Consider the following 143,562-nt stretch of genomic DNA (forward strand, 5'->3'; position numbering starts at 1 on the left):
AGGACACCTTTCTGGTTGGAAGGTCAGTAATACTGAGAGTCTGCAGGCATACTATAGTATAGGTAAGGACACATTACCTTTATAATTAAAACACAGGGGGAAGATGTACATGGAACAGCAGGCTTATGATGACTATACAGTCTCTCTCTGAGACAATGTTGCATGTATCCTAGCCTTTCATAAAATTTGTTACATAGCCAAGAATGACCTCCTATCTCTGATTCTCCAGTCTTCTGCCACACAAATGCTAGAAGAACAGGCATGTGCCACCATACCTAGAGTACTGGGTATTTGAGATCAAGACCCAAACTTCCTGCATGCTAGTTAAACACTTTACCAATTAAGCTGTGTCTCCAGGTGCCACGTGTTAAATGCTTTTCACACATATAACTTTTGTATCTATGTACTGAAAGCAAAAATTCCTAGATGTGGAATTGTGCATTCAAAAATGTTCACATGAAGTTAATCCCAGCAGCTGGGAGGCAGAGGTAGGCAGATCTCTGTGAATTCCAGGACAGCCAGTGCTGTTTAACCTGTCTCAAACAAAACAAAAAACATGGGGCTGGAGAGATGGTTCAGTGGTTAAGAGCACTGACTGCTCTTCTACAGGTCATGAGTTCAAATTCCAGCAACCACATGATGGCTCATAACCATCTGATGCCCTCTTCCGGTGCATCTGGAGACAGTTACAGTGTACTTAGATATATCTAACTAAAAAAACCATTAAAAAAATGTCCACATTGAGGGTCTGGGGAGATGGCTCAGTGCCTGCTCTCACAGAGGACTAGAGTTTGATTCCCGGCACCTACACCAGGCAGCTCACAGCTCGGGCCTCCAGCGGCATTTGCTTCACTTGTGTAAAACTACACACAGACTGCACAACACACATAATTAAAAATCAATCTTTAAATCTTTTTTTGTCACGTTTTGGCTGGGCATGGTGACTCACTTTCCTGCAATTTCAGCAAGAGCTGGAGGTGAAATCAGGAGTTCAAGGTCAGCCTGGCCTATAGGGGACCTGGTCTCAAAAAGAAAACACAATTTCCAAATTGTATTTCAGAAGAATTTGTCAAACTTGATCTCACATTCAGCATTTGACAATGTGTTCTCTCTCTTCGGTGTGCACACAGACTGGCTGATCAGTTCTTTGCTTTCTCAATTTATACCAATATTTGGAGGGGGTTGGGGGGCTTGGGTGAGAGTGGTTTTTTAAACAGGACCTCATGCCACCCATGCTGGCCTCAAACTGGTTATGGAGCTGAGGGTAATCTTGATCCTTCTCCTGACTCTACTCTAGTGCTGAGATTTTGTTAGTTTGCTTTTTCGAGACAGGGTTTCTCTGTGTAGCCCTGGCTGTCCTGGAACTCACTCTGTAGACCAAGCTGGCCTCGAACTCAAGAAATCCGCCTGCTTCTGCCTCACAAGTGCTGGGATTAAAGGTGTGGGCCACCACTGCCTGGCCTAGCTTTTAATTTATACCAATAATAAAACCATAAAAAAAACCCCCAACTCTCTAGAATCAGCTTGAAAAAAAAAGAGAAGATAGAAAAAGCAAGTGGTGGTTCTGCAAAGGGAGAAACTTTTCTAAACTGATTTTAACAGCAGGACATTTTTCATGTCCCACCATTAGCTGTCAGGAGCATGAAAACCTCTAACCTCCTAGATCAGCAAACCCAGGGCTGTAATTACATCACCTGCCACACACTGGCTGCCCACGCACTTCCTCCTTGGCAGGGTGTAGGGAATTGGAGAGGCTGCAGTCCGGGAGGGTCGGGGAAGCAAACAAAAGGCTGAGGTTCCATCTTAAACTGCCTGGGGCTGCTCAGCGGGAGGGTGTTGGCCCTCAAGGCCTGGCTTCTTCTTCCATGTCTGGGCGGCCTACTTCTACCTTTTAGGGGCCACTGTCACCATCTGGGAGCCCAGAAAAACATTTTCCTTTTTGCCTCTCTCTGTAGGATCCTGGCCTTCCTTAAGAGCGTTGGATGATAAATGAATCTGGAGGGCATCTTTTTGGGCATGAGTTCCCAGAAGCATGAGGTTTCAGATGGAAGGAGATACTGAAGTATGGGGACGAATCGTTTGTTTTGATTGAACTAAAATAATTACCCTGCCTGACTTGGTGTCCTGGCCCTCATCTCTCCAGAGAGGGAAAAAAACAACAACAACAAAAAAAAAAAAAAAAAAAAAAAACCACTAAGGAAACTTCACCCGCACGGCAACAAAAACACACCGGAAAGCTATCGAGTTGGGAAACTTTTTTTAGAACAACTTCCCAAGTGCCTGTTTCGTACGTTTTTGGCTTAAAGGATTGGGACCCGGGAGGTCCCGATTCAGCTGAAAATAAAACATGCGAGATAAGGCATTGTTAGTAGAGAAATCTCTTCGCGCAGACATCAAGTTAGGTGCACGAGCCCTGAATCCCAGGTCATTGTTTTTCCCAGTTGGAAGGCACTGGATGACTTTTTAATGCCCATCCCGCACCCGTTCTCCCAATCTCAACGATCTGTTTTTAGTGGTCAGAACAGCCTCCTGAAACTGCAACACAGACGAAGCTTCCCGGCCCAGCCCGGTTGCTTCAGGGGAACAGACAGCCTGGCACCATGCCCTGCCCAGGTGCGCTTGAAAGAGATAAGCTCTGCGCCTCCGGCGACGTCAGCGGCCATTCTTCTCTGCCTCGTGCACCTGCTGAGCTTCAAGCAGCCAGCCCAGAATCCCGGCCACCTCCCGGCCACCCAGCCCCTCGGGTCAGCCGGAGCGACCCCCTAGGCAGGCGCGGCGGGGTGCGCGGGCACAGAGCAGGCAATCACATGGAGGCCCGGGCCCGCCCCATTGGCTGCGACCCGGCCAGTCGCGGCGCTCGCAGGCTGCGGTTGGTCCCAGAGCTGCGGCGCCTGCACGGGCCCGGAGTCCATGTTACGCTTTGTCTAATTCCCCTCGTTACAGAGTCATGTGCTGCTGCTCCCGTCGCCGCCGCTGCCGCCGCCCGGGGTGCCCCGGCTCCTCCGCCGCGCTTAGAGGTGGCAGCCGCGGGCGGGGCCGCGGACTCAGGGTCCAGGGCGCCGCGCGCCTCCGGGGCGCGTCCCGGTGCAGCCGCCGCCCGCCGCAGGTGATGCCGCCGCCTCCCGCCTCCGCTTAAGCTCCCGCACGCGCGGCCCAGGCTGCCCGCGAAGGTGGGTGCGTGTCAGTCCACCCTGGCCGGGAGGGCGCAGGTGGAGCGGCCCCGGGGCGCGCAGACGTCCGGCCTCTCTGCGCGCGGCGCCGCGGGGGAGCACGGGCTGCTCCCGGGGCTGCGATTGGGAACTCCGGAGGGCTTCGGGACCCCGGGGCGGGGAGTGCGACCAAGCCCCCCACCCCGCTCTGGGACATTGTTTCGCTTTGGGCCCTGCGCGGGCCGGGTGCCGGCTGCCGCGCTCCCGCCTCGGCCTCCGTGCGCGCGATCGCAGGGGCGGAGATTGCCTATCGCGGTGGCTCCAAGTCCTCCTGGAGGTGGGTGTCTGGTGTCTGGCCTGGTTGGCCCGGAGCCGGCAAGAGGAGCCCTTGAACTTCTGCAGAAACGCTTCCCCATCCGCCTCCGTCCCGCTCCGGGTGGGCCACTCGGGGTGCTCGCGGGTTGGGGCGGGGAAGGGAGGGGAGCCCTGCGCCCCGCCCTCCGCGCCCGGGGGGAGGGCACTGGGGCCGCAGGTGCACCCTGCGCGCCGCGGGCCATCTCCGGGTTGGGTACCGGTATAATCCGCTTCTAGCTTGTTTGGAAGCGTGGGCTCTTGGGAACGGGACTTCTGCTTGATTCTGGTTTAGGGGCTTGAAAAAGAGGAGAACTGGGGTGCCTTCCCAGAGGACTGTCGCCTCCAGTTACTGGAGGGTCGATGGGGGACTCTCTGTCTCTGTCCCCCTTTATGTGGGGTATCCCTAACAGATAAGGAAATGAGATTTTCTTTTGTTGTTGTTCTTTGATTTTTTTTTTTTTTTAAGCCATCCGCAGTGAAGGAGAACTGCTTCGGGTCGAGGGGAGGAGAGGTAGGTCCCCTCTGGAGAGGGTTGGGGTATAAGGTTTCGCGGTTCCCATGCAGCTGGGGTGTGTGTGGCAGAAAGTGGGGAGGTAGGATTGCTGGAAAGAAAAAGCAGGGTAAAGAAATGAGAGCAGAAGGAAGAAGGCGAAGAGATGAGACCAAATATTGGGCGTCCTCGCCGAACCGGAGCCCTGACTTGAGACTTTGGGGGCTCCTGTTTGGTTTCTTTCCTCCCACAATTTTCTTCTCTGTGACTTTGAAAGTTTTCTTTTAGTTTTTATTTTGTATTGGTCAAGACAGCTGTGAAGACGTGGGGTTTTTTTTTTTGTTTTTGTTATTTTTTTTTTTGAAAGAGATATAGACGTGAAGCACTGATATCCGGAAACTTTCCCTGGCCATTTAAATAATAAAATCCCACCCAGGCAGCGTTCACTGAGCACCTAATACACTCGCTCAGTGCTCGAGTGTGGAAAGAGTCCCGGCAGAGCGTGGAGTCTGGTCTCAGTAAGGCTGTTTACTTAATAAACACCGAGGAGAACATGATTCAGGCCCCCCTCCCCAAAGTTTCTGGGGCCTGGTAGAGGGTGAGGGTCATGAAGACCTGGGGTGGGGGGAAATCACTACTCTGTCTGTGAGGTCTTCAGATACCATCTGTTTTTTCCAGCTCGAGAACACAGCATATATATTATCAGCAAGGTCAGGGTCAGAGCTGTCCTGACACCAACTGAAGTTAAAAGCCAATGTCTGGACATGAAAAAGAATTGGAGATTAAAATGAGGTCGAGAACCTGAGAGTGTTGACTGCCACTAATTTAGGGAGCCCTCCGGAAATACACGTGGAAGTAATCCACAGAGCTGGACGGAATTCCACAGCGGTAGAGCGTTCCCACTCTGTCCACAGGAACATACTATCTTAGATTCCTCTAGTTTTTATTGAAGGTGTGTAAACTTTGTTGATTGAAACCTTATAGATTAAGAGGTCAGCATTGTGAGCTGTCCTCAGGTGACCTGGCGTCCCCTCCCCCACTTCCCACTGGGGGAGGGTGGAGTGTGTCTGATGCAACCAAGTATTGAGCCATGGCCACAGCCTTCTTTGCCTAAGCGTTGAAAACTCTTAGTCAACCTGTGGCCTTTCCCTCCTATCCCCACCCCAGTTAAGTTTTATATTTTATGGAGATTTAGGAACTTTTTTTTTTTACTTTTTAAAAACTTTTTCTTTATTTAATTTTAGAATTAATTTTAAAAATTAATTAAATTAATTTTAGAATTAAAATGTTTGGCTTGTCCAAATAGTTAAATTGTTTTGTGAGCACTCTTGTTTTAGAAATTGGACTTTCCTGATATTTGTGGGCAAGTTGTAGATAAATTGGCTCAGACCATAAGGAGGTTAAAGTTTGGACAGATCTTTGTGTGTATGGTCGTGTATGTTCTTTTGTTTCTGACATGGGGGAAGGTCTCACACTGTAGCCCAGGATGGCCCAGAGCTCTAGGCTGTCCTCTCTATACCTCCCCTTGTGCTGGGATTGCAGACATGACCCACCTTACATAGCCACATATCTTGTTAAAGTGGTCATTGGAAGGGATTTCTCTTACTGCTGGAGGTGGTGCGTCTGACCTGAGATAAACTAGATAGTAGTGGCAGTGAGCAGGGTCCAAGTAGATACTTTGTGATCTTAGGGGGCAGGGATCTCTGTACCACAAGGGCAGATAAACAGTAGTTCAGGAGTCCGATAGTTCCGGGTGAAAATGTGTGTCGGGACAGAGGTCGGGATCTGAGTAGCCTTTTGACAGTAGGTTAGGGGTGGAGTTGCCTCAAAGGAGGGAGTCAAGGGGCACACACACTTTAGTGGAGGCTTTAAGGAGTCAATAGGTTTGCCTAACTGGAAATAGGTTAGAAAATACTAACCTATTAACTAGTTAGAGGAAAGGTTAACTACAAAGAGTCACTAGTGTTGTTAATTGTTTGCCTTAACCCAAGGTTCTCCAAAGGACCATTCTGCCTCAGCTGGTAGTTGGCAATATGTGGAGAATGTGTGCTTACCATAGCCTGGGGGCAGGTGCCACTGGCTTCTGGTGGTTAGAAATGCCATTTTAACAGCCTTAGGGGCCCTGGAGATCGAGCAGCGTGGAAGAGTATTTAATCCCTGGAACCCACACACACAGTGGAATTTGAGACTGACTCTTGTTTCATAAATATCCTTCCCCCTGAGTAACTAATGTAAAACAGGAGACAGGCCTTCAACACATAGGACAGTGCTCCTAGCCCAAGGAATGAACTTGTCTACAGTGTCAGGAGTGCCAAACCCGGGGCTTGGGGAAAGTTAGTGGGTTAAGCTCTTGCAACACAGGCACGAGGAAGCAAGTTCAGATCTCTGGCACCTTGGGAAAAGCTGGGTGTGGCACGTGTTTATAGCCCCAGAGTTGGGGAAGGGGAGACAGGAGGATTCCCAGACTCACAGGCCAGCCAAACTGAGATGGTGAGTTCATGGCCTACAAGAGACCCTAATCTCAAAGTGGAGAGGGGTAGAGTACATGGCTTCTATACACATTCCTGTGGGCACACGCACGTGCACGCACAAGTAGTGCCAACGCTGACATTGCTTCCTGTTAGCAGTGAGCAGGAGTGTTGGGGTGGCCTTCTCAGAAGTGAAATCACATCTCTGAGTGCAGGGCAGTGGTTCGAGACTCATGAAGAATAACAACAAGAAGGCTGGAAGTCAGTCTAGGAGAGCATGTCTGCTTAGGCCTGAAATGACAAGGGTGTGGACAAATCCTGATCAGGAGACAGATCGTTTTGAGAGCAAGTAATTGATAAGCTTGTGGGCGGGGTAACGCTGAGGTAAGGGGAGCGAATGTCACCCGACTGCTGTTTTGGAGAGCCGTAGTCTGACTTCTTTGGCAAATTCTTACACTTGATAAGTAGCTGGTTTAAATATCCCAAGGAAAGGGGAGCTCCCATTTGAAGAGGATCTCCGTCTTTGGACTGTTCTGTTATTCTTGGATCTAAACATGGCTCCCTCCCATGGTTTCATAGGAGTTCCTGGACTTGTTCCAGTTCACAGAATGAGGTCTCCTTCTCCCTGATTAACTATCACAATGTAGTCTCCAGTTCTAGTCAGTCTTTCAGGGGATGCTAATCCTTCACATCTTGTCAGCCCAGCTCCTGAAGAGCCCGGAATTCAGTGTGGTGATGGGGATAGGTGAGGCCAACCGGGAACAGTCAGAGAGCCGCTCGGGAGACCTACTACACATAAACGGCTATCCTTGCTTAAACTCCCAACTGCTTTTCTGATAAGCAGCACCCACTGCAGACTGGGGTTGTAGGTGATCAGAGCTGCAGGGCTTCTGGATTCGTATGCGCGGAGCAGCATTTTTCTTCTCTTCTTGGGAAGTTGAGTTGTTAAACTTTCTGTTAACCTCATCAACCTTTGTGAATTTTGGTTCCATCTTGTATCCTGACAGAGAAAAAAATAGGCCTCGGTGGTAATCCTGAAACGCCAGGTGCCACTCATCTGGCTGTAGTGAGACCCACAGGTTTGGGGTGCTCCCAGTCTTTTGAGATTGGAGTGTGCTCGGGATGGAGGGAGCTGTCGAGGTTGGTTAACCCTTTGGTGTGGGGCGTATGGGAGTTTGTCCACATGGCTTTGGGCTTTCTCAGCATGTGCACCTGCATTGCCATTTTGCTGCTGTTGGACTGTCACGGGCCTCCAAGAGGCCGACTTCTTCCTCTGGGATTCTTGTCATTCTGTGCGGACATCTGGAGGAGAGCTGCTGCTGTTTTTCACAGATTGGAAGCTTGCCAGATTGGAGTTGCTGTGGAGCCTGTGAGGAGGTAGACGGTCTGAACTTGGTTCCCACTCAAGCTCTTTGCCCAGAGCACTGCAGGCAGCTTTTACATCATGGAGGAAGAGACCACTGGGGTTTGGAACCAAACCTCTGTCCCAGCCCTGAGCTTTCAGGGGCACGCGTGCTTTAAAGGAAAACAGGTCAGAGATCCTGGGAACTTAGTGCCAGGTCCTTCAAATATTTTGGATCTACCCAGCAATATTGATTGATTGATTGAGAAAGATTCGTGTATTCCAGACTGGTCTGTCTCAAGTCCCAATTCATTATGGAGCTCCAGGATGACCTTGAACTCCTGATCTGCTGGCTTCCATTTTCCTAGTAAATTACGGGCATGCAACGCCATGCTTGCTGTGTGCAGTGTTGAGGATTTAACTTTATGCATGCTAGACAGGCGCTCTCTACCAGCCGAACTATATCCCCAGCCCCTAAATTGTGTGGTAGTCATCCCATAGTATCGAGGGAGCAAGATTCCAAAGCTGATGGCCCATATATGCAGTTATGTTGTTAACGTGTGTTCATTGTTTTCTGTCCCTTGCTGTGATCACATCTGCCGAAATAATATAATTCGTTGTGTCTGGATTCTGTTGTGGTCCACGGGAGGGAAACCTGTGTGCACCTTCTGGGGATCAGGGATAATTCTAGAAGAAGGGGCATTTGGTAAACATACGGCATAAGATATGGAAACCCCTTTGATATTGTCCGACATTGCTGGGGCTGTAGCTCCGTGTGGCTCGATGCTTGTTTAGCATGTGAGAGACCCTCGCGTCAGTTCTCTGGACAGCCAGAAAAGGAAGGAGTCAAACCAGGATGGATCAACGTTTGAATGATGCGCACGAGACTGCCCAGCTGTGGGAAGGTGGTTTGATTAAGCTTGCGTGCATTCGTAGTTTTAGGTGTCAGAATCTTTCTTAAGAAGACAAAGGCTCAGAGGAAAGATTTCTCCTCTGCACCGAGGTGTGTAAACAGTTGAGGTCCCTGGGGTCTTATTTATATAATTGAACCAAAAGAAGGCGTGCACAGTGGGATTCCTCGCTTCACAGGTGACACGAAGCTCTTCTGGATTATGAAATCCCTAACCAAGAGGGATTTGCTCTGGGGAAACCACACAGGCTTGTGTTAGTCATCAGAAGGCTTTGTAGGGGAGCAACAGGGCTGCAAATAGATGGAGCTTTTAGGGAGCGCCATGGAACTACTGAGGGACAGTGTTTTGCTTGTTTGATTTTCGAGGGGGTGGGCATGAAGAAGCTGTGGAAAGAACTGCATAGCCCTGCCCTGCAGTTTCAGGCAAGGGGACAGAAATGCCGCTTTCAGAAAAGAGATTTGGGGAAAACATAACAGTCTTTCATACGCACACACATTTTTTAATATATATTTATTTTTATTTACATGAGTATACTATAGCTGTTTTCAGATACACACTACAAGAGTGCATCCAATCCCATTACAGATGGTTGTGAGCCACCATGTGGTTGCTGAGATTTGAACTCAGGACCTCTGGAAGAGCAGTCAGTGCTTTTTTTTTTTTTTTTTAAGATTTATTTATTATATGTAAGTACACTGTAGCTGTCTTCAGACACTCCAGAAGAAGGCGTCAGATCTTGTTACGGATGGTTGTGAGCCACCATGTGGTTGCTGGGATTTGAATTCCGGACCTTCAGAAGAGCAGTCAGTGCTCTTAACCTCTGAGTCATCTCTCCAGCCCTCACAACAGTTTTTTTTTTTTTTTTTAAATAATATTTTGAGACAGTTGCAAAGTACGAGTTGGCCTAAGATTCTGGTCATCCTCCTGCCTCCACTTTCCAAGTGGTAGAATTACTGGTGTGCACCACCAAGGCCAGCCTAAAACATGGTAGTTTGAATTTCATTCCCATGATGCTTTTCTTCTGCTTTCCTCGGGGTCGTGGTCTCTCTGCCCCCGGAAATACAAAGGTGTGTGATTCCCGGAAAGGCTCGGCATTCTTGTTGGAGCGGAAGCCCCATGGGGACAGGCTTCTGGCACAGCTGTTTTTCTGACAGAAATTTACAGCCTGGAATGACGCGCTTGAGGGGCGTTGTCAAAGCCCCGGTAACCACTGCTGTAAGGATTCAGGAAGGAGCCATCATATGATTCCAGTAAGTCTGTTGTCAGTGGAGTGGAGACAGTGCCATTGTTCTCTTGTGTCTTACTGAATTTTTTTTTTCCCATGCCACGCACTCAGAGCCTAAAAGAGTAGAGGGAGAGGGTTTACCTCCAAATCTGTAAGTAAGACGTGAGTGAATTCAGATCAAACGTTAGCAGCTGAGGTTTCAGTTCCCTTGAACCTGAAGCAGAGGGATCCTTTTAAATGTATACCAGGATCTGGAGAGATGGCTCAGCTAAAAAAGTGCTTACCATACACATGGGGACCTGAGTTAGATCCCTGAACCAGCTGTGGCAGTGCGTGCTTGTAACTTGCTTTCTGGGGAGGTATAGGTAGATTCCTGGCCTGCGGGCTTAACCTTGTTGGCATGCCCCAGGTCCCAGCACAAGCAAGACAACAAAACCAAGGTGGGGCTGGTGAGGTGGCTTAGTAGGTAAAGGAACATGATGTGCCTGCCTGGCGACCAACGTTGGTCCCAGAACATACACTGTAGAAACAGAAAACCAGCTCCACAAAGTTATTCTCTTAGTCCTACATCCATGTAACTCTCCCCCCATGCTTCATACAAACATGCACGCATGCACCCATGAATGCACGCACCAATAATAATGTCAAGTTTTGAAAAGGAAAGGTGCTTAAGGAATGACATGTATATTGACTTACACATGTGCACGGACGTATACATAGGACACAGATGTGCACATGTACTGGCTGGAAACACTCTATAGGGTGTGGCTGGTGAACTGTATCAGTTAAGAGGAACTTGGAGGTAGCATTAGATTCCTCGCACATGGAGGACCAGGACATCGTATAGCCCTAGTGTGGCTTTTGGCCCTGCTATGACATAGGAGCCCTGGACAGGATGGCGTCTGTGGTCCTTTCTTAAGCAGTTGTCTTTTTATGTCTAAGTGTATTCAGTTCCAAGAGGACTAGAAATATTTCTATTTCTCAGGTTGTTTTTCCTGCCCCTTTGGATTGGTAACTATTGTTTCTTTTGTGAAAGGATGATAAGGGGTTTGTTTCTTTTTTTTTTTTTTTTTTGGTTTTTTGAGACAGGGTTTCTCTGTGTAGCCCTGGCTATCCTGGAACTCACTCTGTAGACCAGGCTGGCCTCGAACTCAGAAATCCGCCTGCCTCTGCCTCCCGAGTGCTGGGATTAAAGGCGTGCGCCACCACACCCGGCAAGGGGTTTGTTTCTTGATGTTCCATAGCTGCCACCTCTTATCTATGTGTCTTGTCTGTCCATCCATCCATCTATCCAGCCACCCATCTTACTTTATTTTGAGTCTGGCCTATGCTGGTCCCCAAGTCAGTGAATAGCCAGGGGTGGCCTTGAACCCGTCATCTTCACATTCCTGTCTTCCAGTTGTTGGGAGTATAGCACTTTTAATTCAGTGCTGGATATCAAACTCAGGAAGCACCTGAGCAGCTGAGACTCGTCACTGCCTTGATTTCTTCTTTTGGCCAGGGTCTTACTGTGTACGTTAGTAATAGGCTGGCCTCAAATCCAAGATTCCCCTGACTCAGCCTGGCCACCAAACCCAAGCCTTGGTCAGATTTTAATCTGGCAGGACGGTCTTCTGAAATTTTACTGGCGTATGAAACCGAAGGTCTGAGAATAGGTTCCAAGATGTCTACAGCCTTCTCTGACAGCTGCCATTCTCACAAATGTGCTGACAGTTTCTGTTAAGTCTCAGGAAAGACTTCCCCTGAGTGTTTGTGGTAATAGCTGGTGCCTTAGTCACTGATCCTGTTGCTGTGAAGAGACACCATGACCAAGGCAATTCATGAAAGGAAGCATTTAACTGGGGGCTTAAGTCCTTTATTCTCATAGTGGGGAGCATGGGTGGTGTGCAGGCAGACATGGTGTTGGAGGAGTAGCTGAGAGCTACATACTGATCTGCAGGCAGAGGGGGGGTGAGGGGCGAGGAGAAGGAAGAGAAACTGGGCCTGCCGTGGTCTCCAACAAGGCTGCACCCACTCTCTGGTGACTAATCAAAGAGGGGCCATTCTCATACAGACCACCACAGTTTGGAATGGTGTCTGAGAAGTCTCCGTTCTGAATGTCCTCAGGCAAGAGAGCTCCTGTGAGTTCCTCTGGGTCAGGAGAAGAAAGGATGGCGTCACCCTTCTCTCCAGAGGTTGTTGGCTGCTGAAAACCTGTTCCTCTCAGTGTAGGGACAGCATAGAGTGATCAGGTGGAGAATACACAAGCTGTCAACAGTTGTGGGATGTTAGCTCAGTGGTGAAGCTTTTGAGCAGCATACTTGAGGCCTTCGGTTCAGTCCCAGTGACAACAAAGTACTTCAGTCAGCACTCTCCTCACTGACTCTCTACAGCAGCATTTTAAGAGTTGGTAGACAATTGAAGCTCTCGGGGAAACTGTCTTCACCATGTCTGCAGTGGGAATCTCCCGAACTCAGAACTCAGCTTGGAGCCAGTGACACGGCTCAGCAGGTAAAGGACCCGCTCTCAGTCCTGACTGGTCTACATGGTGGAAGGAGAGAGCTGACTCTACAGGTGTTCTCAGACCTCCATAGGTGCTGTAACACATATGTGCCCAATCAATGTATTAGAAATCAGTTTATCATCAGATGTTAGGTTTCTTTCCCACGTAGTAGATCAGGAAGTAATTGGACAACATATTGAATGCCTGAAGGTTTGTTTGTTGTGATGGGAACCGAACCCAGAGGTTCGTGTGTGCCAGGCAAGAACTCATCGACCAAGATATATTTCCAGTCCCCAGAGTTCTTAATAACAACTACCTTTTTTTTGGCCTTGATTAATTATCTAAATATGAACTCTGAAGAGTATATGTGCTCTTGTGTAACTCTTCCACCAATCTTCAGTTAGCATCAGGCTCACTCCCTCAGGACAGGTGTGGTGAGGACGGGGATGTTGTTTGGTTTTCACGGGTGGTTTTCATGCCACCCCCATGCTGGGGGCGGGGGCGGGGGGAGACAGGGATTGAAACCAGGCTCGCGTATTTCACAGCTGGTTCTCGTGTGCCCTGTAAGCTTCCTTCTCATTTCTCTCCTGTAATCACCTCATAAACACTGTGATATTTCTGTGAGAGGGAGTCTCTGAGCTAAGGGTGGAGTGGGTCGGGCTGTGTGTATACTTTCTGCTTTTCCTTTGACAGTATGGCACTGCTGGGTCATGTGTCACCCTTGTCATCCCAGGTCACTTTCACAGGGTGAGTATCCTACAATTCAGAGGGTAATTGTGTGTGTGCATGCATGTGTATGGTGTGTGTTTATGTGATCTGTGTATATATATATATATATATATATGTACATATATATACACATATATACACACATATATGTGTGTGTGTTTGTGCACCTGTGCATGCTTGTGTGTGATGTGTGTGCATATGTATGGTGTGTGTGCATGCTTGTGTATAGTGTGTGTGTCTGCATGTGTTTGTGCATGTGTGCGTGAGTGCTTGTGTATGTTGTGTGTGTTTGCATGTGCATGCGTATGTGTGGAGTGTATGTAGTGGTGTGTGTGGTTGTGTATGTATGTATGTGTGTGTATGCGTGTGCACGTGTGTTGTGTGTATGTGGTGTACTCGTGGAGTATGTAGAGGTCACTATTGCCTTCCTCACCTTATGCTTTGAGTTTATGGATTGGCTAGGCTGGCTGGCCCTGAACTCCAGGGATCAGCCTGTCTTGTGCGCCTCCCTCTCTGTGTGGGCGGAACAGATGGGCCCGGCCACACCTGGCTTTTATGTGAGCTGGGGATCCAGACTTGGCCCTCATGCTTGGTCAGCAAGCACTTCACCAGTGAGCCATCCATCTTAGCCCCCAGAGAGTAATGGGACATCTCAGTTGTCCTGGTATTTTCTTTAGCCCCCTTTCTCTTTATTCATGGTAGGGTGCCATACTGGTTCACACGGAGCATGCACCTCATAATTAGACCAAACCCCACAATAACCACGGTAAGAACCTTATTACAAAGCAGTGCAGCTGTTTGCCAATAGGGCACATCTTTGTTGAATAAATCCTACAACAGACAGGTGTATTAAAATGTGATTTACCAAAGGGAAAAAAAAAGAATAACTATATCCATTCATCTGTATCATACTTAGGGTCTGTTTCATTTATAGAGTGTATTCTTTTGTAGTTTGGGTGCCATTGTGTTGCGGCTGTACAGTTTTGTTTTATTTGTTACTGCGTGTGGACCTGTGTGCTTCGTGGAGCATGTAGGGGTGGGGGTAGTCAGAGAACACCTTATGGGACCACTTTCCTGTTTCCACTTTGATGTGGTTTCAGGAATCCCACTCAGGCCAGCAGGCTTGTGTGACAGGCCTTTTACCCACAGGCCTTTTACCCACGGACCGTTTCCTGCCTCCCAGATTTGTGGCGGTGTTTGTGTTCTTTTTCTTCCTTTATTTATTTTGAGGCTGGCCTTGAACCCTGATCCTCCCGTGTCTGTCTCTCGGTGGCCTCACTTGTAGGCTGGGGTCAGCACACCCAGGTTACTTTCACATTCATTGTGTTCGAGTGTGGTTTCAGTGGATTAAGTCTTTACAGCTCGATTTCCTACTTAAGCACTTGTAGTTTTCAGACTAACATTTAGCCTGTGATGAGGTGGGTGGCCATGTGTCTTACAGAACTATGTCCCCTTTTTACACACACACACAGACACACACAGATTTTTCTCAGTTCTTGTTTTGATTTGTTTTGTTTTTCGAGACAGGGTTTCTCTGTGTAGACCAGGCTGTCCTGCACTCATAGATCTGCCTGCCTCTGCCTCTGCCTCTGCCTCCTGAGTGTTGGGATTAAAGGCGTGCACCCGAGACAAGGCCCTGTTTGTTGTTATTTTTTAAATGCCCGCGCTCTCTCTCTCCCTCTCTCTCCTTCTCTCTCTCTCTTTCCCTCCTCCTCCTCTTCTTCCTCCTCCCACACCCCTCGCTCACACTCCCCACCCCCACCCCCCCAGCATCTGGAAGTCAGAGGACAGCATTATGGAGTCAGTTCCTGTCTTCACTGTGGGCTCCTGAGATCCAAGTCAGGTTGACCCAGGCTGACGCTGACCCACCAAGCCCCTATTCTTGCCCCTTTAGTTTAATTTCTTAATAAAACATTTTCCTTCTGCATAGTTCTAAATTATTTTCCTTATGATTTTTTTGTACCTGGTAGATTCTGTGCCAAGTGGGAGCCTCATAATTACTTTTTTTTCTTTTGTATTTTTTTGCATGAAAAAGAGAGACACTGGTCTGTGGGTGAGGTTGGAGCAAGAGGTGTTTCAGGCGGGCGAATACTAAGGATTCCCCCAAGGCAACATCTCCTGAGATGCTTTGTGGCAGTTAGAGCGTAATCTGGAGGGAGGGCTGAGCAGATGCGCGGAAGAGGCCTCTCTCTAAAGATGGTCTATTTACAGCTGTTTGCCCCGTCAGAATGTGGGCCAAATTTCTGATTTTCTTTTTTTTTTTAACTGGAAGCCAAAATCTGGATTCTTTTGTAAAATCTGATTTTAAAAGGGTAGCTAATTCAACATTTTAAATAAGAACTTCCTGCAGACTAAACAAAAATAGCATTGTGGACTGGAGAGAGCCTAGGCGTTTCAGCTCTTAGGAGTAGATAGCCTGCCCTTTGTGTCCAGATAAATCGGAAATGCAGGATTGGAGTGGGAGCACAGTGTACTTTTCTTTAGTTTCCTAAGGCAGGGTGTCATGTCGGCCTGGCTAGCCTGGACCGACCTCCCTGTGTAGATCAGGATAGCCTTAAAGTGGATCAGACCTCTTGCCCACAGAGGGCTGCGATTATACACTCTCCCGAGCACACATGGCTCACTTATAAAAATGTATTCAAAACTTGGTACTATTCTTCTGTTTCACCCTATACACACACACACACACACACGCATACACACACGCAAATGCACACACACATACACACTTGCATGCACGCACACACGCATACACAGTAGAACACGACTTGGAATGTGATGTTTTCTGTCTTTACATTTGGGTATTCGTTCTCTTGCTGGCCTTGAAGTGTAGCCGAGCCAGGGGAAAATCTAGTATGAACTAGAGGAAGAACAGTCTAGCCTGTCCTGCTCTGTGGGTGCTTCTGTGCAAGACACGTCCTCAGATCTGTATCGTCACTGGCTTGGAGCTCCTGTAGTCGACATTTTTATCTCTGCTCGGGGCATCCTTATTCAGTTGAATTATACCTAGGCACACATCCTCTGAAACAGAAGAAAGGGGAAGTGTTTCAGATCTCTGCTCTAGACAAGATCAGAATCCATTACAAGGATGTCCCAGGACACATTTTCGTCTTGTAAGTCTCAGTCACCGTCACACACACACACACACACACACACACACACAGTGGCTAGTGGACTCTCCTGGAACTTTACTTTTTTCCCTGGGAAGAGAACCTATTTGTTCATCTGCAGGTTGTATTTTTAAACCTTAGCAGTGATATCACAGCGTGAACGGAACCAATCCTTCCCGAGTAGAATAACTTTAAATGTCTATTCTTCTTGAGACAGTCTCGTGTAAGTCCATCTGGCCCCCAAATCATAATGTAGCTGAGGCTAATCTTGAGGGTTGTAAGAGGTTTTTAATTTTATGTGTATAAGTGTTTTGCTTGCATGCATGTCTGTATACCACACGCGTGCCTGGTGTCCTGAGGTCAGAAGAGGGCAAGAAGGCATTTGGGTCCCTTGGAACTGGAACAACAGGTGGTTGTGAGCTGCTAACTGGGTGCGAGGACTTGAACCTGGGTCCGCCAGAAGGACCATCTCTTCTGCCCTAACCTTGAACTTTGAAACTTGGGATCTTTCTGCCTTGCTTAGTTTCAGGTGTGTGCTGCTAACTCACCTTGTTTCCGTGGCTTGGGAGTATTGGGAGTCAGGGGGATGGCTCTAGCCAATCAAGCTTTAAATTTCCAATGTTTTAAGGGTTTTAGAATGGCTGCATTTAAAAGTTCCTCGGCAAATGCTTACAACAGTATGGATTTGGCGTGGATGTTTTTCCTTCTCTCATTATGGAACAGGTTTGTGGTATCTGAAGAGTAGGTACATTCCTCACACGCAGGAAGTGTCTTTGCACTGGTTTGGGACATTGTGAACTAAAAAGTTGTACAGAGACGTGTTCTTTGTTTTTTTGGGAAGGTTTCTCAGTAACAGCCTTGGCTGGCCTTGAACTCATGGAGATCTGCCTGGCTCTGCTTCCCAAGTAATGCTGGGATCAAAGGCATGCACCACTACTGCCTGGCTCTCCCTACCTCCTCAAGATGCCTTCATCAAGCTCCTTATAAAGTGACATTGTGTAAAGTGAAGAGAGAAGGCACCCCGGGCACCTAGTCTGGAAGCACCCGGAGGGAATGCGATTGCAGTTTGCCTGGTGCCCGCTGTGGCGGGGAATGCTTTATTACTGCCTTAGCTCATTTATTCTGCACAGCAGTCCTGTTTTGTAGTGGGGTAACCAAGGTCAGTCTTCCGTCAGCTGCTCCGCCCAGTCAACAAGGACAGCCGAGTAATTCAAGGTCACATAGTCTGGATTATAGTTAAGTGAAAGAGGGGTGATTTGAACCCAAGCAGGCTAGCTTCAGGATCCCGGCTAATGTAAAAGTAATGCTGCCACTACTGCCTGGCTCTCCCTACCCCCTCAAGATGCCTTCATCAAGCTCCTTATAAAGTGAAATTGTGTAAAGTGAAGAGAGAAGGCACCCCGGGCACCCAGTCTGGAAGCACCCATACTTTTACATTTGCTTTGTTTGTTTGCTTGTTTGTTTGTTTAATTTGGCCTTTTTTTTTTTTTTAAACAGATCTCACTCAGGCTCAGCCGCCCTTGAACCCACAGTGATTCTGCTGTGTCTGCCTCCCAAGTACTGGGATTGCAGGTGTGGGGATACTGTGCTTGGCCTGCAGATCTGTTCTAGAAATTTCCTTAACTTTCCATATCACTACAGTCTTGAGATCAACATCAGAGTTTCACTGGAAACAAAGAAAATCCTATGCCTCTGCTCATGTGCTTCCCTTAACCGGCACAAGCAAATGAAGCATAGAACAGAGAGCCCAACTCCAGCCTTCCTGGAGCCATGTTCCAGACAGTGGACTGACCAGTCTGAGGCTGTACTGAGAGCCTGTTGCTGTGACAACCCTCATCCCTGCCACCAAATTCTTTTCAGGAACACAAAACCTGCCTTGTTTTACCTGTCCTTCACAGGAGTGCGCTTGGTGAGCTTCCAAAGTATATTTTAAAATCGCCTCTTACAATCGATGTGAGCTGTGGGAAAGACCTGGGCTTTGGGGCTTAAAGAACGGGAGTTCTGAGCTCGCTGTGTCTTCTCCAGCCTGCACACCCTGTAACCTTGGCTTTCTCAAAACTTGCGGTTCCTCCCCTGTGCGAGGGGGAGGGGCCCATCTCTGCTGTAACTGGCTTGGCCAGGGTTAGGAGCTTCTACATGCAACAGTGTTTCATTAACAACAAAAGCCACATGTGTTGGATAATGAGCTGCCCATCACAACCTTGCCGAGCCTGGGAATTCGTTTTCCATAGTGAGTGGGGAGATAGGTAGATGGGTGGGTGGGTGGGTAAGGCTGTGCTGGTCTGAACTCTTTCTTTCAGTCCCTTCTTACCTGTGTTAGTGTGGAGACCAGAGTGTGGGCGTTGACTCCATTTCTGGCCACAACTCTTTTTTTTCTTGGTTTCTCTCTCCTCCTTCTTTGGGCTGGCTTCCAGTTTCCCCACAAAGTGCTATTTGTTTTAAGGGTGAAGCAGGCGGTTCTCTGGGCAGCAACACTGGCTGCAGGCAGTTACTGTAGATCATCGTAGAAAGCCAAGCTGGAGTGGGAGGGAGGCTGAGGGGCTTGTGCCTAAAACTTGGTACATTGATTTTTTTTTTTTTGAAGGAAAGCAATAGAAATATTATGAAATGTCCTTCACAGCAGAACAAAACTGAGTTAAGGAGAAAGGGTTTTCAGAAGTCCCTGTTTATGACTTTAAAGCCCTCTCCCTCCTCCTTTTCCTCCTTCCCTTCCTTTTTATTTCGAGAAAAGAGGACCCTTTTGAGTATCACTCTGTCTACCATGCACTTCAGCAGGAGAGGAAGTGCGTGGAGGTCCTATCATTGACCACAAGACAGTGATCACTGTAATAATGCATTTTGTCTAAACTCTCCAAGCTTTCCCCCCTCAGTCCTGAAGGTCATTGCCATCTCTGTCCCATATCAGAGATTGTAAAACTGAGGTTCGCACAAGGTAACATGTCGGCATTACCGTGCTGGGCTGTAACTCAGTGAAACGTTCGACTCAAGTCTGGCACTCAAGGTGTGCAATTCTGTGTTCACCCTGCTTCAAGGGAGCAGCCAGCATGGGAGTAGCAGCCAGCATGAGAGTAGCTGTGGAGGATTTGGCACGTGGCAGCCCGCAGTCTGTGCTGCGGACTTGTATGAGCTGCGCTTTGGGGGCAGTTTCTCTAAGGAGGAGACTAATTTTGACTGCAAAGTCTGGAGGTGACTTGAGCAGGAGCTGACCGGTAAAGGAGATGGTGACAGGTAGAGAGAGACCTGGTAAGAGAGGGAGGGACTTTGGGACAGCCTATAACTTTGGTTCTGTGGCAGACTGGGGGTCAGAGGAGGTGTGGGGCAGGTTTGGAGGGTCAACGCATTCTGCTGTGGAGTATGGGCTTTTGAACAAAAGGCATTCCATTCGAGGATGGAATCTTTTAGTTGTAAAAAATTAATTGTATTACTTATCAAAGATCATGGGTGCATGCATGGCACGTGCCAGCCACTGTCAGTGTGTTTGGGAAGCAGCCCTGTCTGTCCTTCTGCCGTGGTTCTTGGGGCTGAACACAGGTCCTCGGGTTGGCGTGGCAAGCATTTCCCCAGGTGGCTGAGTCACCTGACCAGCTGGCTTCATTTTCTGAGACAGAGTTTTATGTAGCTCAGACTGGCCTTGAAGGCCTTATTCTTCTGCTTCTGCCCCTCGTGTGCTGGGACTACAGGCCTGGACCATGCCCCCCTCCACTGTATGTTCTTGAGAAGGGAGAGAAAGCAGCCGTGTGTCTGCAGCATGGCCAGAGCAGCTGGGGGTGGGGTGGGGGGTGGGGGCGTTCCTTAGGACCTGGGAATTATTTAAGTGCACAGCTTCCACAAGCTCCCCTGCTGTCACTCCGAGGCTGCAGATCTGCCTGAGAAACTGTTTAAGGGGCCCGTGTGTGACTGTGCACTCTGGCGAGGGCTTTGGGACAGTTAGGAGAAGAATCTGGGTTGCAGCCAATGTGCAGTTTGTATGGGAGATTTTTAAACGCTGAGGAGAGACCAGTCATCCGACCCTGCGTGCATGCACTCCCTCGCACGCAATCATGAGTGTGAGTGTATGCACACCCGTCTGAGGCCAACTGTCTGCCGCTGTGCTATTTCTCTCCATTGATCTCCACCTATCTTTTGAGATAGATAGGGATTCTAAGTGGACTTGTTGCTCACAAATGCTCTGGTTGTGCAGGTGAATTCTGGGGAGCTAGCTGTCATGTCTGCTGCCTCCTGCTCCCCACCCCCGCCCGCAGATTACAGATGTGTGACTGTCTAGCTTGAGTGTGTGTGTGTTTATGCTGGGGAGCTGAAATGTAGCGCTCACACCTTGAACTACCTCCAGTCCCACAGTGTGTCTCTATTCCCTGTAAATAAGTGTAACTTCAGAGCATTGCCATTGGACATATGCTGTCTCTGCCATCTCTCCACTCGCAGCTAGAGGAGTGCTCAGTCTGCTCTGCATCTCCTACCATTGTGTAAAACTCTCCTCTTTCATATATTAGAAGGAAATGGAAGATGGGGGTTTACTGTTGGCTGCCTGTCTCCCTTGACTGTCACACTATAGTAATGCGCCTTCTGGAGACTTGCCTACATGACAGCCCTACTGTGCCACTAGCTGATAAAGGTCCACGGCGGAGTGACACGACTTCCTGTTAGAATGAAGATGTGAGTGTGTGCTTAGTGGTGAGGGTAATTTATGTAAAATGGATGCAGTAGTTCCTGGCTCAGAGTTAGTTGTTGCTATCGTTATTGTCGGAACTGCAGCCCAGAGGCAGTCCTTCCATACTTCTGTCCCTGGCGAGATCTGTCCCTTTGAAAATAGCTGCCCAGACCACAGAGTCCCGAGAGTGACTGACGTATCAGGAAGTTTCAGTTACGTAGGGTTCCTTCTTTTAAGGCTTTTTATTTTCTAGAAGCACGCCTTGCTTACACAAACAAGCTTGCTAGGATATATAGCTGGAGCCTGTATCCTATAGCTGAAGCCCCTATCCTGGGGTGGGGAGGCTTTCCCCGCCCCTCCTTATTTCTCAGTTCATTCTTTAGACTCTTTGGAGCTCTGAGATGGTCACTTGTACATTTCCTGTGATCCACTGAGTAAAGGCCTTTACAAACCCTCCTCCCTCCCTTCTTTTCTTTCCTTTTTTGCTTTCTGTTCTCTCTCTCTTTCTCTCTCTCTCTCTCTCTTTCTCTTTCTCTCTCTTTCTTTTTTGGTTTTTCAAGACAGGGTTTTTCTGTATAGCCCTGGCTGTCCTGGAACTCACTCTGTAGACCAGGCTGGCCTCGAACTCAGAAATCCGCCTGCCTCTGCCTCCCAAGTGCTGGGATTAAAGGTGTGCGCCACCACTGTCGGGCTGTTCTTTCTTTCTTGACAGGGTCTCCCTGTGTAGCCCTGACTGATCAGAATCTGGTTATGTAGCCCAGAATGGCCTCAGACCCACAGAGGTCTTACCTCATTCACCTAAGTGCTGGGACTAAAGGCATCTCTATGACTGGCCCACTCTTCTCTTTTAAACTTTGTAGCAGCTGCTGACTTTTGAGGCAAGGTTGTAGCTCAGTCTGGCCTTGAACCTCTTTTGTAGCCAAGGGTATTGTTGAACTTTTTATCGCCTTACCTCACCTCTAACTCCCCAGGTTTGGAGATTACAGATGAGGACCACCCAGCCCGGTTTTTTCTCTCTTGGGGACGAGTCCAGCAGCCTCATGCATGCTAGGCAATAGGACACCAACTGAGAAATGGTGCTAGCCATGACTTTTGAAGGATAATTATTTTTTTCTGAGAAGGTAAACAGTTCTGTCAAGGGAGAAGCTATTTTTCAGCATTAAAGACATTAGAAATGATAATTTATGCTTAAAATAACAAGGTTAGCCCAAATTTTAGTTTTCTTCTCCCTGTGTCTGCTGTTCTTCATCCCAGCACGTATCTGCAAACTTTTCTCACGACCTCCAGTCCCAGCCGTGTGTGTACTGAGCCAGAGTACAAACGGACCATCGGCTTTTCATTCAGGGGATGACATTTGTCATGGAACTTTACTGATTAGTGGAATATCAGGATGTATTTGATGGTGATCAGCCTCGGGTCCTAGAGTTTCAAGCATATTCCCACTGTCTTGCCGTCTTGGGGCTAGAGGCAGATACTGGGCATGGGCACCTACAGGACCTCCTTTGAGAATTAAAGGGAGCACAACACTGTAGCAGCTTGTTTGTCTACCATCTCTGTTACTTTGACTGAGCCCTGTGCTCATCCTCGTTTGCCCTTCCAGCACCTCCCAAATTAATGTTCTATGCAAATTTGATTATACCAATGTGAACAGGTTCTGTTACTTCTGAGTAGAGATTACATGGTGTTTCTTCTGGCTCTTTTCTTCCCCTTGTTAGTAAAGGTATCGGCTGTCTGCCTCTAGGCTGTTTTGGTTGCTCTGTGGTTCTTGGGGGCCACGGAAGCTGCAGTTGATCAGGGGTCCTGGCTTCTCAGGTCACTGTATCAACTGCTACTAAGATCTCAGCGCATGAAGTCTATCAGGTTAGTGAGCTCCCTGCAGTTGCGAGTTCAGCTGCCTCTGAGCCAGGCAGTTCTACAGTCTGGAAATCTATGGTGCTGTCAGGTGGAGGAAGCACTGGCTCTTCCTGGTTGGCCTTGCTGCAAATATCTGCGCTTTCTTGTAGTTGTTCCTTTATTCCGTAACTTTTATCAGACTCCAGGTTCCTGCTGTGCTGCTGCTGCTCTCTGTAGTGTGGTGACCAGTGGTTACACTGTTGCCATGGAAAGGAAGATCTGAGGATTTAGATGTACTCATAACCATGACATCAGACCACTCTACTGGGGAAGGCACACTCTCAGGTGTCCTGCTGGTAATTTGTTAAAATGTAGATACTGTGGCCAGGCCTTTATTCTAACACCCTAGAGACAGACCAGCAGAGGCAGGAGGATCTCTGAGTGTTGGATGAGTGAATAACAGCCTGGTCTCCATAGTGAGTTCCAGGCTACTGGAGTTACCCAGTGAGACAGGAAAATAGCTACTGGAGCCAGCCAGGGTGCTGGAAGAATGTACCGGCAAGGACTTGGGGCAAACTTAGATTTCTCTCTGTTTCCTGGCAATTTATCCATTTTGTAGGGACTGGTGGAGGCAGGAAATTACGTCATACATGTGTCATGATTGACATTTTCTTGAGCCAGAGTTAGTGTTTAAAACGTTTGACTATCAGGCGGGGCGAAGTGGCACGTCTTTAATCTCACCACTCCAGAGGCAGAGGCAGGCAGTTCTCTGTAAGTTCAAGGCCAGTTTGGTTTACAGAGAGAGTCCCAGGACAGCCAGGGTTATACTGTGTCTTGAAAAAGAAAATAATGAACAAATAAACCATTGATCATCAGCTTCAAAAGTTTATAATGTAATTTCTGGATGGGGGGCACTTTTTTTTTTAATCTCATGCCCTTTACATGGTTGTCCCATTGAAAGGAAATGGAATGAAAATCAGACTATTTATCTGTACCACACGTTTTTTATGACCTGTAGTTTTTGTTACATACAGTAGGTGATTAAGAGTGGGTGTTGCCAAGACTGTGTGTGCGCCTTATTCCCTGTTGATTTCTGCGTTTTCTTACTCCTACCTCTTACGTGTGTTTGGCTACATCAGGTACTTGTGTATGCACAAAGTCAGGCTTTTCCCCGCTGGGAATTGCTAAGTATCTGTTTCTGTAGCTGCCTCCAGTCCTAGGAACTGTGACCTTCCGGTCTCTGCCACTGAGCTGAGAGCATAGGGAAGCTCTGACTGCTTTATAAGAAAGTCATTTTAAGAGTATTATTGCCGGGCGTGGTGGTGTATGCCTTTGATCCCAGCACACGGGAGGCAGAGGCAGGTGGATTTCTGAGTTCGAGGCCAGCCTGGTCTATAAAGTGAGTTCCAGGACAGCCAGGGCTATACAGAGAAACCCTGTCTCGAAAAACCAAAAAAAAAAAAAAAAAAGAGTATTATTGCCTTAGTAATAATCATGGTATCTATTAGAATTGTTAGGACAAATTACTTTTAAGCTGCTTGGGTTTCAAATACATCACTTTAAAAGTAAGTGTACAGAGAGAATGAAAACAGTCCTTTAGAGAAGGAAGCCGAGATATCCAGCGTAGAAGGTGAATGGCTAAAGCATGCTTTCCAAAGAAAAATGCTTGTCCCGAGTGTTCAGCGGTCAGTAGGCAGCCAGTGTTCCCTGCGATTTCTTTGCTGGGAACATTTTTAACAGTCCTCACTTGTTTGAAGGTATTTGGATTTAGTCAAACTTTTGCGCCATCTCTTTTGTTGTTGTTGCTGGATTTCTTGTTTTGTTTTTGAAACAGGGTCTCATGCATCCCTTGCCGGCCTCAGACTCGATATGCAGTAGAGGATGAATTGTGAATTCCTGATCATCCTGTCTCTGTCTTCCAAGTACTAGGATTGAAGGACTGGGCCGCCATACCCTATCTAATTTTTTTTCCTCTTCTAGCCTCTCTGTGTATTACACTCAAAATCACAGATGTTGACCTACTATCTAAAGAATAAGAGAGGGTACACAGAATAGTCTGGTACAATTTTGTCCACCCCGTTTCAACCCAGCATGGGTCTTAGTGACTAGATAAAATTATGCTTAGATGCTGCTCATGAGCACAGTCAACCATATCTACTGCTGGTACTATGTTGTGGGTAGTTTTCTTTGCCCGGGAAGGAGTGTGCTCCTGTCTTCTCTTTCTACCCAGCCTTGGCTCCAGGAGGTTTCACTCCACCACCACCAGCCCACTCCACTCCCAAGACCCTTAAATCATTGGATAACACACACACACACACAGGCAATTCCTTTATAATTTGCCTTCTTGGTACAATTGTTGGGCACAGGTGTCTACTGCCTGGAAAAGTGTGCCCTTGCCAATTTATTATCTCTGTCTCTCCACCTACCCTAAACGTAGTAGCTAGTCCCACTTAGCCCCTACCAAACATCCTTGGCCACCCCACCCGCAGCTGAGGTTGCAGGCCCTAGCCCTCCCAAGGTCTTACATGATTGTTCTGTTCTTTTCATTCCAAGCATGGCAGAAAAAGTCCCTCTGCTCCCCTGCGTCTGCCTTTTCCTCCTGGGACCTGGAGGTCCTGCCCATATCTTCTGCTGAACAATACGCCCCCTGGTCTTTTTTACTGACAAATCAAGAACCAATTGGAGAACAGGATGTTAATATCAGAACCTCCCCTTAAACCACTATGAAAACTAAAATCAGTTGTCCTTTGTAAAGTAAATGATTGTGCCTTAGGGTTTACCAAAATTTGGGGAGACAGTGGGTAGTTGAGACACCATTACAAGTTAAGATGTATTTATGTGCACTTTGGTTTATGTTTGAGGTGAGGACTTGCCCTGCAGCCCAGGCTGGTGAAACCTCGAGCAGCCCTGCTGGCTTTGCCTCCCAAGTGCACCTCCAAGCCAACTGAGGGATTATGTGTTAAAAATGAGGGTTTTTTTCCCCCTGAGTAAAAGATACATACCCACAGACAAACTACCAAATCACCTCTATCCATTTAAAAGGAAAAATAGACCGCAGGTGAGTGTTCGCTCATTTACCTTCTGCCTTATAACACGGCTCAACACTGAGTGTGTGCGCACACACACATATGCAGGCAAATGCTCATACACATAACATAAAAGTAGGTTAAAACCCCACCTGTGCTGTCTTGCTTCTGCTGAGCTCGGTGGTTATACCTGCCCCTGCCCTGGCAGTTGGGAGAATTCTGTGGCATAGGTTGGCCCGTTGGGTGTATTATTAATTTTTTGATGTAAGGAGGTTCATGACTCTTGCGTTTGGAAGCTGAGAGTACCCAGCTCAGACTCTGACATTGTACTTCAGCTTTTGTGACCAGGGAAGCTGTGCTTTCCAGAGCAGCCTGGAGATTGGCCCAGATGGGATCCTATCCTGTCCTGCAGCCAGATCCTCTGAGAAGATGAACCGCCTGGAGCCCCGTGTTACGTTTTGCCTCGAGAAGGGACACTCATTCTGGCTCTGGGAAGATGGTAATAGCTCTCTGGGGGCCATGCCAGTTGAATCAGCCAGTTGGCTCTCGAACGGCTTCCTTGAAAGCCATAGGCCGAGTTTTCGAGGCTCAGTGCCAGGGGCCACCTTTCCAGGCTGTGTTGCTGCGCGTGTTCCCCTGGAAGGGAGGGCTGAGTCAGGAACATCTATCTGCTGCGAAGGCTGTGGGTGGAGGGCATCTCGTAGGGAACCAGACAGCTTGTCAGCTTTCTTTCTCATGCCTGCATCCATCTGCAGACAGACTGATACCCCCACGGAGAGACCTTGCGGTAAGCAGTTTCAACCTTCAAAGCTGTGCCTCCCTTAAGTGAAGAGCGAGCAGCCATGTTTTGAGAGAAGATAACTTAATTTGGAGCCTTTAAAATGGCTTTTGCACAGTGTACTAGGTTGTGATACTGAGGGAGAGGAGCTTTCAAACACAAACACACACACACACACTTTCTAAAATCAATGTCTTGAGACTAATGAAGGCCCCAAGCAGATCCCCCTTATCCTCCAAAGTGCAGGGATATTACAGGACTGTGCTACCCCAAGCTACTACACTTTTAGTTTCTGCCTTCTCTTCTTGCCTCACTATGATTTTGGGGTCCCCCTACTTTGGATAATAGTAACAGGAAACACAGTACTGTGATACACCCAAGGAGCTGAGGAGGAACGATGTGATATCAGGCCTGGTGCACGTGGAGGGGAATGCATCACGTTAGTGACAGTGTGGTATTCAGTGGAACTGTGTATCCTAGTGCATTGCTCAGGGCCAGGAAGAAATAAGCATGGCTTACTTACTGTTGACAGGGTCCCAGGTATCCTCCTGTCTATGTTCCACAGGGCTGGCATTACAGCCTCATATCACCATACCTGGCTCTTGACATGGGTACTGAGAACGCAGCTCAGTTGCTCAGACTTACGTGGTAATCACCGTACTGACCAAGATATCTTCTTTTTTTTTTTAAATATATTTTTTATTACGTATTTTCCTCAATTACATTTCCAATGCTATCCCAAAAGTCCCCCATACCCTCCCCTGACTCCCCTACCCACCCATTCCCACTTTTTGGCCCCCAAGATATCTTCTTAGCCTTTCTTTTTGTGTGTGTGGAACTTTTTAAAAAAGGATTTAAGTTTTTATTTCCTATGTGTGTATGTTTTGTCTGCATGCATCTTTTTTTTATGTATCATATTCATGCCCAGTGCCCAAGAAGGCCAGAAGAGGGCATTGGAGCCCCTGGAGTTTCAGACAGGTGTGAGCTGCCATGTGATTGCTGGGAGCTGAACCTGTGTCTATGCAAGAGCAGCCAGTGCTCTTGGCCACCGAGCTGTCTCTCTAGCCCCTCCTTGCCCTTTTCTAGGACTTATGCTTTTCCTTAAGAGTAAGGAACTCTTTCAATCCCAGCACTCAGAGACTGAGGCAGGCAGGCAGATCTGCAAGTTCTAGGCCAGCCTGGTTTACATAGTGTGTCCCAAGCCAGCTAGCCATACAGTGTTTCTAAAAGTTTCATTTTTCTTCAGAGATTATCCTTCTGGACTCTTGGGGTTCTAATGAGTAACTGGAACAAAGGGATAGCAAAGGTATTTTAAGAGTGGAATGATGTCCTTCGAAGCTGATGATTATTGGCAGGTTAAAAACTGCAGGAAGTTTTGAGCTGAGGCTTTCCTTCTGACTGGGGACTTTGTGAGACCTTTGGGAAGAAGCATTCCGTTTGTCAAAAGCATTGTTGGGTCCAGCCATGGGATACTGGTGGGCAGAGCAGGACCTAAATGGATTCAGAGCCCTTCAGGAGATTTGTAGATAATTTGCAGACTAAGGTGAGGGTCACTGATTTTTGAGGCCTCTCTGCCCTATCTCTGCCAGACTTGAATTCATTTATGTCATCTACATACAGCTCAGGTCTGTGCCGCTCTGTCTCATGAAGGGGAAGGGTGGGACCAGTGAGATGAGGATTGTGTTCTGTGCAGGTGTCTAGAATGTCCTTATTGCCAAGACTCCTGACTTTTAAAGATATCTTCCATTTCTTAGCCTGTCTGTCTGGAGGGTAGCAGCTACATGCTACGGACAGATGAATGTCAAGTAAGTGCTAACGAAGGAAATGGCCAGTGGGGAATGGCCAGTCATTTTCCTGAAAACTTCAGGCAGGCATTTGTGTTTTAGCAAGCAGCGTTTGCCTTCTTAAACCTGCCCTATTAGACAGAAAGCAATCCGTGGGACAGATATTAGCTCCTTAGGTTCTGCACTGGACAGACTTTGTCCCTTGGCATTTGAGTGAACATCAAAACCTGTTGAACTTTTGCTACTCAGTAACTCTGAAGAGGCTGACAAGGCAGTACAGTTCCTGGATGAGTGCACCCCATGCCCCCCATCTTGCCCCCTTAGTCATCAAGGTCCGTGCAAAATCAGTTGGGTGAAAAACCCAGCTCCCTCACAGTGGGAACCTGTAAATTACAGGACCATTCTGAGACAAGGGATGGATCCCAGATGGTCTCTGGCCTTGACTTCTCCCCTAGAACTCGCTATTGTCCTAGGAATTCAGAACATAGAGGAAATGACCCAGATTTTATACTTAGCAAAAACCTGGATTCAGCTCTCCAGTGGACCACTCTGTAGCTGAGACATCGGGCCAATTACTTAACTTCTTGACCCTGTTTCCTCATCTGGGAATATGGGAGCAAGGTTTTTATAGAGCTGTTGGGAAACCGCTAAGACCTAGCTGGTGCAAGGTCTTAACACCGAATAGGACCTCTGAATTTGCAGCAGTTTCTTCCTACTGTCAGAATTTAGCTTTTAAAAATATATATAGAATAATCATACTTTGTTGTTTCTGTTCTGTTTAGAAACAGGAGCAACTTAATTAGACCAACAGGTTGATGCCACAAGGAGTCATCTGTTGTGTGATAGTTCCAGGTACAGGGGCAGACAGGTTGCAAACTCTGGCCAACTCCTGGAGTTGGTGAGATCTTGCCTTTGGTAGATTTTGAGCCACCTGTTTACTTTTTTACAAATTAAAAAAAAGAATAGTTGTTTATTTACATGTTTGTGGGCACTTGTGTGCTGCTGCAGTCATGGAGCTCAGAGGATAGATTGTGGGAATTGGCTTTCCCATCTTCCACCTTGTAGGTCCTCTGCTTGGTGACAAGTGCCTTTACTGCTGAGTCATCTCCCGCTGCATGCCCCACCCCACCCCTCCTCGTGCGCCTTAGTTTAGTATTACTTTTAAGTCGGTGCCAGCCTGTAAAGGCACTTGTCATCAAGCCCGACCACTTAAGTTAGAACCACAGAACCCACGAGGTGGAAGGAGAGAACTGACTCCAGACAGTTATCCTCTGACCACCACACATACACCGCGTTCCGCTGCGCCGCCCACCTCCCCCGCCATAAATACATTGAAAAAAAAAAAAAGCAAAAAAGGAAAGTAAGTTGGACTTTGACCAAATTGAACGTCACCTCAGAACTTATAACTTTTCTGTGATTCATAATCATGTGGAAGAAAAGTTGAGGGTTTCGTTCTCGGGGAGGATTGGTATGTGGTAAATGGGCTGGTGATCCCCTTGATCTGAATGGAGAGACCCTAGGAGGAATCCAGTATTTGCAGGGTTCACCCCCACCCCCTTCCCCCATTTCGTGACAGCTGTATTGCGGTAGCTGTGCACACGCTTCGCTTTTGAGTCAGCTAGGCACAAGACAAGTAATTTCCCATCCTGAAGCTCCCTGCTGCGCGTGGATCTGCTGGGATGTGGCTGCTAACTTCCCAGATTTGCATACTCGCTGCCTCCTCTCCCTTGGCAAGGCTCCGGTCTTTATACCTTCCCGGAGGTGATTCTTCTCTTGGGAGGCGGAGGCAGGGTAGGGAGGTGAGGCAGGGGGAAGGCGAAGGCTGAGTGCCCGCTGCTCACCCCAGGGAGCCTGAGCGTGAAGTCTGCGCAGGGAGGTCCGTCCTGCAGCTGGGGCTGGACCTGCGGCCGGCAGGGGGAGGCCGGACCGGGGCAAGCGAGCCGGGTGGCCGCGGACCCCAGCGAGCAATCGCTGGCTGGATGGCTGCTTGTGCGAGTGCGAGACGCTGCCCCTCGCTCACTCGCTCCATCCGCGGCTGCTGGCTGTTCCGCGGCCCCTCTGCCAACACACTCTCTTGCTCTTTGAAACAGGAAGTGCACTGCTGACTGCAACGTGCTGCCGGCTCCCAGGATGGAGGAGTGAAGTCTCGCGTCGCAGCGGTTCCAGCCCCCGGAGCCTGCCCGCAGCCGAGTCCTCGAGAGCGCCCTGAGGGAGCAGGGTGGCCACCTGGTCCAGGTGCGCGGGCTGGGGCGGGAAGGAGGGGTCGTTGCTCGTGGGGACTCTCTTGATTGCCTGTGCCTGCCACCATGTCCTCTTCCAGGAGTCTCCGTCACTTTGTCGCCACCGCCCAGGTGTATGGGACAGGGCAGGAAGGTTCTGGCAGCGTGGTTTGGGGACCTCAGGGTATTCCCCTAGACTGGTGCTCTCCAGGCTGGGCTGCCCTGGGACTGTCTGGGCTGCCTCCTGGAGTCCCTAGCTGCCCTCACCACCCTTTCCAGCTGCTGCCCGGAGCAGCTGCTCTTTGTTCCTCACTCTTTGGCCTGAGGCTGTCTAAATACCGCTCTGGGAAGCTGGAGACTGTTGGGTGTTGCTGAAGTTGGTATGAGGGCGAAAGTGGATCGAGAAGGAGGAAGCTGGTGAGCTCTGGGCAAAGCTTACAAAAGGCTTGACAGGGAGGCTGGGAGGCAAGCTAAGGAGCTGGGTTGCTTGTAGAGCCAGGCTATCACAAACTGAGGGAATTGGTGGTGCAGACACACACTCGGAAAGGTAGGGATCATGAATGAGCGAGCAACAGCAGAGAGTTCTGAGGTGTTTAGTCTGGTGTCTGGCTGGTGAACACTGCTGTAGTTTCACTGTGTGGAAACATGGTGCTTTATAAATACGAGCCAGACATTTTAAATTTATTAAACTCCAGTTGTCACCAAACTAAAATAGAGATGACTTTCCTGAGACTCACCAGGTAGACATGATTTCTTAACCATGCCTTGCTTGGTTCCAGGTGCTAGTAGGAGGCGGATAGATGCTCCAGGACAGGTGGATTTACAGTGTAGACTTCACACCTTTATTTCAGAGGATGTTCCTCTACAGGCCTAGACTTCTTCTCCCTCAGTGGAGCAAGGCCTGGCTGTATTTATTCACGGGAGATGGCCATCTCGCTAGGGAACCACTTTGGCTGAGGAGACTCTGTTTGGGATGGTTGTTATGACAAGCTAAATGTCTGAGCCGCGGAGAAGCCAGGAGAAGCCAGCAGCAACGTCTTGCTTCTTTTGGAGGCTGAGGTGTGAGCAAGTGGCAGCGGGGAGAAGAGGGAGGCTCTGCCAGATGAGAGGCTTTTTCTGTGCATACTCCAGTCCTTCGTCTTGTTGGTTGTCATGCTTTCTCAGAGGCAAGCTGATTTCTGAATTTAAGTCCATGCCCCTCAGTGGCAACCATCCCTTTTGGGGTGGGACAGGGACTGGTGTCTTACCACGTAGCATGGACTAGCCTGGAGCTCAGATGTGCCTGCTTCGAGAATGCTGGGATCACAAGGCTGGCAACTCCACACCTAGTCTAACTGTATCCCTCTTATAGCTATATCCTAACTTCACAGTAACATGTATCTTGGCATAATCAATTTTGCTTTCAGAGAAAACTCTCAGATTGGTCAGTACGTCTGTGCCCCATGGTTTTAGTATCAGCAGTCTGCAGATGGTTTCAGTGATAGAACCTCCTTGTTTCGGGGATTCTTCTGAACATCCATTTATTAAATACCTCTGTCACATTTATTTATCCCGTGCGTGTGTGTGTGTGTGGGGGGGGGGGGGGGCTCACACACAGTGTAGTTGCAGGATTCAGTTCTCTTCTTCCACCATGTGGGTCCCCAGGGATCAACCTGGACCGTCAGGCTTGGCGCAGGTGTCTTACCTGCTCTGCCCTTCAGCCAGCCCCAGAGCATTGATCTCTTTAAATTAGAGATTTTGAGCACCTTGATAATTTCAGCAGTTAGCATAATATAGTAGCAGCAGCCAAGGCATTTTGTATGGACTGAGCAGTTAATTTCCTCCTTGCTAGATAGATAGGCCTTGACCTAGGTTTGAAGTTAACTGTATAGTATCTGTATTTATGCCCCTTCTTTTTCCAGATACTCCCCAAGAATAAAAACAAATCATCCAAGAAGCCCCCACCTCTTTCTCTCCTTTTCTTAGTTCTGCTATGGCATGAACTCAGGACACTGTGGCCAAGGTCCACCCAGTTACACTTGATCACACACACACACACCACCTCTGAAGGATCTATATAGCCATATTATTATTCATATTCCAGGAGTATGCATTGCCCTCAGGCTTAGTAAATTGCTTGAGGACTTTTTTTTTAACATTAATTTTTTTTTTTAATTTACTTATTCCTTAAGGATTTTGGTGTCTATCTGTCACTCTGCTTTAATATACAGTGGACTGGCTTCTCTGACCCTCTGTAGGAACAGGATATATTCCCACATCAGTGTGAACTTGAGAGGAATACAGCCTTGGGCATCTTTCTCTGTTTGTAGGACTACTTTCTGTATCTTACAAGCCAGTCGGTCCTGGCAGTAGTGAGGTGAAGCAGCCCATTTATGCAGAGAGTAAGGCTGATACGAAGGTTGTCAGCCTCTGTAAATGGAGATGCTGGGACTCAGACAAGGGTCTTGGATTTGTGGCTCTTGACTCTTTCATGGTAATTTGGGAACTTGCTGCCTCAGGACAAGAGAGCAGTGCTAAGTCAGGTAGGCCTTTGCTGGTCCGAAAAGGACCAGCACATGGGATCAGGTGTCCCCTTGGCCCCCAGTTTGGATTTCTCCTATTCCTCTGTCTTGACTAAGCTTCTTCCTTTGTCTGTCATGGGGTTTAATTGCATTTATATGAATATGATTTATGTTCTGCCAAAATTCTTACAGCATGTTGTAATCTGCGGCGTCCCATGTCAGGTGTCCGCAGGCACGTGCCCCACAAGCTTTCAGTATTAAAGAAAACCTACTCAGCAGGTCACAGTGGTACGTGTCTGTCATCCCAGCACTCAGGAGGCAGAGGCAGGCGGATCTCTATGAGTTCCAGGACAGCCAGGGCGGGTGCCTTGGAAGATAGGATAGATAGACAGACAGACAGAGACAGACAGACAGATGAAAGGACTCTCTGGTTTGTTTCTCAGGATGTAATCAGTTTATACCTGTGTTATATAGACAGATCTTTATGAGTTCCAGGACAGTCAGGGCAGTTGCACAGAGAAACCCTGTTTTGGAAAATAAATAAATAAATAAATATTAATTAGTTAATAAATAAAGACTGTGGTTTGTATCTCAGGATGTAATTAGTCCATACTTGGGGTATGCAGGCAGATCTCTGTGAGATCTAGGACAGCCAGGGCGGGTGCACAGAGAAACCCTGTCTCAGAAAAATCAATCAGTCAATCAATCAATGAATACAAAAGACTCTGGTTTGTGTCTGAGGATGTTATCAGTTCACACCTGGGGTGTGCACTTCTTCCGTGTATACCGTCTTGCATCCCCTACTCTCCTGAGTGCTGAGAAGTCCACATGTGGGAACACAAGGGTAAGCTCATCTGCCTTAACAGTAACACATGAAATATTTTTGTAACGGTCCCAAGATGGGAGCGAGGGTGTAGCTTAGTTGGTAGCGTGCTTACGTATCATGTTCGAAGTGGTAGGTTTGATTTAACTCTGTGTAGATTGTCTGTGCTCGTGCATGCCTAGAATTCCAGCCTTTGGGAGGGACAGACTGCCTGAGCTACACAGTGAGTTTGAAGCCAGCCTGGGATACACAAAATCCAGTTTCAAAAACAAAAGTTGTTACGTGGAAGTAAGCTTATTTTATTATCTTTGCATTACTTAAATTTGAGGTGTCCCAAGATATTAATTAAAATATGTAGAACATTTTCTTTAGAAAACGATACATAAACACTTGTCTTCTTTTTAGTTTTAGTGCTTTTAGTTGTCTAAGATCCCGACCATGTAATACTTTGTCAAAATGGTAGGGAGAAGATAGGAAGGACAAGAAGAAAAGGTGGGAAAGTTTTTGGTTTTGTTCTTTTCTAAGGGAGCGGTGAATTGATACATGCAGGTTTTCTTAAAGGCCACAGGCTGCCATTTCTGTCTGTACTGAGGACTTGCTCAAGCAGTGGGTTTGTCTCTTTCAGCAGAGAGGCTAAGACTGAAGGGTGAGCGGCTTTGATGTTAAATGCCAAGGAGAAGTTCGTGGTCAAGAGCGGGTTTGCAGTGGAGGTCAGCATAAGCTACGGGTTTCATTGTTTTTAAACCCTCTAACTTTTCTTCCTATGGATAAAGTAAAAATACTGTCTCTGTCAGACATTGTATTCCATTGGTTCTCAACTCTTAAAAAGTCAGGATGCTTTTATTTACTAATAGATTTCAGAGGTCTTGCCTTCTTTAGCGATGATTTTTGTCACCTGTGATAATTAAATTACATATTTTAAGTACATATGGAGTAATGGCTATAGGCTGTCTTGTCTGTCTTAGTACTTCTGAGTATGGGGCAGGGATTCAGGGGATTCTCCCAGGATCTTAATTCAGTTCAACACAAAGCTAGCCCACTCCAGACTGAATGAAGCATTCAACATCCACGCTATGTTGCCATCAGATTGTAAAGTCCTCAGTGGGACTTTTCTTCTTTGTTATACAGTAGATTGGAGATGTGTGACGTCCTGCCTTTGAATCTCATCTTGTTTCTAGGCTAATTGTTTTTCGTGGTCAGCTTGGAGATCTTGGAGTCACTCAGTCATAGGTAAAGGGATGTTTTCTTAAGACACTCCCATCCTGAGCCATGAGCTTCTGTTCCTCACATCTGCCAGGACTCAGGCACCAACTGCAGAACCACCACTGTCTAGCTGCAAGGCCTTCCTAGCCTGTCTTCATTACCCTCAGGACAAGAGCGCTCACCCTTAACCTTTACAGTGTGTGATAAGCTTGAGGAAAGGGGCCTATTAGTTATCTGTGGTCTGCAGTGCAGAAAACGTTGACATTCATATTGAATCGGCTTCTCTGACTGCCATTCCAATTGTTAGAACAGGTCTGTGTACTAGGGTTAATCCATGAAGCTCTTTATCAAGTTAAAAAGGCAAACATGTCTTAGGCCAGGCATAAGTGAGAGTTGGAGGCTAGCTTAGAGTACATACTGAGACCTTGGTGTGCATGGGCGAACGTGTGTGTGTGTGTGTGGGGGGGGTGTCTATGTGTGTGTCTGCATGTATATGTGTGATGTGTCTTTGTGTATGTGTGTATGTGTGTCTGTCTCTGTGTGGATGTCTCTGTGTGTGTCTGTATGTATATGTGTGGTGTGTCTCTGTGTATATGTCTGTGTGTATGTATATCTGTCTCTGTGTGTGATGTGTCTGTGTAGTGTGTGTTTCTGTATGTGTATGTGTGTGTGTGTGTGGTATGTCTCTGTGTGTGTCTCTGTGTCTGTGTCTCTGGTGTGTGTGTCTTATTTAGTATCTCATATACTCTCTAGACACTTGATGTATGTATGGTTCTCTTGTTACTATGCATTCTGGGTAATGACCCTTTTTATGAAAAGAAACTGAGGCAGGCATAGATTGTGACCTATATACACAAAGCCTAGCTTAGTCCAGATTTGTGCAGGCCTCATTCCTTAAACATTCCCCTCTCTCTCTTACCCCAACCTATTGAGAGCAATGATTATGGTCTGTTTAGTCTGACTTGCCATTTTCAGTGAAGTGTAAGTTTAAGCCTTGGGGATTATACTGATGTTAGGGATGGAGATGTGGGAGAATCAGCATTTTTGTAAATATTTTGAGTTTTCAAAGATGTATCTCCCTTTTCTCTAAGGAACCTGGGTGTATAGAGTTATTGGCTTCATTTTTCAAAAGACTTGTTATTATTTTTTATCTATGTTTATGTCTGGGTGAGTGTGTGAGATGCCCTGTGATTGATTGGTTGTACCCTGTGGGTGCTGCACTTAAATGCTGAGCCATCTCTCCAGCCCCATGAGTTTTTTAAACAGTTGTGCACAAACATTTTTACTGGATTATAATACATGCTTGTGCTAATGTTATTAGGGATTGTATAAAATGTCAATTTTTAATCTCCACCAATGCCCCATAATGACTTACTTGTTTTTGGGGAAAACGGTCTCATTTGCTATGCACACCAGGCTCGCCTTGGACTCACAGAGATCCACCTACCTCTGCCTCCTGAGTGCTGAGATTAAAGGCCAGCATGCCTCACATCACGTAGTGTCTTAGTTTTCCTTTTACATTTTCACGCAGGTGTGTGTGAGCATTTCTCCTGCGTGTGTGTGTGTGTGTGTGTGTGTGTGTGTGTGTGTGTGTGTCTGTGAGCATGTCTCCCCACCATGGCCTTGGATTGCTGATACCTCCCCATTGGTGCCGTTCATTGCTGTGGATAGCTGTTCTTCTTCCGTGTCATTAGTGTACAGTGATTTTATGTCTAGGAACCATTATGATTTATCTCACTAGCGGGCTTCCTATGGTTACTAAGTGGGTAGGTTCTAACTAGCCCTCATAGTTTAACTTTTTCTTTTGGGGATCACTGTTGAAGATGAGATTTCTTTATTGATTGCCTTCTCTGAGTATCTTTTCATGTTTTTGGCATGTCTCCTTTTTTCTGTTGACTCTCCCCTTTCCTTGAAAGTATTTTTTATAGAGTATCTGATATGTTCCATGAATTAATGTTTTCTTGCTCTTCTAAAAATATTGTCTTTAAAAATGTGTGTTTGTGTCTGTGAATAGGTACCTGCACATGTCTTATTACTTTCTAGAACTGTATCTACTTATATGGAATATTCTGGAATGTTATCCTTTGATGGCAATTTACTTTGGGATTATTTAAACAGTTAACTGGAAACAAGGTTAGCTCCGAAGCCAGGGTTTTGTGCATCACCAATTTAATGTACAACAAAGAGGAAAAATATCACCCAGCAATGAAGAGGCGTCCCTGAAGGCTAGAGGCTAGTTCAAATCTAACCTGGGCTATGTTGGAAGACCCTGACTCAAAAGAACTAAACCCAAACTCCACAACTTCTAAGTAGGATATATACTTTTATTATTTCCCTCTCCCTCTCTTGCGAGAGCGTGTGTGTGTATGTGTGTGTGTCTGTGTGTGTGCACGCTCGCGTGTGTACAGGGACTCACTCATAGCTAAGCATGTAGTACATGCCAAATCCCAGCACTTGAGAGACAGAGCCAGGTGGATCTCCTGAATTTGGGACAGCCTGGTCTACTGAATGAGTTGCAGGATAGCCAAGGCTATGAAGAGAAACCCTGTCTCAAAATAAGTGAAAGAATGAATGAATAACTCCGACCTTAAACTTAATATGTGGTTGAGTATGATCCTCGTGCCCACGTCCTTGGAGTGCTAGGGTTACAGATGATGTCATCCAGGCTAGGTTAGCATGAACCCATTTTGATACTTTTTGTTCTTTTAAGATTTGTTTACTTATTTTATGCATATGAGTACACCATAACTATCTTCAGACACACCGGAAGAGGTCATTGGATTCCGTTAAGATGGTTGTGAGCCACTATGTGGTTGTTGGAAATTGAACTCGGGACCTGGAAGAGCAATCAGTGCTCTTAACAGCTAAGCCATCTCTCCAGTCCCCCATTTTGATACTTTTAAAGGGTCATATTTTGAGGGTCAACATTACTTTATCATCTAATACAGTTCTGCAGTTCTCATACTGTGGCTGTGGTGGGTTCTGTTCAGTTGACTTACTTGTGTGTACCTGGGCCTTCGACACACTGTTTCATTGTTACCGGTACATTTATATAACTTAATCTTGTTTACATAATTATCATACTAATGTAAGTTAAGAAGTTCGCAAATGGTTTAGGTTTGTTATTTTAGATTTTTTTTTTTTTTTTTTTTGTGATAGTGAGGATCAAGACCTAGAGTTTCCCATGTGATCGCAAGCCTTCTTCCGCGGAATTACACACCCAGCCGTGAGATTATTTTACAGCTGACTTCTTGCCCTTGTCTGCGTGTCTGAAGTCTTTTATTTTATTATATTTTACTTGTGACAGGCTCTGCTGTATCCCCAGCTAGTCTCTAGCTTGTAGCCAGTGATAAATTCGGACTTGTAATTCCCATCCCCACCTCCTCAGTGCCCGGCTCGTGCAGTGCTGGAGATCAAACCCAGGGCTTCTCGAATGCTAGCCAGACACTAGGCCAATTAAGCTGTGACCACAGCTGCCGCTGTAATTCTTTATACACATAAGCACACTTTGTAAATGCGTCTACTGATGTGGAACATGCTGTAGTTCTCATTCGAAGGCAGCTTGCTTTCAGCCTCTTTATATTCCTGCCTGCCTGCTGGCAGCATGGCTTTCTTTACTCTGGTCCTCATTGCAGGGCGGTGGTGTCTTTGGTTAGAGGTTTCTCTTTCTTCTTCAGTGCTCTATGTGAGCTTGGGTGGTTTTAAATGTTTTATGAGGTATGATGTGGTAAGACTTGGGCATACCTTTGAAAGCCTGTTAATTATAGATGTCTCTTTATTACCGGGGAAGCTGCATCAGTTTCAATCTGCTCTCCTCCAGCTTTTCCCTGCTCCAGTGCATTCTCAGGACACAGGGTCTCATTTCTGCAACTTATATTACACTGAGAGCTACATTATGTCATTTTACTGAGTACTGCATTATGTTACATTAAGTAAGCGTTTGCATTTCTGGGCAAAATAAATGAACATTGCTTAGATTTTTATTATAAATAAACTTGCAATCACGGAGTAAATACATTTGGTCTCAGTGAATATTTCGAAACAGGGTATCATAGTCCAAAGATGGCGGTGTCCTTTCCTGTCTGGTTTAGGAGTATGTGGATGATGGGCCGTGGTTTTTTGGTTTTGTTTGTTTGAGACAGGGTCTCACCACGTAGCTCTGGCTGTCCTGGAACTCACTATGTAGATACTAGGCTGGCCTCGAATTTCGGATAGATCCACGTTTGTACCTTCCAAGTATTAAAGGCACGACATGCCACCATGTCTGGCCTTACTTAGCTTTCGCTTTTATAGCACAGTCTCGTGTAGCCCAGGCTGGCCTCAGACTCATTATGTATCTGAAGATGACTTTGAACCTCTGATCCTTATGCCTTCATCTCTCCAAGTCTGGGATTACAGTTGTCTGCCACCATGCCTGGCTAGTGCTGTGCTAGGGTGTGAACACCTTTATGCTTTTTTTTTTTTTTTTTTTTTTATGCCAAGCAAATACTCTGCAGCTGGACTACATCTTCAACCCTTTATCTGTAGTTCTTAAGAGAGGGCTTGATATTTATTTAATTACTGATGATCACAAAGCTTGTATTAAGTCTGATGAAATTAGGTGCCTGTCCCGCCTCCAGAACCTCCTTCCACAGATAAACCCAACCTCTGTGCTGTTCCAGTTGCTCTCCTGACTCCCATGCTTTAAACAGAATCTCCTACCTGTTTGACTTACTGCTTATGGAGGACTTGATCAACGTTCCCATTTTTTTGTTCAGGTTCTTCTGGGCTACCCTCAGCAGCCATCAGACCCACCTTTCCTACTAAACTCTCCCCTGTCATTATCCTAATACAATTGGCATTCAAGTTATGTCACCCAGTCTACGATATTTGCCAATCTCCAAACAGTGAAGTCTCAGGTCCCTTTCTGCCTTCCTAGTTCTTGTGTTAGGTTTGGAGGGTGCGCTGGAGAATGGGCAAGTGCCTGGACTCAGGACACATTAACCAAAACTCGAGCATTAAAGACAACATGGGTAGAATACACCAGGACGGGAGACAGAGAGTAAGACGCAAAGAAGCCAATTCTGTGTCTTCCCATTTTGTGAGGAAAAGAATTGCTGGTGTTTGGTGTGAATGTAAGTTACCAAGCTGAGGAGGAAAAAGCTGTCCTAATGGAAGCCGCAGCCACGGAGAAGAGAGGGAGAAGCCAGTGTGACTGTGACACAGGCAGAATTCCTGGGATGAGTGATGGGAATGTGGAAGAAAAGCGGAGGTGCCTCTGTTTAGCTTGCATCCAGGGTCCTCGGTGATATGATAGCCTGGAAATGTGGGCTTTATCCCAACGGGGTCATGCAGTCTCAGGACTTAAGAAACACTCAATTTCCATTCTCAGGTGTGGGGACTAGACCCAGAAATCCCGTGGTTCTGCAGTGGGTTAGCAGTGACCCAGCTGAGACTTTGTGCTCTGCAGCTGAAGTGACAGGAGACAGAAAGGAGATAGTTATGGGCAAGACTTGGTGTCTGGTTAGGTAGAAAGTGGGAGGAGAGTCAGGAAGGAAACAGAAGAGCTAAGGGGAGAGTTTCCTGGTTGGCCATTGCCTCTGGGCTGTCCTTAGGAAGGACGGAAAGCCAAAGGACAGGTTTGGAGAGGATACTGAGTTTGTTTAGAAAACTTCCTGACACTCATTTGTATACTTGGTAGGGTTGGGGGTCACATGGTCCACAGACTACACGCACAGGTTGAGGGACAACTGGCAGGCGTCAGTTCTGTCCTTCCGTCTAACATGTTCTGGGAGGTGGGATGGTGGGGTGAACTGTTTGTGAGTCTTGGCAGCATGTGCCCTTACCCACTGAGCCGAGCCATCATGGTGGTCCTTTGAGTCTGTGTGAAGTGAAGATGGAGTGTCTGTAGGGCACCGAGAAATGTGGGCCCCGGGAGGAATGTGAAGACAAGGCCAGGCACACAGGGCTGGATCAGCCTAGCCACAGATGTAATTGACATCCTCCAGGCATGGCCAACGGATCAAAGACAGAGTGAGCAAACAGAAAGGAGTTAGTCACCTAATCCTTCCAGTCACCTGTGTGGGAGAATTACTGCTATTGTCCTTTTCATACATGGTAAGGAGCCAAGTCGCCAGGTATTCAGTTGGTGCTTAGATCCTGTCAGGGGAAGAGAGGATGATCTGAGAAGCGGGATGCAGGGGGCAGGAGGCTGGCTGTGTGTACAGGCACAGCCTGTTTGTGGAGCACCTGATGATGATTGGCAGTTGTCCTTTGTTTGTTTGTTTGTTTGCTTTTGAGGCAGGAGCTCATTCTATTTCTGACTAGTATTAGACTCCATATGTAAACCAGGCTGGCTCTAACTTGTAGAGATGTGCCTTCCTCTTCCTCCTGAGTGCTGGGATTAAAGGTGTGGATGGTTAACCCTTATGGTGGATTAATTGATTGAGAAGTGATTAAAGGTAGGAAAGGGAATAATTTACAGAAAAAGTTTTGAGAAAACACGGGGCAGAGGAGGGCACGCTCTGGAGTCTAGGGGCGGGGGAGGGCGTGCACAGGTGTACGGGGAAGAGGGGAGGGCACGTTCAGGACTACTCATGTGCATGGTGGAGTTGACCTAGAAGGCAGTCAGGACAATTCCTTGACAGGATGAGAACTCCATGAGAACGTGGGGGAATGGGCAGGTAGGTGGGTATGGGTGGGGAGGACGCTGAGGAATTTACTCCTGTTGCTGGGAGATTATTAGCAAGGGGGCAGATGTTGCTGTGAGGGTCTTTGAGACAGACATTCAGAGGTTACCTCAGTAATAGGAGCCACTGGATTGGGAGAAGCCAGAGTCATACATTTGTTATTTTACACTTGTTTATTATGTGTCTGTTGGGGTACACTGTGGAGGTCAGGGAACAACTTGAGGGAGCTAGTTCTCTTCTTCGCTCTGCGTGTGTCTGCAGCTGAGGTCTTCAGGCTTGGTGGCCATCTTGCTGTCTTAGCTAGGGTTTTACTGCTGTGAACAGACACCGTGACCAAGGCAACCCTTATAAAGGACAACATTTAATTGAGGCTGGCTTACAGGTTCAGAGGTTCAGTCCATTGTCATCAAGGCAGGAACATGGCAGCATCCAGGCAGGCATGGTGCAGGTGTTGCTGACAGCTCTACATCTTCGTCTGAAGGCTGCTAGCAGAATATTGACTTCCAGGCAGCTAGGATGAGGGTCTTAAAGCCCACCACACCCACAGTGACACACTTAGTCCAACAAGGCCACACCCACTCCAACAGGGCCGCACCTCCAAAGAGTGCCACTCCCTGGGCCAAGCATATTCAAACCATCACACTTACCCACCCCAAACTGCATACTCTTTGAGCATCCCTTGCTGACCGACCGCTGACTGTGAAGTTTGTTTTCCTGGTTGACCGAGTGTTGTGGTAACATTGTAAACTTCTGATTAGGACCCTGTGGCCTTGCCTGAGCGTTGAGGTGGTGACAGGAGGATGTGGAGGAAGTGGGGAGCTGGAGACTGATTGTTAAGGGATTGGGGTGCCAGCTATAGGGGAATCATTTACCCCAGGAGGCCTCAGTTTTCCTGTCCGGTAATGGTGGGAATTAAAATTTATGTCTTCTTGCATCTCCCGCAGCTCTCGGGGCTGCAGGGAGACTTGTGCACCATTTGACAAAAATTAGTGGCTCAGATCAAGAGAAGCTGCTGTACAAGGTAGCTCCTGGGCCTATGTCTTTAGGGGGTTGGCCACATGAGATCGGGTGGGGCAGGTAACTTGTTTGTGGTCCTGGGCGTCAGTTGGGGAGAAGTCACAGCCAGGGAAGGAGACCTGCAGAAGGGAGAAGCAGTGGATGTTATCGGTTCCTCTTGTGTGACATTGTCCGCTCTGGAGCCACCTCTTAAGTATGGGGCTGGTCCCCTAAGGCCCCAAGGCGTGGCTGGCATTACAAGGTGAACCCAGGTCTGGTTAAATGGCTTCAGAGATTATTGTAATAACTTAACAAGCTATGAAGGTGATAGGACACTCTTTTTACAGTAAGCCTGTAATCTTTCTCTAGGCTCTTAGAGAGCCAGGGACCTGGGCACTTCCTTCCCCCTGCATTTTGCTGTTATACAACTCAGTGCTTGGAAAATTCTTCACAGGAAGAAGAAACAGGGTGTAACAGACTCAGTGAAATGTGTTTTATTTTTTACAAAATTCACCCATTTAAGGCTGAGAAGACGATTCCATTGCCACGCCTCTTCTCTAGTTTCTCAGAGTCTGTTCCCCTCATAATTAAATATTCTTCAAAGTGAGGCAGAAGTTGAAAGAATGAAAACCATTTCGTCTTGAACTTAGGCCCTAGTCTCTGAATGCGTTCTCCCATTTCCTGAGGAACAACAGGAAGGATACACTTCCTCAAAATAAACCCAGTAGCCCGAGTGTGAACTCAGGGCAGTGGAGATCAAAGATTCCAGCACCTCGCCCAGTGGGAGCTTTCTAATCGCTTCTGTGACCTCAGAAAGTCAAGTCTGATACCATCCACGGTCGCTGTGGGGGTTTTAGCTTGGCATGAAGTGTGAGAATGCGCACGCGAGCACGTGTGTGTGTGTGTGAGAGAGAGAGTGAGAGAGTGTGTGTGTGTGTACATATGAGTGTGTGTGGGTGAGTGTGTATGTGTGAGAGTGTGTGTGCTTGAGTGTGTGTGTATGTGTGAGAGAGACTGTACGTGTGTGTGAGAGTGTATGTGAGTGTGTGTATGTGTGTGTGTACATGTGTGAGAGTGTGTGTGCGTGAGTGTGTGTGCATGAGTGTGTGTGTGTGTGTGTGTGTGTGTGTGTGTGTGTGTGTGTGTGAGAGAGAGAGACTTGGATATGCCTTGAGTGTTCTTAAGCTGTTGTTGGCTTCAGTGTCCTCCCTCCTGTGTCCTGGAGTCTAAGATGTAGTTTATTAGTATGCATGCTCAATGGGGATGCGACATCACAGTTAGGGAGACAGAGCACCTCCTGCCTTTCTGCCTTGGGGTTTGAATCAGAATGGACCCATAGACCCATATAGTTCACTGTTCATTCAGTAGAAGGACTAGGAGGTGTGGCCTTTTGGAAGAATTATGTCACTAGGGGTGGGCTTTGATGTTTCACAAGCCCATGTGTGCCAGACCAGTGTGTCTCTGTGTGTGTGTGTCTATCTGTCTGTCTGCCTGCCTGTCTGCTTATGGATCTGCAGCTCTCGGCTACCTCTCCAGCTCCATGCTCTCTGCCGTGATAATCGAGGCCTAACCCCCTGATACTGTAAGCCAGCCTGTAATTAAATGCTTTCTGTTATGAGAGTTGCCTTAGTCATGGTGTCTCCACAGCACTAGAACAGTCACTAAGAAGACATGCATCTATTTGGCGGTAAACCCTGTAGCCCAGGAAGCTCTTTCATGCTGTTTGGTAGAAAAGGGTCAGCAGCTCACATACTGAGCTCTGTTGAGGATGAAGTCTCTGACAGTAATTATATGTCTGTCTGTCTATCTGTTTACTTTAGGTGGGAATAGGATGTTTATTAATACTTATTTCCAGAGATAGGATTCCACATGTAGTTCTCTGTCCTGTCCTTGGTGTACAATAGGCCAATTTATTTTGTATAATTAGCACCTTTGTAGGGTTATACTTTCAACAAACTAAATTCCCCCCACCAACCACACCTCAGCACCGTTTGTCTCTTAAGAAAAGGTAGAGAGAGCCAGGCAGTGGTGGCACACGCCTATAACCCTTGCACTTGGGAGGCAGAGGCAGGATGATCTCTGAGTTGGAGGCCAGCCTGTTAGACTGAGAATCCCTGACTCGAAAAATAAACAAACAAAACGGGGGGAGGGGGGAGAGGGAGGGAGGAGGGGAGGGTAGAGGAGAAGAAAAGAAAGAGAAAAAGAGAGGATAAAAAGAGCGGGCACAGCTCAGCAGTGGTGCAGCACAGGCGTCGCCTGCAGGAGGCCCGGCTCCATCCCAAGCCCGGAAAGCAAAGTGAACACAGGTGAAGGCAGACCCCAGAGCAGCCCAAAGCTGTTCTGTTTCTCGGTCTCTTTACTTTTGACCCAAGTCTTTGTATTTAGTGGGTTTCTTATGTAGAGTTTTCCCCTACTTTACCAGTACATAGTTTTAAGCATACCCAAGTCTTTCACATTGAATGGGGTCAGTGATGGAGGGTAGTGTTTGCCATGTGTCTTAGTCAGGGTTTCTATTCCTGCACAAACATCAGGACCAAGAAGCAAGTTGGGGAGGAAAGGGTTTATTCGGCTTCACTTCCATGCTGCTGTTCATCACCAAAGGAAGTCAGGACTGGAACTCAAGCAGGTCAGGGAGCAGGAGCTGATGCAGAGGCCATGGAGGGATGATCTTTACTGGCTTGCCTCCCCTGGCTTGCTCAGCCTACTCTCTTATAGAACCCAAGACTACCAGCCCAGGGATGGTCCCACCCACAAGGGGCCTTTCCCCCTTGATCACTAATTGAGAAAATGCCTTACAGTTGTATCTCATGGAGGCATTTCCTCAACTGAAGCTCCTTTCTCTGTGATAACTCCAGCTGTGTCAAGTTGACACAAAAATAGCCAGTACACCATGCTAGAAGTTGCTCTTTAGTTTTTGCCTTGGACCTTGGCTACCCCTTGGCTGACTTATGTGGTTTTTGTTTATTTGATGGTTTTGTTGTTTCTCACTATATTGTTCAGGTGGGCGTCCACTCACTCTCAGTCCTCAGGTGTGTGGGTGCTCACTCTCAGTCCTTAGGTGGGTGCTTACTCTCAGTCCTCAGGTGGGCGTCTACTCACTCTCAGTTCTCAGGTGGGTGCTCACTCTCAGTCCTCAGGTGGGTGCTCACTCTCAGTCCTCAGGTGGGTGCTCACTCTCAGTCCTCAGGTGAGTGCTTACTCTCAGTCCTCAGGTGGGCATCTACTCACTCTCAGTCCTCAGGTGGGTGCTTACTCTCAGTCCTCAGGTGGGTGCTCACTCTCAGTCCTCAGGTGTGTGTCTGCTCACTCTCAGTCCTTAGGTGTGTGTCTGCTCACTCTCAGTCCTCAAGTGGGTGCTTACTCTCAGTCCTCAGGTGAGTGCTTACTCTCAGTCCTCAAGTGGGTGCTTACTCTCAGTTCTCAGGTGGGTGCTCACTCTCAGTCCTCAGGTGGGTGCTCACTCTCAGTCCTCAGGTGGGTGTATACTGTCAGGCCACAGGCATCTGCTCATTCTCACAGTCCTCTGTTCTGACTGTCTCTGGGATTACAAACACACTTGGCCATACTTAACCATACTTTCTTTTAAAAAGCAGTTAGTGATTACTTTAGAGTTTATAACTGACCCCACCACCTTAATGATAATAATAATAATAATTCTCCCTCCTTCTCTTTCTCTTCCTCTTTCTCTTCCTCCTCCTCTACTTCCTCCCCTCCTCCTCCTCCTCATTATTATTAGTGACATGTACAGCTTTAGGATTGACCTGACTGGGACCAGGGAATGACGGACACACACATGTACAGAAAAGCTGGGATCTGGTGGGCCCTGCGTTCTTGATGGAGATTTCATTAGCAGCCCAGAAACTCAGTAGTTTGTTAACATAAGCTGAAGGAGGGTGAGGTTAGCTCATCTCCAGAGGGTCCCTGGAGAGGAGCAGTCTTTTAAGCTTTAGTCCTGGAGGAGGAGGGTTGATACTTCTCTGTAAACCATCAACATCTGTAGTTGGAGCAGGCCTTGCCATTGCCCTCAGCCTGACTGGTGGAAGTCTCTTCTGTTCTCATTGGTTTAAGGCATGAGGGTCTTTCACTCATGTCACACACACATGCTCATTCTCACAGGGTACTCTCATTCTGCACAAGTGCATATGCACACATGTATGCCACAGTGCATGGATGAGAGTCAGAGGGTGATCATTTAGAGTCAGTTCTCTTCTTACACCTTCACACAAGTTCTGCAGCGCAAACTCAGGTCATCAGGCTCATGTAGCAAGTGCTATCCCTACTGCACCATCTTGCTGGCCATCAACTTCTGCTTTGTTTGTTTTTTTGAGACAGGGTTTCTCCTTGTAGCCCTGGCTGTCCTAGAACTCACTCTGTAGACCAGGCTGGCCTTAAACTCATAGTTTCTTCTGCTTCCCGAGTGCTGGGATTAAAGGCACATGTCACCACAGCCTGACTAACTTCTGCTTTAAAATTAGTAAATAAAAAAATAAAATAAAATAAAATAAAATTGGGGGCTAGAGAGATGGCTCAGTGATTAAGAGCACTGACTGCTCTTCCAGAGGACCTGAGTTCACTAGCAACCACATGGTGGCTTACAGCCACCTGTAATGGAATCTGATGCCCTCTTCTGAAAACAGAGTACTCATATACATAGAATGCATAAATGCATAAAGACAATTACATATGTGACATGCATAGAATAAAATTGGAAAGCTGTCCATGAATATAGTAAGAATAATTGTTGCTTGATGGTAATATAACATATGATATATATACATACAACATATATGATATATATACCTACACATATATATGTATGTATGTGTGTGTGTGTGTGTATATACATATATATATGAATGCTGGAGCCCTGGGAGACCAGAGATGTTGGATCCCCAGGCTCTGAAGTTGCAGGTGCTGCCCAACATGAGTGCTGGGAACTGAACCCTCTTCCTTGGCAAGAGAAATCTCCTCTCTGAACAACCGGCGCCATCTCTCTAGCCCTCTAGACTTTCTGCTTTTTTAAAAATACAGCTTCCTGTATTACCGGAGTTTTAGAGATAATCAGTGTCACATTTATTACCAGAATGAACCAGATTTGTTTCACTTTGAGAAGAAGAGATAAACCAGAGTCAAGTGAACTGAGACTCTGCTTGGCTCTAAATATCCGCCCTGCCTTTGGCATGTGGGGTGCGCACAGGGTCTCAGCCACCTCCACTTTCTGGACAGGAGGATGACAGAGTTGGTTGCCTCTCGATGTTATCACTCCTGTTCCTTCTCAGTCTATATAGTGAGAAGGAGCCCAGTAGGCTGTGGGAATCTGTGCACTCTTCGCAGATCTGTCTGTCTGTCTGTCTCTCTCCCTCTCCCTCCCTTCTGCCTTTCCTCTCTCCCTCTCTCTCTCCAAATGGCACAGAACTGCCTTGTGACTCTTTCCCGTCTTTTGAAAAATAATGAGAGCCGAGAATGATAAAGTTTGCTACCTTAAAAGCGTAACCTTTCACATACAATGTCTGTTTAGTTTTGTTGATAAATGTGCAGCTCTTGGGTTGGTGGGACGTGAACCTGCTGAAGGCGTCAGGTTTGGGGGCATCACCTGTGAAAGGCGTGGCTGGTAATGACTAATGTAAGGCTGTCTAGATAGTAGGAAAATAAAATATTTGAGAAAATCATGATGGGCTGCCATTGTGTGTGTGTTAATTCTCCCTTCTGGATTTATTTGGGTTCCTAATAGAAGACAAATCCAAACTCAGGTTTGGGGAATTTAGCATGGTGTAATACCAATAGATTGATGGTGGCTCCGTTTACTGCCATTGTTACTGTTTTTGAAGTGTTGCAGATTGACTCTAAGGCCTCATCCGTGACAGACAGCTACATACTACACCGATAGCCTGGGCTCACATATATGGATGATTGCTATTCAAGGGACTGTGAGCAAAATGGCACCATTTTCCTGTAAAATACTTTACAGCAGATGTTTTACAGGTATATGAGCCCTTGGGATACTTCAAGAGAATATTGAAATGTTATCGAGGTTTTGTTATTTGTAATAAAATCCTCTCATACCATTCGGTAGATATTGAGGGTAAGGGGGGCAAATTTGACTTCGTTTTCATACTCGGTCCTGAATAGAGATCGCATTTGTGGGAGGGTTGAATTACCAGAGGGATGCGGGAGAGGGTTCTAGGCCTTGCTCCTGGCTCAGTTTACCTTTGGGGCTGTGAGGCTGTGCTGTCATTGGTTTCTCCCCTGTTTTTAACCTGCTGTTTGCAGCTGTGATGGGCTGTGAGCAAGGAGAGAAATGACCTGTTGTTATGTTAAATGCAGAGGAAGAGAATAATCTGCTGAGAGCTCTCTCACAACCAAAGAGCAAGAGCATGATGGCTTTGCTTTTGTATATGCGAAGGTAATGCTTTAATGACCACTCTGAGGAGAAGATTGGCAGGCGCTCATTTCAGAGTAGCCTTTCATGGGCTACCTCAGGGTTACCCCCCTGCCTGTTCTAATCCTTTGCTCTTTGAAGGAAGACATCTTGTGGTCTTCCAAATTGCCACAGACGCCCAGTGTGAGCCCTAGATGTAAGTGGAATAGTACATTGTGAAAACCAGAGTGAGAAATTCTGAAATGACTGTGATGACCCTGGCGGAAGGGTGGCAGGTCCTCCAGATTGTATCCAGAATAGTGACTTTAATATTCTTTTTATAAACTTCATTCACATCCAGTGCAATAAAATAAGATATTTTAGGTAGTTTCAGAATTAGACTTCGTTGCCATTTTCAGTGTTAACTCATAATTTGTGTATTTGGAAGAGCAGACGTTTTACAGTTTCTAAATATATAGTCTCCCAAGTTTTAGTCTTTGTGGACGAGCCCAGCACATTGGGGTCGCTCATTAGCCAAACTTTCCATTTGTGCACTGATGGTGGGCAGTCAAACCTACAGACGCGGTGCTCCAGGCAGGCCTATACCCCACCAGATATGTGCAATTTAAGCTTTTCTAGAAGACATCAGAAACATTATGAATTAAAGCTTTTATGGTAAAACTTAAAAGATTTTTTCCCTTTGGTTTTATTTATTTATTTATTTAGTTAGTTTTTTGAGACAGGGTTTCTCTGTATAGCCCTGGCTGTCCTGGAACTCACTTTGTAGACCAGGCTGGCCTCGAACTCAGAAATCAGCCTGCCTCTGCCTCCCAAGTGCTGGGATTAAAGGTGTGCGCCACCACACCCGGGAAAATTTAAAAGATTAACACAAATTTGGCTCTAGCTCATCTGTCCCTCCCTCGTGAAATGGTTGACAGACGAGCTAGCCTCCCTTCCCTCTCCTTTCCCCGTGAGTTCCCAACTCCAGAACGCTTTCCTTACTTTTCTGGACAACTCCAGTCATTTGGCTTTTACTTTTGAGATGCAGTCTTACTCTGTAGACCAGGCTAGCCTCAAATTCAGAAACCCACCTGCCTCTGTAGGGGGTTAAAGGTGTCTGCCCTCCTCTACCCATAGCAGTTTGTTTACATTTGTTCGATTAGATTTTCTTTGAAATTCTTTCAATACTCCTCATTTTTCCTTTTGAAGTTACATTGGAGAACCTCAGATGATCTTCTGCGGGAAGGCAGGCGAAGAACACACAGAAAGGAAACCCGACTCCTAAGCCTTAGCCCCTCTGATGAACCAGTAAAGTGCAGGTGCCTTTGGCGGGTCTGTAAAGCTCTGTGCAGTTACCCCTTCCACGTGGCTTTGGGATGCTGAAGTTTCTCATCCTGCACCCCTCTCCCTGAATGTTTTTTTCCACAGTCTGTTACTATTTTGAGATTAATACTTGCTTTTCAAGAATATGTACCACAAAGTGACAGCGTTGCTTAAGGATATTTCAGAGATTCTTGGATATTCTGTCCTAATTCCAATGACGGTCTTCATAAAACTCAAGCCGGAAACAGCCATTTTTGGTTTGGTTTGGTTTTGTTTTGTTTTTCGAGACAGGGTTTCTCTGTGTAGCCCTGGCTGTCCTGGAACTCACTTTGTAGACCAGGCTGGCCTCGAACTCAGAAATCCGCCTGCCTCTGCCTCCCAAGTGCTGGGATTAAAGGCGTGCGCCACCACTGCCCAGCGGAAACAGCCATTTTTAAAACCTACCATTCTAACAGGATAACCTTCAAAGATAGATGAGGGTGATACATGCTGAGTGATGGGTGGGAAATACGAGAAGTCCCAGCTGGCTTCTGTGCCTCCAGCATTGTCTCTGTAAGGCCAGACAGCTCCATGTGTGCACGGTAGAGACACTGCAGTTCATAACATGACAGCCGCTGAGGGGAGTTTCAGTCAGTGGTTGCTGGCCTTGCACGGTGTGACAGACAGTCTACGCACTGCAAATGCAGTGCAAAATGGGCGCGTTCGGAACCACCGGAACGGTCACAGGAATGGATACTTTTTTTTTTTTTTTTAATTTTCTGTCATTGCTAACGCCAAATTTCTTGTGGCCCTTACATTTACTTACCTAACCGCATGGTGGGGTCGTTTCAGAAACCGAGTAGGAAGCACACTAACGGCGGGTACATTGTAGCAACTTGTTGCTCCCAGAGCCTGAGCCCCCTTGTAATTTCTGCCCTCTTTAACAGTCTTTACTGCCTGTCATGAGGAAGCGGGTGTGGCCTGGAAGGTCCTGGAGCTAGCCTTCCTGCCTCCTTCCTGCCTTCTACTGGCTAAGCTGTTTTTTCCTATGATTTCATGGGTGACATATTTGAGGCCATGTTTCTTTTTGGGTTTCATAAAAGTTTGCTGTTTCAAAATAAGAATTTTCATTTGGTTCTTTTTTGCGGCAACATAATAAATACTCATTTAATGAAAATATAGGAGTTGAAGCAATTGAGAAATTGCATCGCAGGCTGCAGTGTGTAAGTAGGTGTGTGTGTGGAGGTGGGGGGTGGCGAGGGCGAGAATAGCCTCCAGGGCTCTTGCCTGTCTGCCTGCCTAATTTGTAATCTGGATACCTGGATTATTATTGAAGGTCTCCTGTCTCTCGCTGCTATTGGTTTTCAGAATGACTCTGTTTCCTTTCTCTTCTTCTTTTACTTAGCCCACGAAGACTAAGCCTGTCTATTTGAGAATTGTCTGTTACAGACCAGGCCAGACATGAATCTCTGTTCATGTGATGTTTTCTGGGGTCTGTGTTAGTTTAATTCTTTTTCCCTTGTTTTTCTGCACTTTGGTGTGAAGATGCTGTGTTTATGAAGAGAGCCTCGGTGCCTTTCATGTATTATGCATCCTTAAACCAATCCCAGCCAGCTCTGACCCTTTGAGATTTTAAAACTGCTTTGTTCCGGTTTCTGCGAATTTTTGAAATATTAAAAAAAAATGTTCTTGAGGGGACGGGTCATGGGAAAAATTTCTCAGGGTCGTTTGTTCTTAGAAAACTGTAATTTTGCATAGAGAGGTTTTATTCAGGGTTCAGTTCTGCCAGGTGCACGCCGCCTTGAACTTGAGCCCCCCAGCTTGTTTGGTATTTAATTCTCTATTTTTTGGAGACAAAGCCTCTTGAGTTAACTGCCTTCAGTTCTTCCCGTTGTCCCATCAAAGAAAGGTCTGAAAGCCTGGGTTTGTGTTGGAGCCACATGTCAATACATGAGGATCAAAAGATTCTTCTGTTCTGTTTTTTTGTCTTTGAACCAGGACTTTCCAGAAAGAACACAGACTTGTTTTGAATATTGCCGCCTCTGGGTGTGATTATGCAAGTCAGTAGTATTTTTGATTTTTAAAACCCCGTTCATAATAGTTGCAGAGGTATGAAATTGCAAGGAAAACAAAAATACTCTTTTTTTTTTTTTTCTTCTCCAAATAACTTGCACAAAGCAGCCTTTGAGTGCAGGTGGCTTACAAGGATCTGCAGTTCTTCCACTGCAGAGGACGTTTCCGTAAGTGCTGCTTCCCATTTAAACCCCACCTTCGAGGAGTCTGCCCCAAGTCTCACTTTAAACTGAGTATATGAGCATACGTGCGTGTGTGCGTGTGTGTGTGTGTGTATACATGTCATAGGCAGATGTCTGCACGTGTGTGTCTTCAAATGTACTTCACCTTGGTTTTTGAGACAGAATGTCTCACTGGCTTGGAACTTCCCAAGCAGGCTAGGCTGATGGCCTGTGAGTACCAAGGATCTGTCTGTGTCCTTCTCCCTGGTGCTAGGATGAAGCAAGCCCAGCCTTTTTATGTTGCTCTGAGGATACAGTTCAGATCTGAAGCACTTTACTGAGGAAGCCTTTTCCCCAGTCATGGAAGTTTTAAGCTCCATCCGATATCCTTGGATGTTCCTCGTGTGCTGACTCCATTTAAGGCCCCCATCAAGTCCTCCCGGAGCTGTGGTCCCTATGCCGATGGTCTCCGTGTCTCTGACCTCCAGTGCCCTACAGACACTGAAGCTGATAGGCAGCCACCTGCCTGAGCCCTCAGTGTTTATCTTTGCCCTCAGATTTCTTAAGAAAACAGTGTCCTCACATGAGGCCTTGTCTGAGGAAGTCCCTGCCTATGTCTCCAGTCTGAAGCTCTTGCCCCTCCCCCGCCACACACACACACATGCTCACCTGAAACCTTACAGATCCTACCTAGGCTCTTCCAGTCTGTGCCTCTGCCCTCCCTCCACTCTTTCACGTTAACCTAGCTTTCTCCTTTTTCTTCCTTGTATCTTAAGTTCCATCTCCCTCAAGAGATATGTGTGTGTGTGTGTGTGTGTGTGTGTGTGTGTGTGTGTGTGTGTGGTCTACACTGTGAAAGCCGAGAACCTACTACTGTAAGTTGCCCTCTGACCTCTAGGCCAGTCATGTTGTGACAAGCACTGTGTACATGCACGCCCGTACACACCCAGAGAATAAGTATATGTAAGAAGAAGGAATAAATGAGATCTTAGTGTATTTTAAAACATTGGAAAAATCAGAGTAAGTGCAAACAGTAATTTAAAACCATGAAAATGAAAACAAATGTCCCGTGACAGTGCTGTCGGAGAGGGGAAAGGCCACCACCGGTGCGGGAGCTGACCGTTGGCAGGCCACGAGTTGAGGAGAAGGGGTTCGCTAACCTGTCATCTTCAGGAGCCTCCTCCTTTGTAGCCCTGGGTGCACATTGTAGGAGGACCGCCACACAAAGTACACATAAACGCATACAGGTGCACGGAAACGCACACAAATGATAACTAAATGGACCTTGTAACAAACCCTTACTCCCTGCCTAGGGACACTTGGCTCCAGGGTTCAGAACAGCCAGCTGATTGTGTCCCTGGAAATGTTTGTTTATGTGTCTCTTCTCTTTAGCTTGTCCAGCCCTGTGTCAGAGAGATGATGCGTTGCTTCCTAGGATCACTAAGGCCACCTTGTTCTCTGTGGACCTTATGGTTCTCTCGTGGGCTGTTTCTGGTTCCCCGAGTAACCCGTAGCCATCGATCTCCCACAGTAGCTAGGAAGCACCTGTTACAGAGGGAGTGCAATCAGCCCAGCAGAGCAGTCAGGAAAGCCTAGCAAGCAAGCCAGTGAACATGTTAGGTGTGGTTGGGGCCGATCGATGTAGATCTCAGATTGATCTGAGGCACTTTCTCCGCCTAAACATAACCGTGATTTCAAAGTTATTAGGTTATTTCTATATAAATGGACACATAGGGTTATTTTCTATAGACACGGGCCACTTTGTTGAATTCTCACATCAGATGATTGGCCATTCACAGTGTGCAATCCAGTACCGCTCAGTACTGACAATTTGTGGAGTTGTGAAACCACTGCTACAACTTTAGACGTGATTTCCCTCGTCAACCCCACCAGCCTCTGGCAGATACCAGTCTTTGTCAGTTTGCTGATAATGTTGAAAGAACACAGTCTGGAGCAGTTTATCGTCTTCTGTGTCTGGCTTTGTTCACTGAACATGACATTCTTACGGTTCGGTGATGCCCACCGGGATCAATGCTTCACTGCTTCTTTGCCACAGAACATTCTGTGATATGAACATGCAGTATTTTTTAAATATACTTTTCGGTAGTTCAGGTTTCCGTTAAGACAGCCCTTGGGGTAAATTCGTTTTGTGAAATTGGAACTGTGTATACTGAGTTCTGTTCATGCTGACCGTCAGGTGTTTGGGGAGCTTTTCCCATTTGGGCTGGTGTCTCTGGTGCTCTGTTAACAAGTTTTGAGGTATATCCTGGTATACTTTTCTTGGTGCATCCTTGGGATATAATTGATAGATCTTAAGTGCTTAATGTGTTGAGGACCTGTGAAACCATTTTCTGAAATAGCGAGACCATTTTGCATTCCCGCTTGCAGAGGCTTGGGTTCCGTTCATTTCTAGCCACATCAGCAGGTATGAAATGGCATCGCTCTGGAGGTTTCGTTTCACATTTCTCTGATGACCAAGGAGGCACAGCATCTATTTACACAAAGACAAATTTAGTTAAAAATTTATTGTTTTTCTTCTTTAAGTTCTCCTTGAATCTCAGAACTACAACGTAAGATAACGAAGTCCTTTGAGAATTCTTGAAGGAGATAAACTGTGAGCCAGTTTATAAGAATTGGAAGACGGGAGGGGAGAAGCGGCCACCACCCGGCCACCACAGGTGTGGGAACTGACCGTTGGCAGGCCATGAGTTGAGGAGAAGGGGTTCGGTAACCTGTCATCTTCAGGAGCCTCCTCCTTTGTAGCCCTGGAGTGTGGTTGATCCAGCCGCTGACACTCCGTTGGAGAAAACTTCCTGTACCTTTGTCAGCAGGTATTGATTGCAAACAGTTTATTGGTGAGGGGTAGGGTGTCATGTCCACTTGCCCCTCTTAGTGCAGGTCTCTTGTGTGATGCCACGGCCTCTGTGTGACGTGCCCTATTGGGTTTGGAAAGTACTGTGTCCTTGGTGGCACCCGCCACCTCCCGTTCTTAGGGTCTCTATGCCTCCTCTTCCACCTAGATCGCTGGTAACAGTAACTAGGAACTAATGGTTTCATTCTGATGGCGCACTGGGCATTGTGCTAAGTGGTTTGTATTGTTGTTTGCTTGGCACTAATTTGTAATTCAGTGTCGCTGTTCTTACATCAGAGCCACATTCCTGGAACAGAAACTGAGTCTGACCTCTCGGATCCAACAGTTTGCCTGGTATCATACACTCCACGGATAGATACAGCACTTGAACCTTCCCCAGACAAGTGTGTGGAACCTCTTAGTACCGAGATCCGCCTGCCTCTGCCTCCTGAGTGCTGGGACTAAAGGTGTGTGCCTTCACACCAGGCTTAAAACCGAGTATCAACGTAGGCATCCATCGAATGTGACATGGCTTGTGAATTGTACTCCAAAAGTGGCTTCAGGGCTGAAAAGCTTGGTGATGCAGCACCGAGGTGGGGGCCGAGGAAGCCGTCTCCAGCTGTTCCATTCATGCCCGCAGGTCACGGTTATGTAAGCTGTTTACCGTGCGGCCCAGCGAAGGCAGGTTCATTAGCCACTGGCGGGGATGGACCCCAAGCGTTGGGCGTGATGGTTATCTTCGGTCTCTCCTCGCAGATGTCTCATGTTTACCAAGTGAAATTATCTCTTGTCTATCTAGGGTTAAATGTCACAGGCTCATGGATAACATGGTGCAACAGAGTTTGTCTTTTGCACTGTGCCGGAGATACCGGGTACATGGTTACCTGGAGTTTAACTGCTGTCATTAATCATTAATTGAAGCACTTTTCTTGCTAAGCGCCCGCACAGAGCAGTCTTTTTTAGGTTTCAGATTTTTTTGTTTTTTTTTAATAGCTCATGCCCGCATCAGACTTGCTATGGGGATGGCTTTGAGCTCATGCTCTTGTCTTATCTTTCCAGAGCTGCAACAGTGATAGGCACGTGCCCTGGTTGGCACCCCAGCCACAGTGGCACGTCTTCTGTGATCCAAGTACTAGGAGAATGTTACCTTCCTGCTCTGTGTGTGTGTGTGTGTGTGTGTGTGTGTGTGTGTTTCAAAACTTAAAATTTATTAGAATGCAAAGCTTAGGAATGAATGTTTGTATCTAGTTTAATTTACATAGGGCATAACGACTCTTAGATTTCTGATGACAGTAGTTGGGTTTGCATGTTTTTTGTTTTGTTTTGGGGGGCTTTCTGTTTGCTTTTTTGTTTGCCCCCCCCCCCCCACAGTAAACTCTTGTTTCTGGTCCTTACAGGCCTATCTACCAGAAGACTTTAACTGTCATCTCAGACTAATATATATGACTAACCTTAATTCTTAAACTTAGTGGTTTACAGTAGAAGATGTTAACAAGCAGAATGTTGACAATCTTTGAACCTTTGTGCCTGTGTATACTGGCTTCTTTTCCTGATGCTATCCCAAAAGAGCTGCCAGAAGCAAGTTAGAGAGGGAAGGGTTTGGCTTGTGGTTTAAGAGGGCATGTGGTGTGGAAAGCTTGGAGCTAGGACCGTGAGGTGGTGGGCTACCCCTGTCTGCAGTCAGGAAGCAGAGGAAGGTGAACCTGCTGCCCTGCTCTGCTCCCGTTGGAGTCCGTCTGGGACCCCGGCCAGCTCACGGGCACACCAGAGTTGTCTCCTAGGTAGCTCTAAATCCCACCAACACGACAGGCAGGATTAACCCTCACACTGTGGTTTGGCACCGATGATAAATACACTTATTTTAATACCAGGGTTAGAGATGGGCTCAGCTGTTAAGAGCGTTGGCTGCTCTTTCAGAGGCAGTTAGTTTGCCATACCTACACAGCATCTGTGTTTCCAGTCCCAGGTAGTCCAGTGCCCTTTTGACCTCCCGGAGCACCAGCCACACATGTAGCACATAGACACAGATGTGTACAAATCCCCCCCCCCATAAAAGAAATAAATACAACTTTGAAGAACACCTCCATACCTTGTCTCTGCTCTGGTAAGATTCCGTTGACCATTCTAGGAACAGTCCTTTACCTTCTCGCCGTCGTTTGGGTCGGTGCCTTCGTGGCTGAGTTTTTCGTTTTTCAGTTTTGTTGTGGACACTTGGAGCTTTTGCCTTCATAGGCGTGGGAGCTGGTGTGTTCCTGCTGACGTCGTATTACGAGGGGCCATGGCTGCCCCCTTCCATAGCATCAGCAATCTCTTGCAGAGTTTGAAGTCTATACATTATAAATCGAGGCATCACACAGCTGAGGTGCATTCCATCTCCACATTAAACACACGTTCTCTTGGTACAGAGGGCCGACGTTTAAATGGCTGTTCTCCTCTGACAGCAGCTAGCACGGCACTGACGGTGCTGTGCTCACTCAGAACACGCTCGCTGAATTGCACTTCCCCCTGAGCTCGTTGTCTGGGAGCAGAACAGGGATTGTCCTGCCGGCTGTCTTGTGGGGATGTTACATATCCTCCTAGGCCATACCGCTCAGTGCTGAGATGGGAGATCTAAAACTGCCCTCTGTGTGTCAGGGAGACAGACCACCAGTGAACTAAGGACATGTTCTTTACTCTGAGTTTCACCTCTTCTCCTCCCTCCCATCCCTCCATCCATCCATCCAGGTCTCGCCATCTTGGATGGCCTGGAACTCACTGTAGATCAGGCATGCCTGTGCTAACAGACCTCTGCCTGTCTAGCTAGACCTGGCCCCTTTAGGGTTTGTTTTAAAGTTTCTTTCTTTGTGTGTGTTGTTTGCTGTGTATGCACGTGCACATGTGTTTGTGTGTGCATGTGAGAGGGAGCGAGCGAGCCAGTGTACGTCATCCCCTATTGGCTTTTCCACCTTGTATTTAAGGCAGGGTCTCACTTAAGCTGGAGCCCACGTTTTGGCCCTTCTAACTGGTGCACAAGCATCTTCCCGCCCTTCCTTCTTTCTGCTCACAGCACTGCCGTGGTGGGCTGTCTTACATTGGAGTTGAGGATCTTCATGCCTGTGTGCTGGTCACTTCACCATTGAGCTGTCTTCTCAGCTTCAGTTCTATACTCCTCCTGGGACTCCTGGGACTCCGGGGTGGTGACATACAGCTTCTCTGTGGATGCCCCAACCCAGAATGCCTTCATCATCTATGTCGCTTCCTCCAGCGTCTGTTTCTGTATCCACACCCCCAAGAGAACATCCCAAGAATGAGGACATGTCAGAAGTATGCCTAACATATCTCTCTGTGTATCTGTTTCCCTTTCCCATGGCTCAGTCTACTTAATGCAACTTCATTTCCATGAAGTCAAAGTTGGCCAATACCTACATTTTGAATTATGGGAAACGTTGTGCTTTGGTTAACTTTCCCAGTCCTTCCCCTTCCTGCCTTTTAGGTGACCCAGTGTATCCAGTAGCCTGGCACCTCAGGCCTCCTGTGCTGGGCCATGCAGATGAGGTGTGTGTAAAGCAGCTGTGAATACTTTTAAATAATTTAAGTGCATTTTGTCTGTTTTCCATATGTTTGGGAGCAGATTTGTGTCGAGTTGAACTGGATTGGAATGTTGATAATTCTGGATGGGAATAAAGCATGACCCAAGAAGAATAACGAATTTTAATAAAGACCAATTTTTTTGGACTACGAACCCTAAGATTTACTTGTTCCGTCCAGGCTGCGAGCAGTTGTCTTGTTCTCACCAAAGGCAACTGTGCCGAAATGTTCTTAGAAACAGTGTGTACAGGCTTCTGTGATCGTGCAGGGAGGGAGGGAGAGAGAGGACGAGACTCAAGGAACATGAAGCCACTAACTCAACCTGTCCCCCTTGGAAGCCGTTTGCCTCTCCCTTCCGACGCCACAGCCCCACAGAACACATTGTGTAAGAGTTCAAACGTAGGTCCTGCATCTCTGCCTCAAGGGAAGAGGATTCGGGGGACTGTTTCATACATGATTATATAGGTGCTCCCTGGACGTCTCATGACCAAGTGCGGTGGATGGGAAGCACCCGTGTGTGGGATGGAAAAGCCAGAGGGTGAGCTTGGGCTAAGGAAGGCCTTGTGAAAGAAAGCCCTTCTGTTGTAGGGATGAGAGAGCCTTACCAGAACAAACTGCAGCCCAGCACCAAACGTTTAGCTTTTCCCTATTTTACAAATAAGGATTTTTGAAAACATACACAAACAAACAACAAACAAAGACCCCACACCAGAAAGTGATAGCTGAAGAATTAAAATATGAAATAATATCTTTGCTATATAACAAACGATTTAAAGTCCCTGAGACTTAAGTGGTTGAGTTAAAGCAGTCCTCACAACCCTCAGATTTATAATCCTGATAGGTTTGCTCATGGAGCCTGAACGTTCTTGATCTTTTTTTTTTTTTTTTTCCCATTGTTGTGTTTTGGTTTTAGTTTTTAGAGACTAGAGACAGGGTCTCAGTGTGTTAGTCCTGGCAGGCCTGGAACTCACAGAGTTCTCCCTGCTGGGATTAAAGTTGTGGCTACCACACCCAGCCTAAGTGCTCTTAATATGGAAGTGCGGAGGCCCTCCCTGGGCATCTCCTGACAAGTGCACCTTGAGTCTCTTGCTGAGTGCAGTCCTTATAGGAACAGCAAACCGGCAGGCGGAGCAGCTTACGTTGCTAACATGAATTTTAGGGCCAGAGTGTGATCTACGTTGCAGCTTTTGCCGCTCATTCACCTAATCACTTGTTAATCTCCTCTGTGGAGAATGTTTTCCCTCATCATCTGCCTAAAATATTTGGGCAGCTCCATCTTGTGGGAATTGCCATTCATCAGGAAATGCTTGTTCGTAGATGTAAGCCAGACCACACGGAGCAGCAAATGTTATTTATCGCCATGGAAACCAGAAGTCACAGGAGGATCATCTTAGTGCAAAGATTTCGGCTGCTCGCGGAGACAAGTAGAGTCCCGCTTTGGTTTAGTTCCCTCAATAATAGTTACGGGGCTCACTCAGAAGTCTCAGGGCACTTATCATTCATACGTCTGCGGCAACCTGTAAAAGGACTGAGTTTCACTCACGCAAAGGCAATCCCATCATTAACAAGGAAGAGCTTGGAGAAGAACAGGCCAGAGGACCTCCAAGGCAAGCTTTTTCATTTATAAGAAGACAGTTAGTTGGTAGTGAATGTTTCTCTTCATTGTTCCTTCATAGGAAGTAAACTATTTTGTATTTTGAAAAAAAAATTTTTTTTTATTAATTTATCTGTTGTGTGTATGTGCACGCCATAATCGATATGTACAAGCCAAAAGACAACCTAGGAGTTGTCTCCCTCCTTTCGGTTTGTGGGTTCTGAGGCTCAGACTCAAGTCAGCATGCTTGATAGCAAATGCCTTTATAGCTACTGCGCACCTTGCCAGCCGAGAGGGAGAGGGAGAGGGAATGAATATGAATGTGTGTATTGGAACGTGCAGTGTGGGTATGTCCCATAACAGGAGTGACCAGGATTATATATTGCTCCTTAATTGACTTGACTTCATTAATAAAGGCACAAAGTTCACAGCTCAGTGAAGATTAGAGTCTTTACCCTTTGGCTCCTCCCTCTCTCCCTCCCTCCCTCCCTCTCCACTCCATGTGTGTCCACAAAGGCCGCTGATCGCAAAAGGACGCAGTAGTACGAACTGAAGATGGTGAGTTTGTTTGTAGTCGGAAGGTCATATAAAACAGGAAAAGTGCCCTTCAATTAAGCCACAGACATGTCTTCCCTCAGGAGCATGTGTAGACAAGCTTTGCTGCGTTGGTGAGAACGTTTACCTGTACAGCCTTTTCATTTTTGTTCCTCTAGACGTCTGCCTGGGAACCTTCCCCAGCAGCCCCCATGTCTGACCCTCCCCTCCCCTCCCCAGCAGCCCCATGTCTGACCCTCCCCTCCCCAGCAGCCCCCACATCTGACCCTCCCCTCTCCTCCCCAGCAGCCCCCACATCTGACCCTCCCCTCTCCTCCCCAGCAGCCCCCTTGTCTCACCCTCCCCTACCCTCCCCAGCAGCCCCCTTGTCTCACCCTCCCCTTCCCTCCCCAGCAGTCCCTATACCTGACCCTCCCAGCAGTCCGTACGCTTGATTTCAGCACCTTTCTACAATATCAATATCTCATACATAGACTCTAAATCCTTGGGCCACACCTATTCATCAGACCTGATAAGGGGAAATACATCTGATTTCCAGGTGGTGTCTGACCAGGCTGTGTGGCTAAGGAAACCTCTGTCACCTGCTTTCATATTAAGAGTGGAGTAGATCTCTGTTCCATCCTTGCCTCTCAGGAATATTCTGAAGGCAAAGAAAATATGTAAATGAAGCCAATTTCCAGTTTTATATAGGTCAGGTATCTAGTTGGAATCTTTGGACTTGATTTGGGGATGCGTGTTTCGGGGGTGGCCTTTGGATTTTTTTTTTTTAATGGTGTATAGTAGACCACAAGTGTTTAAATATGCACGCGATTAAAAAGTCAGAGGCCATAAAGTACTTTAGAACCTGGCCTTTACGGATGTCATAAAAGGGAGCCAAGTGCTCTTCAGTCACTCGGAAGATTCCCACCTCTCTCCTTCCATCATCCCCCCCACCCCTTATGAGACGGGGGTCTCATAACATCATCCAACAATCCTGGAACTCACCATGTAGACCCGACTGGCCTTGAACTCACAGAGATTCACTTACCTCTGCTGACTGTAATCCTGAATGTTGGGATTAAAGGCTTACACTACCATACCAAGCTTCATAAGCTATTTGTTAAACTACCATTAAACAACAAGCACTGATTAAGAAACCAGAGACATTTTTGTTGTACAAGGAAATCAACCATCCAAAGGCCATTTAGCGAATGATCCCAACAAGCTTAAATTTGGGGGTATTGATTAGCTGTCCAGAAATGTTAATAAGGGGTAGGACTAGAAGACAGGGCAGTGGTGTAGGGAGTGTCGGGTGTCAGGAAAACTCTTTCATACTCTGCTGTGTTTTAAGTCTCCTCTCTTTTAGTCCCTCCCCCAGCACACGGGTGATTTGCATATGGACCTGGCTAGTGTAGCTTGTGTGTGCCTGGTTTGGAGACCAGCTGTGCCACTATCCTTCTGCGTAGGCTGATGCAGAGGCCACGAAGAGGTGCTGCTTACTGGCTTGCTTCCCATGACTCACTCAGCCTGATTTCTTATCGAACCCAGGACCACAGCCAAAGGATGGAACCACCCACCGTGGGCTATGCCGTCCCCAATTAGTTACTAACTGAGACAGTGCCTTACATTTTTTCTGATCTGATGGTGGCATTTCCTCTCAGCAGAGAATTTCTTTCCTTTCTCTCTCTAGCTCGTGTCAGGCTAGTCCACAAAACCAGCCAGTACTTATCCATGTGCATGAGAATACTAATCGCAAAGGAAGCCGGCTCCTGTTTTATCTGAGACTCGCCCTGAGCGCCTCACACAAACAGGCCTCATGCCTTCCCCATTGTAGGAGGTGAACAGGGTTGGCAGGAGTGTGCTGAGAGATGCTGGCTCGCTCACTTGTGTAAATGGTAAGAGTGGAGGAGAGAAAAGGACGCGCAGAACCGTTGGCATGGACCGGTCTCTGACATCCTCAGTCTAGCGCAGCGCTATCTTTTACCACAGACAGGCAGCAGCACTTCCAGACTAAACACAAGCCAGCAAGTGAAGCTCCTAAAGCCGCAGAGGTAGCTCAGTGGTCAGGAGTGCTTGATGCTCAGTCCAGAGGAGCAGAATTTGGATCTGCCCTGGGCATCCGTGCCCATCATCCCAGTTCAAAGTGGGGCAGAGAGGGGGTGATTTCTGGAGCTTGTTAACGTTCAGCTAGCTTATAAAAATGTGTACACACACACACACAAAGTGAGTGAATGAATGAGTGAGTGAGTGAGTGAATGAAGTCATTTTAGGATCTGCTCACAGACTCTTTGAGACTACAATGGTAAGCCTCAGATCTGTTCTCTAAGGCTGAACACTCTGGTATCTTAGATGCTCTGTACCCAGCAGTTGCCCCTGCCTGAGGTGCCTTTTGGAAGGAGTGGTGTTACTGTTTGGTTTGGTTTGGTTTGATTTGTTTGTTTGTTTTTTTTAACATAGACTCCAGCCTGGCCTTGGGCATGCTGTGTGGCTGTGGCTGGCCTTGAGCCCCTCCCCCCACCTCCCAAGAGCTGAGGTCACGGGTATGCCCCACTTCCCCTGGCTCCAAAAACGCATTTTTTTAATTTTTAATATTTTTATTACATATTTTCCTCAATTACATTTCCAATGCTATCCCAAAAGTCCCCCATAGCGCCCCCCACTTCCCTACCCACCCATTCCCATTCTTTTGGCCCTGGCATTCCCCTATATTGGGGCATATAAAGTTTGCAAGTCCAATGGGCCTCTCTTTCCATTGATGGCCGACTAGGCCATCTTTCGATACATATGCAGCTAGAGACAAGAGCTCCGGGGTTCTGGTTAGTACATCATGTTGTTCCAACAATAGGGTTGCAGATCCCTTTAGCTCCTTGGGTACTTTCTCTAGCTTCTCCATTGGGAGCCCTGTGATACATCCAATAGCTGACTGTGAACATTCACTCCTGTGTTTGCTAGGCCCCGGCATCGTCTCACAAGAGACAGCTATATTTGGGTCCTTTCAGCAAAATCTTGCTAGTGTATGCAATGGTGTCAGCGTTTAGAAGCTGCTTATGGGATGGATCCCTGGATACGGCAGTCTCTAAATGGTCCATCCTTTCATCACAGCTACGAACTTTGTCTCTGTAACTCCTTCCCTGGGTGTTTTGTTCCCAATTCTAAGAAGGTGCACAGTGTCCACACTTTGGTCTTCATTCTTCTTGAGTTTCATGCGTTTAGCAAATTGTATCTTATATCTTGGGTATCCTAAGTTTTGGGCTAATATCCACTTATCAGTGAATACATATTGTGTGAGTTCTTTTGTGATTGTGTTACTTCACTCAAGATGATGCCCTCCAGGTCCATCCATTTGGCTAGGAATTTCATAAATTCATTCTTTTTAATAGCTGAGTAGTACTCCATTGTGTAAATGTACCATAATTTCTGTATCCATTCCTCTGTTGAGGGACATCTGGGTTCTTTCCAGCTTCTGGCTATTATAAATAGGGCTGCTATGAACATAGTGGAGCATGTGTCCTTTTTACCGGTTGGGACATCTTCTGGATATATGCCCAGGAGAGGTATTGCTGGATCCTCCGGTAGTACTATGTCCAATTTTCTGAGGAACCGCCAGACTGATTTCCAGAGTGGTTGTACAAGCTTGCAATCCCACCAACAATGGAGGAGTGTTCCTCTTTCTCCACATCCTCGCCAGCATCTGCTGTCACCTGAATTTTTGATCTTAGCCATTCTGACTGGTGTGAGGTGGAATCTCAGGGTTGTTTTGATTTGCATTTCCCTGATGATTAAGGATCAAAAACACATTTTTAAAACCAGTAACACCAGGCTGTAAGTAAGACCCATTGCTGAGCACATGATATTGAGAAATAGCCTTGCGCGATGGCTGGGCTGGCGGATTACCGTGCGGCACTGTCTTTTAGCACTAGTATTCGGCGTGTTTTCTGTTTCGTAATTCAGAGATGGAGCTGAGATTATTTATTTATTTACTTCGTGGATTGTGGGTGGGTGAGACATCAAGTCTGCGCTCTCGTCTGTGGCTGTCACTGTTCTAATGATGGGTGTGACGGCTTTAAATTCATTTTCTAATTAAGGACTTAGACTGTGGTTGTAGGGTCCTTGATTCCTGAACCTGCTGAGAGTTTTATGAATTTGTTTTTCCCTAAAGCTGGAAGAATGAGAAATGGCCAGCTGTTTATGTCCCCTGGTTTAAAAGCAAGAAAACTCTGATACGTAGGTCTGCAGGGACAGGAGGGAGTCTGATGCTCTGTGACCCTCCAGCGATGTGCCAGATTGGGCTGTCAGTGAGCACAGCTTTTTGGCTGCAAGGTTGGTTTCCCCTTGTTCACAGTCCTACCTCCCCGCTCAGCATCTCAGTTCTGTTTGCCTGGTGGACTTCTTTTCTAGAGCGTTCTTGTCGACTGCCTTTGACACACATCTGATCACTTCCATCGAGAGTCGGAGGACAGAAGCCGTTCCCCCTGCTGTCGTTTTGATGTTTCCTTTCCCTTCTCCCTTTGTTTGAGGGAGGTTTGCAGCTTGCAGTTGAGAAGACTGTGGTTCCAATTATCAGTTTCCTGGGGGTATAAAGCCCATAAATTGCAAAGCTTGAATTAATCATTAGGCGTTCTGAGAAGACGGACTGGTGCCCAATGTGAGAACCATTTGCTAAGAATTAGAGCTGGCCAGTATCCTGCTGGAGAGGGATTGTGCACAGGAAGGCTCTGCTAGGATGGAGATGTAATGGAAGCTCTCAGGGGTAGTCTTGTCTGCCATGCCTGGCATTGGTTACCTTGAGAGAACTGCATTGGAAATAAATGTTTCCTTGTTATGTCTGTTACTTAGTCTGCACAAAACATCATGACCAAGAAGCAGTTGGGGAGGAAAGGGTTTATTTAGCTTATACGTCCCACATTGCTGTTCATCACTAAAGGAAGTCAGGACTTAAACTCAAGCAGGCCAGGAAGCAGGAGCTGATGCAGAGGCCATGGAGGGATGTTACTTATGACTTGCTTCCCCTGACTTGCTCAAATTGCTTTCTTATAGAACCCAGGACTACCAGCCCAGGGATGGTCCCACCCACAATGGACCCTCCTCCCTTGATCACTAATTGAGAAAATGCTGATCTCGTGGAGGCATTTCCTTAACTGAAGCTCCTTTCTCTGTGATAACTCCAGCTTGTGTCAAGTTGACATACAAAACCAGCCAGTACAGTCTGTGAGGTTATCATATTTATGTTACAGTGTACTAGGCCAGCTCTTTTTTTTTTTTTTTTTTTTTTTTTTTTCCTGAGACCTCAGATCTGGCACTCTGGTACATAGCTGTCATTTTGGTCTAATGATGGCTGCTGATCGATCACATCAAGTTTGTTTTAAAATCAAAGACTCACTGGTTATAAGGAGCCTCGCTGTCTTTGGCAGTTGCTTGTGCTGGGTCCTTACAGCTCTGCCAGCTTCCTCGGGACCTGGATTGACTAAAGAGCTGCCACATCTGCCTTCTCACTGGAAGAAGCAGACAAGTGCACACACAAGAGCCTGGACACGAACGAGATGGCATTGGTGTTAAAATCCAATTACAAAAACCACAGAGCTACAAGCCATATAGTTCCCAGAGCAAACCAGAGGCAGTGTGTGTTGTGTTTTATAAAAAAGAAAAGGAAGCCAGGAATATGTTTGGTAGAAGGTATGCTGAGGTGGAAGTGGGTGCCTCTGTGGGCCCATGCTGAGACATCTCTTCCCCCTGAGATACCAGCCATACAACCACAGATAGTATAGAATAGAGTTTATTTAGGGCATGGGGAGGGAGTTGGGAAGGGAGGGGGGAGAGAGAGAAACAGGGAGAGGAGAGGAGGCCATGAACACAGAGGGGGGGGGAGGGGAATGGAGAGAGAAGGGACAGAGAGGGAAGAGAGTAAGAGAATGAGGGGGCAAGCAGCCCCTTTTATAGTGAGTCGGGTATACCTGGCTGTTGCCAGGTAACTGTGGGGCAGAGCCTAGAAGGAATACTAAAGGCATAGACAGATCCTTAAAAGATAAATGTGGCCTAGCGAAGGGGCTCCTACTGTGATCCCTGCACCATGGAGACTGAGGGCAAGAATTGCAAGTCTGAGGTCAGCCTGAGCTACCATGTGAGATGCTGTGTCAACAATAACAAGGAAAGAAAAATAACAATACAAATAACCGTTTCTTCTACGTGTTTTGAATGGTTTTTGTTTTGCCTGTTTGTATTTTGTCTGTGTGTGTATCTGTGCACCATGTGTGTGCACTATGTGCAAACTCCAGAGAAAGGCATTGGATCCCCTGGCACTGAAGTTATGGATAGGTGAGAGCTTCCGTGGGACACTGGGAATTGAACCCAGGTCCTCTGGGAGAGCAGTCAGTGCTCTTGACCGCTGTGCCATCTCTCTATCCACTGTTTGTGTTAAGACGGGTCACATTATATAGCCCTGGCCAACCTGGAACTCACTAGACCAGCTGGCCTCAAACTTGTGGGTGATCCTTCTCTCTCGCTCCAGTGTGCTGAGGTGATGAGCATGCACCAGCCTCCGTACCTGGCTAGTGCTTGCCATGTCTTTTTGGTGGTGTTATTTTCATTTTACAGATGAAAAAATGGATCAGGAATAAAGGACGAGTTTGGTTAGGCTGTGTAAGGACAGGGATGTTGTAGCTTGGTGTGGCTCGGTGTAGTTTATGAGGGAGAGGACTGGACAACCGAAAGTGAGAAAAATGATTTGATGATTTGGGTCAAAATTGAAATTGAAAAGCTGACTCTGCAGCATTGCTTCCAGGACCCTTCCAAGGCAAATGTCCACTGTGCTTCCAGGACCCTTCCAAGGCAAATGTCCACTGCCAGTGCTTCAAGTCCCTCTGCTAGGTTATAGTTAAGTCTCACCAGTGAAGAGACTGTTTTCCCAGGCTTGTTTTCTCTCCTGTACTTTTGAGTGTTTTATAGACTCAGTCCCCTTACCCATGGTACGAAGGAAGGGCTCCGAACTGCACTGGGTACATGAAGGTTCCAGGCTTGATGTCTTCTTATCTGCCTCTTGCATAGCTGGCTAGGTACCCTCATGTATGTATGTACACACACACACACACACACACACACACACACACGCTTATTTGCGCACCCATCAAGCTGATTTATTGTCTCGTTTCTCTGTCTTTCATGGGCTTGTGTGGCTATTCTGAGTGTAGAATGTCAGACTAGTTCCTCTGGAGTGTGGTGTGTATTGTGTTATTTCCAGAAGGCCTTCGGTAGCTGTCTGACGTCACCTCTCAGAATGACGGAGTCTAACATATGAGCATCACTCCTCTCACTTGTATATTTACTCATCTCCAGCTCTCTTTCACGCTAACAGCCTCGTCCAGTCAGGTTCTTCCACCCTTTGATGCTTCGTTTGTTTGTTTGTTTTTTATCATTTTCTCCATTCCCCCCACATCTGTGGCACGCTCTCTGCTGGATACATATTCTCATTTTATCCACTAAGTATCAGAGGTGTGTATACCCTGCCACTTCTAGACCATTTGCTTTTGAGGACTAGAGTTACATGTTTGTACCTCTCTACAGAGCCCTGGACACTTCGCGTCTGTGATAGAGATAAGTGGCAGAGTACTTAGTAGGTTCTATGCTGTCACCCCTTCTTATTCTGTAGAAATCTAGGTGCGCGATGGAATTTTCAGAGAATTTTCAGAATTTTCACTTCATTGTGACATGGATTTATCATCCCTCTGTAATGAAACATCTTGGGAAATAATTTTCTTTTTAAAAGCCATCCTTTGGCTTGCTTACACAAAAAAGGACAGGCATTTCTGTATAATCCCTGTGTATTGAAAGAAGTAGCATTTTAAGACACCTGTTATTTTCTCTGTGTGTATTTACGCCATTAGCTTTGTTGTAGAAGTTTAACCTACTTGGAAAGGAAGCCATAAGTCACCGACAGAATATTGCTTCAAATTATCTAAAGTGAGAGAGGGGGGCAGGCAGGCAGACAGACAGACAGACTAGATCAGAAGATAGCTTCTGATCTCAAGTAGTTTGCAAGGAAAAAATATTCAATTACATTTTAATGTCAGTATGATGTGTTAAAGCAGTGGTTTTATTTTGGTTAAAATTTATTTACACATTTTAAAATAAGATGATTATGGAAGGTTTTGTGAAGTAATTTTTAAAAGCCCATCGCAGCCACTACTAATATCTTTATCTCTATGTTTATCTTTACCTATTTATCTTTGTACGATGTAGTTAGCACCGTTGAGTATAGACTTTTTAAAGCACTGCATTAGTATGTAGCCATACTGTTTCACGATTATATAACATTCCAGTTAACAGGCACGGCTGCTTTATGCACTGAGTAGTGAGGTTGTCCTGTAGAAGCCTGGGCAGCCCGTATCACTGTATTAAGTATTTTCTTCAGTAAGATGTACTAATCCACTGGTCTCCTTGCAGTACAACAGCGAAACCATGGGATAGAACAGGGTGTTTTCAGCATATGATGTTTACTGTTTAGTGGGGAACCTTACATCAAATTACCAGACAGCAGCAGTTTGAACAAACAAGGACTGATGCTTGAGCAGTTTGGGGCTGGAGACAGCAACCCAAGCTGTTCACATGGTGCTAGCTTTAGAGGGATTGACATATTTAATCAAGAGAATGTTCTGCACGGCACATGATAAGGTCTTCACACGTCTGCGTCACACGTGTGGACTGTGTTTAGCTGGTGTTCACATTGGAGTGACATACTTCAAACACTTTTTAGAACTTATCCCAGCCACAGCTGTGTCTCCTACAGAAAGGAGATCATAAAGGAACATAAATGACATATATATTAAAAACATCCTGAATGACTGTATGGATGAGACGTGTGTGTTCTTCTCATGCTGTGACTGGACATCAGAGGACAGCTCTGAGGAGCGTGACCTCGCCTTCTTCCTTCTGAGGCAGAGTCTCTCACTGTCTGGCTCTGCTGTACACTTCAGACCCTCAAGCTCCCACGCCATTCCCCCGACCCCCCCCCCCCCCCCGGTCTCCCTTCTCTGTGAGAGGGCTGAGGCGCTGAGTGTGTACAGACCACTTCTTGCTTTTGTATGTTGCTTCCAGGGATCAAACTCAGGTCACCAGGCATATGCAGCAAATGCTTTGGTCCAAGTTGTGTATTTTCATTTATCAGCCTCAACACAGTCCTGGAAGTATTCTATAACCTTAGAAGACCCATCAACCACACAAAATAAACACCTTCCGTAATAGTGACATTAAAACTTCTTCACAAACTAACAGGGCAGAGAGGCGAGGGTAAGGTGGGAAACAGCTGAATTAATGTCTTTCTAATACATCGTGCAGCGTCGTGCTATGAGGAGAAGTAAAACCCAGGAAGAGGCTGGGGGTGCCCAGCTGTGTTTGAGAGGGGAGAGTGGTCAATGGCACAAGCTGTGTGGCCTGGGGACCAGCACGGCCTCTCAGTGGCTTCCAGGGAGGAGGTGCTAGTGTGTTTGAGGATCAGCAAGGATGTTGGGATCTAGCATGCATCCTTGAGATGGGGATGGGGGTTGGGGGGAATGGGCAGTTTGTCCAGAGAGTGAGGAGGAGAGTCTATCAATGAAGAGACACTGGCAGAATGAAGTGTGTGTGTTTGGGGGGGGGGGGATAGAAATCCTCTATTTGCATTTTGAGGTGGGGGAATGCAGTGGGTTTTTGGCTGGGATAGATGTGGTTTTTGGTTTTGGTTTTGGTTTTGGAGACAGGGTTTCTCTGTATAGCCCTGGCTGTCCTGGAACTCACTCTGTAGACCAGGCTGCCCTCGAACTCAGAAATCCGCCTGCCTCTGCCTCCCGAGTGCTGGGATTAAAGGCATGTGCCACCACGCCCTGCTGATGTTTTTTAAAAGAGAGGAGCATGCCTGTCAGAGACATCTAGGAATGGGAAGATTGGAGGCCAGGAAATGCGCGAGTTTTGGAGACTAAGTACTCACCCGAGATTAGTACTCAGCCTGAAAGTAGTAAGTGTCAGCATGAATACCGCGTTCCCTGGCTATGCTTAGCAGCCCAGATACGGGAACAGAGGTACTGAGCAGAGGACGAATCACAACAACAAGAGGGCGGACAGGTTTGCAGGTTCTGGTCCCCTTGCTTTGGGTGAATGGTGGGAGTCCCTGGTTGGGTTTGCTTGCTTGCCTCAACTGGAAACAAGAGGGGGAAGGAAGAGGGGCCAACAGGTCTGTGCATCAGAGACCTGAAGGCTTAGCATCAGGACCTACAGTTATACACGTTTTCAATGTCTGTGTGCCAAGCTGGAGCTGAACTGAAGCCTTGATATATGGGCTTTGCAGGGAGACATCCTGGGCCTAAACCATATCTATAAGATGAAGAGTAGCAAGGGAAGTTGTGGAAGGAGGGGAGATGAAGGGGGGCAGGCGATGTGGGTGGGAGAGGGGGAATAATGATAGGTGAATAGAAAGAACACAGGAGGAGGAGGGGTGGGTGATGTGAGCAGGAGGGAAGGATAGTGGAGAGAGAATACACCAGGGGACCGGCAGCTGGCTCATCAAGTCATGTGATGCTGGTGTAACCTGACCCAAGCCAAGGGTTAGTGTTAGGGTTAGGGTAAGGGTTAGGGGAGAAGGAAGGACATCTTGGCTCATGGCTTGAGGGGGTACAGAGGTGTGGAGGACGGTCATGATGGCAGGAATCCGAGGCATCAGATCCAATACCGGAAAGCAGGGGCTCAGCTCACTTTATCTTTTTATCAAGTCCAGGATCCCAGCCCCTTGGATGGCACCTCCTACCGCCAAGATGGGTCTTTCCACCTCGATTAACTTAATGTAGATAGCAGAAATAGTGTCTCGCAGACACGCACAGAGGGTTTTCTCTAGATCGTCCTACATCTGCCAGCTTAGCCGTCAGTATGAACCTTCCTATGTGCACATAACACAGACAAGCAGGTAGAAAGGCCAAGGAGGTATGGAGACAGAAAAAAATATGAAGCCAGTTGTTAAGTCTTTCCAGGACATGGGCCCCAGAGAACTCTGGGGAAGGGCATGATGGAAGTCAGAAGTACAGCTGCTCTGGGACCACTGTGCTGTTTCATTCCCAGTGGAAGGCTGAGTGAAATGACCGTTGGTCTTATCACCTGTGGCTCAGAGTAGCAAGGCCACACTGAGGGTGCCTGTGGCCGTGCACCGAGAGAGCTGGCCTCGCTCACTTGAAGCCTTTCTGTGAACCAATGCTAAGTTTTACTCAGGAAGCTCTTCACTCATGCCTTGGGCCTGGGTGATGGGGTTGGAAAGCCAGGTTGTGCCAGGAAGGGTGGGGAGAAGGCCTTGCACACACGGTAGCTGGATCTAGGGCTGCTGTGTGTTGTTATAAACCTGTTCACAGGCCTTTACAACTGACACTGGGACCAGAGACTGAACCCCTACAGTTCAGAGACAGGCTCATCTAGAGTTCTGGCTGTTGGCGGATGTGTGTTATACCCCATTGTATACCCAGGCCTGTGTGGGGCCCAGAAACACAACCGGGAACAGAGGAGACATCCTTGAGCTCATGGTGGACCATGGATTCATTCATTCATTCATTGTTCATCAGATTACTGTGTGATTATTTTGTACCATGTTTTGAGCAAGCTTTGGAAAGTTTATCTATTTATCAAGATTTGTTTTTATTAATTTGGTGTGTGTCTGTGTGATGTATGTGTGTATGTATGCACACATGAGTGCAGGTGCCTGTGGAGGCCAGAGGGCATTGAATCCTCTGGAACAGGAGTTAGAGGTGGTTGTGAGCTGCCCACTGTGAGGGTCCTCTGAGGCAGCAGTACACTCTTTTTAACTATTAGCTGAGATATCTTGCTCTCCCATAGAAATTTTTTTAAAGATTTATTTATTTATTTTATGTATATGAGTACATTGTAGCTGTACAGATGGTTGTGAGCCATCATGTGGTTGCTGAGAATTGAACTCAGGACCTCTGCTCATTCCAGCCCCGTTCGCTTTGGCCCCAAGATTTAATTATTATTATATTTAGAGTACACTGTAGCTGTCTTCAGATACATCAGAAGAGGGCATCAGATCTCATCACAGATGGTTGTGAGCCACCATGTGGTTGCTGGGAATTGAACTTGGGACCTCTGGAAGAGGAGTCAGTGCTCTTAACTGCTGAGCCATCTCTCCAGCCCCATAAAAGTATTTTTCAATGAATGTGAGGAGATGAAGAGATGGCTCAGCAGCTAAAAGTGCTTGCTGCTCTCCTAGAGGACCTGAGTCTGGTTCCCGTACTCATGTCCGACCACACACAGCTGCCTGTAACCCTAACCAACATGGAAATCCACACCCTCTTCTGGCCTCTCCAGGCACTCGTATATATGTGGCATACTCAGAAATAAAAATTAGAATAAATCTTTTCTTTAAAAAGAAACTGAATGTCTACTCAAGGCTAAGCTGGTAAGTTACAATACTGTGTTGGTTACGTCAATGTAGGTATGACCAAATACCTGAAAAACTAAAGAACTTGAAGACAGATTTACTTTGATAGTTTCGGGGGGCGGGTGGCGTTAGCCCATGGTTGTTTGGTTCCCTGTGTAGAGGGAGTGTGTAGCGCAAGCTGTTGTTGCTTGGTTCTTGACAGGACTGAGGTGGGGAATGGGACACAGGAGGAAGCCAATACAGGATAGAGCCGCCAGTGACAGTGACACTCTCCCAGTAGCCTTCCTCCTGCCTTTACCCATCCCACAATAACGCCATCATATGGATCCTTCAAGGGCTAATCCCTGTGTGAGATCAGAGCACGTAGAGTCTAATCATCATCTCTGAAGCGGCATCACAGACAGGCATAGTGAGTGATGCGCTTCGGGAATACATCAGGTGTTCCTAATCCAATCCAGTCAGTAGTCAGGATTACCCATCACAATCACCTCTGCGTTTGTTTTGTTGTTGTTGTTTTAACTGCGAAGTCTACCAAGTTCTGTGAGTCCACAGATGTGATGTGGGACAGACTTGTAGTCAAGTGCCTGCTACACAAACACGACCTGAATTCAGACCCCAGCACCCACTTAAAGCTAGGTGCAGTGGCAGCGGGCATCTGTATTCCTGGTGCTAAGGGAGCGGGGAGACCTGTGGACACCTGTGGCTCACTGGCAGCCAGCCTAGCCAAATGGAGAGAGAGACCCTGCCTCAATAAAGAAGGTGGAGAATAATTCTGGAAGACAGCCTCTCCACAGGTGTATGCACTTCTGCACACAGGTTTACACACCCAAAGGAACATGTATATCTCACACACGTTCATTCTATGCCCTTAGGAGACATTCATGCACATTCTATGATGTGACCTTTTTACTATGTAATAATTCTCATTGTAGTAAAATATTCCATCTGTGTATTCCCAGTAAAATGCTGGTATCAGAAACTTCATTACTGTTAATTGAGTTCATGGACCAATAGCTATTGATTGCAAGGTAGACGTCAATGTATGGTCATGATAGTGATTCTTGCAGAATGGGTGACATTTGATCCAGGTCTGGGAAAACAGTCCACAGGAGCAAGGAGGAGGCTGGCCAAGCACCCGAAGTGCCACGGAAGCACCCGGGGCTTCTGTTTGTAGGTGCCCCTAAGACACGTGGAGGAAAGAGTTGAAGCAGAAATGTGGCAGGTGAGGGCTTCCAGCCTTGAGAGTTTAGACTTTCTTTAGAAAGTACTGGGGTTTGTAAAGGGCTATCCCAAAGCTGCTTCCGGAAACTGCTTTTGATGGTAGATGGTACTGTGGTGATCCAGTTGGAGAAGTTGTGGGATCACGACAGGGGAAACTCACACCCAGGTCAGAGGTCAAGGTGGGAAAGAGACCGGTGGGCTTTTGAGTCCTGGGAAGTCCCACTCTCTCAGCCAACTTTTTTGCTAGAAAGAGGTCTCAGAGTGCTGGCCTCTGCTGTGAATTCTGGGCTGTGGGGACTAGTACTGCTCACACAATGTACTGACTGGTTTATGTGTTAACTTGACACAGGCTGGGGTTATCACAGAGAAAGGAGCTTCAGTTGGGGAAGTGTCTCCATGAGATCCAGCTGTGGGGTATTTTCTCAATTAGTGATCAAGGGGGAAAGGCCCCTTGTGGGTGGGACCATCTCTGGGCTGGTAGTCTTGGGTTCTATAAGAGAGCAGGCTGAGCAAGCCAGGGGAAGCAAGCCAGTAAAGAACATCCCTCCATGGCCTCTGCATCAGCTCCTGCTTCCTGCCCTGCTTGAGTTCCAGTCCTGAGTTTCTTGGTGATGAACAGCAATGTGGACGTGTAAGCCAAATAAACCCTTTTCTCCCCAACTTGCTTCTTGGTCATGATGTTTGTGCAGGAATAGAAACCCTGACTAAGACACACAGTTTGTCTGGAAGAGATGTAGGGGGGTTGGTGCTGATGGACACCCCCAATGTGCCCCACAGCATCTTATATATAGTCCAAGTAGTGGCATAGTGACCATGTCGAAGATGCAGGTCTCTGGAGGCCTTAATTACTTCCTATGTAAAATAATACTTCAGTGTCTGTTCCACACACAACAGTGTGTAGCTGTCAGTGAAGACAGGACTTGGGAAAGCATGATCCTCTGTGCAAGCCCCAATGGCTGCCTCCTCTAAGCATCCAGCTCTCTGCTGACTCCAGCCCCAGCACAGGGTGGAGACCTCAGCCCTCTCTCTTTAATCAGCATTGCTCATATTCTCCAGGTATGATTTGCAGGAAGACAAAGCAGCAGGCTGGTTGGTCTATGCTAACATTTTCTTGCTTTCTCACTGCTGGGAAAGTAGGTCATAGTGTTGGAGGAGTATCTGTCAGGCCACAGTCCACACCTGAAACTACGGGAGGGATTTTCTTCTAGGCCCTGGAGTGCCTTGAGGGAAAATGTTCTTACAGTAAGCCTTTAATAAGTTCGTCTTCAGAGTGGGCTGCAGAAGTAGTCTAGGTGAGGTGGGGCCCTTTCTATATCAAGATATTAGTCACAGGAGGAAAACTCCCACTTAATAATTAAAAATAATACCGAACACCTGCTTAGCACTCTTAAGTGCTGTGTTTATCCACATCCACATATCAGAAGCTGCATCTATGATGCTCTGCCCTAGTGGAAGCAGGGGCGAGGCAGGGCGGGGCAGGGCATCCAGAGCAGTGCCTTTATTTAGGGAATGCTGCTGCTTTTTCACGCTTGACCCTGGGGCGGTAACGTGGGGGTAAGAGCCATGGAATTTGGCAAACGTGAGCTCTGGTTCTAAGCAGAAGAGACTCCCACAAGCTGCTCTGTACAGCCACGTCCCCATCGTGAACTCCCTGAGTTTCTCCCCGAGTTGGGAGGGTGGAGAGAGAAGTGAGACTCATTAAGCCCCGGCACACACAGCCTGACCCAGAGAAGAACAGTCTGCAAATGAATAACTAGATGACACTAGGATTCCTGCAGATTTCCCGGTGTGACCTTGTTGCCCTGGACTTTGTTTCTTTTTAAAGCTATCACAGTTCCCACCCAGGTTGCCCCTTTTGAACACAACCAGCCTCTCCGTTTCCTGCAGAGTTCTAGCTGCAGCCCTCTCTCTGCCCCACACTCACCCTCTCCTGCCTCGAACTCAAGGCTATGTCTGGCTTCACCCTTAGGAGCTGGGCTTCTGGGCGAGAGCCACCACACCCAGCTTTCCTTGTGTCTCCGACAGGAATTTCACTTTCTAAAGCACTTTCATGTCAGTGTGAATCTGTACTCTCTATTACCTACTAAATAAAGCCTAACTCCCTTCGGGTTTCCGTGCCCTTTGACCCTTGGTTAAATAAACCCTTCCCCTTCCTTCATTTCCCATGACCGCTTCGCACAAGCTCTCTTCCTCAGTCACATCAGGCATTGGTCGAGTCAATATTGCCTGTGTGACGTCCATTCACGTGGGTCTTCCTGCCTAAAGCGCTATACATAGTGTTTATTCTATCTAGAAGTACTCCTACATGTGCATGAACTATGGATTGTGAGAGCCTGGGCATCCATCTCCCTTTAAAGAATGACCAAGAAAATTTGGATCTTGACACAGACCCTCTTCCTCCCTTTGTTGTTACCGTTGGGCTGGGAATCAACCCCAGGGCTTTGGCCATGGTAACTAGTGCTCCCCTCCCCCATTTTATTTCTCCCTCATAATAAATCATAGGACATTAGGACACCATAGTTTTATAATTGTATCTGTGTGTTCTGATAGCGGAGTATTTCTATTGGAAGGTTTTACTGTGTTCTGGCCCCTGAAGGACAGCAAAGGGCTACACAGCAGCTCTGAAGACCCTGCTGCTGCTGTCATGGGTATGTCAGTCTGTCCTCCTCTCTGTTTACTTAGCTAGAATGAACAGAAGTCCTGGATTGGAAAGCAGCTCCTCCCTCAGACTTCAGACTATGGAGGCGGAGCAGGCAGGCAGTTTTTGTGTCCTCCAGTTTCTGTTACATGGGTTTTCCTAAGGTGGAACAAGTGTCTCTTGGACATTTAGATGACTTCTCCGTGACTTGGTCTTTCTTTACAGGAGATCGCCATGTTGAGATACTTTGTCCTGCTCCTGTCAACAGCTACATCTTTAGTCTCCTTTGGCTTTTATTTTGAAACAGAGTGTATTCACAGCCCATACAAATGACACATGTGCAGCCCATTTAATAAAAAGGAAATATGTTTGAGATTGACAAGATCACATGCAAACAAGCACACATACCATAGCTTTTATTGTAAAACAAAACCACACATTTGTTCATAGCAAAAAGTGGGGTAACCTTTTACCTCCCTAAAACCCATAGTCTTAAAACCATGATGAAAATGTCAGACAAACGTCAATGGATGTTCATACCTGACCAACACTTCTCTAAACGGTCGAGGCTATCAAACAAAGCCAAGAAACTGTAGGAAACAATAGGAACCTCAGAAGGCAGTAATGAATGTCACATGCCCTGCATGGGATCCTAGATAGAAAGTAGCCCTAGGAAATCAACAGAATGTGAACATTACTGTGCCTTGCTGTTTGTATTGGATACATTTTGACAAATGTGCCACACTGATGTGAGACCTTAACAACAGGGGAAATTGAGTATGCGATAAATTGTAACCCCTGGTAATACTCCTAACTTTTCTGTAAACCTAAAACTGTATATTTTCTTAAATGTTTATTTTAAATAGGGGCTCCAGAAACTCACAACACAAGGAAAATTGAAGCAGGAGGATTATGCATTTAAGGCTAGCCTTGTCTAAATAGTGAGACCTCCATCTCCTTGAATCCCTTTCCCCTGCTCTCACCCAAAATGCTCCAGGAGCATCGTAGGAGGAGTACACCACACCCTAGGCACCCAGGCCTGGGGCCTCAGTGTTGCAAGGACTTGTTAGTGAATGCTTAGCTGAGTCACCAGGAACTGGACCAACTCCACCCTAGAGCCACTGTTCAAACCAGAACAGTTCTCTTTCTGGTTAGAGTCAAGGTTCTGGTATTTGTAGCCCTGGGCTAGGTACACTTTTGTCTATTTTCCTTAAGTCCTTCGGTCTGGAATCCCAGAAGCCAGAATTCAGGTCTGACTCAGCCTCTCCTCATCCCCTGTATCTCTGCCAGAATCTCCAGTTCCTGGCTCGGTGTCATCCATTATTTCAGTGTTTTGGGTTTTGAAACATTTTAGACTTGAGGAAAATCACGCAAGCCATGCATGGAATTCTCAGATACCTTTTACCCAGCTTCTCCAGAGGTTAATGTCTCGTGTGTCTCATGATGGCGGAAGTGGAAGGTAGCATCCATGTTGACCAATCGGGTCATCTTTCGCCTTAAATTCCACCAATTTTCCCATCAGTCATTGTCCTGTGCAGATTTCACACAACTCCTAACCTCCCCGCTCCCTCAGTACTAATAGTTCCTCAGATTCTCTTGAAGCCTGCTGATATTTTGTGCCTTTGCAGTTTGGGCATGATTGGATGGAAGCCTCACACTTTTTAGCTAAGAGGCCACAGAAGTGCCATTCTCTTCCTAGGTTATCATATTAAGACACACAGACAGCCGTAACGCTGGTGCATCTTGTCACTGGGGACGGCACATAACAGAGTCTGTGCTCAGCCCATTGTAAATCTGCTGCCTTTCCCTCTGTGGTAAGTGTGTGATGGAGAAGCGCTGTGGGCCATGCTGGTGTCTCACTTTTCATTATCCTTCTGCCCACTGAGCTCAGCATCCGGCCTCTCGGCCGTTTCCACGGTGTTTGCCTGATGGTGAGTTTTCTATTTTCACCACTCAGTTCTTATGTGTTAATTGGAATACTTCGCTAGGAAAACATCTGATGGAGAATTCTCTTATTAATAGGCACAGTAACCGTGATATCAATTATAATTATCATAATACCCAGCATTCTTGCAACGTGTCTGGTGCTGAGCTAAAATCCTGCTTTTCATCCGACCTTATATCAGCTGTGTGTTTCTGGACAGGCCTTCTAGCCTGTCCTCATGGCTGAAGAGTCCTGTTCTGGAACACTGCTTGCCCTCCTGGTTATTCTCCCTGGCCTGTGCTCTCTCTCCTACAGTGGGCCTTTGGTCTCTCCCTGCATCTCCCTGTGTATAATGCCTGTTACCTGAGAATTGCTCAAAAGCTGAGTGTCATGAGCGACACGGCTTGTTGCCCAGGTCTTTCCCACCCTGGCTCATGGCCTCCAGCCCATCCACCATGTGGGCCTGGCCCATAGGAAGCTCAGGACACAAAAAGCACTGGGCTGTTTAGAGAGGTGCTGCTGCAGCTAAGCCTGGAACCTGAACTCCACTTCTGTTGCTCTTTACAAACAGGCCAGCAGGACATGGTGGTGCGTGCACGCCTTTGATCCTAGCAGCTGAGTGGCACTGGTAGGAAGAATTCTAGCTATAAAGGGTTGCCTGGTCTAATAGGAAGTTCCGGGGCTATAGAGACCGAGTCCAGTGTGGGTGTTTTGTTTTGTTTTAAAGGTACATTACACAGAGACTTTGGGCACTCTCCTACATGCTAAGGTCTTACCTTATGGACACATAAGCAAATTAATCATAAAAATCCTTCACGTGGTTACAAGGGCTCTGAAAACATTGCAGTGGGTGGAAACTGGTTAGGAAGGGCATCAGCGGGAAGATAATCATTGAAGGAGACTGAAGTGGAGAGACAGTAGAGGCAATGACAGCCTCTGCAGATGCAGTCCCATAGAGGCTGAGGGACTGAGGTGTGTGGCTTGGTGCACTTAAAGAGCACAAGGGCTTTCTACGGCCTAGAGTGTGGTTACAGAATTCAGGTGCTTGACAGATACACTCAAAGCCCTATCTATGTGTCTGTCTGTCTGTCTATCTATCTATCTAGGACTTTTTTTGAGACAGGGTTTCTCTGTAGCCCTGGCTGCCCTGGAACTCACTCCGTAAACCAGGGTGGCCTCGAACTCAAAAGAGATCCACCTGCCTCTGCCTCCCAAGTGCTGGGATTAAAGGTTTGCACCACCATGTCCACCCAGCTTCACTCAAAGCTTTTTGACACAGGAAAATATCCAACTTTATGGTTCAAATTTGACCTAATTTTCTCAGATAGCTGGGGAAAAAAGACAGCCAGGATTGCAAGAGAAGAATTAGCATATTCCCCCAGGAGCAAGGAGTATCATGTGCAAAGGAAAGAAGCAAAAGAAATCTCTGGAAATGTTTTCCGAGGTTGGTGGGAGTCACTCAGTCCCCAAGTCAGGCATCCTCTCCCTGGAGTAGATGCCAGGTCCCTGCAGTAGAAAACCTATCAGTGCTGTCAGGGGCAACATTTTAGATGCTGTAACATCTGATACAAGATGTTGTCCTGGGCTCTGTTCTCAGTCCCTGGCATTTTGTACTGTAACCTTAGTAAGAGGCGATAGGAATGGACCCTCCGTGAGAGACATCTGTGGAGTGATGTCGTGAGCAGTTGGGATTCTTGTGCTTTGGTAGCACAATCGGTGTGGTGAGTTGTTGGTGCCTCTCTGAATGTGCTGAACCTCTTGTTGTGATAATACATCCTGGAAGCAGAGGGCTCCTGTTCCCACCTACATCTTTATGTTCTGCCTGACATGTCTTTGTTGCAACCTAAAGCCTGGTGACCTGTTATTAAATGAAGAGACACATACCCTTGTAAAAGGAGCCCAAAGAACTCCTCTGGCCTTTCCTGGCATGCAGGGAGACAGCCTGGAAGAGCCCTCACCAGCATCCGGCCCTGCTGGCTTCCAGACCTCAGGCTCTGGCCTTTAGGACTGAGAGGAAAGTTTGTTGGGTTAAGCCACAGACTGTATCATTTGCTGTAACAGTCCCTGTCTCCTTCTCATCTCTCACTGCTGTTGTCTTAGTGGGAGCCAGGTACAGTTTTGGCATCAGTAATGGCAGGAGGGTATGAGAGGAGATGCTTGGAAGACATGGAGGAGGAGCAGGGACTGTGATTCTTGTTTATCTGTTGAGTGTCTGCTTTCAGAACTTGGGGAGCTCCACACACCCTTTCTCTAAATATTGTTTTTGGACAGGCCCGCTAGCCTTGAATTATCTAGGAGTTTTAAACAAACGCATTTTCTGTTGGATTTAGAAAAATGAAGAGTCACTGATAGTGATAAGGCTGAGCAAGTGTTGGTTGGCTCGTGGCCCTCGTCCTCACGATTGAGAAACTAAGGCAAGAGGATAATGAAGTCAGTGCCAGCCTGGGCTACTTTGTAAATTACAGGTCAGCCTGGGCTACACATTGGTCCTAATGTGACCAAACCAAACCAGCTAGTAACCACAGCAAGAAAATGAATTTGCTTCAAGAAGTGAATTAAGAACAAAGTAAACCAAGGAGATAAAGCTAATGTGCATGTCTACTATCTGTGTGCGAGTGGTATAAGTGTGCTTATAAGGGCATTCTAAGTAATCACATATCCTATAGGTGAGGGAATCTATTCACTTAAATGGCCCAAGAGGTCCTGTTAGAAGGAAAATACTGCATTTTTTCAGTAACAGGTGTCCTCAGATTATCCTCCCTGGGACCCAAGTGTGTCTATGGATAAAGATCTCTTACAGAGAGAACCCCAAAGAGCTCCCCACGCCCCTTCCACTCAGCTCTTAGCAGTTTCAGGAGCTGTGTGCTTGCCTGGGCACAGAGGTACACTGGATAACTAAGAAATAGCATGTTGATCCAATCGTGGCGATGTTTGACAAATGATTATTATGTATTGTATTTTAAAAGGATAACAATATGCTTAGAGCTCAGGGTAAACTTTTATATGCTACCAAAAATAGGTGGGAGGTGGGCCCAATATATCCATAGAGTAACTTCTGTAACCTGACATTTAAGTGTAATTTATTTTTTTTATTGTAAGACCTGGAAGAGTTGGTATGTTTTCTCCAACTGATTGTTTAAACAAATTACTTGAGGTTACTTGTTAGATACTCTGTGCGCACACACACACACACACACACACACACACACACACACACACACAGATGCACCCGCTTGCATTTGCAGCAAGTAGCTGTGAGTATCAGGGAAGGATGAGTGGAGGTGAGACGGATTTACACAGCGAGTGCGCCTACCCATTCTGTTTCAGCTTATTTTAGTTCCTGGCTTTCTGTGTGAACAGGTTTTACTTTTGTGAGTTTTAACTATAAAATATGTCTATCTACAGGTTTCTATTTATAGATGACACAATTCATTTTATGTCACAGTTTGGGCTTCTAAATTGCTGGTGAGACCTTGAACTTTTCTGTAAGCTAAATTATTTTTAGAAATCTTTGAAAGAGTACTACAAACGTACAAAAGTGAATAATCATGCCGTATTCTTTTATGGTTCTAGCGATCTCTTGTGTGTCTATCTGTGTGTGTATGTATGAGTGTGTATATGTGTGTGTGTGTGCATGTATGTATGTAAGTGTTTGTGTGTGTGTATATAAGTGAGTGTGACTATGTAAGTGTGTATGTGTGTGAGTGTATGAGTGTGTGTGTGTTAGTGTGTGTGTGTCTAAGTGTGTGTGTCTATGTAAGTGTGTATGTGTGCGAGTGTATGTGTGTTAGTGTGAGTATGTGTGTATGGGTGTGTGAGTATGTGGTAAGCACTGTGCATGCGTGTATGATGGTAAGGCTCAGGCTAGCTTGTCTCTAAGCCTGGTACTCTAGAGTGTCACTCAGCTTTATGGCTGTAACTTGCCCATGGGAAGTAGCAGGAAACAAAAGCTGTATCAGCAGACATATTAAATGCACTTGAGAGTATAGCCATTACATCTCCGAGCAACCAGTGTTGAAAACAGTATTGTACACTGTGGTCTTAATGTACTGTTACTGTAGTTTACTGATGCCTTTTTCTAATAGAGCACGGCATAACGTGCACATCCATCAATCCCGTGACTGTGATGGATACGCCAGGCGGTCAGCTTTTATCGGAATCGCTTATTTGGGCTCATGGTTTCAGGTTTCCAGCTATTGGTGTTTGGCCTTGTGCTGGACCAGTGGCCGCTCTCTATATCATGGTGCATGTGGTAGGACCTGCCTGTTCACCTCTGCTATGAAACCAGAAGGGAGGAGGACAAAGGCAGAAGCCACAGTGACCCCTTCCAGGGAAGACCTCGAGTGGCCCAGCTGCCTTCCTCCAGGGTTAGTCCCCTCCCCTCAGTTGTGTATCTGATGACACAGTTGTGGGTCTTGAGGTGAGGGTGCACTTCAGATCCAAATTAAAGAATGAGATTTAGATTTCCTGACTACCTGCCCTGCTTAGCCCCTGACTCAAGTCTGTGTCTCACATGATCTGTTATAAATGTGCGGCCACCAGTGATGAACATTCAGGGCCTGAGACAGAGGTCAGGATGGGATAGGTTAGCAAAAGACAACTTCCAACTCCCCTGTCTGTAGCTAAGGAGGAGGGCAGAGAGGACTACCAGAGAACAAGACAGCCATGAAGAGACCGAGACGATGGGGGTGGGGGTGGGGAGGGGGAGGGTTGTAAACCTTTGGATCAGAAAGAGACCTTAGAAATCATGTTGTCTAGGGCTGATGAGGTGGTTCAGTGGATGAAAGCGGTTAGACCAAGCCTTATGACTTGACTTGAGTCCCCAGGAGTAAGAGTAATGAACGAGCTTAAGCTGGCTGTCCTCTGACCTTGACGTGTACCATGTAATACCTGTAAATGTGTGTGAACGTGTGTGCTTGCGTACACACACACTAGAACATAATAGAAAATATTTTTTAGAAAGAAGCCATGAGAGTAATGTCATTACATTATACAAAGTGGGCAGAGATCCACACGGTCTCGAGCCTGGCCCAAGGCCCTGAGCTCTGCACTGAGCAGGATCTAGGATGCAGGGCCGGGACCCTTGACACAATTTATAAGTACACTCCCTGGGACTTAGAAAGAGAAGGCTGGAGACTCAAGGCTGTGAGGATGGCCAAGCCAGGCATAGGGAAATCAAGTTTTCCAGCCCCAAGGACATTCCACAAACAGGAAATTACCATGTCACACTAATGATGGGAATTACCATCGCCACTTAATGAGTACCTACCGTGTACTTGACGGTGGGCTGGGTATTTAATGTAACATGTCATTTTCACAGAGCTTCCTATGAAGATGCACTGTTTCCATTTTGTGGGCTTTGTTGTTTGGGATTTTAAGAGGTGGAGACTAATAGGAGATGACTGATCTGTTCAGAGTGACCTGGTTTGCCCCCATCCGCCTTAGCTATCTCTCCTTGGATTTCTGTGGTGGTGTGTTGTCAAGCCCAAGTCACAGGGGCTGTGCAAACACAGCAGAGGGAGGAGCAACCTGTGTGCGCTGGATGCAGGGAAGGGACAGCGTGGATTTGGCCACCTCTCCTGGCAAAAGCAATAACACAAGGGTTTGCCACCCAACTTCCGTAGCTGCCCCTGAGGAGCATAAAGATCTGCATAGCTGCACTCTGATTATGGTTTGGGGCCCATGGGCAACTAATACTGGCAAGGGATATGCTGGGCTCCTAAAAACCTTTAAACTCTTAGCATGAGCCAGCAAATGGCCATTGATATAATACGTTCACGGTAGCAAAGTCTGTTGATAGGATGGAAATGAGACCATTCCAAACATCTAGCAAATCTGAAACAGTTCACAGGAGGAAAGCTAGCAGAGTAGCCGACAAACACACAGCCAGCCCAAGGAGGGGCATTTGGGATCTAGGGTGAGTATGCTTGCTTAGCATACAAGAAGCTTCAGGTTCCGTTTCCAGTGCCAGATGTGTCAGACTGGTGGGGCGAGCCTATAATCGCAGCATAGCCTGTGGAAGCAAAGGCCAGGCTGGAAGGTCCTAGTTGGCTGCATGGGGAAGTCTGGGGAGTGCAGAGATAAGGGAGGGAGGGAGGGAGGGAGGGAGGGAGGGAGGGAGGGAGGGAGGGAGTAGGGGGGAGGGAGGGAGGGAAGGGGGGAGGGAGGGAGGGAAAATGAATATGAGTTGGGGGTAGGATTGTGCCTCACAGTCAGAAGGGGAACATTATTCACTAAGCATCTTGGAGTCTTTTAGATTTTTCCCAATTCTCACACACTCTGAAGAGAACATCTCCCTCCTGTGTGTCAGGAGCTGAGACTGAAGATAAATCTGGCAGGCCATTCATTAGCTGTGGATCACACAGGTAGTAAATGCCTTCAGACCTGGATACCCTCAACGCAAGACCCAGTCTCTCGCTCCGGGAAGCCACCAGAACCTCGTGCGGAGAGGTTAATGTTTCAGAATGATCCCGGGGTCTTTATTGTTCCTTATGAAATAAATTAACTTTTAATAAATAAATATCCTGAGGTAAACTGAACCCAAGGTCTTTGCTTAGGTGCCTTAAACCAGGCACACATAGGTATCAGGAGTTCAAACTGCACACCTTGGCTTAACTTAGAACCAACAGGTGAGCCACTTGGAATATACCTGAGGCCCCACTCGTGGCCGCATAGAATTGATGAGAAGCTGTTGGAACCGCTTGCCCGCCCACATACGAACACACCCTAGGCTAACAAGCCAGCACCTCTTGGGGTGAGGCCTAGTGTGGGGTGATCTTAGGGTGCAGATGCCCCCCCAAGTTTACTTCCTTGGTTGAGAAGTTCAGATACTCTGGAGGGTCATGGCAGGTCAGAGATTCAAACTTAACTCTGTTCTGTCAGCTGTCCCCAGCTCCTGCCCTTCGCTGTTTTCTGTGGGCCCTCGTGGGGAATCAGCCACATCTAAGTTCCTTCTAGTCTGCCAGCTGCCGTGGCTGTCCCATGTCCAGCTCTTTCAAGACGTCCCAGGCAGTGTTGGCAGCTAACCAGAGGGTTTGTTTCATGACTTTATAATCAGATAAACTTCGTTTGGATCTAATTTGTGTCTACCAGACATTTCTGCCGAGCTTTAGGGCTGAAAGGCCCTTGAGAGAAAAAAAGGACTGTAAACCTCGTCTCCATTCCGACCAGCTCTCTACTCTCAGAACAGCGAGCCCACCAGGGTCAGAAAGTCTCGCAGACTTGTTTTTCTTGTGCGAGTTGTTGTTTGTCTGTGCCAGAACATCCGTTCTCATCTTCCCTACACGTACTCTGTTAGAGACAGCTGATGATAATGTAGTAGAAATCCAGCCTGCAGACTGGATGTCAGAGCGGATACCCCGGGGACCCCACAAGCCTCAGTTTCTTAGTTTATAAAATATAACCAATTTCTATTTACAATGTCACTGTAGAAATGCAGCCAAGAGAGCAAGAAGGAGCTGAGGATGGAGGTCAGTTGGTAGACTGTTTGCTCAGCTGACACTGGGCCCTGAGTTCCACAGTACCACAAAAATCTGGGGGGGGGGGAATAGGGGTAGGGGAGTACCCTGTAATCCTGGCATTTAGGAGGCAGAGGCAGGAGGATCAGAAGTTCAGAGTCATCCTTGGTTACGCGATGATTTCCAGGCCAGTCTGAGACACATGAGAGTTGTCTTTTAAAAAAAAAAAAAATCCGGCTAAAAAGTGTGTGTGTGTGTGTGTGTGTGTGTGATAATGCCTTACACTACATATTTATTCTACATGCTAGAAAGGTACTAGATCCTGGAAAAGCATGCGTGAATGTCATGACCTGAACCCTGCAGAAATTGAGTTAGTGAAAATCAAGTAATTGTAGAAATCAGTGAGGAAAGGCAGAAGTGCCCTTGATGGTCTGGGAGCATCCAGGAAGGGTTAGAACAGTTACTGGCCCAGAGATCAGGGGATGTTTCCCATCCCCTGATGGCAGGAACAGGAACAGGCAGGACAGAGGCCGGTAGAGGAGAACCATGGGGTGCTTTCTTCAGCCCTCTCTTTCCTTTGGGAGGTATGGTTTTATTTTTGGATTGGATAGAACTCGGAGTAAGGAGAGCAAATCCTAGTGTCTTAGTTAGGGTTTTACTGCTGTGAACAGACACCATGACCAAGGCAACTCTTATTTATTTATTTTTTTTTTGTTGTTGTTTTTTCGAGACAGGGTTTCTCTGTGTAGCCTTGGCTGTCCTGGCACTCACTTTGTAGACCAGGCTGGCCTCGAACTCAGAAATCCGCCTGCCTCTGCCTCCCAAGTGCTGTTATTAAAGGCGTGCGCCACCACACCCGGCTGGCAACTCTTATAAGGACAACATTTAATTGGGGCTGACTACAGGTTCAGAGGTTCAGTCCATGACCATCAAGGCAGGAACATGGCAGCATCCAAGCAGGCTTGGTGCAGGCAGAGCTGAGACTTACACATCTTTATCTGAAGGCTGCTAGTGGAAGATTGACTTCCAGGCATCGAGGATGAAGGTCTTAAAGCCCACACCCATAGAGACACACCTACTCCAACAAGGCCACATATTATAATAGTGCCACTCCCTGGGCCGAGCATATACAAACTATCACATCTAGTAAAAGAGCCACCTGTTTCATTTGCCTAATTCTCTGTAGGTGTCTGGGATACCTTAAAAACCTGTGGTTAAATTAACACATCTAAGTCAAGCTTGCTCTGTGCTTAGTATTAGAGTGGATATTGAATCTCAGGGTCCTCACTTGTCAAAGGCTGCATGTCCTAACAGCTGTGGAGGGCACCAGGGCTGATCCATCAATCATGCATAGCCCTGGCCAGAGATTCTGCGGAGCTCCAGGTTTGTCCCAGCATCAACAGTGTAGTCAGAGGTGCCCTTTGGCCACTGGGGGAGGGTCTTTCCTCACCCGTTTCCTCTGTAGTCTCTGTCCTTGAAATTGAGACTCTCAAAGATAAGTATCCAAAGCCAGTTCCAGCCTGTCTGAGAGGAGTGAAGGCAGGAGGGGTAGGGAGCAGGCACCCAGAGATCTTGTGCTGAAAGCTTTCCTGCTACAAACCGTCCAGTGCAATGGCCCACAGCCCTACTAATGCTGCGACCCTTTGGTACAGTCCCTCATGTTGTGGTAACCCTCAGCCACAGAATTATTGTGTTGCTACTTTATAGCTGTAATTTTTTTTCTTTTTTTTTTTTTTTGGTTTTTCGAGACAGGGTTTCTCTGTGTAGCCCTGGCTGTCCTGGAACTCGCTCTGTAGACCAGGCTGGCCTCAAACTCAGAAATCCACCTGCCTCTGCCTCCCGAATGCTGAGATTAAAGGTGTGTGCTACCACACCCAGCTCATAGCTGTAATTTTGCTATTGTTATAAATCCTGGTATAAATAGGCAACCCCCCAGGTTGAGAACCATTGGTTAAGTGTCTTGCCTGCTAGGCTGGCTAGTTCTGTGCCCTATAGATTCCTAGATCAGTGAGACACCATAAAAAGCCCATATGGGATTCAAGAGTAGAACAATAGGGAGACAGTCCTTGTCCCTCAACCATAATGGGAGTTAGGAGGCCTGCCTACAGTTCCAGCATGTGGAAGCCACAGACCAGGAATCTCCACAGAATAACCTGACTAGCTAGTAAGCTATAGGTTCATGAGAGAGGGAGGGAGGGAGGGAGGGAGGGAAGGAGGGAGGGAGAGAGAGAGAGAGAGAGCGTTCAAGTATGATACCTGATGTAAACCCTGCACCCATAAATGCACATGTGAACCTGAATACACATATGTACACCATGTATACATGCAAGGCAATGTGAGCATGAGGGTGTCTGTGTGGCCTCTCACTCTATCAACCAGTGGGACTGGCCAGCAGTCTGCCAGGACCCCCTTGGCTGTGTGAGTCCTGGTGTTGGCCGCCTGCATCCCATGCCCTGTGAGCACAAGGGGACGTGCTCAGTGAAGAGAACACGCCACCTGGACAACCAGGGGACCCTGTTTCAGTTCCTTCTCTGCTGCTCACTGGCTCTGGGCCTTGTGCCAGCCTTCCTCACCAGGCCGGAGCTCCCTATAAATGAAGACGCAGATCAAGTTGCGTGTGAAGGTCTTTCAGGACATCCTGATGACTTATCTCTCTGTGTCATTGCTGACCCCCAGCTGCAGTGGCCGCTGTCTTCCCTACTTCCGGTTCCACTTGGCCCACCTTTTTCTTTCATAACAAGCCTCTGTGGGCCTGGAGTGATTCCTTGGTGCCAAGCTGGGTTACCAGATAGACAGAGTAAACATGCATTAAGGTCACCTGGAACGCACGGCCACCACCAGAAAATGTTTATAAAAGAATTTGATACTCTCGGGTTAGAGCGAAACATCCCAGCTGTTGCCTTATGCTTATTTCGTGGCTCTTTGTGTCTTATGTTTCTGTTTGGAGGAATGCAATATGATCTTTGGAGCGCTTAGGCCTCCGTTTTCTTTCTTTCACCAGGGCCACACAGACTTTGAAACGCAGGCTTCTCTGTCTCATGGCTGGCACCATGTTGGGGTAGAACAAGAGAGAGGCGGCGGTATGTAGCCTGAAGTCCTCCCGAGCTTAGAACTGACTTGAGGCTCAGGATTTCTCTACAGTAATTAAAAGCATTTAGAGGTGTGATGCAGGGGTGCAGAGGAGCAGTCTGTAGAAGTGGCGGAGCTAGAAACTTTAGTAGACAAGCTGTGCAGATCTGGCTGGCTGGGTACCTGATTTCCAAGCTTGGCATCCCACAGCTGTGGATCATTGGGTGCTAACCATTCTCAGAGTTGTCGTAAACCAGTTTAACCCAAACTCAGGCAACCTCTTGGTGTGTCATATCTTGCCATCCTGGTGTGGGTCCTAGGAGTTTGGCTCCCTTGGTAAACTACTATGGCTGCTAAGGAATGAGTAGGCTGTGGTCCTCAGGATCCAGAATAAAAGGACTTTTTCTAGAGGGCTCTATGCGTGACCGTCTAGGGGAACAGTTAGCTTCTGCTTGCATAGGCTCTTAGCAGTCCCTGGATCATATTTTTACCATGTAGTTAAGTGTGTATTATCATTGTGGAAGTCACACACAGTGCTTATGTGCCGGGGACTAAGCTCTATGTGCACGTGCCTGGATTAGTAAGATCTTTACCTTGCTATGTCTGTTATGGATATGGAAAGACAGGGACAAAGTTGGTAACCTAACTTAAGCTATTCGGCTTACAAATGACAGATCTAGGATTTGTCCTTGCACGGTGTATTTGTCCCCTGAGCCAGTGTGCCATAGACAACCGTTACTCTTCTGGCCTCAGAGAAGGGGAGGTGGGGTGGGGGTGTAGACAGCACTGAGAAGACCAAGGAAGCACCCTTCAAGTCCTCCCTAGCCCATAAATCATCTGTCACCTATGCTGGCTTCAGGTGATTTCATTTGCTTCTTGCTGGCATGCTACCTGGGCCTTATCTGCCACTCCTGCAGTGACCAAGGGGGACCTGGCATGTCAGAACGGCAAGGACAGATGTGACACCTCAGAAGCGTGACTTAAATAGAAGGCACTTGTTTTTATTATTGGAAGACCTGTGTGTGCATCTCAGCACACTTCTGTTGCAGGGTAAATTCTCCCTTCACACTGATGTCACAGGGAACTTGCAGGGTTTAAGGCGGATATAAGATGGTGACCTGCACTGTACTGACTGTTGTTAGCCTTGTGGGTGATCTTCCACCCATAGCTGCCTTTTTCATATATTGAAGTTTTAAGTAACTCATTCTAAAGGAATGGTAGTTTGAAATGTTGGGTTGTGAGACTGAGGAAGGATCTGTGGAGAGTGTCACGATGCCTGTGGATGCCTCTCGGCTTCAGAACGCAGCAGCCCCTACCTCACACCCGCTCCTCCCACGGCACATAAAACATCTGGGAGAAGCTTTCTGTGGGATCAGAATCCCATGTCCATGTGCTACGTCGTTGGTGATATTTGTGTTGTTTAAGAACGCATCACTCACGGGCTGGAGAGGGGTCTTGAGCGGTTTGGTTTTCCAGAGGACTTGGGTTCAGGTCTCAGCACCCTTGTGATAGCTCACAACTGTCAGTAACTCGAGTTCTAAGCAAGCGAATGGCTTCTCCTCACCTCTGCAGGTCATAGTCCTGCACATAGTACATAGATATACATGCAGACAAAATACTCATACACATTTAGATGGATGGATGGATAGATAGATAGATAATCTTAAGAGGGAAAATGCCCAGCATTTCCTGGATGCCTTTTGACTATCTTCCCAAGAATTTGGTGGAGAGTGGTAAACTATCCGCTCTCAAATAAGACCAAGCAAATTATTAAGCTTCCCTTTCACCGTGGTTTTGCACATCTGTCTTGAATATCAACTGTAAAAATAAAAAGATAGAAGATGGGAGGTAAGAACCCCAGTCCACATTCAGAACCAATGAGGACAGTAAAGGATCAGCTGACTGTTAGCCGCACGCGCACACATACACACACACACACACACACCGCCATTTTAAACACTGATGCTACTTTCTATAGACTGGACCTTGTGGACTTAAGTACCCTTTCCCTGTCTCAGCAGGGTAGCAGAAACTGGCAGGCTACCAACAGGGAGAGCCACCTACAGCCCTCAGGCAACACAAAGTCCACAGGCAGGGAGGGAGCGCCTCCATAGCCCTGCCTAGTTAGTGAAGAGAGTGGGCAGAGAAGCAGCGGTGGATTCCTTCAGGGATACCCCTCAGGTCTCTCTCCCAGGGGAGCACAGAGCCCTGTTAAGTCCCACTCACAGATTCAGCCAGGGCTGGAAGCATGCTTCCTAGTCACAGACCTCTCCTCCCCGGATGTTTACACTGCCATGTTCCAAGCCCCCTTTAATAATTAATCCCTGTGTGACTAAACCACGAGAGGAAAGATTGCTTTTCATAAAATACTTAGATTGGTCTGCTGGTGGGCATCTGTAGGTGACCACAGCAGCCCAGAGGTGAGTTTTACACTAAACACAGGCAGAGTAAATTGCATGGCAGCCGGCAGCCAGGAGCAAGCTCATCCCTGCTGCTGAAAAGCATAGACTTTTTCAGCTGCTGTCATCGCCCAAGCCAGTTCATGACGCCCGCCCGGCATTGCTGACAGCTCAGCTTTGGAAGTTACTGTGTGTAACCAACAGAACCACACAGACACCTCACCCCCACCTCCGCTGTTCTTGGCATCTGAGTCCTGTCTCAGGACCACAGGACAGCCACTGGCTGGGTATCTGCCTGGGCTTTTGGCTGATGTTCTCTGCCAAACCTTGGTAGCTAGCTGCTTGCTACCCAGGACCAAGGGCTGACTCTCATGAGGAAAACCTGTCGTGTATTGTGCTAGGTTGTGCTACTTGCTGTCTTCAGGTGGGCTCTGGATTTAGGCCAGTCTGTGCACAAGCATCTGTAGCCGGCACTTGGGTAGAGCTCCCCCCAGTTCAGGGTCACAGCCCCAGCCTGCTGAGTCATCTCAGTTCTGCCTAACTGGCTAGGATTTCCAGCCTAGCCTTTCCTGCCTGAGCCTTCTGCCTGTCAACAGCTCTTTTGTGAAGATCTGTGGGGATTCAAGTGGACAGGGAGCAGGTTTGAGGGAAGCCCTGCTCAACTCAGGTGTTGTGTTACAAGAAACACCCTGTGAGTAACCCACACCTCCAGCCCAACCTGCCAGCATCTGCTCAGGTGGAAAGGCTGCTGTGACCTAGCCCTGAGAACACAAAGGGTCTCCAAGGCCTCCCATCCATCCTGCAGGTGGCAGCCTTCCTGTCTGCCACTCTGCTCTGAGGCCAGAGAGCCAGCAACAGCTTTTTTTTTTTTTTTTTTTTTAAACCACTTTGGTTCTTAATCGCCAGGGATGAACTGAGCCAGAAGAATAAATACAGAAGAGCAGACACGTACAGCTTAAGCCTTTGTTTCAGAACTTGAAAACTAAACATGTTCAGGCCAAAGACATCTTTACCCCTTCCCTGTTTGCCTCGGCCTGATGTAACCCCCTTCTTGAATTACACCACTTTGTTAAAAACATTTCTGATTTCCCCAGACCTTCCCCCCTCCCTCTCTCCCTCCCTCCCTCCCTCCCTCCCTCCCTCCCTCCCTCCCTCCCTCCAAGGGATTTAGTTTTTTTCAGGTTCTGCCCCACTGAGCTCACTCTTCTGAACAGTTGAATTGTTAAAAATGACAGTGGTGGGATTTGTGCCCACATACAGAAGAGCAGAGGAAGTGAGTGATAGGTGGCAGCTCTCCCAGGTGAGTCACACAGTAGTGGTGCACGAGAGGTCCTGGGACCTTACACACCGGGAACAGGTTGTTTCCGAGTCATTCGTGTGGACTTGCTGCTTAGAATGTACACATTTTTCATTAACCTCTATCATCCACAGGAGACCCCCTTTTTTAACTTAAAAATGTTTCATGAGAATGTTGGTAAATCTTTAGACGATAGTACCAGTCCCCCATCTCACCCAACAAAGGGAAATGCCCAATGAATTTTTTGACGCTGTAATTCAGAGAATTTATTTAATAGCCATTGATCATGTGTCTTGTGTCCAAATCAGCCGAGAAACAGATAATTAAATATGCGGAGACCAGTAAGACACGTTCTCTCCTCTGAAGTGGCTCAGTTTGTTGAGTGAACAACAGTTATATCCTAGTGTGTTCACACGAATGAACTGCAGATAATGTGATACGGAAACTTGGAGGCAGTCCTGTTCACTCAGCCTTGCGGTGGGACGAAAGGCTTTGCTAGGACACACTGGAGTTTGGATTTCTAAGTAGGAACTAAATTTTAACATTTTGAGCGATGAAGGTGCCTGCAGGTCCATCTATCCAGGCTTCTCCACGCGTGAGGGATCTGAGGCTTGGAGACATGCGGGGACCTTGCCTGGGCCCAGCAGCAGTACACAATCAGGACAAGAATTATGCTGAGACTCCACCCTCTTCCTGCTGCTGGAAATTGATCTTGGGTCATGGGTAGGTCCTCCCCGTAAGAGCCTTAGGGAGACAGGTCAGCTTTTGAGTTTGTCTTCTTCTAAATGACCTGTGTTGTCATTTAGAGGTACCATACAAGGGCTGTTGGTTGGCTTTCGGCTTTTCAAAGTCTCCCTTAAATGGGTGACTGACCCGCATCATCTAACATTTAATTACAAAGGGCAGGACACTCAGGACACCTTGGGACTGGATTCATGTGTGGCTCACAGGGAATCTAAGAACACCAACTACAACAGATTGTCACATGTAACATAAGCGCAGGGTAGACAGACTGAAGGAATCGTTTTCATCTGTTTTGCTGAGCATAGATGATGTTCCCTACAGACTTTATGATTTGCATTGGTTCATTTAGTGTTGCGCACCATCCTAGACTAACATCTCCAAACCATGATTGTTTTACCACTGTGCTGGTTATAAGTGGGATGGTGCGGCTGCCAGACTTCACACAGGTCTCTCTAAAGTCTTGGTGTGCGTGTATTCTAAAAAGTTCATCCACCAAGCAATCACGAATTTATTTACTTAGTTTTGGCTGTTTGTTTGTTTGTTTGTTTGAGATAGAGTCTGACCATGTAGCCCAGGTTGGCCTGGAAACAATTCTGTAGAGCAGGCTGGCCTCGAACTCATGGGCAGTCTTCCAGTGTCTGCCTCGTGAGGGCTGAATAATGAGCTTTCCCCGCATGCCCAGTTTTTATATTATTGTTTTGTCTTTGAGATGGTGCCTCTCCCCGTGTAGCCTAGGTTGCAGTTGAAATCAGGATCCTCCTGGGTCAGTTTCCCCGAGTGCTGGGGTCCCAGGTGTGCACCACTGCACATAACTTGCCATTGTTTCTTCTTATGTCACTGAGCCTTCTGATCTGTGGCACTGGGCAGATTAGTCTAATGCCCTGACCAAGAAACATGTAAATTATAATAAATCATAGCTTGAATTAATTTGCTTCATTTCCTGTGGACAGATTTATAAAGCATTAAGAGGAATAACAAAACTGTTGAATTTAAAAAAAAAAACTATTCTTTCTAAAATATAATAAGAGTATGCTAGATCCTCCCTCCCCCTTGATTCTTTTAGAGTTCTGGTAAGTCATTTCTCAGCACCGGCTTTTAGTGATGGATTTTGATGTTTGAACCTAAGTATTATTGACCAAGAAAAAAACCACAGGCCCCTAGAGTCAGGAAGTGTTGATTTTGGTTTCAAGCCAATGGGTGAATGATGTTTAATACATTAAATATTAAATACAGAATCTTTTGGCCTGTTGAGTGCTGCTAATGTTGCCAATGAAAACATCCAGTTTGATTTATAGAAGTTTAATTTGATCTGGATACAACCTGTTTCACCTGACAATTACCATATCATAATGACAACATTTTGATAACAGTCTAAATAATTCTCATCGTGAGTGCAATGAGAGAAAAATGGAAATCAATGGGTCTAGAGAGATGGCTGCTCTGGCAGAAGAGGACCTGGGTTCAGATCCCAGCATGCATGTGGTAGCTCACATGAGCCTGTTGCCCACATAACCACTTCTGACCCCTGTACACATGTGATATCTGGCCCCTGCACATGTGTGATAAACATACATGCATACAGGCAAAGCTCTCATACACAGAAAAAAATGCTAATGAAAATAATTTTATTTAACTGCCTTTACTTTGATTGAGTGGCCAAACTTGCTTGCCTCTTCAGTGGTATAAAGGAGGATTTAATTTTGAAGTATTGTAAACCAAATTTTAAAGATAATCTAAAACATCATAGAAAGAGTTTCAGTGAGATTGGGACAGTATTTTCCCTTTTGGTTTTGCTTTTACAAACTATTCAGAATTCCTGCAGGATCGATTAAAAATCATTATCATCTTCTAAAATACAATTTTTAATCCCATTACCTTGAACCTATATCCACACATACTTTATATTTACAACTGGAAAGAGTTTTCATGTTGGGCTTACATCCTTTATAGTTCTGTGTCAGTGTACACAAAACACATGACTTGATGCCATTACCAACTAAACGAACCATCTGTTCTAAAAAAATAAAATAAAATAAAACATGGAGCCTTAGCACACAACTTGAAGACTTAAACGCATGTTTTCTGACTAGCAAGCAAAGAAGTAGTAATTTTATTTTTTATTGTTTCATTTGTGTGTGTGGGTGGGTGTGGGTGGGTGTGGGTGGGTGTTTAAGGGATCTCTTGATAGAATAACTCCAGCTCTTTCTTTAGTTGAAGATTTCTGTGAACGCCTGGTCCTCCCGTCTCTTTCCTAAGCCTGGGGATTGATTACAAGGGTGCATCACCCAACACTTTCTGGTGCCAAGAATCAACCCGGATCCTGGACACACTAAGGCAGCAGCAGTCTGCCACATTACTCTCCTGAGCCACATTACCAGTCAGAACAGTAGCGCTATTCCTGCCTCACAGGAGTTCACCAGTCAACAATGTGCAGAGAACGGGTCTCTGTGCACCTCTGGACGCAGTGCATCTTCTGTTGACCCTCTGAGGCAGGTGGCTGTTACTGCTGTGATTATTATCATGGCCGGCCTTCTTACCGTCCATAATCATGGAAACAGGCGCAGACAGAGACCAAGCACCCGCCTTCACTCAGCTAGCAGTTATACTTGCCCGTTGAGGTTCTGGTGTTTAGCTTGTTGGGTAGACACGATCCCACCTCCACACACTTTTCACGTGGTATCTGTGCTGTTTTACATGGGTTATTCGCCATTTACAAGCAGGCAAGTGGTAGGAACTGCACAGGGCGGGGTGACTGCAGACCTTCTCTTTGGCCCAAGACGAACGTTCATGTAGTCCGCTTCCCTTCTTTTCCCAGTTTACAAATTAAAGTAATTCTTCCCTGAGTTCCCCAGAGTTAGTCATTTCCTGTCCCAAGTCCCACGGTGTTTTCCTCAGACTCTGTATTTTGAGTGCATACTGTTTTGTAATTAATTTGTTTATATGTCATGTCTTTCCATCCCCGACCCTTGCCTCCAACCAAGTTCTTCAAGAGCTGGAACCAGGTCTAATCTATTTTTGTCTGACACCAGCCCTGTGCTGGTGACAGTGGATGAGTCATGTTGCCCAAGAGGTGAAGGGACTTGCCCAGAGTGCAGGCTGAAGTATAAGGGACTTTCATAATTTGCTACCCCATACCTGGCACTCAAGTCTTGCCAGGTGCATTTCAGATGGCTTGAAGTTGTGTGTGGGGGTGTGCGTGCCTGCCTCGGTGTGGGTGTGGGTGTGGGTGTGAGGGAGAGGGGGGAGAGAGAGAGAGAGAGAGAGAGAGAGAGAGAGAGAGAGAGAGAGAGAGAGAGAGAGAGAGAGAGAATGTGCATGCCTTCCTGTGCATGTGTGTATGTGTGTATATCTGTATGTACATGCCTACATGTGAAACCAGAGAAAGATACGGAGTGTCCTGCTCTATTGTTCTCTATGTAATTTTCTTGAAAAGGCGTCCATCACTGAATCTCCAGCTATGTTAGTACTGTAAGCCCCAAGGAACCCCATCTTTACTCCGTCCCATTGGGATTACAGTCTTGTCTGACATCAGACCCAGTGTTTTACATGGGTGCTGGGAAAATTGACTTTAGATCTCTTCACTTACTCCACAAGCAGTTTTACTCTCTGAATCACCTCCCAGCCTCTGACTTGGACTCTTGCTGAGGAGTTGGGACACAGTTTTCCAACCACGGTGATGGTGGTGGTGATGGTGGTGATGGTGGTGGTGGTAGTGGTGGTGGTGGTGGTAGTGGTGGTGGTGGTGATGATGGTGGTGGTGGTGGTGGTGGTGATGATGGTGGTGGTGGTGATGATGGTGGTGGTAGTGGTGGTGGTAGTGGTGGTGGTGGTGATGATGGTGGTGGTAGTGGTGGTGGTGGTAATGGTGGTGGTGGTGATGATGGTGGTGGTGGTGGCAGTGGTGGTGATGGTGATGCTGCTGGTGGTGATGATGGTGATGCTGCACCATTACTCCCCATCCTGTGTGTCAGTTAAGGGTCAAATGAAATGATATCATTTGTGGAAGTATTGAAACTAGGAAGCCCCTGTAATATTAAGAGTGTATATTACTGTTACTCTAGTCTGTTATTTCAGTGTGACTTTATTACTCTGTGAAGTAGGTGACTTCACTGCCATTTCACAGAGAAGAGAAATGAGGTACAGTGAGATTGAGAGCCTCAGCTGTAACCCTGGGTGGCGGCAGGAAGCTTGGAACTCAGGCTAGGCTTCAGTGTGTTCCAGGCTACTGCCTGAAGCCTGACTCCCAATGCCTCCAGAGTGAGCAGGAGGCAGACTGTAGGAGGGAGGTGGGGGCAGCTTCATGCTGGGCCCCTGAAGCTGCAGGAGTGCAGTAATGTTTGATGTGACCAGCCACAGGCTGCTGTTGCATCCAGCTCTGGCACCCTGGTGTGGGGTGGAATGGGGCTAACCTCAGCATTGCTTTTGTCTCAATGGAGAGTTCCTTGGTGGCTCTCAGAGGAAATGAAGGCTGCTCTGTCCAGCTGCTGCTTCCTGTTCCATAATTCTGAGATACTTTTTTTTTTCCTTCAAAGCGTCGAATGCTTTATTTTTAAACCAATGGAAAAATACTATCAACCTGCTTCTTAGTATTTCCTTAAAAACTGGCCATGCTTCTTTGCAGTGTACAGGGGTGTGCGAGAGAGTCTGCCATATTGCTGCCTGGGACGGCAGGAGCCAGCTCAGTGTCTGCTTTTCCACAGCAGGAATGAAAAGCAATGAAGTCAGATCTGACGGGGCAGGAAGCTTGCTGAGGTTGCTGACAACATCCAGGGGAGGCCTGTAATTGACGTCTGTGCCTCCCTGTCTGTCTCTCCATGTGCTTGTGCAAACTCAGGCCTGCTTTTTCTTCTGCCGGTGATTGTGACATTAGCGAATTCCCAACCTGAGTCACTTAAGTGGCACCGACTCCTCATATAGCCCTGAGGACAGCAAGGAGCCATGGGGCAGAGGTGATAGATGCAACCTGGTAAAGGATTGCTTGCGGAACCAGTGACTCTGTAACTAAAAGCAACAGGTAGAAATATTTTCTCTTAATACCTCATTTTCTTTTCCATTCCCTAAGCAGCAGAGAACGTGCATGGGCCCTCGTGGTTCGTCTTTGGAGAAACACTAATTTAGGAAATGTTATTTTGCAAAGCAGACTTAAAAGAAAGTCCTAAGTATGCCAAGTTCTAAATGAGACTCTTGGCTCCTTTAGAGGTGGAGGAGAGTGGTTTGGAGGGGAGAGGGCTAACAATTGAAGATGCCCTGCAGTCTATCTGCCTCACGCCCCCCCCCCCACTCCGCCCCCACTGTGACCAAGGACATAGAGTAAATCCAGCCACTGGAGTTGCTAACACTCCCCTTAGAAAGAGCAAACATTTCCTTTCATGCTTTCTTCCTTCCAGTGAGATCTAACTTGAGCTCTCTGGATGTTTAGCCTTCCCAGAGACTTTGGCCTGGTGGGAGAGCCTGACCCTGTTTGCATTATAAGATATTCACAGAGCTGCTCCTGTGTGTGTGTGTGTGTGTGTGTGTGTGTGTGTGTGTGTGTGTGTGTGTGTTTGGGGGAGGAGGGGTGTGATTACGTGGAATTACAACTCACCCTTTTCTTCCCCCTTCGAGTACAGAAAAGGACCCTTTAAGGTTTTATGATTGGGCGAGTGAGATGGTGGTTAGCAAAGTTAATGTTTGCCCAGGTAGTAAAGGGAAAACAAACACAGGAAAGGGACTTTCACAGGGGTAGGAATTCCCTCATCTTTATCCCTTCGTAAAGGTGTGAAGGTTAAACAAACTGTGAGTGCGTGTTTGTCTGTGTGTGTGTGTGTGTGTGCGTGTGTGCTTGTGTGCTTGTGCACACCCCCAGTCAGAATGTGTGTGTGTATAATTTGATGCCTCTGCCCTTTCTCAGCTTCTGTCAGCTTCTCCCACCTAACTCCTTCCCTTGCCTAAAAGTGTGGCTTTCGCCCTCCACTCCTTGCTGCAGCCCAAGCCAGGCTTTTCCATCCAGGCGAGTTGGAAGAAGCAAATATTCAGGTTTCTGCTTGGGGCCTGACCCGCCTGAGCCAGGTTTCGTTTGTTTCGAAGCCTTGCAGTGTAGCTTGCTGTCAGTGGGCTCTCACCTGCACATCCTGCCATGTGTGTCTGGAGCCAGTTCCTGGGTTCCATGATGGCTCCTTCTGACTGGCCCCTTCCGAGCGCCTTCTCTAACTCCCTCCTTAGCCCAGCTCTGCCATGTCCTCTGGATGCTGGCGATCCTGGGTCTGCTCTTGCCTGTGTCTCCCTGAGCATCTCATCGGGCACATGTTGATTAGTTTGTGGGTCTTTCTCTGGTTCATTTTGAATAGTCATGTTAGCTCCACCCAAGTCTATCTCTACTTTAGTGTGTTAGCTGTCAAGCCTGAAAAATCAAACGTATCCATTCTCCCGTCTCTATCCTTTTCTCTCCACTGTTTTCCGGTGCCTGACTCCTGGAAAATATCCCTTATCCTTAAATTTTCCAGAAGTTTACCCCTCACCACTGTATGGGGGTCTGAGGAACTACAGCAAACCACTGGACTCTTGAATGTTCTAAAACCCATCTCTCCATTCTCCTGGTTCCCATGAGATGCGGTCTTTATGAGGCCAGGCCCCCTCCTTTTGTTCGAGACAGCCCTCATTATTGGGTGTTTTATTGCAGTGGCCTGAGTTGAATCATCATCGCCTCAACTGTCCAGTGTATTTTGCCTCTCACGGGTTTACTGTTAACTTTGTTAGAGTTACTATCATACTTGATTTTAATGTGACTTTATAGTATATTAATTTGCTCTTATAACTTGTCAGGTATTTATTCATGTAAATTCCTGTTCTGTATCCTCCACTCTAAGACCTTTGATGGTGTTAAAGAAAATACTAGCTATGTAGATAAGGATAAAAGTCTGCCCAAATCTTATTTCTAAATGCTTTTTCTTAGTAAGTACTTCTCCCCTCCCCCCCAAGACAGGGTTTCTCTGTGTAGTCCTGGCTATCCTGGAACTCACTCTGTAGGCCAGGCTGGCCTCGAACTCAGAAATCCACCTGCCTCTGCCTCCCAAGTGCTGGTATTAAAGGCATGGGCCACCACTGCCCGGCCCAGTAAGTACTTTTTTAATAGTCACAGATTTTTTTTTAAATTAATTATGGGGGTTGTTAGGCTCCTGTAACAAAGAGACTCCATATAGGGTGATTTGAATAAGTTAGTTTTTATTTCCTTTCCACAGCACAGATGTGAGTAGCCGAGGGCTGGCCGGATAACCCCAGTGGGCTTCCCCCATGCGTGGCCTCTGAAGTTGTACCTGCTCTTCTTGTTTCCAGCCAGCTGAACGGGGGGAAAGAAAGATCAGGACACGTATTGTCTTTAGAGAGGGTACTGGGAATCAGACTAGACTTTTCCTGTAGCCCCTTGGCCCTTGCTTCCCTGTGTTAGACTGAAAGATAACATTTGCACTAAGCACCAAGGTTGCTGAAGCGTGTGGGGGAAGCCCAGGGATTCTCTTATTCACATGGCCGAGAGGGAGAATGGTTTCAAAGTGGAATGTGGTGACCTGTGTTAAATTATATTACTTGTAATGCCGGGGATTGAACCCAGGACCCAGAGCATGCTGAGCAAGTGCAGTGCCACTGAGCCACAGCCCTATCCCATTGGAGTGGTCTCCTCCACAAGAGCAAGGAACTATTTTTGTTAAAAAGTCAAACCTGGAAGGAAATGAGGGTTTTGTTTGTATTTTGTATCATATCCATCTAGACCTTCCCCATAGCTTCAGCCATCGCTGTATACAGGTCAGAGAGATCTCAGCTCTTACTTCCAGTGTGTGGATTTGGGATGAAGACTGGTATGTCAGACAGATGAGCCGACAGACATGTGAAGTGTAGAATCTCTTCTGCATGTTTTCTGCCTCGCCACTCTTATTTCCGTATTTTTACATTTAGTACAAGTTTCTGAGTGTGAGTGAGTGTGTGTGTGTGCACATGAGTGTATTGTGTGTAGGATGTATGTATATATAAGTCTGTATGTATGCAAGGGTGTATATGAGTATGTATGTGATTGTGTGTGTACATGAGTATGCATGAGTGTGTGTGTGTAATTGTGTGTACGTGTGTGTACATGAGTGTGTGTGCATGAGTGTATATGTGTATGAGTTGTGAGTATATTTATATGAGTGTGTGTGTATGTGTGTGTGCATGGGCACATATGCACACAAGTCTGTGTTGTGGAAGCTTTGACTTCAGGGCCTTGCACTTTCTGGGGGAAGTACTTCCCCACCGAGCTATATCCCCAGCCACTTTGGTATTAATTTATTAAAATATTTTCTAAAAGAAGATTCTCTTCCCTTTGTGTGGTGGGTATCTGTGGGGGGGGCGGTGCAGATGCACATCATGTGTCCTCCCAATCATCCTACCTTTAAGTCAAAGAATTAGTGTTCATTTCTCACCGCCATGTGTGTCTACCCTCAGAAGTGGATGCTAGTGTGCTGTGTGAGCAGTGTGCCCTATCACACTGTGACAGAATGAATTCCTGCCTGTCTAAGTACAGATCTTCTCAGGTAATGTGCACAGCGTCAGCTGCTATGGACAGCCTCTCCTCCCTCCCCCTCTATATAGTATTTAGATAAGAAACACATTTATAAGCATGTATATCTTTATATGAGAGATGCTGTGTACACAGTTGTGCCTTGTTTTTAATTCAGGGGCTGGCAGGGTGACTCAGTAGTGAAGGTGCTTCCAATACAAGCCTGGCAACTAGAGTCCAAATCCCAGAACCCATGTACATATAAGGGGAGAACTGGCTCAACAAATTGTTCTCCAACCTCCATCTCATGCTCACTCACCTCCAACACACACACACACACACACACAGAGAGAGAGAGAGAGAGAGAGAGAGAGAGAGAGAGAGAGAGAGAGAGAGAGAGAGAGATTGATTGAGGATTAGCCACATGGAATGGGCTAGAGCCGTGGAAGATAAGACGGGTCTGTGGGTTGGGTGCCTAGCAGATCTAAGCTTGAGTTTGTGCACCAGCCTTACGCGTGGCCTCGTGGTTGCAGAAAGGCTGGTTTTCTTGATGGCCCGTGTTCATAGCTCACCCTGACATCTCATGACATGAGTCATTCTCTGAGAGTTCCCAGAATACCCAGTCAGTTGTTTGCTTACCCCTTCTGTTGTTTCTTTTCTTTTTGTTTGTTTTACTGTTCTAGGAACTGAACTTAAAACCTTGTGTGTATTGTACAAATGTTTTGGATTTTATTTGAGACAGTTATCACTGGGTGGCTTATGCTGAGCTCAGGCTTATGGTTCCCCTGCTGTAGGTGTGTAGCCACACCTGCATGTCTATTTTTACCTTCTTGCTGTTCTCTGCAATCATTTTTTGTTATTGTTTTTGGTTTGTGGGCTTTTTGTTTTGTTTTTGGTTTGTTTGTTTGTTTGTTTGTTTTTTGGGGGGTGGATCGAGACAGGGTTTCTCTGTATAGCTCTGGCTATCCTGGAACTCATTTTGTAGACCAGGCTGGCCTTGAACTCAGAAATCTGCCTGCCTCTGCCTCCCAAGTGCTGGGATTAAAGGCGTGAGCCACCACATCCAGCACTGTTTTTGGTTTTTTGCTGTTCAGGTGCTGTGTTCAGGTGCTTTAAACAATCAGAGTGTATAAACAGTGCTGGGCTGAGCTCTAGTGGCCCAGAATATTTAAGGCAAACACCGGCAGATTGTTAAGCTGTAGGAGGGCAGAGAATCTATCTATCTTGGTAACTGTATAAGCCCAAACCAAACACATATTCTAAGGCAATCATTGAAAATGTGGACGTTAGCCAGGCATGATGTTAATCTCAGCACTTGGGAGGCAGAAGCAGGCCCATCTCTGTGAATTAGAGGCCAGCCTGATCTATGGAGCGAGTTCTAGGACAGCCTAGAACTGATAAGAAGAAAAGAAAGTATGAATGTTTGTAAGCTGATAGCTGTATAGCAAAGATGCTTTGTGTCATCTGTGACGACCAAGACAACAAACAACTCCAGACCCAGACCCCATACAGTATGTGATGCTTGAGATTGGTGAATGAAAGAACCCTTAACAACCTTTGCAACTTCACATATTAGTCTACTGTAACTTTCCATACTAATGCAACCTTAGTTCTAATGTGTTGTGTACAAAGTTCTATAAAGGAGCAGCTTGTCTCTTTTCTGTTGTCTTGGTTGGTTGGTTGGTTTTGAGGCTGTGTAACTAGGTAGCTCTGGATGGCCTTGAACTCTTTTCATGAGATTTGCTTGCGAATGCCTCCTTTCATATTTCCCAGGATATAAATAAATGCTATTCTTTATGAGTTTACTCAGAAAGGAATTGGAAACGTTCGTTATCTACAGTTAAAATGGTTGATGCTTAAACAAATACATCGACACCATTAGCACACATAGGTAAAACAATTTTAAAACAGTGTTAACATGGGCAGCCAGATGACTCTATGGGTAATGGTGCCTGCTGCCGAGCCTGAAGGCCAGAGTCAGACTTTTCCGACCCGTGTTGGAGAGGAGAGAATAGGCTCCCACAAACTGTCTTCTGACTTCCACATCTGTGCTATGACACTTGTGAGCACACATAGATACACTCATGCACATATGTATGTGTGCGTGCAATGCACACATACATCCTACAACCTACATGCACACAAAGTAAATTAAACGTGATAAAAATCATCATTCAAAAATGTTACTTAAAATATATTGTGGTGGTTTGTATATGCTTGGCCCAGGAAGTGGCACTATTAGGAGGTGAGGCCTTGTAGGAGTAGGTGTGTCACTGTGGGCGTGGCTTTAAGACCCTCATCCTAGCTGCCTGGAAGCCAGTCTTCTCCTGTTTGCCTTTGGAACCAGATGTAGAACTCTCAGCTCCTTTTGCACCATGCCTGCCTGGAAGATGTCATGCTCCTGCCTTGATGATACTGGACTGAACTTCTGACCCTGCAAGCCAGCCCCAATTAAATGTTGTTCTTGTAGGAGTTGCCTTGGCCATGGTGTCTGTTCACAGCAGTAAAACCCTAGCTAAGACATATGTTCTCTAGAACTATTCTTACAGAGGTAAACTTGGGTTTATCAGAAAGCAGACACTCAGAATTATCCCAAATCAAAGATCTCCGTGTAACTTGGGAGGCAGAGGCAGGCAGATTTCTGAGTTCGAGGACAGCCAGGGCTACACAGAGAAACCCTGTCTCAGGGCGGGGGTGGGGGTTGGTGGGGAGATCTCCGTGTAGTCCTCCAGGAAGCAGCATATCATTCTGAAATAAACGTGCAGATAGATGCTGGCTGACTCGTGTCTTTTGTGCTGTTCCGTCTCTAAGTTTAGCTTTTGTAAGCTCCTGTGCTTGGTGGTGCTTCAGTGTCACAGCTCCACTCGTACATAAGAGCTGTGGGAAATGCTTTGGGTTATAATTCAGCGGTGCGTCTCTATCACACGTCCACTGGTGTCTACCACAGGGACAGGAAGGTCCATCATTCCAGGCATGCCTTAGCTAGTGAGCCACTGCAGAGAAATAGCTCTGGACTCAACAAGATGGTAAGCAATTTCCAGGAGAGCCGCATGCATACCTAGACGCTTTGGGAGCACGATTGGATAAATCCCATTTGAATGAAACACGTCTTTATTTTATTAAACCCTTAGAAATAGGGCAAAGGTAACTCCCATCCAAATTCACCTGTTTATCGCAGGTTCTAAAATAAGGCATTACGTGTACTACTTTGAAAGGCCAACCCTTGGAGGAATTTTTTGTGAACACAGAGATGTTTCCTAGTGTCCGGATGAGTTCCGTTTTAAGAGAGGTAATTATCAGAGGTAATTAATGACTTTCAAGAGTCTGTCAACTGTAATTTCCCCCATTGTTTGATTGATTTATACCCTTATTAAAATCCTTCCCTTAGCTATTGTTTTTTCTTGATTTTCTTCCCTATTTCTTTCTTTGTTGATATATTTTTCTGTCTCTCAGTTTTCATGACCCCCCCCCCTTTAAAATTGACGTCTGTCTGTAGATATGTGGGTGTAGGTGTGCCGTGGCATGCACATGGACAACTATTGAGAGTTGCTTCTCTCCCACCATCTGGGTCCAAGGATTGAACTTAGGTTGTCAGTCTTGACAGGAAGTGAGTGCCTTTTACCCATGATCCTCCTTGGCCTTCTTTACCATCACCACACTGCAGATCCTGGTCATGCCTACCCCCATCCCCATCCCCATCCCCACCCCCACCCCGTGTATTTTGACACCTTTGGGCAACTGTTCCAGTGGAAGTGTTGGGTGTGTTTGCTCCTCTCGGTGGTATTTCACCCCCTTTTCCTCGATAGTACAAGGAAAAGGCCTAGGTGCCCTAGAAGATAGCCAGGTCTTGAGTGCTCCATCTTATAGTTAGTGTACAAGGTGAAGATAGGATGAGAACTGAAGCAGTGAGTTCTAGCTCAGCTAGAGCCTCTGGGCTGTGAGGGGCTCTACCATGCTGTGAGTTCTAGCTAGAGGAGAAATGAGTAAATGGGTAACTGAATGAGTTCTCGATGCCCATGCTACCCACACAACATTTAGATGAACTTGCAGAAGGGGAAAGCCAAGTCTCGGGGGGATCATCTGGGCTCCATGGCTCTTTGTACCAGTTCACTGTGAGAAGCAGACTTAGCACCAAGTCTGCATAGGAGTCTTCAGATAGAACTCGTGTTCTTCCTCACAGCAGACCCTAGCACAGCTAGGCTTTGTTGGGTGCTTACGATGCACCAGACCCTTGCACGGTGCTTTAACACCATGTCCTGTTTTGTGGACTGCAGTAAAACGTGTGAAAAGAGGGAGACAACATGTACTATTATCCCACAGTTCGTGCCTCACTGCCTGGGTGGAGGGTTAGAAAACCCCATGCCGGACACGAAGGAAGCCAGAGGCAGGAGGCTGCCTCCTGGAGGTCTCTTGGCCTTTGGTATGGTGTCACCTCTGATGTGCTAAGTCTGTTGGCTTCTGGCCCAGAGATTATGGGCTTACCACTCTGTTAGGAGTCAGGACTTGGTCTCCTCTCCTGAGGACATGACTGCACTTACCTCTGTTGTTTCCTGAGCTGCCTGCAGTTGGCTGGCTGCAGTGAGTTAGCTTTAGACTAACCTGCTGCAAAGATCTGTTAACGGGTTGTCCATTTGGACGTTGAAAAACACCTGTCAGCGCCGGTCATTTTCACCTTGGTGTAATTACTAGTGACCTTTTCTTGCTGGCAGTATTGGTTTGGGTTCAGTATCTACTGAGTCTGCTGTTGGATGTCTGTGTGGTTGGTTCTGCACACCAGCCTGTATTAAATGCCCATCCTGGCCTGTGCCCTGGGGACATGCAGATAAAAAAAAAAAAAAAAAAAAAAGCTACCTGCTAGAAGAGGAGCCCAAGCCAACTGGAGGGAGCCTGAGGGCCAGTGTCTGCAGTGTTCATTTCCATCTCAGTGGTTGGGTTTCCTAACACACCACAGGGGCCTTTTTAACTTCCCCATCTGTCTTTCTCTAACCTGCCTTTGAGAAGTTTTTAAGGGCCAACAGGATAAGTATCTGGCTGAAAGACCTAAGCATTGCTTTCTAGAGGTCTCCCACACGAAGAGATAAGGGTTGGCAGGCTCAAGGGTGGGTATCTGGGCCGAGATCCTTTGATGAGTGAGCAGACAGGCTTCCTGCCTCGAAGAGAGGTGGAAGAGAATGCTGGGAACCTCCAGGACAGTGAAACTCTGCCCTGCACCACCCCCATCTCCACACCCACCCCCTCACCTCCACCTCCTCATCCCAACCCCCACCCCTGCAGCTCAGCTTCAGGCACAAACTATGCTTTATCTTAGGAGCACACTCAAGGTGAGGGGACATACGGGGAAAACCAGGCGCTCGGGTCTCGGACGTCTGGTTTACAGAGCCCCCTGACAGGCCCCTTAGAAACACTTTTTGGGTGCGGTAGTGCACACTGTCATCCTAGCTTTTGGGAGTGGAAGCAGGAGGGTAAGGAGTTCAAGGCCAGTCTGCATCTTATGAGATCCCATCTCACCACCCTTGCAAAATGAAAGGGAGAAGGGGAGGGGTGAAGGGAGGAGGGTAAGTAGATAGATTGTACTGTAAACTGGATGAAGTTAAAATTATAAAGGCTTGCTCAAGCTCTTGGCTGTAGTTAGCGGCATCCTTCCCTGGACTCTTTGTCACGGTAGAACCACAGCCAATGACCCTGATCTTTATGTTTCTGATAGGACATTTTCTCAGGAAGGAGACATGGTTTCTCTCAGTATGTATGAGTGTTTGGCTACACAGCAGTAGAGAAGTAAGTAAGACAACCCACAAAGCACAAAACTCCAAACTTCTCATAATGGGTTGGTTTTCAGAAACACATTCTGTATGAACTCAGGGACCATAGCCTGTGTGACTGAGGTAAGACAGTGCCTGGCACCGTATGGAAGGAAGATGGTGACCTGCTGGTCCTGCCCCTGTTTTCTTTCAGGAGTCAGTGTGGGCCGTGGTGGACACCAGCGTGAGTGAGGAGCTCAGGTTAGAAGCCATCCCTGTTAGTCAGCATGCTAGCACCTGGGATAGCGAGGCTGTGCTTCAGCCAGGAGCTAATGAGTGAGCTCAACAGAAAGATGGGGAAATGTCACAAATGACGGCCCGCCACCCTTGGCAGTGGTGGAGCAGAAACTACTGGAGGTCGTGTCTGTCTGAGCATGGAGTTGATGCTAGTGTTAGCTGGGCTTCATCATTCTTGCTGGAGAGGATGACAGCCGGTGTGAAGTCAGGGTGTGCTGTTGGTATGTTCCCTGCTGCTGCCGCCTTTCAGGCTTTGTGCTTTCTTTGTCTACTGGGGAAAGCCCTGGCTCCTGGCTCTCCTGGCACAGGATGAAGCCAGTTCCTAGGATGAGATGCTTGAAACAGCACTGAAGGTTTGACCACTCTGAAACAGCGCCATAAAACCCCACAGCTTCTCTTATGCAGCCATTTATGTCTTTCCTGCTAAGGCCTGTCCTGTAATTTAATTCTTGCACAGACACAAGTTGCTCTGCAGGGTGATTCAGCTTAATAGCTGTCCCCCCATCCTATACTATATAGATGCAGGTAATAGGTGTTCCCGTAATCTTTCTATTTTGAGGGTGATGATTAAAAAATCTCATGAGTTGTTTTGTCCGAGCACCTACTATGTCAGGTATCATATGTGCAGAATAAGGAAAGGAAATGACCACAGTCCTGGCCCTCACTAGAATGGTAATGTGGACAGACTCAGATGAGCAAACAGTGTGAGTAGGGCAGTGTCAGACAAAGGTCCTGTACCCTGCAGGAGCACATCTAAGGCATGAACTTACAGAGAAAGAGGAGACAGAAGACTGGCAGCTGAGCAGACTGGAGGAAGCGTTCCAGGAAGAGAGGACTGCAGGGAGAGAGCAGCTAAGTGGAAATTACCTCAGTGTGCTGGGACAGACAGGAGGATGTCAAGGCAGTGATGGAGGTGTTAAAGACAAGTCTCGGGCACTCTCAGGACAGTAGCCAAGATTCATTCCTCACTCAGTCCTGAAAGCCAGACCCGAGCTTGAGTTGTATGTCTTGACTCTGGCTTGCTGTCATTCTGGGAGCCCTTCTTCCTGCTTGGATCCCCAAGCCAGTCGTGAAAGGTAAAAATATGTCAGGACACTCTGAATAAAAAGGGAAGGGGGATATGCCATCACCCACAGAGCCCACTGTGTACTCGAGGGAGCAGAGCACCAGACCACATGTCAGACTCAGTCCCTGAAGTCTAGGTGTAGGTTTTTTCACAGAGTATTATAACTCGGTGGTTTAGATATTTATGGTTCTTAGGTTTGTATTGTCATAATTACATAAAAGCTGTATCACTTATAAAATCATAGATCATCCCTGCATCTGGGGAGAGGAGGCCGGATGGGGAGAGACTTGAACAGGGTTGCAGCTCTGCTGGCATACTCCTCGTCTGGAGTTCACAAAGCCTTGGGTTCAGTTCCTAACAGCATAAGCCGGTTGCCTGTGGTAGCCTACGCTTGTCAGAACACTCAGAAGCTGGAGGCAGGAAGATCATGAGTTCAAGGCCATCCTTCTAGGCGAGCCTCTATGAAATATGAACTGCATCCCCAGCTGAACTATGCCTGGGTTGTGGACCCTTAATTTCAGCTGTCTGTGGAATCTGTCTAACAGGGATTATCCGTCTAACAGTTTGTGCTAACAAACTGCTAACAGATGCTCGTGGTTGGAGCTGTGGGAAGAGCTGTATTCGTTACCTAGTTTAATCTTTGTAGCCATCCTTAGACATTATTATCCCCTGCAAACAGAGGTGGTAAACACAAGGCCTTGAGCTAACACGTTTAAGAAGTGACAGGGCTCACTCAGGAACATACAGCTATATGGGTTGTTGCATAGCATGTCAGACTTACACAAACAAGTCTCTTTCCTGATACTTCCTGCTCTGTGATGCCCCACCTCTTGTGGGGTTTCCCTCAGTTTGCTACCTGTTGTTTTTTTTTGTAGTGATATCTATAGTGACGTAACGATGTCTATGCTGACAGTCTATAGTCTGTAGTGATGTAATGGCGTCTGGTGGCGTCATTACACAATGATGTCTGAAAAGGGTTCTCATTGGTCCCGCTTCCTTCCGCTCTGCAATGATATCTCCAGTGATGCCTTTTGTTTGTTTGTTTTCTGTTTTTCAGGAATGTTTACCCTTGCGGAAGTTGCTTCACTTAATGACATTCAGCCAACTTACCGAATCCTGAAGCCATGGTGGGACGTGTTTATGGATTACCTGGCGGTCGTTATGCTGATGGTAGCCATCTTTGCAGGGACCATGCAACTTACCAAAGATCAGGTGGTCTGTTTGCCAGTGTTGCCGTCACCTGCAAATTCAAAAGCGCACACACCACCCGGAAATGCTGACGTCACCACCGAAGTCCCCAGGATGGAAACAGCCACACACCAAGACCAAAACGGGCAGACGACGACGAATGACGTTGCCTTTGGCACATCCGCTGTGACCCCTGACATACCTCTCCAAGCCACCCATCCTCACGCAGAGTCCACCTTTCCCAATCAGGAGGCGAAGAAGGAGAAGAGAGACCCAACGGGCCGAAAAACCAACTTGGATTTTCAGCAGTATGTATTTATCAATCAGATGTGTTACCATCTGGCCCTCCCTTGGTACTCCAAGTACTTTCCATACCTTGCCCTTATACACACCATCATCCTTATGGTCAGTAGCAACTTTTGGTTCAAATATCCCAAAACGTGCTCCAAGGTTGAGCATTTTGTTTCAATATTAGGAAAGTGTTTTGAATCTCCCTGGACTACTAAGGCGCTGTCGGAGACGGCCTGTGAAGACTCTGAGGAGAACAAGCAGCGGATAACGGGTGCTCAGACCCTGCCGAAGCACGTGTCCACCAGCAGCGATGAGGGGAGCCCCAGCGCCAGCACCCCCATGATCAACAAAACTGGCTTCAAGTTCTCGGCCGAGAAACCGGTGATCGAAGTTCCCAGCATGACAATCCTGGACAAGAAAGACGGGGAGCAGGCCAAAGCCCTGTTTGAGAAAGTGAGGAAATTCCGCGCCCACGTGGAAGACAGCGACTTGATCTATAAGCTCTATGTGGTCCAAACGCTCATCAAAACTGCCAAGTTCATTTTTATCCTCTGCTACACTGCGAACTTTGTCAACGCCATCAGCTTCGAGCACGTCTGCAAGCCAAAAGTCGAGCACCTCACAGGGTACGAGGTGTTCGAGTGCACTCACAATATGGCCTACATGTTGAAAAAGCTGCTCATCAGCTACATCTCCATCATCTGCGTCTACGGCTTTATCTGCCTCTACACTCTCTTCTGGCTATTCAGGATCCCTCTGAAGGAATACTCGTTTGAGAAAGTCCGGGAGGAGAGCAGCTTCAGCGACATCCCGGATGTCAAGAACGACTTTGCATTCCTTCTGCACATGGTCGACCAGTACGACCAGCTCTATTCCAAGCGTTTCGGTGTGTTCTTATCCGAAGTCAGTGAGAACAAACTGAGGGAAATCAGCCTGAACCATGAATGGACTTTCGAGAAACTCAGGCAGCACGTGTCCCGCAATGCCCAGGACAAGCAGGAGCTGCACCTCTTCATGCTGTCCGGGGTGCCCGACGCTGTCTTTGACCTCACAGACCTGGATGTGCTAAAACTTGAACTGATTCCCGAAGCAAAAATTCCTGCCAAGATCTCTCAGATGACTAACCTCCAAGAGCTCCACCTCTGCCACTGCCCCGCAAAGGTGGAACAGACTGCCTTTAGCTTCCTCCGAGATCACTTGAGATGCCTTCACGTGAAGTTCACGGATGTGGCTGAAATCCCCGCCTGGGTGTATCTGCTCAAAAACCTGCGGGAGCTGTACTTAATTGGCAATTTGAACTCAGAAAACAATAAGATGATCGGCCTCGAGTCTCTGCGAGAGCTGCGGCACCTTAAGATCCTCCACGTGAAGAGTAATCTGACCAAAGTTCCCTCCAACATCACCGACGTGGCTCCGCACCTCACGAAGCTCGTCATCCATAATGACGGGACCAAGCTCTTGGTCCTGAACAGCCTGAAGAAGATGATGAACGTGGCCGAGCTGGAGCTGCAGAACTGTGAGCTGGAGAGAATCCCACACGCCATCTTCAGCCTCTCTAATCTGCAGGAGCTGGACTTAAAGTCAAACAACATCCGGACGATCGAGGAGATCATCAGCTTCCAACATCTGAAGCGACTGACTTGCTTAAAACTGTGGCACAATAAAATTGTGGCCATCCCACCCTCCATTACCCATGTCAAGAACCTAGAGTCCCTCTACTTCTCCAACAACAAGCTCGAGTCCTTACCGACGGCAGTGTTTAGTTTACAGAAACTCAGATGCTTAGATGTCAGCTATAACAACATTTCCACGATCCCCATAGAGATAGGTTTGCTCCAGAACCTGCAGCATTTGCACATCACAGGGAACAAGGTGGACATTCTGCCAAAACAGTTGTTTAAGTGCGTGAAGTTGAGGACTTTGAACCTGGGGCAGAACTGTATCGCCTCCCTGCCTGAGAAAATCAGTCAGCTCACCCAGCTCACTCAGCTGGAGCTGAAGGGCAACTGCCTAGACCGCCTGCCAGCCCAGCTGGGCCAGTGTCGGATGCTCAAGAAGAGCGGACTTGTTGTAGAAGACCAACTGTTTGACACGCTGCCACTAGAAGTCAAAGAGGCATTGAATCAAGATGTCAATGTCCCCTTTGCAAACGGGATTTGAACTAAGCGAATGCGGGCACACCCACGTGCGGGGGACACCTTCCTAGATTGCAGATGCTCACTTGCAAGTTATTACAAGATAACGCATTTTAGGAGTAGCTAAGCCCTTTAAACAGGACACGATGCATAGAGGCTGGTAGCAGACGAAATCGAATGTTCCATGTTTGTAGCATTTTAAGTCATTCATTTCCAGATCTTTTCTTTACTTTTTGTGGGGTTTTTTTGGGGGGGGGTGTTTCCTCTTCCTTCTCTTCCTCTTCCTTCTCCTCCTCCTTTTTCTGGGGAAAGGGAAGGAAAAATCACAATCACTGATCTCAGTTCTTTTTAAATTGTAAGTCGGCTGCGGCTGCTGGCTGAGTGTTTACACATTGCTTGCCTGCTAAAGTAAATGATTAAACTGACTTTCTTCTTACTACATTGCAGTTTTTTTGTTTTTTTTCTTTCTTTCTTTCTTGGGGTGTCATGATTTATTTTTGCTTAACTGGTGCAGTATTGCTTAACCTTGGGTCGTTGAAGACACAAGGGGCCAAACTCATCATCTTAGATTTGCCTAAAATATTGACTTCTTTACTCTTTTAACTTAAAGCAAGTGAGTGGAGCTTCCTGGAGCATTTGATGGTACCGTACCTCTGCGAATCCCACAGCAGACTTGACAGTCTCGGCGGCCTGGAATGAAGTAGAGCGTGTGGTGTGTCAAGACTCTTTGATTGTTTCCTAAAACAAATACTAAAAATAACTCATCCTTTAATAGTCACTTTATGTGCATAGGCTGGAGTTTTGGTTATACATGGTACACTTTTGGGCCAATATAATAGGATTTCCAATGAATAGAAAATGTGTTTTAAAAATAAATTTATAACAATAAAATACGTTTATCTAAGTCGTAGTGGTTCACAACCTTTCTTGGGACCAGCATTTGGAATATAAACAGATCCACCTTTTCATGGTGGTGTCCGTGAGGGGCTGTTGGAGATCGGGTGAGAGAGAGGAAGGACTTGTAATTCATTGAGCTGGAAGATGCCTGTCTTTCAGTCCCATTTTAGTGGCAAGTTGTATTTCCTGTGTTTGTCTGTGAGGAGGAGGAGGAGTGTGAGGAGTGTCTGCTGTAGGTTATAATTCTCTAACTCACAAAAGGTCGGAATCAGCCTGTCACCTATTTAGATTTTCGCTAAGTAGCTCACAGACCTTCTACAAGAATGGCCTTTCCCTCTCTTCCTTCTTCCCTCCCTCCCATCCTCCTTTCCTTTCTTTGACAGGGTCTCCTTTTCTCTCCCTGTCTCTATTCTTCCTTGTAGACAGTCTGTCTTGAAGCACATGTTGGCCTCAGGCCCTTTACCTCCTGAGTGCGGGGATTATACCATCATGGCATCTGGCTGTACTGAGGCTCAAATTTAGGGTTCTGTGCATGCTAGGCAAGCACTCTGCCCACTGAGCTCCATTCCCAGCCTTCACTCTGTAGCCTGGCTAACCTGGAACTGCTTGGGTAGACTAGGCTGGCCTCAAGACTTGCATCTGTCCGGCTGGTGGTGGACTGTATAGATGTAGCCACTACAGTTGGCAAGAGCAGAAAGCTGATCAACATCCTGTCCTTTCCTGTCAGGCTGGACTTCTCCCTGACCGTTAATCGTAACTTGGAAGCTTCGGACAGTCGGGGGAAGATGGGCATACATGGATGTTTTCCTCCACAAAATGGCATTCTGGGGGAAATGGCATACGCCCAGGGACCATAAATCTCTGCACACTGGAGAACTTAGAAACAGTGCCCCATTAACAGGTCAGTAGCCACTGTCACTGGGTTAGGAAATGTTTGCACCCTGGCTGGCTGTCCGTTCTCTTCCTAAAAGGCTTGAGGTATGAGGTTTACGAAAGGTCACGCTTGGAAAATCAGAACGGCCGTACAAGCCATCTCCTGCATACACACCTTCCATTTCTCTCGGTATTTACCTGAGTTGCCTGTGCCTGCTTGTGCTTAGATGATAAAAGAGAGTCCGTGTTCCAGGAAGACATGGGCCGTGGTTTCCTGGAGCCAGGCAGAAGGAAATGGGAATGTGCAGACAGCGGTGATGCTGGGTTACAGCTGCTCTCCAGAGGACACACGGGACAGAGTGCATTCACTGAGCTTCTGTGCTCACCACCCGCCCGCCAGCGCTTCCGGTCTCTCCCGGAGAGCACTTCCGGTGTCTAGTCCTGCTGCTGTTCTGCCTCTTATTAAGCACCTGAAGTTGGTGGAGCATTGTTTTGATTCAGTTCAGTATTTTAAAGAGGGCACTACAGAGTCCAGATGGTGACATCAGCAAGCCAGGTCTTAGGATCTTTGCTTTACAAGCTAGAACACGTGTCTTTTTTTTTTTTTTTCTCCTTAATGATACTTTTACCACAATGTGGAGTGTGCTTTCACACTGACGGTGGTGAATGTAAAGAGATGACAGCTTTGAGGCCTTCTTCAACTGAATTTTGGATGTTGGCCTTCTCAGGTGTGGTGGTGCATGTCTTTAATCCCAGCATGTAGGAGGCAGAGGCAGGCAGGTACCTCTGAGGTTAGTATACTAAATTCCAGGCCAGGTGCAGCTACGTAGTGAGACCCTGTTTCATTTTGCTTTTACGGATTGAAAACATGAATCCCAATGAAAGACACACTCGTGCTGCGGGCTTTGATGGGTGTGTGTAGGCCAGGTGTTGGCACAAGATGTCTTCCTTAATCTTTTTTTTTCCCCCTTTGTTAAAACTTGTCTTTGACCATTTATTTGTTCATGGTGGGAGGTGAGCGTCGTGTGGCATATCCTGCCCGTATAGGTCAGAGTTAAATCTGTTCTTCTTCCATCTTCATGTGAGATCGCAGGATTGAACTCAGGCCACCAGGCTACAAAGCAAGCGGCTTTACCGGACGAAGCGTCTCGCCAGCCTCTACTACCTTATCACTTTTTAAGATATGGCCTCTTGCTGAACCTGGAACTCATGCTTTAGGCTAAGCTGGTTGGCCAATGAACTCCAGGGACCTGCTTGTCACTGTCCCCCAGAGCATGCCACCATGGTCAGTTTCTGTGGGTGCTGTGGATCTGACCTGTGGGCCTCGGGGTTGCATAGGAAACATTTCAGTGACTGGCCTATCTCTCCAGTTCTCCGTGCTGACTGTAAATAGCAGAAATGGCAGGATGCCGTGGCTAGCTTGCCTTTCAGCAAAGAACCAGTCTACAGAGACTGTAATCAGCACAGCATCCAAAGCTGGGCACTGGCCCCTCTGCCCCAGGCATCTGCTGCCTAATCACTCAGAACTGATGGGCGCTAGATGCCCTCAAACAGTAGCAAGGGGTACCTTTTCTCTTACCCAGTTCCTATTAACTTTATCAGCTCTTAATAATGCCCCTGAATTCGCAAGAGCTCACGGTCAATTGATTTAAATGCCACCTCCCATGGCACTATTTGCAAACAGCAACATTCTGAGGGAGACTTAACTGCAAAATGCTGATTCATCTAAAGACTTCAGTCGCACTGGGCTGTGGAGTCTCAGTCAAACAGAAGGAAACTGGGCCTCGGTGTCTTGTGAGTCTATGAATCCTTGTGACAATGTGTTAGTGTTGTACACACCAGACATGGGGAAAGCAAGTCAGGCATGTTTTGGCGTAACAGTGTTTTGTCTTTCTCCAACGTCTCTTGAGCTCCCATCTGAAGAAATGGTTTTCTCTGGCCCTTGTACATCCTTGGCAAGCAGTGAGTGGACCCTTAGCCACTGACAAAAACGACTTTGAAGTTTTATTTTGCTTCGAGACAGGCTCTTCTGTGGCTCAAGCTGCCTTCTAACTCAAAATGTAGCCAAGAATGGCCTCAGACTTGGACTCTTACTGTTCTCCCCCTCCCGAGTGCTAGAGCTACAAATGAGCACCTCACATCCCACAGACTCAGTGGTGTGGGTGGAGTGCATGCTAGGTAAGGACGCCGCATACATCTCAAGCCCCTAAGGTGTGTTTAAATACTCCATGTTTAAGTGAGGCCTACGGAGTCGTAGAGAACATACTTTTCTCATTACCCCTCTCCCACCCTGAACACAAGACTGGCTTTCTCAGATCAGAAAAGTACACTTCAAGTCATTACTGGGGCCACGATTTTAGTAATGGAGGCTGAGTAACCTAAGAGTGGGCAGAGAGAGTTCATTGTTTAGAATTTGTGGCCCTGACATACGGACTTTTCAGGTACGAAGTGGGGCTTTCTATTGTAAGTCTCTGGTGCCTTTTGTAACTGCCTCTCCTGGTGTCTACATTAACCAATAACCAAACCCTTCAAGTTGCTGATGGCAGCAAACTCCAGAGTGCCCTTGACTGCCCATTTACCTTGCTGAAGAGAGGCCAGAGGGCCGTCCTCCTGCCGATCCCAGCGGGACTTTCATCAGTAATTCATTCCAGCAAAATGGCCCCTTTATTAGCTGAACTCCCCAAACAAAGGCCGGGCAAAGCAAAAGCTCTTTCATAAAGAGAAGGGAACAGAACCGTGGAAACAAGTTCCCCGAATGTCCTCTAACTTAGGACTACCACACAGAGTGGTCCTGTCTGGTCCTGGCCAGCTGTGGCTCTCTCTAGAGAGTTGTACCTGCTGGAGGCTGGGACAGGCTGGAACAAGAGCTTAAGAGCGGCAGACACCAATGACCTACTTGACTCGTGGGGTTTTGTTGCTGTCTTTTGCTTTTAGTTTTTGATGTTGAGGATCAGACCCAGGCTCTCTCCCTGGTAAGTACATTCTCTACCTCTGAGATGTACCGCCAGACTCCTCTATGACGAGTTTTGGTTTTGATAAAGTCACATATTTAGTCAGGCTGGCCTCAGGCTTGGATTCTTGAGTGTAGGAAATCTGGGTGTGTGTTGTCACACATGGCTAAATGCACAGATGAGACCATCCGTTACAAAGTTTCCCTTTCTTGTAAGGTCCTTCACCTGGAGTCAGCTGCATGTTCTTGTCTCCCACATTGCTTTGGGAACCCTGAAGATGAATGCCACCCCAGCACTGTGGCAGTACCCCCCTTACTCCTAAGATTAAGTCTGGAGTGAGTTCTTACACTGCAAATCTGCCCCAGTCCCAGCTCAGGCTACTGGACCTCAAGTCTCAGTTCCTGCATCACAAGCAGGAGGCGATGTTACCCTGCGGCAGTGTTTCCCTCATAGGTTTTTCCTTTTATGGAGTATGGGTGAGTTGAATGGAGTGTGTCACTTGGTGTTATACCTGTCGCTAAGCACTCAGTACTAATCTGATTATTTTTATAAATACCTAAAACAAAAGCTGGGAAGCCGGGCGGTGGTGGCGCACGCCTTTAATCCCAGCACTTGGGAGGCAGAGGCAGGCGGATTTCTGAGTTCGAGGCCAGCCTGGTCTACAAAGTGAGCTCCAGGACAGCCAGGGCTATACAGAGAAACCCTGTCTCATAAAACCAAAAAAAAGAAAAAAAAGAAAAAAAAAAAGCTGGGGCCGTTCTTGATGTGCATTCTCTTTCTTTGTGAATTGTTCCTTAGCAATCTGAACACAGAATAAAACCATGGATAAAATAAACTCTTTTCCCAGCCCTCTGTGGGACTAAATGTGGCTGTGCAGTTGAATTCTAATTAAATGAATGGGATGGAGCCTTAAAGGAAGGGGCATGCTACCTGCTATCCCATGTGTAATGTTTAAAACACAGATAGGAATTCATTCAGGTCAGAATGCAGACTGACGTGGCCTGGAAGCGCAGTAGAAGCCACCCGGGGTCAAGGAGCAGGGTTTCATAAAAGAGGAGCAAACCTCTGTTGAGAGCTGTTACTGGGCCGGAAGGGGGCGGTGGTGCACAGGGTGTGGTTGCAGGAGGGGCCTGGGTGTCCCAGTGGTTCTGGAGCGAGTTAGAAATGGGGGCATCTCATGTCTCTTTCCAGGCTGAATTCAAGTGTGTATTTTAAGGTTAATGTACACAAGGAAGGGGGCTGTAGCAGTAGACCAGTTGCCTAGCACATGCAGGGCCCTGGGTTCGACCCTTTGCACTGAAAATAAGTGATGAAGTTTGAGGAGCATTGTCCTGAGTGTGGAGAGCCAGGCTTGACAGGCAAAAGTCTGAGTCTGTGACCTGAAGTCATTCCCCGGGATCCATGGTAGGAGAACCAACTTCTGCAGGTTGTTCTCCACCCTCGACAGCTCGACAGCTCGCGTGCTGTTGCACATGTGTGTGCATGCCTAGTCAGAACAACTCCATACAACTTTTAAAAAGTAGACCGGAGGATGGCGCCAGCATTTCCAGAAGTGGATATTTGGGGACTTATCGGTACTTGTGGCTTACGCCTGCTTCCACGTTTGCATTTGCTCCTGCTGGCCCTTGTGCTCTTTGCATCACCATAGCGACCATAGGGCTACTCAGACTGCTGTGGATGACTTGCCTCCAAGGAGGCAATACACATGTCCACCCAGCTGTGGCAAAGCAAGAGAGAGCCTAGAACTGCCTGCCACCTGCAGCCGGGATCTCCACCCGGGTGACTTGGCTACAGAACCCGTAAAGCTGTGCTTTGAAAAGATTAAGGCACACCTGAATATGGATGGGCGGGCTGGCTGCTTTTTTTTTTTTTTTTCAAAGTTTTTCACTTTATGAGTATCTTGTCTACATTTATGTCTGTGCACTATATGCATTCCTGGTGCTGGAGGAGTCTAGAAGAGGCTGTTGGATCCCCTGCCACTGGAGTTAAAAGGCAGTTGTGAGCCACTGTGTGGGTTCTGGGAACTGAACCAGAGACCCCTGCAGAAGTATCTCTCCAGCCCCACTGTGGACTTCTGAAAGGAGAGTCACACCTTTAAGTGTCTGAGCAATTTAATATACCATTTTGATTGCTCTTAAATTATAATTAAAAGGGTCAGTAGGGGGCTATGGTGGCATGAAAGAGCACTCCAGAGGCAGATGCAAGCAGATCTGTCTGAGCTCCAGGCCAGCCAGGGCTGCATATTGAAAAGACTGTCTCAAACAATAAAAAGTTTTAACATACTCAAGACTGTGAGATTTGAAGGTTCTATAACTGCTCCAGTGGCGTGCACACTTGTACAAAGCTCTAAACCCCCCGACACTTTTCACAGACCCAGCTGACCACAGAATGTCCCTGGGAAACTGCCTACAGCTCAGCAGAAGGCACAAGAATCCTGGAGGGGCGGGGGAGTATGACAAGCTCTGTAGCGTCAGTTTGTCTTTGAAAATCACTTAAGTACTAGAGAGCCATGAATTCCTTCCAAGTAGAGGCTCTCTCCGTGGAGACTCCCTCAAGACACATCTCCAGAGCTTGCCCAGGTCTTCCTGCAGCTGAAGCTTCTGACGCCATCCTGGAGATGACCCTTCACCAGGGTGATTGGATTATTCAGCACCTTCTCTTCCTTGGGATGTGCCGAGGATGACTTCAGCACAGTGCCTACCAGTTCTGCAGATGCAGTACAGCAGCTTAGCCAGAGCAGGCAGGAAATTCACTGGAGACTGCATGTTGTCCCATTTGTAAAGTAGCTGACGCATCCCAGCCTACACCTTCCATCTCTAAACCAGTGCTGCTCTGTGAGATCGGTTACTCTCAGGTTCTGAAGTGAGAAAAGACTTGATTCTAGAGCTCAAGTTTAGAAGCAGACTGGGTCACCCAAGCTGCAGTGTGCTGCCACAAACCCTGCAAGATGGACCTCTGATTCACTCCTCATAGCAGACTAGGGATAATGAGTGTGAACCCAAGTGCAACCAAGTCCAGAAAAAGCCACACGGACACTGAAGAGTCTACAAGCCTTAGACTTGGAAAGCTGCATGCAAATCTAGAAATAATTTATCTGGGCTATCTTTAGTCTCTGGGGGAGGGGGGTCTTTTTTAATTTATGTATTTATTTATTTTGTTTTTTTAAACACAGGGTTTTTTCTTTATAGCCCTGGCTGCTCTGAAACTTACTCAGTAGACCTATCTTGACTTAGGACTAGTCATGTATATGGTAAATATCTAGTCAAGTATATGGTAAATATAGTCTGGTCTACTGAGTAAGATATAAAGACTAGTCAAGTATATGGTAAATATCTTGACGTGGCCTAGAACTCAGAGATTTATCTGCCTACCTCTGCCCCCAGAGATCTGGGGTTAAACGAATGCGCCACCACAGCCTGGCCACTGTCTTTAGTTTTAATAGCCACGTTTTCTCCACTTCTGTGTCTGACCTAGCATTCTATTAAAACTTTTAGAATGTATTCTTAGTAGATCTCTGTCTTCCACCAACCCAAAAGTTAAAGATGTCAGATGGCATCTAAAATTTCCGTAACAGGGTGGAAAGATGACTCCATAGGCAAGAGTGTTTATTACACAGACAAAATGACTTAAGTTTAAGTCTCCAGAAGCCGTGTACAAAGTTGAGTATGTTCACACACATCCCTGCAGTCCTCCACACTGGGGCCAGAGACAGGAGGATTATGGGACTTGCTGACCTGAGCCTAGCCTCAGACTCAGTAAGACACACTGTCTTACAGAAATAAGGCAGAGAATGATGGAACAGGACACGCAATCGTGTCTGTCTTTGGCCTCCACAGGTACAGGGGCATGTGCACATACATGTGCATATACCACACTCTATACTACACACACAATAGTAAAATCTTGAAGATTAAAACCCTGTTTGCTATAACTCATCTATCTGATGCTCCTGCTGAAGTATATGGTAAATATCTTGACTTAGGACTTTCTGATTTATGACTAAGGCTCATGAAACCACTTCACCCTGAGAAGCGTTATTCAGGGCAAGCCAGAGCTGTGCTACTTGGGCAAGCTGAATCCATGTGCCTGAGTCACAGAAACACTCCCATTTGCCTCAGAGTAAACATTTCTTGCTTCATTTGAGTAGAGAGCTGCACAACAGGAACTGTGCCTATCTTCCAGTTGGGGAAACTGAGGTTAGGCAATCTGCATAGGACACCATACTTTACCGGTACTCCTTGCTCCAAACTGCAGAGCAGTAACCAGAGTGAGTTCTGTCTGTCAGCAAGTCTGAAGTCAGCGTGAACATCCGGTTACATAAATATGCCCTGAGCTAGGATCCCCCAAGTTTTAGCGTCAGATGTTTTTAGTTTGTCTCCACATCTGTCCTTGCGGTACTTGTTAGGAAAGGGCAACCCACCTAAGGTACGCAGTCATGTTCCCTCGTTAAATGCTAAAGGCGTGCCGTGCTTACTCAGAAATGAGGGCACTCTGTCGGAACTATTCAGTGAGAGTCAGCGTGGTGCAGGGTGGCATTCAGGAGATCCAGAGAGGTGGGAGCAGGCAAGTGCTGGATCATTCGAAAGGCCCTTGGGGCAGATGTGGCTTTTCTCTGAGGCATGGCATTTCAGGGCGGATTCCCAGGCTGTCACAGCCCGGGCAGTGCCAGGCAGCTACTCTGTTCTGACCTTTATTCTTACTGCATTGCTTTCTTTTCTTCTGGGCAGTCACCATAGTTGCCATCTGGGACACGGCAGAAGGCAGACATGTGTGGTCTGCAGAGGAAGGGGCCGGGCTCCTGTGGATGAACTGCTTAGAACAGATGAAGGAAGTTCTCAGTCCTGCTGATGAATGTGCTCCTGACAGATGTGAATCTCAGAGCCTCCAGGAGGGGTGTGTGTGTGTGTGTGTGTGTGTGTGTGTGTGTCTATGTGTGAGAGTATGTGTGGTGTCTCTGTATGTGAGTGTGTGAGTGTGTGTGTATATGAGGGTGTGGGGGTGGTGTGGAGGGGTAGAATCTGTGTGTGTGGTGTATGTGAGAGTATTGTGTGGTGTGTGTGTATGTATGTGTGAAAATATATATGTGTGTGGTATCTCTGTGAGTGTGTGTGTATATGAAGATGTGGGGGTAGTGTGGAGGGGTAGAATCTGTGTGTGTATGTGTTAGTGTCTCTGTGTGTGCATGTGGTATGTATGTAAGAGAGTGTATGTATGAGTGTGTGGGTGGAATCTGTGTTAGTATCTGTGTGTGATGTGTATATGTGTATGCATGGTGTGTGTGAGTATGTGTGTGTATGTGTGTGGTATATGTGTGTGTATATGTATGTGTGGTATGTGTGCATATGTGTGTGCTATGTGTATGTGTAGTACATATGTATGTGTGTGGTATGTGTGTATAGTGTGTATGTGAGTATGTGTGTGGTGTGTGTAGGTATGTGTGTATGAGTGTGTATGGTGTGTGTATGAGTGTGCATGGTATGTGTGTATGTGTGTGGTGTGAGGTGTGTGTATGAGTGTGTGGAGTGTGTACATGTGTGTGTTGTGTGTGCAAGTGTGTGTAGTATGTGATCTGTATGCTATTTTTGACCTCCTTATGAAAGTGAGAGAAACTGTGAGAAGACAACACAGCACAGCTCACATATAGTCACTATTACCAGGAGATTTCCCCCACTTGCCACAACTAAAATTAGAGTCAACAGTGGCCAAGACCCGAGGAAGGAACTCCAAGGAAGCTGGGAAAGGGGCGGGAATGTATTCAAATGTTGTAAACACTTATTCTGCCATTTGCAGAATAAAATTAGCCAGTGACGCATCCCCTGGGTGGCATTGCATTTCAGGGATTCTCCCAGCAGCCTGAGTGACAAGCATGGCAGACACTGTGTGCTCCGTCCACAGATCACAGAGGACTAAGGTGCCCCCGCTCCTACTGAGTTTGAAGTGGCTGCAATCCTAAATTAATATTCTTGGCTTCAGACTTTATTCCTTGTGAATAAGTGGCCTCTTCCCAACAGTATAACCACCTGCCACAGGTGGTCTGAGAAGCCACAGGCATGGTGGTCAGGGTTAGGTTACTGCAACTGCCTCCTAGAAAAGCATCACTCAACAAGGTGAGTTTTGCTTCATTGCCTGTAAAACGAACCTGATGGTGCTAAAGGCCTCATAGCATATCGGGAAGATAAAAATGCATTAGCATGAAAACCCCCCTCAGAGCGATATACAGCCAGTGCTTAAGATAAGCAAGCAGCTTTTAAGCATGTTTTGAGATACGATTCGTATCTATTAGCAAACATAAACCTGGAGGGACGGGGCGACTGGAACAGACTGGACTAGGAGAGGGAATGCACCCTAGGCAGGAAGGCCTGACCCAGCCTTGCTCACACGGACAAGTGCTTCACCCTTATCGGTTTGTTTATGTTGCTTAGCACAGTGGGGCTGTCACACACTGAAATGTTAAGAACCCTCTTTAGTTGGTTATGATTATTTATAATTAGTACTCCAAACTTGGGTCAGGCCCAGTGGTCCATCTGGCCAAAGGCCCCAAAACACACTTCTAAGGAATAACTGCAAAGAACGATTCCTAGGGCTGATGTATCAGGGGTGTGTGTGTGTGTACGCATGTACATGTGAGTTCATGGGTGCATGTATGTGCATGTGGAGGCCAGATGGCAACCTTGGGTGTCGTCCTCAGTTGCTGTTGTAAGAAATGAATATGAGAGTTCATTTCTAACAGTGCCTCAAGCTAATTTAAATTCTGGAAGAATGAACAGAAAAGACTAGACCCCTGCTTGCTAGTCTAGGCATTCGCCCACAGCCGACCTCTGCTAAGCTAAGCCCCAACCCAAACTAGAAGTTTAGGGAAGACAATTACTGACAGCCAAGCTTGCCTGCAAGGTCTTGCCTCTGATACTCTTCAAGCAGGATGCAAAACAGAGAGATGAGCCCCCACACTGAATTTGTTGAAAAAAGAAATGCAAGGGACAGTACAGGCTACATGACTGTCAGACTGTCCTCCTACCCCTGTACTTAGGAAGGGGGAGGGGCATTTGATGGGGCTCACAGGGTGGGTTCTCTGCATGAATCAGAGCACAGGCCATTCTAGGTTAGAGCCCAACTTTGCTTTGCCCACTGTGAGCCTTCAGTAGTTACTGTGAACTGAGGATCTCACAGGCTCCTCAACTGCTTAACATTACATTTTTCTTGTGTGTGTGTGTGTGTGTGTGTGTGTGTGTGTGTGTGTACATGTATAACAGAGCATGTGTGGAGATCAAAGACAACTTTCAGCTCTTCTCCTTCCCCGATGTGGGTCCCAGAGCCTGACCTCTGGGTCTTCGGGCTTGGAGGGAGGCACCTGTACCCGTTGAGCCATTTTGCCAGCCAGTCTCAAACCTTAATTTTCTGAGACAGCACCTTTCCTCTTCCCTCAATCTTGCTGATTCAGCTATGCTAGCTGCCCAGGACACCCCGAGGATGCACCTGCACTCCACCTCGCTAGCACTGAGGTCACACAAATGCACGCGCCAGATCTTGTAAGAACTGGAGCTAAGTAGGAGCTAGAGTGGTGCGAGCTCAGGCCCTTATGTTTGCCAGGCAGACACTTTACCAACCCAGTCATTCCTCTAGCTCCTCCTTCGTGTCTTTAAGAAATGTTTATTAACCTCCTCCATAGAAACCAGGAAGGTCCGCCAGCAAGATGGCTCAGCGGGTAAAGGCACATGTTGCCAAGCCTAGCGGCCTGAGTTCAATCTCTTGGACTCACATAAGTTATAATATGACCTCCACACATGAATTGTGGCAAGCACATGTACATACACATGCACATATACACACAGATGCACACACACACACATGCACGCATACACACAAACAGATATGCTCATACACACAGATACACGCACGCACAAATGTGCATGCACACACATGCATACACAGATACATGCACACACACACATGCATGCATACACACACACAGATATGTTCACACACACACACACAGTCCCCAGTTCAGACCATGTTTTGCTCTCATTCCTTGCCCACTTTCTGTCCTTGCCTCCTCTCCTTTGGCAGACACAAAGTGCCACAGACCCTCTGGGCCCCTTTGTCTGCGTGGAACGGGTCTCTCGTCACAACAAAGCCTAAGGAGTTTAGCGACCAGCGAGGAAGACAGAGCCAGAGGGAAGGACCATGGACCTGTGTTCACAGACTGCAAGGGTGGTGAGCTGCCAGGACTCAATTCCTATCAGGTTCAGTTTCTCTGCACTCTTTCCTTCCTCCCTCCCGCACTTCCCCCCTCACACCCACATGTTGGCACTGACGTCCATAGCTTCGCCTGTTAGCGTGTTCTCATGTAGGTGCCCTGGGGTTCGGATGACTTTTTTCCTGATTATAAGAGCAACACATGTTCATAGTTACACAAAAGTCAAATATTGCAGAAGTGCGCGTCATTTGAAAACATGTCACCTCACCTTGCAAAAGGCTCTACAAACCTTCCTTTGAAGCCAGTGTAAAAGGCAAAGTCCTTAACTGGCCCACTGACCTACTGACCCCTGACCTCTCCCACCCTCCTTTCTCAATACACTGCTGTGTCCCTGTCCAGCCTGTCTGTGCTCCGGGGCCTTGTCACTAGCTAGTCTCCTCTTGGGAACTCTCCTGGATATCTGCATGGCTTCTTTCTTAGTCAGCCTAGGTGACCTAAACTACAGGAATTTATTTTCTCAGTATCCTGGAAGCTGAGAAGTATGAGGTCAGTGTTCTGGCAAGTTTGATTTCTGCCAAGGGCTGCTGGCCTGGCCTAGCCTGGTCTGGCCTGGTCTGGCCTGGTCTGGCCTGGCCTGGCCTGGTCGGGCCTGGCCTGGCCTAACCTAGTCTGGCCTGGTCTGGCCTGGCCTGGCCTGGTCTGGTCTGGCCTGTCCTGGTCTGGCCTGGCCTAGCCTGGTCTGGCCTGGCCTGGTCTGGCCTGTAGTCAGCCGTCTTGTATCTTTTCCTAACTGTGCGCTTTGGAGTGAGTGTGTAAAAGACTGCTATAAGGTTGTCTTTCTTTTCTTTTTTAAATGTTTGTTTTATCACATGGATATTTTGTTTGCATATCACACACGTGCCTGCCAGAAGAAGGTTTTCAAAACCCCTGGAGCTGGAGTTACAGGTGGTTGTGAGCCCTCATGTAGGTGCTGGGAATTGAACCTGGTTCCTCTGCAAGAACAGCAAGTGTTCCTAAGGCCTGAATCGTCTTTCCAGCCCCCATGGTTTTTCTTTTAAGTACTAATTCCCACAGGCCAAGGGAATCCTCTTTCCTTATCACCATATTTAGCCCTAAGTACTTCATTAGAGGCCCCACTTTCCAACAGAGCAAGGAAGTGGGTTAGGTTTCAAGACATCCGTCCTTGTCAGCTCCCTTCGAGTTGTTTGAATATCATTTCATCAAGTTGGCCTGATTCTCAGGAGAAGGGTGGGGGTTGGGGTAAGAGGAGGAAGAAGAGGAGGAGGAGTCTCAGACCATCCTTTATTATATAGCTTGGCCTGGTCTCCATGAAACTCTGTCTCCAATAAGAAAGAAAGCATTTTCTCAAAGAAGCTTTCTCTTCTCTGGTCCTCTGTTCAAAGCACTGACATTTCTCACAATGCTCTGGGCCAATTAGGGTCCATGGAATCTTTTGGAAATTAGACTAGGTCTTTGTTTGCATGTATGTACCTTTCACAACTACTGTTAGAAGGCCTCACTTTGAAAAGTTATCTCTTTGCAGAGGTCAACCCACACCTGTGACCCAGGACAGCAACGGACAAGTATTACAACACAAATTTGTAAACTTTCTTAAAACACTTGGGAATTTTTTTCTAAGTGGATTTTGTGGTTCTAGAGTATAACTTCTATAAATGACAACGTTATGCTACAATGTCATTCAAAACTCATGGACCAAAGTTGTTCACTCCTTTGACACATGCAACCACATGCATACAGGCATGTACACTTTCTTACTTTCCTACATATTTTTATCCTTGGCTAAGAAACTGTAAACTGCATGCAAGTAGAGCTATCTGGTTTTGTATTCAGTGATTTTTCTTCATTGTTTATAAAGGAAACTGGCTTATGAATATGCTAAATGACTGAATGCATTAATATTAATTTGAAAATGTCTTTCCAGAACACTTCACTGTGAGTCACCTTGTAACTTTGGGAATGCTTTTTCTGTTAAAAATGAGACCCAAAGAAGGTCTCATCTTATTTCAGGACAACTTCACACAGATGGCTGGAAAACTATCATTGCCTGCACGTTGGGAATGGGTAAGCAAGGCCTCTCTCTACAGGGCATGCGATAGCCAATACACGGGCTGGAACTGTGGCTCAGGTGGTAGAGCATTGCCTAACAATGCAGAAAGCCCTGGGTGATCCCCAGCACCACGTTAACCAGGTACTATAGCCGTGATCCCAGAACTCAGTCATGGAGGAGAATCAGAAGTTCAAGGTCATCCTGGGCTACATAATGAGCTTGAGGCAAACCTGAGCTACATGAGACACCACCTCAAAAGAAGCAAGCTGACTTTCCTGCCCAGACAGTCTATCAGCCACAGTGAAGGCCCCTAGGTCACATGCCTTGCTGTGCCTGGGCAGCTATATAAACCATCAAGTTCACCAACGACTTTATTCCCTCTGGTATTTCCTGGTAGAAGCAGAAATGTGAAGGTCTTTTAGAGCTGGAGCCAAAAGACGCTGTAAAGGGTGACGGTGTTGAGTCTTTAAGGACCTTGTCCCTGGCTGGCACTGCACTGTTTGTGTCAAGTTGGAGCTTACAGCCACCTGTCTGCTGAGGTCAGAGGACAATGTCAGCTTTGCACAGCACCTCCCTCTCCAGAGTGCTGGCTTAACGAGCCACACTTAATAATAGTAAAGGAAAGAAATTCCAGGCATGAGAAAGCACTCAAATGAGCACGTTCAAAACACGCTCTGTTTTGCAGAGCAGAGAGGAACGTCTGTGCTGCTTAAGGAAAACCCTTTGAGGAGCTGAGGGAGCAACACTTTGGTAAAGTGCTTGCCCACCACGCCTGAAGTCCTGCGTGAGGGAGCACAAGCCTGTAATCCCAGCTCTTGTAAAACAAAGGCAGGAGGATCAGAAGTTCAAGGCCACCTTCCACTATATATGGAGTTCAAGGACAGCCTGGGGACCCTGCCTCCAAAACAGAACTACTTGGCTAGTTAATTTTAAAATGAAAACCCTTTGAGACAAATTGTACAGTACTGATGCAGAATAGATCTTTAAAAAGTTATTTTCCTTCTTTCTCTTCCTTTCTTTCTTTCTGTTTAAATTTAAAGTTTTAGTATTTGGGGTGTGTGTGTTTAATTAGAGGTTGGCACTGGGTATGTTCCTCAATTGCCACCTTAGACTTTTTCAAGCAGCTCTCTTTCAGAACCAATTCAGCTAGACTAAATGGCCAGCAGGTCCTAGTGACCTGTGTCCATGTCCTCAGTGCTGGGTTACAGCCCGTACTGCACGCCTGGCTTTGGACCTAGGTACTGGAATCAGAAGCCGGTTCTCACACCTTGCATCAAGCACTTTACTGACTGGGGCATCTTCCCAGAGTTTATTTCTAAACTCAAAATATGAAGTTTTGTCCTTAATTACTCTACCTTTTGTTATCTTTTTGGAAGGTTGTGTTATTGGCGGAAAGTCCCCTTGCCGGCAGAGCCATCTCACTGGTCGATATCTGATGTGCTTCTGTTTTTCCTGAGGTGGATATTCTTTATAATTTTGTCTATTATTTTCCTAGGGATTCTGGCAGCACGTGCCACAGCGCCTCTGTAGAGGTCGGGTGACAAACTCCGCGGGGTTGGTTCTCCCATTTTCGCAGTCCAACATTGATATTTGTTCTTCCAGCCTGGACCAGCATTCTTAATTAGATGTTATCAACACAGGTTCCCCTTCTTAGCGGCTACGGATGTGCAATGCAGTCAACACAGCATAACAAGAAGAGCCACGTTGGGGAGCCTCAGTAAAGTTTCTACTTACCCCCACAGTGTCGTTTCCGCTTACATCAGAGCGTCATTTCTGCTTACCTCACAGTGTTGTTTCTGCTTACTTCACAGAGTCATTTCCATTTACCTCACAGCGTCATTTTTACCTCACAGCATCGTTTCTGTCTACCTCACAGGGTCGTTTCCGCTTACCTCATAGCGTCATTTCCGCTTACCTCACAGCGTCATTTCCGCTTACCTCACACTGCTGTTTCCGCTTACCTAACAGCCTCATCAGGTGACGGTCTATCTCATTTACTGTTCTGTTTTATGTTATGTTGTGGCTATTTTTATTTTTATTTATGTGTGCGCACCCACACAGGCCATCAGGTCCTCTAGAGATGCAGTTCCAGGTAGTTGTGAGCTGCCCAGTTCTGAGAACCAAATTCAGGTCGTCCGGAAGAGCAGCGAGGGCCCCTAACTGCTGAGCCTCGTGTTTTGAGGTAAGCCTGTGCTGCTTCAGCGTGGGTATGTAGCACAGGCTGGCCAGGAACTTGTAATCCTGCCCCTTATCTCCTAAGTGCAGGGATGACAGGCACGCACCACGGTGCTTGGTGCTAATGTCTCATTTATTACCATCACGGCATCAGAAGCGAGCGGGGCTGGAGCAAGTGGTGCCGGAGCCGAGAAAAATAGAAATAAAAAAGAAGCCTGCTTCCTTCCTCTTCTTTTTTCAGTTTACCTGAAGTACACCAACTGGTTTATACCAAAGTAACTGATAGGATTAATCATTCTCCTGGCTGGTAATTTGATTAGAAAAAGCAAACTTTGAAAGAAACATAAACAATTCATTTTAGGCTAGGAATATTAGCTAAATTGGTAGAATATTTGTCTAGTATGCACAGGGCTTGGGTCCATCCCAGCAAAGCATAATGGTGGGTACTAGTCATCCCAACACTTGGAAGGTTGGAGGCAAGAGGATCAACAAATTCAAGGCTAGCCTGGGTTACATGCAATCCTGTATCAACTATTCTTTTTATTTTAATTAAAACGACAAAATAAAAATGACCCAGCTATGGTGGCACATGCCTTTAATACCAGCACTTGGGAAATAAAGGAAAGAGGATCTCTGTGAATTTCAGGCTAGCCTGGTCTACATTATGAGTCCCAGGACAGCCTACATAGTGAGACTCTGTCTCCAAAAAAAAAAAAAAAAAAAGAAAGTGCAACTCATCAAGAATGACTTTGAAAACATTCATTTGTACGTGTGCTGATGCAAATCTCATGTTAACGTAACATTCGGATGAGAATGGAAGAACATATGTGTTTATGGATTTAGATCAAGTCTGTGTGTCATGTGTCTGGGTGAGTGATGGAAACTCGGGCAGAGGATGCCTCATGCTATAATGCAACTGAAGTTGCTGGTAGCTGGAATTTTCCAGTGTTGGTAGATGAATTTTTATGACAAGAACTTGTGGAAAATTTGGATATTTCTGAAAAATAATTGTTTCTCCCTCAGAATTGCCCTCTCTTGGATTCCTGTGAGTCACTTGTCCCCTGTGAAGCGGCTTGAGAAGAATGCCTGGCATCATTTGTGTGCTCTAACTCCAACTGGAGATGTTGACTGTGCTATCGTCCCAGCCAGCTTTTCCTCTCAATGTTGTTTTTTCTTGAAGAAGTTTCTTTGTTACTGTTCAGCTTAAATGAAGTCATCACTGAAGGAAAGAGCAGAAGGAATTCGGAATAGTTTTAATAAACTTCTGAACCCAGCGACCTGTCCCAGGAGACTCCCTTTGGGCTGTTGTTAGGATAAATCATTTTGGGGAAAATGCTTGCTTCCTTTGCTTTTAGGTTGATAGAAAAAAAAAAAAAAGTAACAACTACTAGGCCAGCCTTCATCTTAGCATGCTAGTCCTCAAGCCACAGTTACAGAAACCATGAGAAGTTTGCCCTGTGTGGTACAGGGTAGTGTATCACCAGGAAGCCCTGTAAGCAACAGGCATTCAGGAGAGCGTTGGGTTGCATTGAAAGCAAGACAAACACTAAGGGTCTGGAGAGACAGCTCAGAGGTTAGAGGGAACACAGGACTTCCAGACAACCGAAGTTCAGTTCCCAGCCCCCAAGATAGATGGCTCTTGATACCTGTATCTCCAGATGCAGGGACTCCCTCCCTCTTCTGCCTTCCTTGGGGACCTGCATTTGAGTGCACACAGCCTTATACATAATTTTAAATCAACATAAAGTCTTTAAAAATCTGCTAGAAACCTTAGGTGGGATTCTTTTATTCTGCAGGTAGTGGGCTAGAACGAAAGATTTTTTTTTTTTTTTTACACAAATTGGGCATCTCAAGCACTGCTCATTTTGAAATTAAACATATGTGTGCATGTGCGTGGATGTGTAGGTGTGGATGTGGATGTGTGGAGGTCAGAAGTCAACCTTACATGCCATTTCTCAGGTGCTATACACCTTGTCTTTTTTTTTTTAAAGATTTATTTATTTATTTATTATATGTAAGTACACACTGTAGCTGTCTTCAGACACTCCAGAAGAGGGCGCCATATCTCGTTACGGATGGTTGTGAGCCACCATGTGGTTGCTGGGATTTGAACTCTGGACCTTCGGAAGAGCAGTCGGGTGCTCTTACCCACTGAGCCATCTCACCAGCCCCACACCTTGTCTTTTGATACTGAGTTTTCCAGTTGGCTAGGTTGGCTGACCAGCAAGTCCCAAGAAACTGTCTCTCCTCCAGTTCATGGTTTGTATATGTCCAGCCCTGGGAGTGGCACTATTAGGAGGTATGGCCCTGTTGGAGTAGGTGTGTCACTAAGGCATGGGCTTTAAGAATTTCATCCTAGCTGTCTGAAAGCCAGTATTCTGCTAGCAGCTTTCAGATGAAGATGTAGAACTCTCAGCTCCTGCACCATGCCTGCCCGGTCCTGCCATGCTCTTGCCTTGATGATAACGGACTGCCACCTTGATGATAATGGACTGAACCTCTGAACCTATAAGCCAGCCCCAATTAAATGGTGCCCCGATAAGAGTTGCCTTGGTCATGGTGTCTGCTTACAGCAGTAAACCCTAACTAAGGCACCTCCCCAACACTAAGATTAAGCCTGAGTCACCACCCCTGGCTTTTGCTCATGGCCACTGACCATCAAACTCAAGTCTCTCATATCTGCATAGCAAGCCCTTTACCACTGAGCTGTCTGATCAGCCCTGAGCACACATAGGCCAAGGCCCTGAATCTTCAAACATAGCCTTTACACTTCTATCACTGATTCTATGTGTGAGTTTTTATTTGCTGCTGTGCCAGAATAGACTAGGCCTACCCCATCTTCTGTCTGGAGGGAGACAATCAGATCAAAACTGTCTACAGTAAGAAATAAATGAATATTTTCAAACGAGGGGCCTTTGCAATAACATAGGTCCAGGAAGGAAATAAAACTTCCTTACCCAGTATTACCAGACCACTAATAACAGGATTAGTTACGAGTTAGTAGTTAGAAGTATTAGAGGCTCACAATCTCTTTGCTTCTTTCCTACCATTGTTTTGGGAAGAAGAATAATGATGGCTTCAGGGACATCCTTGCCCTTAGACAACTCAGGAGGACATTAGTCCCAGTCTTTCACCTCCACTGTGCGTTCCCCAACAGAACCCACACACATTTCCCGCCTGAGAGGAGCTGAGGTTGGGCAGAGTTTAACTTCCTCTACTGTCCAGCTGATGACAAAGGCATTCACCTTTGCAGCTATAGAGAAAAGACAGCAGCAACTGGGAGCAGGTCAGGGAACGGGCAGGAGGGAACAGAGGTCTTTGAAAAAGGTTAGGTTTTTAGGGAGGTTGAGGAAGAGGGGACAGCAGAGGCCTGGGGAAATGGAGAAGGAGGAGGAAGCAGCTGTCCCCGTCCCAGAAGCTCACGCACACAGTCCTTGTCTCATGTGCTGACCTACACACCTTTCCCACAATTCTCGATCAGATGGGGGTCCCAGAATGTTCATCTGAATTTGGGGGGGTGGGCAACTTGTGTCTTTATCAGTGTTTATGAGGCATTCTAACTGGTGAAAACAGATGTGGGTATGTTAAGGAAATGATCACTCAGTAAGGAGAGGAGTCTGAGCGGGAGACGTATAAAAGCAACAAAAACAAAACAAACAAAAAACACTTTTCCTCCCAGCCATTTAATTTCCAGAAATAATGACTCTGAAACTAATTATTTATTAATAAATGTCTTCAGTGTAAGCTTAGGCTTGTTCTCTGACTTCTTAATTTATTATCCTTTTATTCTAACCTGGGTTCAGCTACGTGGCAGATTCCCACTTCTTGTCTTCTTACGTCTGACTCCTCAGAGTTACTGGGGCGAATCGCCCCTTTATTCTATCCTGAGTTTAGGTTTGTGCTGGGAGCTGAACTCATCTTCTTCCGAGGGATGATTCAGGCGGGGAAAGAACTTACCGTGTAGAAGCATGAGGACCTGAGTTCGAAGTTCCAGAGCCCGCAAGCACTGCAACACGGGCATCTGCAATCCTAGAAGTCTGACAGGAAGCTAGGATTCAGAGACTGAAGCCCCCAGATGCTGATGTGACTTGCTGTGCGGAGGAAAACAGCCAAACGCTCCTGTCTCCAGAAAGCTGGAAAGGGAAGAATGGGGCCTGAGGCTGCCTTCTTACCTGCACACAGAGTCCCACATTTTCACAAACACATTATACACACAGAGATACATTTTAAAAAAACTAAAATGAAACACAGTTTTCTTGGGTCTCTGCGAAGAGTCTTGTACTGCCTAAAACTTTTTTTGGGTTTTGTTTTGCTTTGTTTTTTCTGGTTATTTTGAGACAGGGTTTCCTGGCTGCCCTGGAACTCACGCTGTAGACCAGGCTAGCATCGAACTCAGAAATCCGCCTGCCTCTCCCTCCCAAGTGCTGGGATTAAAGGCATGCGCCACCACTGCCTGGCTGCCTAAAACTTTTAAGTGAATTCATAATTGTTTACTCTATAATTGTTTACTCTTGCCAGACTGTCTTTTTCTGTACAGTCTTGTGTGTGACTCTTGTGATGGGTGAGAGGAAGGTATTATACTTTTGCATGGTTTGGTGTGACACACATTTGTAATCTCAGTATCTGGGAGATTGAAGCAGGAGGACCATGAATCAGCCTTGGGCTACCTAAGTTAGATCCTGACTCGACAAACAAACAAACAAACAAACCAGGAACCAACAAAATACCTCTCATCCCTACACGGGCCTGCAAATGCTTTGTCATGATGACAACATGTCTACTTTGTGCTGACCGGACCAGGAGCGTTCCTGAAATCATCCACATAATAGGACCAGAAGGGCTTTTCCTGTGCCCAGTGGTGTAGGGTATAATAATTATTTAACCACAGGCCTTTTGTTAAAAACCTGTAAGCAGTAGGGAGAGTGTGGTGGGGAGGCTCTCCACACGTGTTGATGAGGTACCTTCCGATGGCCCGCTCCCTTCTGAACACCTTTGCTCTCTACACCTTAAGGATCTCAGCTGAAGAGATATGGTTCAATTCAATAGAATGAGAGAATTGACTGAGCAATGAAATTAGTTAATAGACCTAAGATGTGATAAGATCTGAACGGACGCAGAAGCTGGAAGGATGAAGTGGGAGAGGCTGAGAGACATAAGAAATTACGTAGAATCAAATGGATTTGATAGGCAGTTGGGATGAACAGGAGGGAAGGCGGGGCATGGGAGGAGCTTGTGACCCGAGAGGCTCCTCTCCTCTCCCATTGCCCCTCAAGACTATGCTGCGTGGAACTGATAGTTGACCTATTTTAAACCTGGGAGCCTCGATGGGGCTTTATAGGCACGCTGCCCAATGGGATTCACTTCCCAGGAGTGCCACAGTTACCTCTGGCTATCAAAGCCAGGACTGTCACAGCCAAAGGGCAAACTCAGCATATCAGGGTGAGGTGAGGGTCAATGACCGGTGGTGGCATTCCAGTCTGGACTCTTGAGTCACGAATGAGGGTGTCTTGCCTCTTTTGGATGAACCCGTGTATATGTTGGAGAGCTTGAAGATCCTGGCAGTCCTAGAAAGGGTGGGGCAGGGGACTGACCTCAGGGAAGGGCAAGGAACAAGGAACACAGGCAGAGTTCACTGTGTAAAGCCAGAGCTGACAGTACCCTTTTCCTGCAACAGCAGAAATAAATGCCAAGAGGAGTGGATGCTTTGTGCTGAGCTCTGACGCTTTGGAGTCAGGTTAGGTGGGTTGACTCCAGGTTTCCTGGGCTGCCACCCCGTCTAAACTCTGGACACAGTAAGAACATGGTAAATATTTGCTTCTACTCTTCTGAGTTAGTTGGGACCGCAAAAGAATATCAGAAAAAAAATTCTCAAATCCTGAGCAAGAAACAAGGAAAGAATGGCTTTCAAAGCCTCGACAGAGGGTCTGTGGGGATCCTTCAGTCAGTAAAGTGCTTGCCGCAGGAGCAGTGGGACCTGAGTTGGATCCCCAGAGCCCCAGCACACTGGCATGCTTGGAGGCCCAGTGCTGGGGAGGTGGAGCCTGGTGCGCCCCTGCAAACTTGGTGTGCAGCCTGTTTAGACCACTCGGTGAGATCTAGACCGGCGAGAGGCTCTAAAAGCCAGGTGGGCCGGACTGAAGATTGGCATCTCAGGTGTGACCTCTGCACACACTCACATGTGAACCTGCACATACACGTGAACCCATGAGAAAGGACCAGAATCAGCACCAGAGGTTGGAAATCTAGCTCAGTAGAAGAGCTTAGAATGGGGGGGGGGGGGCGGGGGATCTGGGCTTAGTCACTGATCAATCTGTGTGTGTGTGTGTCTGTCTGTCTGTCTGTCTCTCTGCCTCTCTCTTTCTCTCTCTCTTCCTCCCTCCCCCTCTCTTACACACACACACACACACACACACACACACACACACACACACCATCAAAAGGAGCAAGCAATAAAAGAAAATAACAGAGTAACTGAGTGTCATCTTCAAAATCAAACACTTGAAACCTCAAGGACACGGTCCATAAGTGTACAAATCCAGAAGGAGGGAATTTTGGAAATCACACAGCTAAGAGAAACTCGTATCTAAAATACATAAAACCACAATTCAGTAATAAAAGATACATCCTTCAGTTTATGGGCAAAAGCATGCATGTGTGCATGTGGAACACTCATACACATAAAATAAAACATTTTTTAAAATACCAAGAAACATAAAAGGACATTTCTCTATAGAAGGTTTGTAAAATACTAATAAACACAAGGGAGAAGTGTTCAACATCTTCAGCCTTCTGAGGGAAATGCACTGTTTAGTGGTGTAGCCTCTCACATACACTAAAGTGGACACAATTAAGAAAAAAAACAAAGAAATAAATCATAAGTGCTGGCAAGGCCATGAAGAAGGCGTGTATAGGCCTTAAGCATTTCCAGTGAAAATGTAAAATAGTACTGTTGCTTGGGGAACAATCTGACAATTTCTAAAAGGTGGAAAATAGACCTGCGTTCATAACTGAAGCTCAGCAGTCACTGAGGAAGTGCCTCCATCAGACTGGCCTGTGGTCGTAACTGCGCAGCATTTCCTCTGCGAGGCAGTGTTGGAGGGCCCATTTCACTGGGATGGCACTGTCCTTAGGCAGGTGAGCTGAGCAAGCAGAGGGAGTGACCAGGAAGTAGAGCAAGGCTCCTTCACTGTCTGACTCAGTTCCTGCCTTCAGGTCCCCACCTTGAGTTCCTGTCTTGGCTTCTAGTACGATGGATGGCCTGAGCCAAGCAAACCACACCTTGCTTTTGGTCACCGTTTCATCACAATAGAAATCAAACTTGATTAGGCCACCATCTGTGCAAGTGACTTTTCTCATTATCGCGACAAAATGCTTGACAGCCTCCAGGAGATTGGCTCGCTCAGATTGGATGGCTCGGTCCATCCTGCTGGAGATGATTTGGGGGAGCAGCTCACACCACAGCAGAGATGAAGCAGAGAGGACATAGGTGCCTGAGCTTCGCTGGTCTCCATTCTATCCACATGCACTCCACAGCCCATGGAATGGGGCCCTCTACATTCAGGGTGGATCTTCCACTCTGAGTTAATCCTCTCAGAAATGTCTTTACAGAAGTACCCAGGGGATGCTCCCACTGTCCTATGTGCTCCCACTGTCCTGTGTGCTCCCACTGCCCTGTGTGCTCCCACTGCCCTGTGTGCTCCCACTGCCCTGTGTGCTCCCACTGTCCTGTGTGCTCCCACTGTCCTGTGTGCTCCCACTGTCCTGTGTGCTCCCACTGCCCTGTGTGCTCCCACTGCCCTGTGTGCTCCCACTGTCCTGTGTGCTCCCACTGTCCTGTGTGCTCCCACTGACCCATGTGTTCCCACTGCCCTGTGTGCTCCCACTGTCCTGTGTGCTCCCACTGCCCTGTGTGCTCCCACTGCCCTGTGTGCTCCCACTGTCCTGTGTGCTCCCACTGTCCTGTGTGCTCCCACTGACCCATGTGTTCCCACTGCCCTGTGTGCTCCCACTGTCCTGTGTGCTCCCACTGCCCTGTGTGCTCCTACTCTCCTGTGTGCTCCCACTGACCCGTGTGCTCCCACTGTCCTGTGTGCTTTGAAGTCCAGTCCCGGACAAGAAGATTAGCTATCATTCTATGTGGTCCAACTGTCCTATTTCTTTTTTTTTTTTTAAAGATTTATTTATTTATTATATGTAAGTACACTGTAGCTGTCTTCAGACACTCCAGAAGAGAGAGTCAGATCTCGTTACGGATGGTTGTGAGCCACCATGTGGTTGCTGGGATTTGAACTCTGGACCTTTGGAAGAGCAGTCGGGTGCTCTTACCCACTGAGCCATCTCACCAGCCCCAACTGTCCTATTTCTAAGTATATAGTGTTTAAAAGATTAGTTTGTTTTTGTTTTCCATAAAAACTATTTTATTTCATGTGTGTGGGTGTTTTGTCTGATGTCTGTCAGTGTGCCACTTCTATACCTGGTGCTAGTAGAGGCCAAGAGGGTGTCAGAGTGTCTGGAACTAGAATTACAGTCAGCTGTAAGCTTCCATGTGCTTGCTAGGAATCAAACTTGGGTCCTCCAAAGTTGCAGGTAGTGCTCTTCACTGCCGAGCCATCTCTACAGCATTGTGTGTGTGAGTGTGTGAGTGTGTGTGTGTGTGTGTGTGTCCGTCCATCCTATGTTTATTCCTTTAAGCAGGGTCTCTCCCTGAACCTGGAGTTGCATTGTAGGCTGAAAACTAGCACGTTCCCCCTTTCTCCACTGCTCTTAGGATTGTATAGGTATATACAATATGCCTGGCTAGTGTGTTGGAGTATGAACTCTGGGTCTCAAAATTGCTCAGCAAGTTCTCCTAATTGTGGAACCAATTCTCTAGCTCCTAAGTATATACTTAACAGAAACGAAAACCTATGTTTATAAAACTTTTAGTCCAGATGAACAGGTAATGTGCAATGCTGTCGGTCCCTCTAGCAAAGTATCATTAAGTAGGAAGAAGAAATGAGGCACTGCTAGGATGCCACAGCGTGTGTGCGTGATTTTTAGAACACGGTACTTTAAAAAAAGATGCTGCGGGGCTGGTGAGATGGCTCAGTGGGTAAGAGCACCCGACTGCTCTTCCGAAGGTCCAGAGTTCAAATCCCAGCAACCACATGGTGGCTCACAACCATCCGCAACGAGATCTGGCGCCCTCTTCTGGAGTGTCTGAAGACAGCTACAGTGTACTTGCATATAATAAATAAATAAATCTAAAAAAAAAAAAAAAAGATGCTGCTAGTGGTTTGAGGGAGAAAGGTCCCGCATGATCTCGGATATTTGAGTACTCGGTTCCCAGTCGGTGGGTGGCGCTGTTTCTCAGAGGGTCTGGCGGTGAGGTCTGGCTGGAGGAAGCATGACACCAGCCAGGCTCAGGCTGTGAGATGGAAAAGCAGTCTTGCCTGCTTTCAGTTTGCTCTCTCTGCTACATGCTTGTGGTTGAGGTGCGAGCGCTCAGCTTCCAGATCCAGCTGTTATGATGCCTTGCTATGATGCCTCCTCCCGCCGCCCCCACGAATGACTCCGCCCTCTGGAACTGCAAGCTCAAGTGACCTCCTCCTTCTGTACTTTCCTTGCTTGTGGCGTTTTATCACAGCAACAGAAAAGTAGCTGACAGATAAAAACCACCAACGCGTGCGTATGGCTTTTGTTTTGTGTTGTTTTGTTCCTTTTTGTTTTGTTTTGTTTTCTCTTACGCACCATTCAGAACAGAATTTCTGACACTAGGTATCTGTGTGGGAGGTTTCCAACACCAACCTGTTCTATGATTTAACTCGGTAGCATCAGCCCTCACAGGCTGAAGGCTCAGATCTGCAGAAACTCTCCTTGCCTTCCCTTTGGATTTTAATTGCAAGCCTCAGGTTGTAGCTTGTGCTGCTGACTGAGCAGCTATTACTCAGGGCTCCTGTGGTCTCCCCTCATGTTTGCTAAAGTGGTGGGTGGATTTCAGGGACACACCGAGTTTATATTGATATACTCATCATAGAGCTATAGAAAAGACACAGGGCTCACTAACGGTATGGAGGCAGGGGTTCAAAGGGTATACACCCTCTATAGGCTGGTGTGGGGAACCTCTCCAGAAGCTGGCCTGGCCCAGCGTTTTGGGTTCCTATGGGAGCACAATTGATTACCCTGGGCATTGGTGATTGAGTGAACCTTCCAACTCCTTTCCCTCCCCAGAGGTTAAGGGATGGGGTTGAGACGCTTTGAAGTTTAAGCACGAGAAGGCTCCCCCTAGGCTGAGACTGTGCAGGAGCCCAGCCTCTAATCATCTTAGACAAAAGACATTCTCACCCAGAGTCCCCAAGGCATTCTAGGGTTATGTGGCAGAAACCAGAGTCAGGCACTAAATATGTATGTATGTATGCATGCATGTATGTTTATTATTATTACTACTAGTATTAACATATCACAATTTCAAAGTCTGCTTTCTGATTTCTGGCCATAGAGCCTTAGATCCAAATGGTACAAACTTCAGAAGATACTGCTGTATGACCAGGACAACTTTCACATGTGGGTCATCATTAGTTTGGCCGTTGTCATATTGTATGAAAATGTACCCCTGATTTACTTGGGTCTGTAGGTCTCCATCCTGCCTTTCCAGGTCTGAGAGGAAAGGGTGGTATCTGTAAGCCCACTTCTCTACTCTTCCGTGCATGCCTAAGAGACTTATCTCTATCTCTGAGCAGTCTGAGTGTTAATGAACACCAGGGTCCCAACATTACACAACCATCTAATTATGTTTAACCTAAAGAAAAGAAATCATATGAATCGCATTTTTCCGATTAATGAGTCAACAGGAAGTGAAATATAATGTCTAGTGTCGTGTTAAAGAGTTCTGTGGAGCCGGGTGTGGTGGCGCACGCCTTTAATCCCAGCACTCGGGAGGCAGAGGCAGGCGGATTTCTGAGTTTGAGGCCAGCCTGGTCTACAAAGTGAGTTCCAGGACAGCCAGGGCTACACAGAGAAACCCTGTCTCTAAAAACCAAAAAAAAAAAAAAAAAAAAAAAAAAGAGTTCTGTGTGCTCTACATAGATGTTCTCCGTTTGAATCAATAACCCAGAGAGGTTCACCTTCCCCCATAGCCATCCTTCACCTTGCTCTGGAGACAAGGGTGACTTGTAAACTATGCAGTGGCGTCCAGAGCTTACAGCAGAGTTGACCATGGGAATCTCAGCAGATCACATGGAGGAAGGATATGAAACACTTCCTCCAGGCAGGCCAGCGGGTAACTGTCGTGCTGAGACAGGAAGGCTGTCTTGTCTAGCTCCTTTCTTACCTACCCCTGAGAGCCTCTCTGCAGTCACTAGCCTAGCACCACCCTTAAGGAGTCCCTGAACTCTGCTCAGTTTCCTGTTGGGACAACAAACCAATCACTATCATTGTTTAAGTGATGTAGAGGTAGACCAGAAGGACGTGGCTGAGCAGCACAAAGGGAGGAGCAGCAGAGATGATGTTTAATATGCAGTGTGGGTTACTGTATTTTATAGAAGTGCTGTACAGTATATACAGGTGTAGTTACTGAAGTGAATCAAGAGCGGACATAGGGGCTGAAAAGACAGGATATTCAGTGAAGCGCTTGCCCCTGAAACATGAGGACCAGATTTTGGTTCCCAGGACCCACATAAAAATGTCCGGGCACAGTGTTGTGTGACTGTGATCCTAGCACTGCAATGCCAAGCACTGCAATGCCAAGCAATGCAATGCCAAGGCTGGAAGGCTCCATAGGCTTGCTGGCCAGCTAGGCCGGGGGAGAGGGCAAACTACAGGTTCAAGGAGAGACTGTCTCCGAAAATTGAACTGAAAACTATTTAAAAAGGTAACTAGGGTCGGAGAGATGGCTCAGCGGTTAAGAGCACCTGACTTCTCTTCCAGAGGACCTGAGTTCAAATCCCAGAAACCACATGGTGGCTCACAACCATCTGTAATGGGATCTGATGCCCTCTTCTGGTGCGTCTGAAGACAGCTACAGTGTACTCATATGCATAAAATAAATAAATATTTTTAAAAGATATCTGATGTGACCCCTGGCTTCCACAAGTATACACACATACACACATACATACACACACACACCGCCCCCATGCACATGCTCAACAGAAATATATATGCATATAGACACAGAATTGATATGATGATATCTATTCCCCTCAATAAATTTCTAGTTGTATTTTAAACTAAACATTTATTTATTTATTTATTTATTTATCTATTTATTTATTGAGAGAGAGAGAGAGAGAGAGAGAGAGAGAGAATGCCTGGGGAGATCTGAGGACAATTTGAAGGAGCAGGAGTCAGTTCCCTGTCATTAGCTGAGTCTTGGGGATTGAACTTGGGTTGTCAGGCTTGGCAGCAGGTGCCTTTACCAACTGACCCATTTTGCTGGCCTCTGGGTTTGTTCTCTGGTGGTGGCCGGGATAGAACTCCCGGTCTTGTGAGTGTTAGGCACGTATTGTACCACTAAGCTGTGTCTCTAGCCACCCTGGTCTCTCAAGGGTGAAAGTGTCCATTTTATCTTCCTCATGGCTGGGCAACATCCAGAGAACTGTTCTGTGCCCCGTGGCACGTGTAGCTGCATGTGCTCTTCCTGCTTCCGGCCTGATCTCTTGCATTCTCAGACACAAGAAAACAGAACGCTGAAATCACATAACTTAACAGGTATCCAAGAAACCATTTTCAAAATTGCCTTTCTCCCCTAAGTCTTAAAATACTTGTTTTCCAACCAAGTTTCCATTAGAGTAATTCTTAGAAGAACTCTGGAATCTTCATGTCCTGCCCATACAGCTCAGCCCCAAGCCTGGCACATCTAGGACAGTCGATGGTACA

At 47.0% G+C, this 143,562-nt stretch overlaps 1 protein-coding gene and 1 long non-coding RNA gene across 9 annotated transcripts; both read left to right on the plus strand.

The window, feature by feature from the left end:
• The first annotated feature begins 2,951 nt into the window (after nucleotides 1-2,951).
• On the plus strand, nucleotides 2,952-114,453 carry Lrrc8d (leucine rich repeat containing 8 VRAC subunit D). Of its 8 annotated transcripts, none has more exons than XM_021162723.3 (3): nucleotides 2,952-3,170; nucleotides 30,420-30,564; nucleotides 110,993-114,453. In XM_021162723.3, the coding sequence occupies exon 3, from the start codon at nucleotides 110,995-110,997 to the stop codon at nucleotides 113,572-113,574; it is 2,580 nt and encodes an 859-aa protein (XP_021018382.1). In that variant the 5' UTR covers nucleotides 2,952-3,170; nucleotides 30,420-30,564; nucleotides 110,993-110,994; the 3' UTR covers nucleotides 113,575-114,453. The 8 variants fall into 8 exon arrangements, with proteins under 8 accessions (XP_021018382.1, XP_021018385.1, XP_029333027.1 ...); XM_021162726.1 differs by lacking the exon at nucleotides 2,952-3,170 and adding an exon at nucleotides 3,443-3,486; XM_029477167.2 differs by lacking the exon at nucleotides 2,952-3,170 and adding an exon at nucleotides 3,489-3,585.
• Nucleotides 114,454-126,880: 12,427 nt separating this feature from the next.
• LOC110295352 (uncharacterized) lies at nucleotides 126,881-131,981 on the plus strand. Its single transcript, XR_002378051.2, has 5 exons — nucleotides 126,881-127,010; nucleotides 128,407-128,546; nucleotides 130,409-130,509; nucleotides 130,594-130,714; nucleotides 131,731-131,981. It is a non-coding gene; the product is annotated as an uncharacterized LOC110295352 (long non-coding RNA).
• The last annotated feature ends 11,581 nt before the right edge of the window (nucleotides 131,982-143,562 follow it).

This window comes from Mus caroli, unplaced genomic scaffold (genome assembly GCF_978045245.1).
Source record: "Mus caroli unplaced genomic scaffold, Mus_caroli_1 scaffold_4, whole genome shotgun sequence".
Lineage (NCBI taxonomy): Eukaryota > Metazoa > Chordata > Mammalia > Rodentia > Muridae > Mus > Mus caroli.

Bases quoted from the DNA above. Each gene is read 5' to 3' on its own strand.
- Lrrc8d (XM_021162723.3), top strand. From the start codon at position 110,995: ATGTTTACCCTTGCGGAAGTTGCTTCACTTAATGACATTCAGCCAACT.